This window comes from Schistocerca nitens, chromosome 9 (assembly GCF_023898315.1).
Source record: "Schistocerca nitens isolate TAMUIC-IGC-003100 chromosome 9, iqSchNite1.1, whole genome shotgun sequence".
NCBI classification, from domain to species: Eukaryota; Metazoa; Arthropoda; class Insecta; order Orthoptera; family Acrididae; genus Schistocerca; species Schistocerca nitens.
In genome coordinates this window covers 89,125,252-89,243,517 of record NC_064622.1, presented here as the reverse complement: position 1 = coordinate 89,243,517, position 118,266 = coordinate 89,125,252, and the positions used below count along the sequence as shown (strand labels likewise).

General features: G+C 41.5%; 2 protein-coding genes across 3 annotated transcripts; one reads left to right on the top strand and one right to left on the bottom strand.

Annotated features, from left to right (window-relative positions):
- The first annotated feature begins 10,581 nt into the window (after window positions 1-10,581).
- Window positions 10,582-14,875, top strand: LOC126204029 (cytochrome P450 6k1-like). The gene is made up of 2 exons (XM_049938455.1): window positions 10,582-10,861; window positions 14,500-14,875. Exons 1-2 carry the CDS (start codon window positions 10,582-10,584, stop codon window positions 14,670-14,672), a joined length of 453 nt encoding a protein of 150 aa, XP_049794412.1. The 3' UTR covers window positions 14,673-14,875.
- Window positions 14,876-57,501: 42,626 nt separating this feature from the next.
- On the bottom strand, window positions 57,502-81,260 carry LOC126203327 (cytochrome P450 6j1-like). 2 transcript variants are annotated; one of them, XM_049937593.1, is made up of 8 exons: window positions 81,215-81,260; window positions 74,605-75,020; window positions 70,850-70,974; window positions 68,714-68,973; window positions 66,274-66,421; window positions 64,125-64,346; window positions 61,681-61,932; window positions 57,502-57,916 (listed from the first exon to the last, which is right to left on the bottom strand). In XM_049937593.1, exons 2-8 carry the CDS (start codon window positions 74,991-74,993, stop codon window positions 57,744-57,746), a joined length of 1,569 nt encoding a protein of 522 aa, XP_049793550.1. In that variant the 5' UTR covers window positions 74,994-75,020; window positions 81,215-81,260; the 3' UTR covers window positions 57,502-57,743. The 2 variants fall into 2 exon arrangements, with proteins under 2 accessions (XP_049793550.1, XP_049793551.1); XM_049937594.1 differs by lacking the exon at window positions 81,215-81,260 and adding an exon at window positions 80,690-80,795.
- Window positions 81,261-118,266: the final 37,006 nt, after the last annotated feature.

Below are 118,266 nucleotides of genomic sequence, written 5' to 3'. Positions count from 1 at the left end.
TTTTACTGAAGTTGTGCCATAAAATCACTCTAGGTGGTCGTAATTGAACTGTGTTCCGAGTGGTTCGCAGGACGCTGAAACACCGTAGGTAGGTTCGTTAGTCGGAGCGCTCGCAGAGTACGCTGAAAAAGTAATAGGTCCACTTTCTGCCACCAGGTGAAAATATGGCGCTGTAAACTGTCAGAATGTGTGTATGGTGCAGGAAAAGAGGAGGAACGATCAAAAATATGATAACTGTGGTTCTGCCACATTTATTAGGATATGTATGCAACTTACAACATGTGTTGAGTATGGTCTCCCAACTCAGCAACATGCTGCATCCATAACATGCCATGTTATGTAGCATATCCAATGTAATCAGAGCGCTGTCCTTCAATCTGGAAGAGACCGGATACGTCCTTGATAGAAACTAACTTTCATATACCCCCATAACAAATGGCTTTAAGTCGGCAGATTGTTGAAATTGAGTAGAGATTATTTAGTTATTACCGAAGGTTTTTCGAAGCTAATCTTTCACCTGGTGACATGTGTTGTTGCCCAATCTTCCATGAAAATATTTTTGTAGACACTGTATCGCATTTGCAAAGTTCGACTCATACGTTCCACACGGAGGTCCTTATAACGTGTAGATGTCACTCTACACATAACAAGTCCACGAAGTGTCATCTCCTCGAAGATAAACGGATTAAAAATGAAGGAGGATGTGGAACCACACTACACAGTCACATGAGATGAGTGCAGAGGAGCCGGCCGGAGTGGCCGTGCGGTTCTCGGCGCTACAGTCTCGAGCTGAGCGACCGCTACGGTCGCAGGTTGGAATCCTGCCTCTGGCATGGCTGTGTCTGATGTCCTTAGGTTAGTTAGGTTTAATTAGTTCTAAGTTCTAGCCGACTGATGACCTTAGAAGTTAAGTCGCATAGTGCTCAGGGCCATTTGAACCGTTTGAGTGCAGAGGATGCTCTTCACAATGCCACATACGATAATTATGTGCATTCACGATGTCGTGTAGAGTAAAATTTGCCTCGTCCGTCCAAAGAATATTCCCCAGCAACGTGTCATCCATTTACATGCGTGCCTAAAGGCGGAGGATGGAGCCCTATGGTTGTTTCCCAACTTGAGGTTTCACTAGGTAAACGTTCTGAATCTTGTAGGGACACCAGTGTAAAACGGCCGCAAATTTTTTTGAGCTGTTGACGAGGGGAGAGACAGTTCCCGTGACACAGATTGACCACTTGCTACAGAGCTTCAAGCACGTGCTGCACGGGAAGCTATAGCTATTGAAACTTCATCAACAATTGCTATGAGAATGGGCCGCCTCCGTCTCCTTACCCCACCACATCATTCAGGACTTTCTTCAAATTCTTGATCATATTATTTAGCCTGTTTATTGACGTGAGGTCTCTTCACAGCTGTTTTGTCGGCGGTATTCCCGAAATGCAGCACTACCGTTGCAGCTGTTCTGATGAAGCAACTTTACCAACAGTGCACGGCCTTTCTTCTCAATACCCATTGCTTCAACGTCCTTAATGCTTTACGCCATCATTCACTTCGTAAAAGAAACAAACACGCATCGCCAAGCGATAAACAGCATTGTTGTTGTTGTGGTCTTCAGTCCTGAGACTGGTTTGATGCAGCTCTCCGTGCTACTCTATCCTGTGCAAGCTTCTTCATCTCCCAGTACCTACTGCAGCCTACATCCTTCTGAATCTGCTTAGTGTATTCATCTCTTGGTCTCCCTCTACGATTTTTACCCTCCACGCTTCCCTCTAGTACTAAATTGGTGATCCCTTGATGCCTCAGAACCTGTCCTACCAACCGATTCCTCCTTCTAGTCAAGTTGTGCCTCAAACACTTCTCCCCAATTCTATTCAACACCTCCTCATTAGTTATGTGATCTACCCATCTAATCTTCAGCATTCTTCTGCAGCACCACATTTCAAAAGCTTCTATTCTCTTCTTGTGTAAACTATTCATCGTCCATGTTTCACTTCCATACATGGCTACACTCCATACAAATACTTTCAGAATCGACTTCCTGACACTTAAATATATACTCGATGTTAACAAATTTCTCCTCTTCAGAAACGCTTTCCTTTCCATTGCCAGTCTAAGTTTTATATCTTCTCTACTTCGACCATTATCAGTTATTTTGCTCCCCAAATAGCAAAACTGCTTTACTGCTTTAACCGTCTCATTTCCTAATCTAGTTCCCTCAGCATCACCCGACTTTATTCGACTACATCCATTATCCTTGTTTTGCTTTTGTTGATGTTCATCTTATACCCTCCTTGCAAGACACTGTCCATTCCGTTCAACTGCTCTTCCAAGTCCTTTGCTGTCTCTGACAGAATTACAATGTCATCGGCGAACCTCAAAGTTTTTATTTCTTCTCCATGGATTTTAATACCTACTCCGAACTTTTCTTTTGTTTCCTTTAATGCTTGCTCAATATACAGATTGCATAGCATCGGGGAGAGGCTACAACCCTGTCTCACTCCCTTCCCAACCACTGCCTCCCTTTCATGTCCCTCGACTCTTATAACTGCCATCTGGTTTCTGTACAAATTGTAAATAGCCTTTCGCTCCCTGTATTGTACTCCTGCCACCTTCAGAATTTGAAAGAGAGTATTCCAGTCAACATCGTTAAAACCTTTCTGTAAGTCTACAAATGCTATAAACCGCATACTAATGTCAAAACGTGAAACATTTCACACTGTGACTGCTTGCGGCTTGAGACGACAGGCATAGCGTATTCATATAATTGAGTCGCCTCGATGGGTTGTAATTCCAGCAGTTTCAGTGTGAATGCACGATAACGTTCGACTTCCAGCGGCGATCTCAAAGTATCGAGAATGGAGGACACGGCTCGCCGGCTGGGGTGGCTGTGTGGTTCTAGGCGCTACAGTCTGGAACCGAGCGACCGCTACGGTCGCAGGTTGGAATCCTGCCTCGGGCATTGATGTGTGTGATGTCATTAGTGTAGTTAGGTTTAAGTAGTTCTAAGTTCTAGGCGACTGATGACCTCAGAAGTTAAGTCGCATAGTGCTCAGAGCCATTTGGAGGACATAGATGGGGACTGTGGGTAGGTGGCGCTAGGTGGGAATATGGGCCGGCTGAGGCAGTCCGCGCAATGGAGATGAATACTGTGTCTGGGTGGCGCAGTGGCTGACGCAATTACCTAGTAAGCAGGAGTCCCCGGGTTCGAATCCCAGTCCGTCGCATATTTTTACTCGGCGCCACTGACTCCGCATAAAATCACGATGGAGCTGACGTCATGAGTTCCTGCCCCTTCACTCTCCCTTCCTCCTCTTCCACCTTCTATTTACATAATATCGTACTCCGTGTGCGCTCAGATTAACGATCATACCTACAATGGTACCTTGCCATTTGTGGATGTGGAAGTATACAGAGCTGCCGAAGGTAAACTGGGACACAAAGCGTACCGGAAACCAATGCACACTAATCGGTACCTGGACGCAGAGAGCCACCACCACCCAGCTCAAAAGTATTCTGTTCTGCATACGTTAACCCTTTCGTGAGCCTTGGGAAAATGCTTCCCACTACAATGAACTCGCTCCTAGTCCCGTGAGATTCACAGTTCCCACCTCTGTACGGTGCTACCACCTAGTGAACAGTATAGAGTACTGCTTCCTATCGGAAGTTCCCGCCGTTTTTGCTGTACCTTCGCACACAGGCATTGTATAGCTGAGTGTTGCTCTGTAGATGAGCCTTTCAGTGCTGTTTGCGTGACATTTTGTGATTTTTTTTTCTCAAAGCTATTTTATAAGGTAAATACTTTTTATTTACCCAAATTCATGAAGGAAAACGTAAAATTGGAATGAGGAGAATTCCAGTTTGAAACAAAAGGAGCCATTTCTGCAGTAAAATGGAAGGATAACGGTCCAGTCACTTTCCTGTCCTCAATTCATGTCCCATATGACCCATGAGGAACAGAAACAGTGAAAAGGAAAAACAACGATGGTACTATAGTTGAATTCTTTTATCTTGGCGGCTCGCGCATGCCCGCCCAGACGCGGGAGATTGCTGCGTTGCCAGTTGCACACGACGCACGCGCCAAGAGAAACAGCGCCATAGTATAGTATAGTTCGCAAGCTTACGTTTAGGGGGGAGCGCGCAGTTTATGAAGTAAAGCCACCACGGCCGCATTAACCCTTTCGCTGCTACAGAGACGTGCTCCCCGCATTCCGCGCTGTGCGCTATTTTGTCACTGCACTGCTCGCCTGTGCTGACACTTGGTGTTTCCGACTGCTTTGACACACTTATTATTCGATTCCACAAAAACTATTTGGCCCAAAAATTAGATTTTTACACATCTTCTTGACTGATACCTTCCCCCCACTTCCTTTGACTGACTGAAGTGCTTTAAAATAAAGCCAAACGCACCCGGTGTAAATAAAACTTTTATTACAGTCGCGAAAGACGGAATATTTCTCAATATTACATACGACACCTATGTGGTACTTAAATTAAATGAGATATTGTTATACAGTAAATTTTATATGAAATTTAGGTACCTTGTCCACATTTCATTCTCAACATTGTGGCAATTAAAATCGACCATACGGAAAGTATACGAAGTGGACTTTTACCTCTGCAAACACTTCAAAATTTCGTGCAATGGTTTACTACATTTAATGCTGCACAATAACTGGGTTGAACATCGAAACAAAATTAAGTCATTTATGGGGGGAAGGTATCAGTCAAGAAGATGTGTAAAAATCTAATTTTTGGGCCAAATAGTTTTTGTGAAATCGATTGATAAGTGTGTCAAAGCAGTGGGAACACCATGTGTCTGCACAGGCGAGCAGTGCAGTGATGACAAAATCGCGCACAGCGCGGAATGCGGGGAGCACGTGACTGCAGCAGCGAAAGGGTTAATGAAGAGACAAAGCACTAGAAATTTCAAAAAATTGCATTCAAACGAATAAAATTCATGAAGTAAGACACTTCGATGTTGTTTTAAAATATAAAAAAATACTTAGCATGGTATAAGGTTCGATCTCATTACCTATCGCTTACTAACCCAACGCCTTTACTGCTACGCTAGTGCAGCTCGTCCTACAACGTCTCTCCATAAGGACTCTAACAGGTCACGCAAAATTCTGACTAACAGTGTTGGTATGCCTATGAATTACTCGCACTTCATCGAAGTACAATAGGAAATAAACAATTACCGCTGTTCTTTATTGCGAAAAAGCGGTTCGTGAAATTGATACAAACACCTTTCCTTGCTATCGCCTGAATTAAGAGTCTTATTGCTTGTTTGGTTTAATTAACTAATAGAAAATGAAGCAATTGGTATAAAGAATGGTTTTTCCAAACTTTCAAAAAACAAAGTCTCCTATCAAGACATTGCTTTTGTTTTATTACTTTATTTATGACTGAACGTTTCTAAAACTGAAGACACTCGTCTGTGCTCTGCTCTGCAGTCGAGATCTGGCAACGTCGTTCTCTGTTCATTGCCTGACTGTGTTTTGTGACGTCAGATGCGCAGAACGAACCTAAACTCGGCCACCAACATAAATGACGCGCACTTTAGTACAGAGATTTCTTGTCCTGAAGTTGTGGCAGAATTCAACAAAATAATGGGTGGTGTCGATAAGTTTGATCAATTACGAGAAAGGTATAATATTGGCAGACGTTATGTAAAATGGTAGCGCAGAATATTTTATTTCCTGGTGGACGTTGCTGCGATGAACAGTTTTATCATGCGGAAAATAAGTAAAAGAGAAAGTGGACAGCATGATCAGCTCACATACAGGATCCATCTAGCCAGACAGTTGATCGCCGGCTTCTCACCCCAATAAAGGCGTGGACAAAAACCTGTCTTTCTGGCAAAAAGGGGTAAAGTACCTGAAGATTTTCGTCATGTGGCTGTAGGGGAGCATCGACCCATTTTAGGAGAAACCTACTGGACGTGCCGTCATTGTAGTACCAAAGCTGTGGAAAACAGCACTCGCTGTGTTTGTACATACTGTCAAATACCACTTTGCATAGACCCATGTTTCATAAAATTTCATGGCAAGTAATTGTGAACAATCATTGTAACAAGAGAATTAAATTTATCAAATAAATATGACATATATTGAAAAAGTTGTTTTTGTCATTTAACTCCAAGGAAGGGCAGTGGGAAGAATACTTCCCACCTTGTTGTGTGACCTCACTTTCACAGTTGGAGCAAATTTGATATTCTGTATGATAAATATACCTATCTGTTAACTACTATCTGCTCTCCATTCATTAAAAAAAACTGCTCAATAATTTTGCCCACGAAAGGGTTAACTGCCCGACCCTACCGGATAAGCGATGAAAATAACAAAGAAGAATTAAAGGAGCTACAACACACGTTTCGCGCCAACGACTATGATGACTACATCATAAGAAAGGTAGCTAAAACCAAGGGGACCTGAACACGAGAAGAAGGCTAAGAAGAGACGCTTCCACTGGTACACTTACCATATGTAAAAGGCGTCAGTGAACGGCTAGGCAACGTCCTCCGCCGATGAGGTTTCAATCCGATTTTTCGAAGCAGTCACAGGATCCACGAAATGATAGGTTCCACCAAGGACGTAGTCAACAGTCTTAACACTGCAGATGTTTACGAAGTACGGTGTGATTGCGGAGCTACCTACATAGGAGAAACAGGGAGACCTGTCAGCTTACGAGTAGCAGAATACGAACGCTATGTACGATTACAACAACATAATAAATCGGCGATAGCGGAACACCACCGTGACTGTGGACAACCTATCAGGTTCCAGGAAGCGCGAGTACTGGCGAAAGAATCGTGGGTGCGAGAACGCAAAATACTGGAGGCGATCGAAATTAGTAAGCAGCATTACAACATCAATAGAGAAGATCGCTACAAACTCCCAGCGTCCTGGCTGCCGGCCATCCCAGTCCAACGGGCCGCGAGCGGTCGCGTCGCAAAAGCTAGACGGGACACGGACGTATGTGCACAAACAGCTGTAGAGCAACTGTCAGTCCACTTCCGCGCACACCAGGAGGAAAACTTGCCGACCAGAAGCCGAACGCTGATTGGCGGACAGCTAGCAATCGTTGACGACATGGACATCCATGAATAGCCTTTTTCCTTCTATCTTCCCTTACGTCAAGACTAGTCAATCATATTAGAGGGCCGATTAAGAGTTTTACAACAGTGACGTCAGACATCGATAGTATGTAATAAATAGAAGCACCTATTCCCATGCAAAACCAGTCGTGCCCTGAGGAAGGCCGTTGCAATTCGACCGAAACGTCGGTTTTAGTTTATTATTGTTGTTAGTCTTTAGCCATAATATCCAGAAGAATTTTAATCCCTATGACACCAGCCGCGGAAGCCTAAATTCTTTTATATACCTACAATGTTTCAGCGTCATGTTATGGATCACATCCCGCATTGCAGCAGTCGGAACGCCTTCAGTTTAATTATAACCACCTGGTATTTCTTCAGTTCAGTTGTGTGGTTCTGTATGTCAAATTCCTCTATTGTTTTCTCTTATGAACTGTTTAGCGTTCACATTACGCTCCACACACATAGCTTCAGAAAAAACTCTGTACCAATGAAATTTATATTGTATGTTAACAGACTTCTCTTTTTCCCGACTACACTGTGTACCATCCCTACTTAAGCCCTATCAGTTATTTTGCCGCCAAAATAGCTAAAAATTATCTATCATCATTAGTGTCTCAATTACTAATCTAGTTCCATAGTCATCGCCTGATTTAATACTACGGCATATCGTTACTCCTGTTTTGATTTTGTCGAGACAACGTCCATTCCGGGCAACTATCCTTCCAAGTCCTTTACTGTCTCACGCCAAATTACGATGTCTCTGGCAAACCTCGAAGTCTTTATATCTTCTCCCTTAAAGTAATTTTGTGCATATAAAAGCCGACAAGAAACGCGATCTGGGGAATTTATTGACTGACGATGTGCACTGCAAACATGCATACATGTTTCGAGCATCTATGTAGGTCGACAAGGGGGATGTCGTTCTGTTTGAGATGATACGTCACAGTGGGGACGCTGCTGACGCGCCGACCTGTATTCAGGCCATCCAGCAGACAATGGCTGCTGAACGGGATAGTTGGAGGGCGTATCCGATTGCAGAAAACAGCCATCAGTAGTTCATGTCTGGAAAAAAAAATCGGTTTTCATATTACACAGCTGCTCATGCTGCGATATACCGCAGTTTAGGCGCTCGCTTTGAAACGTCCCCTTAGAAAAATTCGTGAATTACTGTGCTGGTAAACCCCTTACGTTATTTGATTTTCAAACAGCGGAGCAGAACTGAACGTACTCAGACATTTCGCTCTTTACTTATTCTGATCAACACTAAATTGACACACAATATATTTAGCGCAACGCAATCTGACTTGCAAAAATCCCTACAAAAGAATGGCCCTGACTAACAATAACCTATACCTTTCATTAATCACTTACCTCACAAAAATCTTCGTTACTCGAACTACTGCAATACAGCAAGTGCCACTACTACCAGCTAAATAAAAGATTCTAACTACTGAAGGGACTAACTACTGACAGGCATAGTTAGCAAATGAAAGATTTTGATAAAGAACAAACAATGTATTTACCTTAATAGTGTTCAAAAGTCATTATATATATATATATATATATATATATATATATATATATATATATATATATCAGTTCATGTCATCCAGTCTTACAAATTTACTGTCTCTGATGGACACACGTCCAGATCATCCCCTCTCAAAACTCCGCCATCTCTCTCCGCACATCCACCACTGCTGGCGGCTCACCTCCAACTGCGCAACGCTACGCGCTGGTAACAGCCAACTGCCCAACAGTACAATAGCAAATTCCAACAATGCAAACCAGCCACAGACTGCACACAGCACAGTCAGTGATTTTCATATAGAGCGCTACATGGCGTTACCAACATAACAACCTAAACAGCTTACCTACAGCTTTAGCAAAATACATCTCCGCTGTTGAGTCATTTTCACTTGTAGCTCAGGAATGATGGTACAAACGAAAGTGAAGAGGAAAATGGCTCCCTTCCTGCGCCGGTACGATAGAGTGGACACAACTCAAAAACCGCTTTCTTAATTACAACACATAGTGATAAAACTGCTTACACTGATTCTACTTTGAAGGCATAGAAGTAGCTGTCTGATTAGCAACAAAGCGGAGCACAGTATATAAGGTGCACAATACGGTGACCTCGATGAACATACAAATCTGCGAATCGTAGCAACTGTTCTCAGAGGAAAGTAGTTTTTATTATTTTTCTTTTCTTGGTCTGTTTCACATTTTGTAGTACTAGTACGTAGCAGATAGTGGTACATATTATACACATAACTGTTACACATGCTTTATCTGAGAGTAACCTATTTTTGCTATCGTATAACAGGCTATAATGAAGATGAATAAATAAAAAAATAGCAGTCAATACCAAAAAAATTCTCATCGCAAATAAGTTCCAAGTGCCTCCCTTGCCCAAATAACGAAATTATTACTCACATTTCGTTAATGTGTGTCCAGAATTGCGCAAGGAAAATAACTACTTTAGCACACACGGTCGTTCCGGAAACTAAATCGTAATTTGTAAAAGCAAAGAAGTGGCGTAAACTGATCTCTTTCTTATGAAACAGTGCGCACTTGGAATGACTTACGTACTTACTCACTGGTCATACCGGACTCGAGAGTCCATTACCGCAGCAACGTATTTTCACCACCTGTCCCTGTCTTGGGCTATTTCCTTCCATTCACCTTCAATACCTAGGCTCCTAAAATCAGCCTTCTCATTGTCCTCCCATCTACGCCTCGGTCTCCCCACAGGACGTTTTCCTTCTAGCTGCCCTACCAGTACTCTGCGCGCTGCCCTGCCCTCATCCATTCGAGCTACGTGACCCGCCCATCGCTGCCTACGTGATTTAATAATACTGATTATGTCAGGGCTTGAATAGAGTTCGTGAACTTCTTCGTTATGCAGTTTTCGCCACTCTCCGCTAATGTCATCCCTTTTTGCTCCGAAAATTTTCCTCAACATTTTGTTTTCAAATTTAGATCATCTGCGTACCCTATTAAGATGTTAGGGTATGCAGATGATCTAAACATCCCTATTAAGATGTTAGGGTATGCAGATGATGTAAACATCATTAGCGATAGGAACGAATCTGTAACAGCAAATGCGAATGCGTTAATCAAGGCTAGTGAAGATGTGGGTCTAAGGATATGTGAAGACAAAACTAAATACCTGGTTATTGCTAGAACGCCAACAGCAGTAGATAAGGAAATGTTAAGAGTTGGAGACATGCAGTTTGAAAAAGTGAACACATTTAAGTATCTAGGCGTGGACATCACTTCGAGAAATGAGATTCAATCCGAACTGAAGAAGAGATTACGGGCGGGAAATGCGTGCTACCTCTCACTGAATAGATTACTTTCATCACGGATATTGTCGAGGAATTTAAAGATTAGAATACTGTTCATAATATAAACAGATGTGAAATATGGTCCCCAGGATCCGAATGTGTCGACGATGCCCTTCTCGTCCATTCGGGCACGGCATGAGCCAACCCTACAGTGCCCTGCTTCCCCTGTTGCAGAGGCACTGCGGATGTACCCACCTGTACCGCGAGGCCGCCCGCGACTACAAGATTTCGGGCGCGGACATCGTTCTCCCGAAGGGCACCGGTGTCGTTATCTCTGTGCTTGGTCTGCATAACGACCCACGGTACTGGAAGGAGCCCCAGAGGTTCATGCCGGCTCGCTTCAGAGAAGAAAACTCCAAGGACAGGCCGAACTACACCTTCCTACCTTTCGGCGAGGGACCCAGGCTCTGCCTAGGTGAGTTCAGCGCTGTGTTTCCCTCTTGTCTCTAGGTCAGCCCATTCCCTAGATCTGTTGCACGGTATACATGATAATAATGTGCAACAGGCCAAGCGTGCAAATGGATATTCTGATACTAAACCTGCGGATTCGGTATCGTCAACAGGTATGCAACACTTTTGTAGTAACATAAGAAGTATTAGAGCTTCAGTATGAGGCGTAGCGCCGTATAACGATCCTGCCTTGGAGGCGGTTAAGTGTATCAGACGACAGAGGACAATATTGGGTAGGGGAACCGTGATTTTAGTTTCCATTGTGCCCACTAGAGTGCACTAAAGTAATAGAATGTTTTTCATAAATTGTTCTAGTATTTTCATAACGGGTTATTATGTCTTTTTGTGTATCTAAAATGTTATAAATGTGTATTAGAAGTATGAATGATGCGTGAGTGTTGTTTAAGGTTAATATAAAAATAATTGTTCAACGAGGTGTGTAGTAGGATTTAGTGTGGGAACATTTCAAAGAAGTATGGATGTGGAAAAAGGGGATTTTTGTAGAATAGATTTGTAAAGAAAGTTTATGGTAACGGGAAAGTTAATTCAGGTATAAATAACAATAGTAAATAATTTTATGCATAAGAAAAACTTCAGCGTATTAGATAATTACCTCGGTAAAAAGTGCAGTCGTTAGGTTTACTATTTTGCGATTGGTTATGGATGAAAAACGCAGACTGACGCGTGAGAATGTTGTTTTGCTATTGGCTATTGAGTAAACTGACCAATGGTAAAGCAATATTCTTCGCGCGCCTTTCTCTGCTGGTAAGAGAAGACTTAGAGTATTCTGAAGAAGAGTGGAAGCCTAGCCATGAAACAGATCGGACGTGTGTAGTAGTAGTTCCGATGGAAATGATAAGATGCCGGATCTAGCAGTGTTTCATACATTAAAAGTGTTGGAAAGTGACGGCATAATTATTCCGATGTGTGTGTAGAAATTTCGGAATTTTTAAGTGAATTTTGTGACGAAAAGAGACATATACTCCGCGTGGCGTATTGAGCAGGTCGGTGGCTAAAATCTGTGGCTGTATTTGGTACCGACAGACTTAATATTTGACGAGCATTATCAATCAAAAACAATCAGTATTTTTGTAGCTATTACGTTTTCGGGAAATGCAACACCATAAACTTGCTAACGTGAGTGAAAGGGATTGTGAGTGACTATGTTAAGACTAGCAGAGGCTTGGTAGAGATACTTGTTCACCTAGTTTCAGAATATATTAATTGAGGATAAAATTTCCAAAGTTTCATTTGTGTGAAAACTTTCTCCCGGAACGTAGATTAGCGACTTAAATTGCAGCCTGGTTGACGTCGAAGTACAGTAGGTTTCACTCGGCTTTCCTACTGATGATCTGCTCAGACGATGTTCACAGGTAGGTGCAGGTCCGTCGTAAAAGGGACGGAAAGAACCGCGCCGCCGCAAGTATCAGAAGTATCGAATGATGGAGCGTCAGTATCATAAGTATAGAATGATGATGGAGTAACTAAGAATTAAATGAACACATTTAAATTTATAAATTTCATGAAAGAGTTGTGTGGGAGTTAATGATAAAAATGTCCTAATTTCCTGTCACAGCCAAACAGACACTGACATATTTGTTTGGTTACATTCACTAGCTTCGAAACATTTTTGGGTAGCTACTGGATATAAACTAACTGTCGTTACTTGCGGAGGCAGCAGCACAGAGATTGCATCATGAATAATGGAGCCTTAGCCTATTCATAGACAAATCCTCCTTTCAATCACTGAATAGTTCCAGTAATGGCAGCTAACGCTGCACTTATGAGGTGTCACAGTCACATGTAAGATTCTTCAGTAGGGCACTTGGTTCAGACTTGGCCTTTATGGACGAGAACGCCCATCTGTAGCTCAGTTCCTTACATGTGTATGTCTTCATTGTTTATAATTATTCCATGTTAGTTTTTAAACACCCTTGTGTATTCCCATTTACACAATCGAAGTGTATTATAGTTTCCAGCGAGATCACAGTTTCATCTTTCAAACCACAGTCCCTCTGCATGGAAAGAATTAGATGCAAAGAAATAAAATAAATGGTCGACAGAGATGAAATCAGAGAAGATGCACTAATGCGAATTGATATCAATTCTGCCCCCACAATGTTGTAAACAGATAGTGTCAATTGAAAGTTTGTGCCAACCATGGACTGTAAACCAGCCCTACTTCTTATCATGACTAGATACCTTAACCATTAGCCGTCCTCAGTACACTACAGACCTTACTCAAATCCTCATTCATCAATGTAATTAATTGGCTTTGTAGATTGGAAGTTAAACCCGGGTTTACCGCTTATCCTCAGCAGGTACCATAACCATTACTCTGCTAAGTAAGCGACCAGGTATTACTCAAGTTTTCATTGTCATTGTAATTAACAGATTGTGTCAATAAAAAGTTTGTCCCAGTCTAGGACACGAATCCAGGTTAACTGCTTATCAAGAACAGGCACTTTACTCCCCGCAATATCAAGGCAATTTTAATAATATGCATTACCAGAATGGGGGGGGGGGGTGTTACTATGGGCCCACATGAAAAACAAAATGCGTTAATTTTTGTTGAATTATGTTAACCAGATACTTTTTAAAGAAAGGGTCAGGTATCTGAAAATACCATTTAGCGCAGACATAGAAATAACAGTGAACTTTCAATAACATTAATTACCGACTCTATAACCACGAAAAAATATAAAAAAGTCCACATTTCGTTTATTGTTCTTGACTTTTACCCTCAATGTATTTTTTTAATAGATATAGATGTGTAAAGAAGGCCCTGAACCTGGAAATATTGAATTCGGCCACGTTAGTGGAAAGTGACACCTTCTACTCAGAATTAAATTCTTGGGCTAAGTTTACTGAAAAATTTGAAACCTACATGGCATCTGGTAGAAGAATACATAACAAAAATGGATTTTAAATTTTAAAATGTAAAAAATTGAGTATACTAAATTAGATTCAAAAAGTGGGCATTAATTACCATCCCCCCACCCCCACCCTCATTTGATTTTGCTATGGTTAAACATTATCTTTTCTCAGCTCACCACCAGGCCCGGCTATAATTTTCATTATCACTATTTCTGCCTGTGGTTACTGATCACTGCTAGCTGACGTACTGCCTTGGAAATCGGGCGAATAGCACCACTGGGAGTAATGTTGTTGGTGATCCAGGCTAAACCACAGTCCGCCACTCCAGCCCAAGGGGCGCTACTTTATTTCCACATAGGCGAACATGTAGGGACAGTGTTCTGAAATAATGGATAAAATATCAGGGTACTGAAAGTTTCACTGAGAAAAGGCACAGTGTTTAGACAGCCTAATAATTAGGGTGACCGTTTGCAGTCAACAGTAAATGAATACTGCAACACTAATATGGCACCAAATCGGACTATTTAAACGTATTGATTGTTTGTGATTCCAGTTTTCCCTCAGAAAGTTAGCTGTCCTCCCATGCCAACTCCACTTGCGCTCAAGCTATCTGAACAGGAAGTAATGTGTGACGGAATCTATGAGTAATTTCTTTTACGAATGAACCTAACCGTAAATTGTTAGTGTCCTGTCTGCAGAAAATGTAATTTGTTGCAATGTTCCCAGGTATGAGGGTCGCGTACCTGCAGGTGAAGCTCGCCCTCGTCCACATCCTCAACAACTTCGAGGTGCTGCCAACACCGGAGACGCCCAGCAGTCTGCGGTACGAACCTTCCAAGTTAATTGGAACTCCAGCTGGAAAAGTGGCTCTGCGTTTCAGGAAAATTCCTGTGTGCTGAGCGTCCTCCATTGCCAGCAGGCCGAGAGTCGCCATAAGGTTTACAATTTACAGAAATAAAAGACAGTAACTGTACTTATGGCGATTGATACGACTTAACAAAGGCAATTAATTATCTTTATATTTGTATGAGCTACACAGCTGTGCGTGTAGCTCACTAATGTACATATTTATACCAGGATGTGTTACTTTGTTGTTATGTATTAAGAGCCATTAAACTGTACCTCAAAATTTCCAATAAATTATTCTGTTTCACATCTATTTATGGTGTTGCACTCATCCAGCTAACAGTTAACAGAAATATCTGCAGCCTTGTATAGCAAATTATACAGAAATAATCGGCTGACGTATTGTAACTGGGTAACCTCTTTTGATGCTAGTCAGTTGTCACGATGAGCATTACTGCAAAGGGCATTTGATTCTAAAGCATTATGTCAGGGTGAAAAAAACACTAAATAAATTACTTTTTCTCTCTTAACAACATGTGGGCTGGGTGGGTTCTTCCTTGGCTCGGGTATGAGGTAGAATGAAACAGCAGTTTTACATAAAATAACTTTTATTGAAAGTTTTGTACAATGGTTCCCTCACTGGATTGTTCTGGCTGGGAGAGCGGCAGCTGTGTCGTTTGCGAAGCCTCTGCTGCGTGAGCGGCGGCGTCTGATTACGCCTGGCGGTGTATATCTCGTGTCGCTGTTTCGCCCAGTTGACTGGAGACGCTCATCGTGAGATGGCCCACATAATTATTGAGAGCGAAGTCGTGAATCGGATGGTGATACCTCGCATGTGGCGTCCCAGTGTTTCTCTTCTCTATGCGCCCGCGTGTGACAGTGTTGTGCGTCAGCCAGCGGAGCGACGTGGCGGGGGAAGGCCAGTGTCCCGGACTCGAACAACGGACGCCAGCTTGCCAGTCTTCGGCTGTCAGATCTTCATCATCAGCTCACAGGTGACTACTGATGTGAGGCCGTCTCCTTCCCATCCTCACGAGTCACCCGGGTACGTAAAAACCAGTCTTCAAATACCTTCTGTCTTCTGGCGGCGAGGCTGCTGCTTGCTATTCCATTACAGTGGTGGACTTGGTGCTTCTGTGTACGATGTCGTCTCTTCCTGCAAGAAGGTCTTCAGCACCGACTGAACTGTACTGGAACTGAAAACTACTCTGAAAACTTCTGACGGGCCCACTGCGTCTCGCGTATTAATTTACTTCAGTTCACTGGAGGTGAACGACTTCACGGTCATTGCCTCTTCTGTCACGTTGAAAAGCTGCTTGAAGAATCTTCTTAATGTCGGTCATTGGCTCTTGGAATGTAGGCGAGGGCCTTTGATCACATGTGACAATTGAGAAACATGTGAGCCGGTCGGGTGATGCCATGACGGCTGAATCGACATCTTCCGGTATGTGGGGAGGGCGATGGCTTCTTCTGAACGTGCTGACTTCGCGGTCATTGCCTCTGCTGCTCTGCCCGCTATTTGCTAGTGGTGACTCTTCTAAACTGAACTGAGTTTTTCATTTATTTTCTAATGTCTACTATACTTCAAATCGATTTCACTAATTTATTTACTTATCTTAAGTACCACCCAACAGTATATACGTTATATGTGTCTTGGATGCAACGTCGTACGTCGTTGTAGAAACCGTATTATATTTCTACGGACCAAGTGCGCGTCATAATCTGCTGCTGATGTGATTGTGTGCATTTTCTACAACATCTGACAATGGTATGAGCTCTTATTACATGTAGATGTATCGTAAGTACGATAAGTAGGAGCGACTGAAAAATCACCAGTTCAGGGATCTATGCTACTATATAAAGACAAGTCGTCGTAGTTTAACGTTGTTGCCTAAACTCTCGAAACGTCGTTGACCTATATACTTCAGATTTTTACACGTTGCTGTAACAAGTGTTCTGGCAGACACAGGCTACACACTTTTAAGTATAGTGGAAAAATTATTTAGCAAAACTCTCGACAATTTAAAGACAGATTTGTCTCAAATTTTACTCGATACTCTAATTAACGTTCAGACGAACATATGCTACATATTTTCCATTTGGCAATAATTTCTATAATCTCCTGACCGATTTTCTTCACACGTTACTCTAAAGCACTTTCGGACGCAAAAGTCTCGCGAAGTTCTTCATCGATTTACTTCATATTTTTATACTAAACGCTAACAAACATTTGGACTCGCAAAAGGCTATATCTTTTCCAATACAATGATATGAAGATAAAGATGTTTATAATAGAGAAACGATAAAAGCAAATACATCGATAAATTATTGATCAGTTTACTTCAGATTTTAAGACAACATTCTAATAAATATTTGGTCATTTCTGTATATTTCTTTAACCCTTTATTTGGCAAATGGTGAAAATAAAAACAAAAAATTTTTTCAGTACTTATATTTATTTATTATGCTTAAAGAAATACAATTCATACAGTTTTAGAAATTTTTGACAAAGATGATGAAAATTATGAAATGTTGCTTATAAGCTACATTGCCAGCAGTAGACCACATTTATACATATTACAGAAAAAAAGTGTTTGCCAATAACCTCAAGCAAAACGTTTCCTTTACATGAATAATTTAATTTATAAACACATTTATGCATTTCTGCTGTGTAATAGACCTGTTTCATTTTCCTTTCTAGGTCTTCTTGCAATGGAATTTTTGGAAACAGTTCCTCTTTGGAATGAAGCACAATACTAGAATGTATTTTGAAAATCCAGATGGACAATAACGACAAAGACCTTTGGGACCGTATACAGGCCAATGCTCCATATTATCAAATCGGATATCTTGTGTAACAGTCGGAGCTGTTGGCTTCCTCCTCTTCTTTTGTGGTGGTGTTATGTCTATTGAGGGCCTTCCTACTTTCCTTTTCCCTGAAAACATCCAACCATTGGCAATATCTGCCCTGAATGTCCAGATATTCTTTTCGAAATACCAGCCAGACATTTACAACACTCAGATCTAGCATAAATCCAACTAATCGCATGTAACAACACCTAGTTTTCATTGATACTGTGTAGAGCTCTATCAGCATACCAGCAAGATCAACTCCTCCCATATGCTTGTTGTACTGACGTACAATACTGGGACAGGGCACATCAATTATTCTTTTTCCATTGCTGTCCCATCATTTTACTGTTGAGAGTGGTTGGACACCACAAAATGAGCTTGCAAGTGTCACGATTTTATTGTTTTGAATATCTACCGTAAGCATATGTAATATAGTAATGGCACATGTACCAACTATGGGCAATGTTGCTCACAGGCAACATTAAAGTTTTATACTATTTACGTAATTGAAAACAACATTAGATTGAAATATTTCTGCTGTAAACTCACCTCTGGGTATTTCAGGAAGAAAATCTGCTAAGATTACTGCCAATTTATTGAAATCCACTCTTTCAAAACCAAAATAAGACACCTCTGTTGCTCACACGAGAAGATCTCTGTAACACCACTGCACAAACTGCCATCTCGTGTGGAAAACCTTGAACTATTACGACAACTGGCATTCGCAGTGTGTAAAGGAACGTTGCCTGGAGGCAACAATGCCAGTAAAAGAGACCGGGAAGTGTTTGTTGTTCCATGAGCCCAACGTAAATTTGATGTTGCTTGAGGGCAACACTGCCAAATAAAGGGTTAAACAACAGTGTATAGCATTTCTGCCGGATGTTCGAGTCGTTCTCGCACTTTATTTCGACAGAGTAACTCGCTGTTTTCTTCAGGTGATACCCGAGAGTGGTCCTTGGGTGGATCGAGTCCGGAATTTATTCCTGGAAAGTGCTGGGTGCTCCGTAACCAGTCCGCGCCGAGTGTTACATGGGCGATCCGCTTCCACAAGGCGCGGCTCCAGTCGTCCTCTTTGGTCACTGGTGTTCCGACTGCCACCCGCGCTCGGGGCATCCTCTGTGGTCGTGTTCGTCATCTGACGTGTGTCGAATCCGATCTGTAATGTTTGGCGCTCTGTCTCATGACTGTATTCCGGGTCTGAACTTCTGCTTCTTGCGATTTATCTGAAGTCCAAAAGGGCACGATCATTGTATTTCAGGCCACGATTGGAAGCATTTCCGAAACACCTAAGTTTGTAAGTGTCTGACTCTAATATACCATGCATAGCAAAATGGCGCTCTCCAAAACCGGCACGATGGTCCATAGATGACAGGCTACAGAGATATGTATAGGCGAATGGACGTGCAACTGTTGAGCAACTGACAGCGCAAAGGAACTGAGGGGCTACCAGCAGCGTCTTCAACGACTGTTCAGTGAGCACTGCTGGGTACTGGACCTCGCAGCAGGCGCCTCGTTCATACACCTGTGCTGACTGCCGTTCAGCGACAACAAATGTTGGAATTTGCACCTTCTAGGATGCATCACACTATTTATTCCATCTGACAGACGGCCGTTGGCGTGTACGGCATGGAACCTCCTGAAGCAAATGCCCTGCAACTACGAGTGAGCTTTGGTCTGGAGATGTCTTCGTGGTATGTCCTGGCTAATCTCATCCTTGTGATAGACACAGTGGATATATCCTTGGGGATCACTACCACATGTAGTCTGTTTTTCCTCGGCAAAATGGAATCTACAATGCAACGTGCCATACAGCTAGCAGTGTACTTGCGTGGTTAGAAGAACACCTGGCTGAATTTACCGTACTTACCTGGCCACCAGACTCCACAGATTTAAATCCAGTCGAGAATCGGTGGGACCAACACGTCGGGTTGTTCAACGCCATGGATCCTCAACTGAGAAACCTAGTGCAGCTGACCAAACCGCTGAACTCAGCACGGCTCCAGAACCAAACAGACTCTCTTACGCACATACCGCACTGCAAAAGGTGGTTTGCTCAGACTTTTGACAGGTAGTCACATTATTGTGACTGGAGAGTGTATATTGCTGTCCTACATCATTGATTTCTGTTTCACCTCAAAAATCTATTCTTTTCCCATACACAAAATTTTTAGAACATCACCGTATAGCCCCGCCCTCCACTCTCTAGCACGTTTCAAGAATGCCCAACTAAAGGCAACATCTCCCACATTTGGTTGGAGAATTCCTCATCGTACCACAGCTGGTGTCTAGCTGACACAAAACGCTCTCACTGGGATTCACGAAATGCAGTAAACAAAACTGAATAGAGTGGCTTGCGTTACATGAGCAGAGGATAGGGATCTTTCAAATTTGTTCCCACTTCACAAAAGTTCTAAGATGTCACTGGGATGAATATAATGCCCTCAGCAGAAGTACTGCAATCGAGATGGATCTGGTTGGAAAAGGACTAGGTATTTGCTTCGGTCGAGTCTAAAAATGTGTGAAATCTTATGGGACTTAACTGCCGAGGTCATCAGTTCCTAAGCTTACACACTACTTAACCTAAATTATCCTAAGGACAAACACACACACCCATGCCCGAGGGAGGACTCGAATCTCCGCCGGGACCAGCCGCACAGTCCACGACTGCAGCGCCCTAGACCGCTCGGCTAATCCCGCGCGGCGATCGAGTCTCACTGTAACTCATTATTCTCTGAACCCATGCTGCATGAACTCATGGGAAACATTTGTGTGGCCTCTGAAACAGTGACCATGAACAGTGACCATCATAGCAATGTCAATCAGCTGAATACCTGCACCCTGGCTGACTCGAGACGCTAATCTTCCTAGAATTGGCAGATTTCTCAGAAGTCAGTTCATGTTCTTTAAGATCCCCAGTCGGCAGAAGTCTCCCAACGAGTCGCTCAGCCGCCAACTGTCCGCCTTTGTGTCAGAGATTTTATACAGTCGGGTCCATGGTCGATATCCATAGGTTTGCTGACGGACATATACCTGCTTGCCCAACTGCACGCTGCCATCCCACACTCCGTTAGTGGAGGCAGGGAGGGTCAGCCACACAATTGTAGTGCGCCCATATACATACAGATGGGCGATCCACTCAGCCACAGGGAGGGAGGGTGGGATTTAGCCAACCTCTCAAGCTGTGAATAGGTAGCCTTAGAAAGCATCTCAGCAGGGACTTTAGCCAGCAGCCACTTGGTAGACTATGCTGGCAGGCAGACCATGCCTCGCTCACAAACTATTGCACTGAAAGAAATCATTGCCCAGCATAGGATTCTCTTATTTTTGAAGCAAACGCTCAGGCCATCCAGAATCACACAAGAAGATTTACTGTACTCGACTACTGAAGACATACCACAGGAAAAAATACATTAAAAGCAACTGTCGATATTGAAGTACGTTGCTGTTACGAACGGGGATGAAAGCAGAATGCGTAAGAAAATTGAAGATGGGTTACATGACGATCAGTTACGCTTTAGGAAAGCAAAGGCACCAGAGAGACAGTTTTGATGTTGCAGCTGATAATAGAAGGCTTTGTCAATTTGGAAAAAGGGTTCAACAATGTAAAGTGCTGCAAATGTTCGGAATTCTGAGAAAAGTAAGGGTGCCCTATAAAGAAAGACGGCTAGTACACAATATATACAAGAATCAAAATGGACCAATAGGCGTATAAGAACAGGAAGGAAGTGCTCGGATTAAAAAGGGTGTAAGACAGGGATGTGCTCTTGTGCCCTCTGTGTTGAGTCTGTATAGCGAAGAAGCAATGGCGGATATACATGAAAGATTCAACAGTGGGATTAAAATTCTCGATGAAGGGATATCAACGATAAGATTGGGTAACGACGTTGGTCCCCCTGTGAAAGTGAAGGGTTACAGTATCTGTTGAATCATCAGCCAGAGTAAATCAAAGAAAGAGCAAAGTAATAAGAAGTAAAATAAATTAGAACAGTGAGAAAGTTAATGTGAACTGTGCCAACTGGTGACGTATACACGTGTTGTGTTCTTTACCACCAGGACAGCACTTTCCCCAAAAAATCTGAAGTGGCTGTAATCCCGACATAGAAAAGATTGTTAATTATTCCATATGAAAAATTCCCCAATCATAACAGAGAAGGGGAAGATAACTTCATCCTTACTGATATCATTAGTGTGATTAACAACAAGCATAAATCGAGGTATCGAAACCTGGCTGTAATTGTCATTAATTGAATTTGGGGAGTCGGCTGTGGTAGGAACATAAATATAGAATGCAAGAAACTAAATTCTGGTGCCCAACTGAATGAGGAATCACACCAAATGAGTATAGAAATTAATTGAAAGTATGGATACTAACATACAACGGAAAGCGTCTTATTTAAATGAATATTAGTTGGATTGGCATGAAACAAATGGGAACCACACAAACCACATAGATATATCAATGAGAGGAGGCGTATTCTAGCTATGAATGTAGACAAATGGACATTTTAACATATAAATTTACTGACTTTGAACATTGAAGCTACCCACTGATATCTTCAAAGCAATCATTAATAACTGGACAACCGGCTGGAGTGGCCGTGCAGTTCTAGGCGCTACAGTCCGGAACCGAGAGACCGCTACGGTCGCAGGTTCGAATCCTGCCTCGGGCATGGATGTGTGTGATGTCCTTAGGTTAGTTAGGTTTAATTAGTTCTAAGTTCTAGGCGACTGATGACCTCAGAAGTTAAGTCGTATAGTGCTCAGAGCCATTTGAACCAATAACTGGACAAGGTGATTCAACACAATGTATAACCTCGGCAAGGGTGGGCAGGAAGGATAATTCGCGAACATGACCAGCGACAGCATAGGTCGTTAATCCACAGAGAGATGGATGCGAACACCGCAAGACTGCCACCAATGTTCACTGAGAGCAACAAGCTGGAAGCATTTACTTACAGATCGCGTACTCGGCTCCTGAAGGGAGCGAGTTAGATTAGTTTCTTAATTGCTTCGGTGGCTGCGATGTTTGGCATATTAGCAATCGCGAAGTGCGTGAATTAACATGCTGGATGTGGTAGAGGCTGCATGTGATTTAAGCCCTCCTTTTGTAGTCAGTGTACGCCCCGATAGCTGAGTGACAGTCTGGCTTTATCTGTCGCAGCGGTCGCACGCTCCTCAAGTTTGCTCCGTGAACGTTCAGTGTTTACGCCAGTGTTTTCGTGTTTCGTGATCGTTTATTGGCGTTTTTCACGTGAATTAAGCGTTATCAATTGAGCATTTGGTCTTCGTTCGTGTCGTCTTTCTACGTAGTGCCGTGGGATTTCGGCGTTGTCTGAGATTTCTTCGCTGCAGAACACCATGGCAAACTCCGTGTGAAGAAACACCGTGATTTTCTCCTTTGACAAGTACACCCGTCGAGTACAGCCCTCTGCACTTGAAATACACGACAGGATTACCGAGGTAATTGGCCTTCATTCTGAATCTGTTCATACCATGCAGCTAGACTCTGATGAATACTGCATTTTTGTAAAGTTTAACGATTCCGTGAGTGTCGACCGCTTTCTGGAAAAATTTGGTTATGAAACGGAATTTATACACCGTGATGGTACTAAAAGTACTGTAAAACTCCGGAATTCCGAGTCTGTAATTAGGAATGTTAGGATTTTGAATATTCCGATAGTAGTAGACAACTCGAAAATTAAAGATGTCCTTTGAAAGTATGGGGTTCTCAGGCAAATAGTCAACGAAAGGTGGGCTTCGCTTTCAAGCTGCAGTGCTTTAACGGCATTCGCTCCGTGGAGATGGAAGTGAAGGCAAACATTCCGTCCCACACCTTTGTTGACGGGCACAAGGCGCATGTTATGTACTCATGGCAAACCCCTACATGTCATGTATGTAACGAGTATGGTCACCTCCGTCAGGACTGCCCTCGCCGTGTTTTTGTGCTAACAGATAACCTTACGCAACGCCGGAAATTAACACTCAACGATTTGTTGCCAGCCAGTAATACAACAGAGCCGGCGGCTGTCGTGGATCCCGTTACTACCTCTGAAAATGTTGCGCTTAATGTTAATGACTTTCCGCCTTTAAAACCTGCATTAACTGCTGAAATTCCGTCCCGTGACAGCGAGATTCCCACTAAAAAGCGTCCTCTAGAGGACACTGAAAAAAATGTTGATGAGGACTCTTCCTGTGAAACACCCGTTGCCAGGAGGCCGAAGCCCAGTCCAGAAGATCTGTTGGAAGTGGAAAAAGGAGATGAAATGCAGGTCGATGTGGCTCCCACTTCCGCACAAGAACTTATACCGCCACGACCAGATAGTGACGCAGCTGGTAGTGACCTTTCACGGAAATGTGACCCTGAGCCTAAGGTCACAGCTGCAATAACCGCATCAAGTGCACAGCCCATACAGTGCGAACAGTATGAGGAAGTACCAAGTAAACAACCTGCTGACCTCCGAAGCGCAACGCCGCGCCGAAGGAGGAAATAAACAAGCATCACCGCCTCGCCAGCAAGACAACACAACAGACACCACGCCGGAACCAAATATTGAGGACTAGCAAGGCACCGCCGTTGCGCCAGACGGCCACCGCCGGCGGCTGCGGCCGAAACCGGGTCTTGCAGTCACGCGTCGTCAAGCGAAAGCCACACCAGAGAAGAAAGACATCAAGAAAAAGAATATTAAATATGAAGTCATCAGGGCCAACACTGAAGAGTAGAAAGAGAAGGGCCACAGTGACATAGCAATGCATTGTCAGGATTTCAGGATACTTTTCTTCTCAAGCACTTTGTTTAAAAGCAGTGAAAATTTTTCTAGGAAGTTAGTACACGTAATGGGCACAAAGCTTGTAAAGATCGTGATTTGTAGAGAAGCACGTTGATGCTATAATCATACCGATCCTCATCCCAAATAGCTTCTTCTGGTACGTCTGTGATGCAAGCTTATAGCATTACTACTATTAACATTAATAAAATACAGTCACCCTTGAAATTGGCAGCACTAAAAGAATTCTTGTACCAGTCTGGGACATATATCGCGTTGCTACAAGAAGTTTGCGATAACGGAATTTCGGATCCCAGGCTTTATTGAAATTGTTAATGTTTCCACGGAAGCCAATATCGGTACCGCCATTCTTATAAGGGAAGGCATTCTGGTGACTGAAATCGAACGACTAGAATCGTGCTCGTATTAAGAAGGGTGTAAGGCAAGGCTGTAGCCTTTCGCCCCTACTCTTCAATCTATACATCGAGGAAGCAATGATGGAAATAAAAGAAAGGTTCAGGAGTGGAATTAAAATATAAGGTGAAAGGATATCAATGATACGATTCGCTGATGACATTGCTATCCTGACTGAAAGTGAAGAAGAATTAAATAATCTGCTGAACGGAATGAACAGTCTAATGAGTACACAGCATGGTTTGAGAGTAAATCGGAGAAAGACGAAGGTAAGGAGAAGTAGTAGAAATGAGAACAGAGAGAAACTTAACATCAGGGTTGATGGTCACGAAGTCAATGAAGTTAAGGAATTCTGCTACCTAGGCAGTAAAATAACCAATGACGGACGGAGCAAGGAGGAAATCAAAAGCAGACTCGCTATGGCAAAAAAGACACTTCTGGCCAAGAGAAGTCTACTAATATCAAATACCAGCGTTAATTTGAGGAAGAAATTTCTGAGGATGTACGTCTGGAGTACAGCATTGTATGGTAGTGAAATATGGAATGTGGGAAAAGCGGAGGAGAAGAGAATCGAAGCATTTGAGATGTGGTGCTATACACGAATGTTGAAAATTAGGTGGAGTGATAAGGTAAGGAATGAGGAGGTTCTACGCAGAATCGGAGGGGAAGGGAATATGTGGAAAACACTAATAAAGGGAAGGGACAGGATGATAGGACATCTGTTAAGACATGAGGGAATGACTTCAATGGTACTAGAGGGAGCTGTAGAGGGCAAAAACTGTAGAGGAAGACAGAGATTGTAATACGTCAAGCAAATAATTGAGGACGTAGGTTGCAAGTGCTACTCTGAGATGAAGAGGTTAGCACAGGAAAGGAATTCGTGGCGGGCCGCCTCAAACCAGTCGGTAGACTGATGACCACAAAAAAAAAAAAAAAACTATCTGGCTAGGGTGGAGCGATGCTAGGCATTTTGCAAACCATAAACTTCTTGCGGGGTTGTCCATGATCAGTGAAGCAGTGTTAGTTGCACTTAATTTCTTTTTATCCAAAACGTGTGGTCAGTGGGACTGAGTGCTCTACAGAGTACAACACTACTGGCTGTAACAAAATCAGCAATTCGTCGATATGATTTCACCCTGAAAGGATTTTAATTTGACGATGACTCTGTGCTGTGAGTAACCTATCGGACTAAATTCAGTTTATACACTCCTGGAAATTGAAATAAGAACACCGTGAATTCATTGTGCCAGGAAGGGGAAACTTTATTGACACATTCCTGGGGTCAGATACATCACATGATCACACTGACAGAACCACAGGCACATAGACACAGGCAACAGAGCATGCACAATGTCGGCACTAGTACAGTGTATATCCACCTTTCGCAGCAATGCAGGCTGCTATTCTCCCATGGAGACGATCGTAGAGATGCTGGATGTAGTCCTGTGGAACGGCTTGCCATGCCATTCCCACCTGGCGCCTCAGTTGGACCAGCGTTCGTGCTGGACGTGCAGACCGCGTGAGACGACGCTTCATCCAGTCCCAAACATGCTCAATGGGGGACAGATCCGGAGATCTTGCTGGCCAGGGTAGTTGACTTACACCTTCTAGAGCACGTTGGGTGGCACGGGATACATGCGGACGTGCATTGTCCTGTTGGAACAGCAAGTTCCCTTGCCGGTCTAGGAATGGTAGAACGATGGGTTCGATGACGGTTTGGATGTACCGTGCACTATTCAGTGTCCCCTCGACGATCACCAGTGGTGTACGGCCAGTGTAGGAGATCGCTCCCCACACCATGATGCCGGGTGTTGGCCCAGTGTGCCTCGGTCGTATGCAGTCCTGATTGTGGCGCTCACCTGTACGGCGCCAAACACGCATACGACCATCATTGGCACCACGGCAGAAGCGACTCTCATCGCTGAAGACGACACGTCTCCATTCGTCCCTCCATTCACGCCTGTCGCGACACCACTGGAGGCGGGCTGCACGATGTTGGGGCGTGAGCGGAAGACGGCCTAACGGTGTGCGGGACTGTAGCCCAGCTTCATGGAGACGGTTGCGAATGGTCCTCGCCGATACCCCAGGAGCAACAGTGTCCCTAATTTGCTGGGAAGTGGCGGTGCGGTCCCCTACGGCACTGCGTAGGATCCTACGGTCTTGGCGTGCATCCGTGCGTCGCTGCGGTCCGGTCCCAGGTCGACGGGCACGTGCACCTTCCGCCGACCACTGGCGACAACATCGATGTACTGTGGAGACCTCACGCCCCACGTGTTGAGCAATTCGGCGGTACGTCCACCCGGCCTCCCGCATGCCCACTATACGCCCTCGCTCAAAGTCCGTCAACGGCACATACGGTTCACGTCCACGCTGTCGCGGCATGCTACCAGTGTTAAAGACTGCGATGGAGCTCCGTATGCCACGGCAAACTGGCTGACACTGACGGCGGCGGTGCACAAATGCTGCGCAGCTAGCGCCATTCGACGGCCAACACCGCGGTTCCTGGTGTGTCCGCTGTGCCGTGCGTGTGATCATTGCTTGTACAGCCCTGTCGCAGTGTCCGGAGCAAGTATGGTGGGTCTGACACACCGGTGTCAATGTGTTCTTTTTTCCATTTCCAGGAGTGTAGAAAGATTAGAGTAGCAAGGAAACAGTAGCAGAACAAACGGCATTCAAACCAATGTCATTTAGTTACAAGTAATTTATAATTACGCAAGGATTACGGTCGTCAGCCTAAATTAGCAACGCTGTACCGAATGCTGGCACTGTTGACTAGTGGTATTTATTTTTTACTGGAATTCCATTTTGCTTGTATGACATGAGACAGTTGTCCACTTAAGCAAGCTATGTGACAGTGGTTTGGCGTGAATAACGAAGCCGGAATAGTAACCGTTTTTGCAACAACTGTGTCTCAGTAACTTTTGCTATATGTGTCTAAAAGTAGAAAGTTAATGATAATTACAGGTAAATGACTAATATTGTGTACATTAATAATGGTGTAGCACTACTAACTTGGACATGAGTATCTTTTATCAGTTTGATTATAGGGAAGTACTGTCACTGGAAAGGTTTTATGAAAATTATATTCTCTATTTGTTTTCTCAAGGATCATTCACTTCTTTAACGCACATAGAGCAAAAAGGAAACAGGTGATTCCTGAATCCTGATTAGTCTGAATAGTCGTAACCAGTTACTTATTATAGCATATAAATGTTGTAAAATGACAATTTCACTTCGTTAATACATTTACTATCCGCAGTATAGAATGTAAAGAGTGGACAAACAAGAATGAAATGCTCGGATTAAACAAGGTGGAAGATGGGTATGTAGTCTCTCCCCCATACTGTTCAATCGGTACATCGAAGAAGCAATGATTGAAATAAAAGAAAGGTTCATGGGTGGAATTAAAATTCAAGCGAAAGTATATCATTGATATGATTCGCTGATGACATTGATATCCCAAGTGAAAGTAAAAAAGAATTAGTTGATCTGTCGAACGGAATAAGTAAATCGAATAAAGACCAAAGTAATGAGAAGGGTCAGAAATGAGAACAACGAGAAGCTTAACATCAGGATTGATGGTCACGAAGTAGATGAAGTTTTCTGCTACAACTAGGCAGCAAAATAATTAAAGACAGATTGAGCAAGGACAACAACAAATGCGGAATAGCAATGGCAAAAAGGTCATACCTGGCCAAGAGAGATCTACTGGTATCAAACATAGGCCTTAATTTGAGAAGAGCATTGAATGGTAGTGGAACATGGACTGCGGGAAAACAGGAACAGAAGTGAATTGAAGCATTCGAAACGGGGTCTACCGACGAATGTGGAAAATTAGGTGGACTGACCCGGAAAGGAATGAGAATGTTCTGCGTAGAATCGGATAGGAAAGAAATATGTGGAAAAAACTCTCTAGTAGAGGGGACAGCATGATAGGACACCTGCTAAGATATCGGTAAATGATTTCCATGCTACTAGAAGGAGCTGTAGAGGGCAAAACCTGTAGAGGAAGACAGAAATTGGAATAAATCCAGCAAATATTTGATAGTAGGTTGCATGGGCTATTCTGAGATGAGGTTGGCACAGGAGAGGAATTCGTGGAGGACTGCATCAAACCAGTCTGTAGGCTGATGACTCAAAAATACAAAAACGGGTCAACAGCTAGCAAGGGGACACAGACATAAATCTATCAGGAGATTTCGATCACGGGTTGATTAGTTTTGCCAAGACACAAAAAGAAAAACTCCGTTAACTTCCAACAGTTGAAATATAAATTTTACTACAGACGTTTACAGTAACTCTTCCTTAAACTGACCTTTCAACGTAACTAGTCTGTACCAGTCTGATTGTGCACAGTTTTATGCTAATAGTTTAAATGCTGTACTGACGTGTCAAACAGAGGGACATTTAAGCAAAACATTTTAGAGCATTTCCTAGCAGTTGCGCTTTGCTGAAACTTTAAAGTTTCCTGTTGTGAAAGACACGTAGAGTACTCCATAAACAAGGCTTACTGAATAATTATGAAATTGACTATTCGACAAATTTTATTAAATATAGTTGAAGAACTCAATTACATTTCAGTTCAGTGAAATAGTATATTTGGAAACATTGCGGCAACTGGGAACTGATACTGTTTAGGTAAATGGCAAGGGATTAAAATAGGTCTTCGGCACAAAGTTTAAACAAAATTGCATTATTATTTGGATAAGAAACGAAATAACTGGTCCATGCTACGATACAGTATTCAGCTGATTACTTGAGACGAAGATGGTGACTGTCGCGATTTCCTGTTGGTACTCAAAAAGGCGGCATGCGTATCCATGGCTGATGCTGTGTAACAAGCTCTGAAAATTCATTTCTTAGCGTAGGATTTTAGTAGTACAGAGCTAACTAATGTGTGACATGCTAGCCAACGACTAACGCTTGCCACAAGGGGGACTTGTAGTTCGATAGCCGAATTCACCTTTTCTATTCCCGCCTTGCCGATTTCTTTGCAGAGGGACTTCCTTCCATGTTTTAACGGCTATAAGCGTAAGTACCCTATGCATGAGCCAGTATCACAAGTAAAGTTTTAACATTTCCATTCTTCTACAGGACATTTTGTTTAAAATTTGAGCAAAAGATTAATTACGTTGTCTATCTATATCCGAATCCCGCTCCAGCTACTGCCGGGTCTGGGTGCTGACGAGTCCTCTCCATTTGGCTCGGTCCTCCCACCACTTTTCTTCCTCCACTTGCTGCCAGGTCACACCTCTCCTTTCAACATATATTCTCACTCCCATTTTCCACCGTGTTCTTGGGCGCCCTCTACGTCTTTTCCCATCCATCTTTAGTTCCTCCATAATTTTGGGGAGTCTCTACCCATGCATCCTCTTAACATGCCCATACCATCTTAATCTCTTTCTTTCAATTTCTTCTCTCATACTTTTTTTGTTTGAGGTCCTTTCTAATCTCTACATTCCTTACTCTGTCCATTCTTGTTTTTCCCTTAACTGCTCTGAGAAATTTCATTTCCCCTGCTTGCAGTCAGCTCCAGTCCCTTTCTGTCATTGTCCATGTTTCTCCACCATAGGTGACAATAGGGATGTAATAATTCTTATATATAAGGAGGTTTGCTCTTTCTGAAACTTCATTGTTCCAAATCAGATGTTTTAGTGTTTGGTAGAAATTGCCTCCCTTCTGTAACCTCCTATTAATTTCGTTAGTTATTCTTCCATCCCTAGATATTTCACTCCCTAAATAAGTGAAACTTTCTACCACTTTGAGGGGTTCTCCATTCAAGGTAATATTTCCGTTGATTCCTTTCTCCCTTCCAAATACCATTACTTCGCTCATATCTTTATTTATTTTTAATCCATACCTTTTCATTATATCCTTCCACGCATCAAGCTGTAACTGTACATCTACTTCTTTATCACCCCATATTACCATATCATCTGCAAAAATCACCTTTTTGTCTTTTTCTTTTACTATATCTTTAACTGCCCTATTCATTCCCTCCATCATAACATTAAAAAGCACAGGAGGTAGAATACTTCCTTGCTTAAGTCCTTGTCTTATTCCGAAGTATTCAGAGTTCCCCAATGGTGTTATAATTCTACAATTGTGGCCTCTGTACATTGTCTTTATAACATAAATGTATCCATCTTCTATATCTATCTTCTTCAGCTCTTCCCAGAGTCTTTCCCTGTCAACTGAGTCATATGCCTTTTCTATGTCTATAAAAACCATTATCACCCTTTTGTTATACTCCCAACTTTTTTCCATCAGTTGACGGATAGAAAATATCAGGTCGATCGTGCTCCTTCCTTTCCTAAACCCACGCTGTTCTTCACTCAGCTCCTTTTCTATCTATTCACTTATTCGATTTAGTAAAATTCTTTCAAAAATCTTGGCTGTATGACTCATGAGGGTTATTCCTCTGTAGTTTTTACAAAGTCTTTTATTGCCTTTCTTGAAGATGGGAACAATGTCTCCTGTTCTCCAGTCGTCAGGTATTTTACTATTTCTCCACACGCTTGATAGTACTCTATACAGCCACTGCATTCCCACTGGACCTGCTGCTCTTATCATGTCCACTGATACTTCATCAGGTCCTGGGGCTTTCCCCCCATTCATCTTCTTCGCAGATTTTTCCAATTCTTCCCGTGTAATTTGTCCTAATTCTGCTTCCCAACTTCTCTCAATTTCTTCATTATTTGTTGTTTCCTCAAACTCGTTATGGCTGTTGACTTATATTAATAACATACTTGTTTAAAGAGTTTATGAGTGTAAATATTGTCCAAAAACTGAAGGTAACTTTTAACAGACTGTTAGTAATATCAACACATTATCTCTATCAGTAAGCTGTGGGAACTTCATGACCACCAGCAAAACTTTAAAAAGGCCTGATACTTTCAATGTAGATGACTTTTATTCACAATATAATTTTTAAAATTTTATTGATGTATAAATAGGCTCCTGAACCAAAAAATATTGAATATGACATTTTTCGCTGAAATTGGCATCTACATCTACTACTAAAACAAAAATTTTGGGGTCAATTTTAACTGAAAAATTTGGAATATATATGGAATGAGATAGATGAACTCATTAAAAACGGTAATTTATGTTTTTAAGAATTTTACAATATCAAGAAACTGATTAGATTACAATATTTTCAAACGGTGGGCATAGAGTACACCTCCCCCCTTCCCCTTAGTATTGTGGGGGCTAATTAAATTTAGTGTTTACCTCATTATTGGACTTGTACACCATGAGAATGATTATAGTGAACTTCGACTCACTTGGACCAATATTTTAGTTCTGCAGTTAGGGCCTCCCTTTTCCGTGCAGTGTCTGATTAATAATTTCGTTAATCACAACACCCAGAGCTCATTTAGTAGGGCCACTTAAATCTGCGGTGCACACTCCGTAATATGGTATCTGAGTTCATTGGGGAGAGATGTACCTCCTAGTTGTCCAGCAGTAAAATCTCGCCAAAAAAACAATGACATCTGCTCTATCAAAAAACCTTGTCCTCAGAACAGCTCTTTTGACGTCACACGCTATTACCCCAATTCTGCGTTCCTCTGCCTATGCAGTTAGCCTCGCACCTCTGAGCTTGAGAAGTAAAGCAGGAGCCCCTATAAGGCTATACTTCACTTCCTGTCGGCCACGCTTTCTGCAACCAGTAGATGGCTATCTTCAAAGGAAGTCCGCAGAACGTGGAAAGGCCCCCGCATCTCCTGCACTAACCTCCGACCGGACACTGGACTGTGCATCGCACACGGGACGCATGTTTTGGCCCCCATTCAGAGAACTGACCATCCGTGTGGCGGATTCTTAGCCCCATCCGGTCCGTTTGGCCGTCTTGTTCACCACTTTCCGTTTCATATCTAACACGGTGTTCACTGGCACAAGCATCAGAAACTTTGCAACCCAGTCAGCCCCTCACCTTGTTAAACCTCCGTTCCCCGCGCAGATGGCACTCGCCATCCACGTGATTTTCCCATTCTGTTTTGTCTCAGTGGGCTCGACTGAATTCGGTCCATTTTCAGTACCTCTCCGTTAAGTCTCAATAACTAGCTATTCTACAGCGATTATTTATGGGTCGTCGGCACAAACGTCTATGATGATATTGACCTGTATCGTTACCTTGATCATAGTCGGCGTCCCCAGGCGTACTTCTTTCGTTTCTCGACCACCACAACGGCCGTTACGTTACCATGATAACTGAGTCCTTTTTCGGTACACACTTCTAAGATATCACGGCAGCTATCTCAGCCCTCACGTTGTCTAGGCAACGGCTTCGTTTTAAATTCCTACCGGAGGGCACTGCCAATAAATATACACGGCGTGTATATACACTACTGCCCCTCAAAATTGCTACACCACGAACATGACCTGTTACAGACGGGAAATTTAACCGACAGGAAGGCGATGCTGTGATATGCAAATGATTAGCTTTTCACAGCATTCACACAAGGTTGGCGCCTGTGGCGACACCTACAACGTGCTGACATGAGGAAAGTTTCCAACCGATTTCTCATACACAAACAGCAGTTGACCGGCGTTGCCTGGCGAAACGTTGTTGTGATGCCTCGTATTTCCGACTTCGATAAAGGTCGGATTGTAGCCTATCGCGATTCCGGTTTATCGTTTCGCGACATTGCTGTTCGCTTTGGTCGAGATCCAATGACTGTTAACAGAATATGGAATCGGTTTGTTCAGGAGGGTAATACGGAACGCCGTGCCGCATCCCAACGGCCTAGTATCACTAGCAGTCGAGATGACAGGCATCTTATCCGCATGGCCGTAACGGATCGAGCAGCCACGTCTCGATCCCTTAGTTAACAGATGGGAACGTTTGCAAGACAACAACCATCTACACGAACAGTTCGACGACGTTTGCAGCAGCATGGACTATCAGCTCGGAGACCATGGTTGCGGTTACCCTTGATGCTGCATCACAGACAGGAGCGCCTGCGATGGTGTACTCAACGACGAACCTGGGTGCACGAATGGCAAAACTTAATTTTGTCGGTTGAATCCTGGTTCTGTTTACAGCATCATGATGGTCGCACATCCGTGTTTGGCGACATCGCGGTGAACGCACATTGGAAGCGTGTATTCGTCATCGCCATACTGGCGTATCACCCGGCGTGATGGTATGGGGTGCCATTGGTTAAGTTTCTCGGTCACCTCTTGTTCGCATTGACTGCACTTTGAACAGTGGACATTACATTTGAGATATGTTACGACCCGTGGCTTTACCCTTCATTCGATCCCTGCGAATCATACATTTCAGCAGGATAATGCACGACCACATGTTGCAGGTCCTGTAAGGGCCTTTCTGGACACAGAAAATGTTCGACTGCTACCCTGGCCAGCACGTTCTCCAGATCTCTCAACAATTGAAAACGTCTTGTCAATGGTGGCCGAGCAACCGGCTCGTCACAATACGCCAGTCACTACTCTTGATAAACTGTAGTATCGTGTTCAAGCTGCATGGGCAGCTGTACCTGTACACGCCATCCAAGCTCTGTTTGACTCAATGCCCAGGCGTATCAAGGCCGTTATTACGGCCAGAGGTGATTTTCTGGGTACTGATTTCTCTGGATCTATGCACCCAAATTCCGTGAAAATGTAATAACATTTCAGTTCTAGTATAATATATTTGTCCAATGAATACCCGTTTATCATCTGCATTTCTTCTTGGTGTAGCAATTTTAATGGCCAGTAGTGTATTTTAATGGTTTTATCTTGTAATATATTTTTAGCTCTCATTATCTATTTATGTAATAAATACAATTACATTGCATACAATTACTACTCTCTTATTTATTCGTTTTATCGACATCCCATTGTAAGAACGACGTGTTTGCCTGTCACACCAGTGATAATAGATTATACTGCTTCTTCTGCTGTTTTGTAAGTTTGTTTATTTTATTTTAACATAAATGACTACTTACCTTATGCTTGACAACGTTTTAAAATCTTATGTACTCGTACGTGGGCTACGAGAAAGTCACTGTGCAAATTGCACGCAGCTCTTGTGAAACTTCTGTCATTGGCAGGTGATGACGTAAGCCATAGTCGGCGCCCAAATTGCTCACTATTAAACCTGTGCCTCCACAGCCATCAGTAAGTGTACGATTGTGGCATCAAGAAAAATCCGAGGAGCCGCTAGCACCAGCCATAGGCGTAAACGCTATAGCCTTTCTCTACTTTTAACGCCATATACAACAGCAATGTCCTTAACTTTTACTACACCTTTACTGTACCTTATTTTAAGACCATATGTAATAGTACAGTTTGTAGCTTTGCTGTTCCTACCCTTGCAGGGTAAAAAAATTCTGAGGATGGCTTGTAGATAATCTGAAACCAGTTAATAAAAAAGTATTTTTGCTATCTTGACTGTTCATTTTTAAACTCTCAATCCGTTACCTGCACCAATTATTGGCTTTCAGCGACACAGGATTGCACTGTTTATGAAACATTGTTATAGCTTGGAGGACACTTGTCATCCTAGCGAGCTCTACTGCTACAATTTGAAACAAAGTAATTGTATGATACTCTACTTTCCCTGAAGGTATTTTAGTTCAGTCGATGGAACTACAAGAAAATTGTTTTTCTTTTTTTTTCTTTTTTTTTTTTTTTCACCAGACGCTTTTCGCTTTATTGAGGTGAGGCATCATCAGTGGTCTGTCATTTCAGATATTTACAATTTGATTTGTTTTTAAGATAGCAAAACAGTTCGTTAACATAATGATGCTTTTTACTTTACTTTCGCTTAGTTTTCCTCCTACATCGAGCAATGCCATCTGCTAGCACATCTTTCGGGTTTTTCTTCATAGGCACTTTTAGTCTAATTTGTAGTTGCTCAGCAGAACTATGCATTCCTTATGTATGTCGCAGCACACTTTTCCTCACAAAACTATTATCTGTTTATTTTTGTATTGATAAGTGTATATTGCGTCTGTGTTTTGCAGTGCAGGCAACATAATAATGAAACTAGTTTGTCTTTAACCTATATATTGTTTTATTTTTTAACTGTATGTGCAAAATTCTATTTAATTTGGTTGCTGTGTATTTAGCCGGCTGGGATGGCCGAGCGGTTCTAGGCGCTACAGTCTGGAACCGCGGGACCGCTACGGTCACAGGTTCCAATCCTGCCTCGGGCATGGATGTGTGTGATGTCGTTAGGTTGGTTAGGTTTAAGTAGTTCTAAGTTCTAGGGGACTGATGACCCCAGAAGTTAAGTTCCATAGTGCTCAGAGCCATTTTTTTGCTGTGTATTTGTAGCGAAGGACCAGTGATTGAGTTCATTTTTTAGGTGAGGGGGAGAAGCCATTATGAGTGGTAGTAAGTGTGTAGTAGTGTGACTGAATGTGAGTTGGAGGAGAAGGTGAGGAACTAGAAGTGAAATGATATTGGGAGGGGGAGGGGGCTGGGTGGGAGAGTGAGAGGGGGTGAAGGAAGGAAAAGGCTCCTTTCTTTTTCATGTAGTTTCTTCAATTAATAGTGCTTGGTTTATTTGGTCATTGAGCATCTATTTATTTTGTTTTAATCCTCTGTGTATGTGAAATTTCCTTGAAAAGGGAGGAGGTTTCTGTCTTTACTGATTCTTGTGATGTTCATATCATTTTCACTATTGCTTCATCTATAATATTATAATTTTAGATGATCAGCAAATATTGAATGGTTTGCACCACATTCAAATTAATTATTTGAGATAATTTTAAACAAGAATACCACAGGCCAAGCTATATTGAAAAAGATTTGAACACCGTAAGAGTAAGTAAAGACAAAAACCTCCTCCTTTTCCAAGAAAATCTCCACATGTCCAAAGCATTAAAACAAAATAAACAGTTGCTCAGTGACCAAATAAATATTCGAAACCCGAGACTACATAAAATGGCTGAAAAAACTACATGAAAAAGGAAAAGAGCCTTTTCCATTCTTCACCTTCTCCCACCCAACCCGTTGCCTCTCAGTTTCATTTCACTTCTTGCTCCTCACCTTATCCTCCACCTCAAACTCCATCACACTGCTATACGCTTATGACCACTCATTATGAACTCTCCCCAAATTAAAAAAAAGCGTTCCATCACTATTCCTTCTGTACTCTTACACAGTATGCAAATAGACAGCATCGTAATTAAGTAGAATTACAGGCCTACAGTTAACCAAAATGCTAAAAAATGTGTAGATCGAAGACAAAGTAGTTTATATATTATGTTGGCCACACTACAAAATACAAACGCAATAAACACTTAGAAATATAAAAATAAACAGAAAACAATGATGCTCGAGAAGTGTGCAGTGTCAAACATAAGAAATGCATAGTCCTCCAGAGCAACTACAAATTAGACTACAAATGTCAGTGCCTATGAAGAAAAACCCAAAAGATGTGCTAGCAGACGATTTCCCCGATGCAGGCGAGAAACCAAGCAAAAATCACCATGCATAGAAAGTGGCATATTGATAACGAACTATTTTTCGATCTTAAAAACAAATCAAATTGTAAACATCTTTAATCACAGACCACCGATGCCTCACCCCAAAAAAGCGAAACGTGTCAGGCGAAAAAAACACGCATTTACCTGTTTCAATGATAGAACGAAAACGCCCTCAGGAATTCTAAAGCAAGTACGAACATTGCGGCCACACATATGAAGAATGTTACTTTACTGTTATCCTAGGTTTAATCCAGCTTTCATGTGCATAATTTTAGGCGCATCGAAACCAATTACAGTCAGTTTGGTTTTTACCTACAATACTTACCTAAGAAAAGTAAATGTGCTATATACCTTTAGTGTGTGAAATGAACGTCAAAGGTCAGAACACCAAGCACAGAGTTTTTATGAAGGTCCTGAAAGTGATATATGTTACTCAGAGAACAAGAATTGCGTAAATGAATGTGGTCATGATGTGGAACTGAACAAGTACTTTCAGAAAATAATGAATTTGAAACACATTTACGAAAGGATGGAATATCTAAATGGAGAAAAATAAATATCCTACCAATGAGAACATAAGATCTTGTCATATTATTACGTATTTACCTGGACCGAGAAATGAAGCTCATATAACAAAGAAATAGATATTACTAAGTTTCTTTAGGTGAAAATATAATACCCATCAGTGGAACGTAAGCAAATATTTACATCAAAGAAATAGGTGTTACAGAGATCAGAGCTTTCATTGGTTTAAAGTATCTGTGTGAATCTCTGAGACGTTCTAGAAAGAAAGAGATTATCAAATTTCTGAGGTAAGTCAAAGGGCAACGCCTTTGAATCATGCTACTTATGCATGGGTGAAAAGCGATTCAGGCTGTGCTTGAACAGTCTGAGGTTTGATTCTATCCTTGATAGAGGTGTTTGAAGAGAGAATAACGAGTAGGGTGCTACCAGAGAGGTACTGGAACTCTTTACGAACAGTCGCCAAAACTATTTATCATCTAGTGTATATACTAATGTATTTTTGTATGAAGTATATTATGTTTAGATTTTAGTAAAATACTGCTAAAATCATTCATGTATACCTTTCAAAGAGTCCAAATACACTGTTTACATTGTGGATAACACCTATCGCCAGCGAGAGTGATAGTGTCAGGGATTATTGCGCATGTAGCGGAGGGTTCATAAAGGAAAGAAATGATAGTTACATAGAGTAAAATACTCCCAGTCACATTAAGAAATACTGTTGCCAGTTTTGCGTGCCGCTTGGTATTTGAAGCAATGAAACGTCGTTGCTGAACAGATTTTCACGTGACAGAAAATAGGACGTAAAACAAACTGCAAAGGTAATCATTGCGATCAGGAGTTTGAGTTGTGGTAAACAGAGAGGAACTTGAAAATAAGATGTAGATGCTGATAAAAGCCACATTTTGATGATAAAGCAAATAGAAATTGAGTGTGTCATTGTTATGTGAGCGTTTGCACAAGTACACGTTATCTTTTATCTAAAACCTACGTGCAAAGATTAGAATGTGCAAGAAACGATGACTTCGAGAGCGCAATTGATGGTGAATTATCATCAAACATTCACCTTTGGACTTCACCTGTATAGTGTATGTGGATAAATCATTCGTTATTTCAGTTTTGGCCATTGGAGCTAGCATGTATTTCTTGCAAGAAAATGTAACGACAGTAAACATGAATTGCACCTGTATGTTATATTCGATGACATCTTGTTATTGTCTAGTAACGCTCTACAACTTTTTCATCCGAAGTGCACGAAACGGAATTAAGTTCAATTTTATGAGTAGCTCCCAGCTGTTATGTTTGCCTTATCTTTCACACTGAGGTGATATCGTGGTAGTTTTCATTCGCTAACGAGTACATTTATGCACGTTGCTCCCTGCACATAGCATCAAAATTAGCACTCCAACAATCAGAGCTTTATTTACGATCTATAGACACAGAGGCTGAAACTGTCGGTAATTTTGTTACAAATGAAACGGAAAAGTGCATATTGAAACAATTTTTAAATGAAAAGCATGTACTCAACATTTAAAGTTTGTTAATTAATTTCAAAACCATTACATAAATAATTAACGATTAATGTAATGAAGTAATGATATTAAAAATGATAAAAGCATTGAAATAATTAAGCTACTGAACTCAGTGTGTTATTGTGGCTATGAATAACTATATTATGGTTTAAAAAAGTAACAAGTAGTTGAAACTCATACATATGAAACAATTAACATTTTTAATTTTAAAATTATAGTGTACAAATAATAAAGTTTGTAGGGCAGTTAAAATATATTAAAAAAACTTGTAACAATGAACCAAACTTTGACTGAATCTTCTCATGTTGAGAAATGAGAAGAAACGATCTGTTTTACTTGGTAAAGAACTTTTAATAACCAAGATCACATAGATACTTCTTTATTCCCGACAACCTGTTTCGACAGACTTTGATGTCAGCTTCTAGTCTTCTTGTTACGAAACATGTTCATTGTGAGTAAAAACCTCTTGCCAAGTTCTCATATTCGTGTATAAAAAATAGCGCATTGTACAAAGCTTTGTCAGAAATAAAACATTTACTATCAAAAAGCAGCTTGTGTATATGGCCATGTCCGTATATGTAACGCTCTCAAATGACTGTTAAGTCTTAAAGATTTAAGTCTCAATAACCATCTTCACACGACATTTCAAAAACTGCCTGTGCAAACTATGTAACTGGTTAGTAAACCAGCACTATCGTGCTCTAAAACCACAATTTTAATCAGAGTTCACAGCTGTTTGGGAACAGTCGCTTTTCTGTTTCGTAGATTATCCCAGAGTAGAGATTCAGAGTCAGTGAAGAGCGGTCGTATATGTCACTTACTCAATGACACAGTGGTGCCTAAGAAAGATAATTCACATCTGAGAAGACGAATTTCTGCATTTTCTGCTTGGAACGACTTTCTTGAACTCACAACGATAAATTGGTGACCTAATATCATACATCATATTTCAAGAGAATATCAAATGATTTTAGCACGATAATTCTGTGTCACTCAGAAACTAACTCGTTGCTCATAGATTTGCCAGGGATATTCTGCGTTGGTATCATATCTAGTTTGTACTTGTGACAGTAAGACTGCGTTTCTGGAATGGGAAGTGAGATTGTGAATTCCAATTGCCAGAATACAGAAAATATCAGTATATGAGTTTCTATTTTTTAAATAGACCTAGAGGCTACGGCAGATGCATCAAATGCAAGCGTAACATCATAAATTAATAACTACGTAAAGTATTTTAGGTTTCCAGTCTCATCCCTATTATAAACTGAGAAAGTCATAGACCAGATACCATGAAGTTTTGTGGAGCATGTTCAGTGGTTTTACTGAAGAACATTGTCATAGAAGCTACCCGTAAAATGGAGGAACAGAAGGGAACCGACAGCAACAAAGCAATTATTACGAGATGTTAAAACTACAGAGAAATTCCATTTAACTACTAATAATGAAAAGTTACTTATAACTGAAGTGAACAGTGCAAAGGAATAATGCACTGAATCCGAAAAGAAAACATACTGAGAAGGCATAAAGCAACGAAATTATACTTTGTAAAAAAGGAACACAATGAAAAAAATTTAGTAAGTTTTCTTAAGCAGAATGAAGTTTCTGCCTATAATAATTACAAAACTATAGGTGCTGACTCCAAAGCTATCAGTGTGTAACACATTGAGACTGAAAAAAGAGTTAGAGTTTCACCTTATAGGGTGCAGGGCACGTTCTCCAAGTGTTAGCTTACAGCTGCGGCAGTTTGCTCTTAATCTATGGACTGGTGGTTTCATATTAATGGGAAGCTCCTTCTGAGTCACTGTAGATTGTCGTATATGGCACTGCACGTCATACCAACATCTGAATAATTCCTTCTGTGTGACTGAAAAATAATCGATGCCTCTCGGCTATCATAATAATTATGTGAGACTTATAGGAGGGGGGGGGGGGGTTAATTGTTAGAACAGAAATGTTGAAGAGCTCTGTGAAACAAAGACCATGTTGCTTGGAGTGGAATTTACACACAGAAAACCACAGTAACATCAGGAAATAGAAACAGGGCGGTGCAGATGGGCATTTGGTGGTGGGATGTTTAGAAATTATCGACATGTTATCGGTTCATTAAGCCAAACCACGAAGTGCTTTAATAGTGGCTGTGTTCAATCCGATTATAACCCAAAATTAATTTCTCCCATTGCAATAAATACTGAACAGAGAGATAAAAGCGTCGACACTTCTGTACCTCACACAACACAGATCGATAGTAAGCTAGTTGTCCAGGTGAATATGTGTTCACTACTCTCTTCTGTAGGCCAGGGTTTCCCATACAGTGGCACGCAAAAACGTTTCAGGTGGTATGTATAGAAGTAAACAAAGCGCGTACTGACATAAGTAAGATTACTCTTTTCCGTTACGGTACTTTATTTTTGAAAATGGATGATAGTGCAAAACTGACTTACGAGTGTAGCATTTGTTTAACCTTACAGAAAATGGATTTACCGCGGAATGTTTCGTTCAGACTGTACGCAGACCGCAGGGTCGGACTGTACGGCCTCCACCCGTCTCCTACCTTGGGCGAGAATGATTTTCACGTTAGCGATATTTTGATCGGGTCTTGTCGGTGGTTAAGCCAAAGTTTTCGTGCAGCTGCGAACATACGCTGCGTACCAATGTGTGCCGTTGCAGAACTTGTTACTCGGTGCAGATGAACGGTTTACTGATTTTATTGCGTGACTTACAAATGATTGTGCTTAAATCAGCCATAAAGCGTTTTTTAACCCAGGAAGCTTCGTCTACCGGCAAGGATGCAGTTAGAAAAGATAAACCGACCACTAACCATAAGCTTGATGAGAGCTACTTACAATTTGACTCTACAGTAAAGGCCATTACAGAAACCACTGATAACCTAATCTCCAATGTGTTGTATGCTTATGCTTAGAAGCACTTTCAATGAAATTATGAAACATTCTTTACTAAAACGTCAACGAAGTTCTAACCACTGTGAAAAAATAAAACTAAATCCGTGGCAAAGTTCGTTAATAGTGGAACTAGCTTAGTAAAGACCTCATACGTGGCTAGTTCTAGAACGGCAAACAAACGAAAATTTCACACAACTGCTGAGTCTCTCTATCTGCCCACAGGTACATACGTAGTCTATGTAGTTTCGGGGGGGGGGGGGGGGAAGGGGTTAGGGGGAGCGGCCAATAATCCGACAATATTCGAACAAAGAGAGCTGAAGATTGTCTTCCAATATCGAAGAAACGTTGCTACTATAACTGCGTGAGGGCAGTTATTTCCCTCATCAAACAGACAGGAGTACGGGTGTCAGAAACATGGCACAGTTCAGTGGCATAGCTTGCAAAAGAAAGAAAAATCGTTTGGAATAAAATGAATATTTGTTGATTAGGTATAGGTTACATAGGTAAGTAATTATTTGCCAATTAATGCTCCTAGGAGCCAAGTTAGGCGAACAATTCATATATATACTTGTCTCGCTTTTTTCGGCATCCTTACTTATTAAATCGCCCATAGCCTGAGACGACTTCAGTTTTTCGAGATGTTCTATCTCCATCCCCGAATTTTCTGCCTCTATAGACTGCACTGACAAGTCTGAGCCGTTCTTGGCTCTTAGAAGTCGTAAGATAGTTTTTAATCAGTTTTCATTCCGAAAACCTCCTTTCGGCTCGTTACAGAAAGGGTCAAAAGTAGGAAACATGCTGTTATTACCTCCTGGAAACTGGATGCAAGGCTACTGAATATAATCAGTAATAATTCCGAATGTTCCGTAATGGAATGGATTTTCTGAATTTCAATTTTTAAGCATACTTCCAAAAAAAAATTGCTCATTCAAATCAAATGATATGTCTGTACTGTATTTAGCAGTCAGTTTTCCTGCTTCTTATTTCATTTCAAAATAATAAGTGTTACTTCGATTGTAACGCTTCAGTGTATTAATAAGGTTACACAGGCTTTGAAATCTTTGTTTAGTTTGAGAAATTAATAGAACGAAACAGCAATAGTAACACATTGACTTTGAAGTCCGATCTCGGGTCTGAAGTTCTTTCATATTCTGATAATCCATCAAAATATCACTTCGTCATTTTCCGTCTTTTATTTTTAAAAACAGTTGTTACCTCCCACTCTTTTGCTCGGTCTCTGCACTGGGTTTGCAAACCATGGAATGAGTTTTGAATTCTTATTTAGCTCAGCCTATTCAAAACATTACTTCGCAAAATACTAGCTTCCTGTAACTCATTATTTTCAATGTGTGAAGCCTTAGAAACTTGATTAATAAACTTAAAATGATGAATTAAAAAACGCGACAAGCACTATAGAATCGCTGTTCTCTAAAATATTAATTATACTTTTAAATTCGTCACGCTCGTCTTTTTTTAGTGGAAATGAAATTTATCTCGTACAAAGAGTTCATTATCGATTAATAATTTTTCTTTAGAGCCGTTAAAGTGTAGTGTCTTGAAGAACATCTAGTGGGGCTTACCTTCGTAAGAGTAATTTTATATTTTAAATACTTATCGTTACTCAGCATTTTATACTATAGCCCAGAAATGTGTATATTTTTTCAAATTATCGAAAAAAATTGACACTTCTGGAACAAGTTTCACAGCATCGTTTAAAATTAAATTTAATTCGTGTGCCGCATAATAAATATAATCGGCATTTGATGCATATTCTTTTGTAAGGGATTGTAATCCTACATACGCACCCGACGTAACATTTGCTCCATCTTAACGCCGCCCTCTACATTTTGACAAATCAATTCCATATTCTTTCATAGTATTAAAATTTTCAGCTTGAAGTCCTTCTCCACTATAATCAGCTACTGATACAAATCCCATAAAGGCCTCGCAGATTTTTATCATTTTCTGCTATCGAGACGTGTCGATAAACTACAAAAAGTTGGTCAATTTTTGATAGGTAACTAAAATAATCGCCAGAAATGAGGATTTTTTAATTTCTAAAATAGTATTTTTTCTAACTCATTTTGAATCGTGGGGCTTATGTAGTTTCTTTCACCTTTTGGCTTCAAATAAATTTCTTTTTAATAGGATCATAATTCGATAGGAAACGTAAAGTTGACATGAAGTTTCCAGATTCGGAACTATGTCCTTTTAAAGGTAAACTGTGTGAATCTAAAGTAATTATGATATTAATAACACGATGAAATACATCTCACCATAAAGTAATGTTACTGTTGATTTCACTTCACTGTAAAGTATCTGTGGTATTACCTTGTCACCATTTATTTAAAGATAGAGCGTTAATATGCTGCTGTGAGCTTTCATTGTTAGATGTACATTGTCAAACAATGCTTCTAACTGAAACACCGTTAAACAATTCTTTAATTTTTATAATTAACCTTTAATCCATGTCCGACGAACCCAAATTTTTTCACGGGGCTCCTTGATAACGTGCAACGTCAAATCGGGCTGTGCAGTCTTAAGATCGCTGCGGTGTGGGGTTTGCGAAGTGCAGAAGGTGGATGAACAACGGTACGGTGGGTACACACCACTTTCCTGGCGTGCGGAATGACTGCTATGGTGGAGATTCGACAAGTGATATTTCGTTGAAGCACTTTCTTTGCAGAGTCATTGATATTGATACGTTGTACATTTTTCTACCAAAGAATGTGACATTAAAGTAAGCCGGTTCTGACACAGAAATTTCATGAGTGAGAAAAAACTGACATTTAAAATACGGTACTTCTAAAACTTACACAATCCTGTTAGGTGCCGTTAAGGCGTTGAAAAAGTAATAGATAATGCGACAGGAAAACGTTTTCACCCATCTAGTAATACCATGAATTCAACTTCCCGCTCACCAACGCAATAATTCCGACAATAAAACATACACGACGAAACTGATGCTGCAGCGCAACAGAAATGGACTGATGTTTCAGAGCCGCACGAAAAGCTCTAAACATCACCGGCGGGATTCCTTCAGGACATAGGAGGATGGTGAAAATGTGAACAAAATAGTGGAGTATAGGCCTTAATTTGCGCCGGAACACGCCGGAACGGCGTTTCGGTGCCTCCCAGGGAAGATTTTTTTGGAACCAAGTGGACCAAGTCCGCACTGGAGATTGAAAGTAATGCGCTTATTTTAAAACTTAATGTAAAATAGAATTCGCCGCTGCGCATGCACCGGTGAACGTATAACACTACTGTATGCTACTGCTATACCATAACCTTAAAGTAGGAGGTAGGTCGTGAAATAAAACTATCTAGTTAAAGCAATTATGGTATAAAGCAACAGAGCAGTGTTACCCTCTGAGAGGAAGTTTGTTATGTTGATCGTGTTGTACCTAATGGGGTGGCTTATCGGAAATGATAGAGTTAAGTAAATATTTGAACAGTACAAACAATATTTTACCTATCTAAATTGTTCAAAGAACAAGGAAAACGGTGGCCAGCCTAATTAGGCAAGAGGATGATTGACATTCTTGTTCAAGAAATTAAGTATGAGTAACCTTAACGGAAAAACACAACCCATATTTTGCCTCACTCGAGTGCAATGAACTCTGACACCTGCATATGTTCACGGTTAAGATGGGAAGCTAACAGAGCAGAACAAACTATTTGCATAAATATAACAGAAAACGAAACACACTATTACTTTCACGGCTTATTCAAACTAAATGGTCTTTATAACATTACTATTAATATTCACTGCTGAATCATTAATTGGACATAGGTTCAGTATTATTGCTCAAATTTTTTCCTAGCTGACATACAATTATAAACGTAGTTCACAGCAGAATTATGAACTGGTCAAAAGTTAAATATCTCTCAACTAAATACTATTCTATTTAGAATGAAAGTTAAATGGAATTCACTAACAGGTTACTTCTCACTGTCTTTTGAATAAAGAAATTATTGTTTTCATAAATAGTGGTAAAGTATAACCTGTGGATCTTATTACACTATTAACATGCAATTTCAGTACCCAAAAGAAACAAGTGCTTAACAAGCATCCAACTTTCCGTAACTGCAATTCACGACTTTTACTGCAGTGAAAAAAATGGTTCAAAGGGCTCTGAGCACTATGGGACTTAACTGCTGTGGTCATCAGTCCCTTAGAACTTAGAACTACTTAAACCTAACTAACCTAAGGACATCACACACATCCATGCCCGAGGCAGGATTCGAACCTGCGACCGTAGCAGTCGCGCGGTTCCGGACTGAGCGCCTAGAACCGCTAGACCACCGCGGCCGGCTACTGCAGTAAGACACAATGTTGACAAATTTACAAGAAACTGACTCGCCTTTTAAAATTTACTACAAGCAGCACTGTGATCATTAACTAAGCAAAACTTTATAAGCATCAGTTTAAAGAACTTTTAATCTTTAAAACAAACAGCAAATTGTCCTTATTACCACAGTCTTCTACATTCAAGTACATGAGGTGACTTTGAAACTCCAAAAAAACTTTAAATTGGACTGTTTTCATCGCTGGGAGGCTTTCATAAGACTACATTTACTACCTCCCACAATTTCACTAAATGCACAGTAAATCTGAATACTCTCTTCTTACCAACGATCAAACAACATTATTTGATTAAATATTTGGCATTGAGTCTTTCATTTTTTTTTACTAGGACACTCGGTAATCATAGTTCAAATGGAGAGGAACCTGAGAGGTGTTGTGATAGGGAAAAAATCAAGGTAGGTACATGAATTCAGTTACCTTATATTTGTGCACACTAAAACATCCAATGAGCTGGTCCTTCACTGTACATTACTATAGTGCTCCCTTATAATGATTGCGCAATGTGGTGGGAGCTGCATATTGGTAGGTGGATTTGCACGCAGAATTGCTGGACTCTGTCCCTTCTCGGTGGCGATGATAGATACCAATTCGAGAACAGTTCCAGCTATTTATCCATCCATCCGAGGCATTGGTAAGCGGCAGGAAAAGCCTCTCTCGGAACCAGCACAATACACAACTTTTACATGGGCAGTGCACAGTTTGTTAGCTCGTCCCCGACTGACTCTTGTTCCACCTTATCTACCTAGGCCAACCACAACTTGCGTGCGCTACTAAGTTCCGTTCCCGAGGGGAACCGCACTAACTCTTACACAACAACATAACTAAGAATCCTAAGTGAAGGTCAGCAGTTTACATAACAGCAAACATTCATTTTAAACAAAACATATCATTTGCACATATAGGTAGTTCTAAACAAAATGATTTAAACAAATTCCAAATATATACAGTAAGTTTTGTCTCCCTCCAATTTGGACAAAGAATTTAAATAACAGATACACTACATTACATAAAATCAAATCATGACATCAAAGTTTTTACAAAGAAAGAATTATACATTTTTGTGATATCGATTCAAACACATTTACATGAGCTCAATGTTATAACATTAAACCAAAACAAAAGGCAAAATAAATCAATAGAGCATTAGAGCTATGGTGTTACAAACGTAACTACGATTGTTCTGTGTGTTGCGACAGAGTGTTAGCGATTTGTTTGCAAAAACCATTCCACACGAATGTTAATCTGCAATAGCTGAAAAACTGCAAAGTGCGTTGACTGATATCTCTGTATTTGTGCTCTTCCCATTTGTAATCCTCTGTGAGTTTCGTGTATATCGAGAGTTATTTCTGTTCATTCATGTTATACTTTTGCAATGTGTTACTTACGTACGTATATTGTAGTGTTTCTGGTCTGTTTCGATATAAAATGTACCTTTCTTTTCTTTGGTGAGCTACGTATTCATACCATCCATTCCAGGCAAATGAATGTTGTAATATATACTATGTAATCTTATTGACCTATGATGTTTCCCAAGGCGCATCAAGATCAGAACCAAATATTTGTAGCAGCCCTAAGACGAAATTAATGGTCTTGGGGAGTATGTAACCAGCAAATTGAACACATCGAATATATCATCCTGGAATTTATATTGCTGATTTAGACGTTTTCGTCTACCTATAATCCATAAATTCACCATTCTTCCTCGGGAAATTCGATTATCGCCCTTACTTAATACGAATTTTCCATCCGGCCACTTCTCCCAAGGAAATATTCTTTTCTGTTGAAGGTATCCGCTCTTATTTTGTTTCCATTAAGCGTGACAAGGAGCAAAAATCTGCTCAACATTCTTTTATAATCATTGGGTAACGCATCGTACACTATATGCTGATAAACGCGGCTCCCGAAGAACAATACGTTAGAAACGAGTCTACAATGGGTAATTAGCACTTTAGTTACATTTCTTGCATTGATTTCGAAAACAAAATACTGTAACATTGGACTTAATTACGCTTGGGACTGAAAAGGAGTTCGTAATTCGCCTTAACCGAAATTCGTGTTAACCGATAAAATTTACCCTTAGAACTAATGTATTACTGCCTGGAGCAAATTTTTTTCGCATCAACCATGAGTTCGTATTGAGCGATTTCGCGCTAACGAGGTTAAACAGTAATGCCGTACTTCATTGATTAAAGTTCTATATTATTAAATGTGTACTCTATAAAATCTATATTGACTGATTTTATTTTTCATCACCCTTTCCACACCAGATGTGTTGGCTGGAAGAGACCTCTTCCTGGTATGGGTTCACTGTTGGAAACAAATTTAATATATCACCATCTTGTTAATTGCGTACGATGAAATTTCATTTAATTGGTACACTCTGCACTAAGCGCGCATGCATAATTATAGCGAACGCGCTGCTCGCATTTATTTACCTGGTGCAATTTGTTCGATTAGATGATAGATCTAGCTGCAACTTTTCACATGCCACTGCTGTCGAGCGACATGCACTACATGCGCTTACTTAATCTAATCCTATTATTTGTTACCATGATTCAAATAAAATTATGTATGTTGTATATTTCCACGACGACGTTATGAGTGCTATGTTACAAAGTGTAGAACACTACATAATGTGACCTAAATTATAAACAAGAAGTATTTTTTCGGTGGAGATAGATAAGTTTTAGTACTTACCATTGCAAAGTAAATGCAGCCCAAAGAAAGTGCAAGACACTTTTCTTCGTTCTGGCTTCAGACGTACCAAACGACGTGGACCGATTGCCACGTCTTCTTCAATCAAAGGCGTTGTTTGGGAGTGGTATGGGGAAGCATGGGGCTCAGGACGCCGTTTTCCAGAGGGAAGTCGGCTCTTAAGACTTGGAGACACTGATTTTCGTTCAGGTAGCTCCTGATTTGGCATCATGAGACATAGTGGACACCATTCCGCACCTTCCAATAACAAAAACTCCCTGCCACTACAGGAAATTGTACCAGTGTCCGCTGCACAGTAGCCACCCATGATTACCACTCTGTTATGGCATCACTCACTATTTAACCCAAGGTGAACAATACGTAGCAAACATTGGTCATTTTTTCTACTTGGAACTCTATTACGTAACACGTAGACCACAAAAATTTAGAAATCCAAAATCCAATACGTTAAAAAGAAACACAAAGAAAATCCAGAACTTCACTCAAAAGAATGACTTTTAGTCGATAATCGTAGTAATATAAGCGCCATCACAACAGATATAATCGTTAAAATATCGTTGCACATGCAGTCACGTCACAAGAGAGAAACATAACTAGTGTATACACCAGCCAGTTTCTTCAGCTTTTATTGTGTAGCATTTCAGGTGATTAGCGTTTTCAGAGAAGTGCGTTGTCATCAACAGATTTTATACAGTACATTTCCCGAATCATGGCTCAATGCATCATATGAGCGTGTACTATGCATTTGGTATAGATTCAGTGAAATTTACTGCAGAAGATTTGATGATGGCAACGTAGTTTGCGGAAACCGCTCATCACCTTGAATGCTACACAATAAAATCTGCACAATAGTGATCTTGGCTGTTTGAAGTTATACTTCTGTTTCTACGTTAATCTAGATCGACCCCTAATTTGACAGTGCCAAGCGTATACGTTTCTTCAGTAAATTTTAGCTGTGAAGTTGTTACGTCAAGGTGTCCACATGTTCTTGTCATCCTCTTACAGTTATTTTGGTTTCTTCCTTAATGGTAATTCAAATTGATTTGGTCACTCATTAGACTGTTTAAGCACCTACTGACTATCCATCATCAGTTGTAGTACTGATATCATTCGAGCACCTGGAACTTTTCGTTATTTTGGCTTTTATAGAGTGAATGAAGGTTTTCCCCTAAGGATGGCATTTTCTAGACATTCTGTCAGCAGATTTTGGGAACCTTTTATCACCTTCTGATGAAAAATGCAGTTTTCCTTTTTCGCTAGCAGAAGCTGAAATCGTTCGCACGGTGCATACATTTGCTGCTTCTGTATGAATATTAATCCTTTCCAGTGAACACTGTGTTGTCTTTTAATTTGTATTGCTCTGCTTCTAGGTGTAATACCACCGAAAGCGTTCTTAAAGAAGATTTTTGAGACTATTGCGATGCAGGACGCGTTAACTAATCATAATCCTTTCCGTGTAAGCCGTGATGATGCGAAAATGTAAATCACATCTAGTGAATGACCTGTTCAGTTTACAGCATGCTTAAGACAGAAAAACAAAACTAATTGTGACAGCTATTGATTTATGATGTTTAGTTGCATTTTGTTATTTGTATCTACGCTCTAGCATATAAATCTAGTTATATAAATGGGAATTACCCACATTGGCTTATACTTTCTATGTTCGTACCCTCAACGACTATTTGTTTCAGATGTAAGCTCTACTCCTTCCATCCAAACCAACTCCAGAAACATATCGGGTGTGTAAATGTATTTTTCCATCCACTAGCGTTATCTAGATTTCTCAACAACTGAAAACTCATTTTGAAACTCTGTGAGTGTCGATTTAATTCCTGTATGACAAAAAATTATCCTACTAGATTTACTTCATTTTTTCTTATCGTTTCCATTGAATAATGACCTGATTATCGGGTAAGGTTTGATTGCACGTTGCCAATGTGTGGTCTTGATTCCTAGGAAGTTGTTATATGCAAAAACTAAAACTAATACCGTCTTTTATGTAATAAATTTCTGTCTTTGCCATCATTGGGGCAGTGATGGAATAGGAAACGCCGCAGTTGTTCACAAGCTGTGAGATGAAGTGTCTGCAGCGTAAAATGAAAATTTCAGTTTTGCCTTCGGTTCGAATCTCGATGGAGATAAGCTATTTATCTCTTCCGTGATGATGTACAATCAGGCAGATGGAAATTCACCGAGGAACAACTTAAGAAAACATCTATACCTTATGGCTTCTCGCTATTTATAGCACTCCATAGTGTTAGGTGAAGTATATGACATTGCATGTTTGATAATGGCTGTGTTTTCTGCTTCTGCTGTGATAATGTTTAGTTTCCTGAGAATACATGATTGTGGTACAACAATTTGTTAACAGGTTTTTTACTCCATCTGGCACATTTCTATACTACTTGAGTACGACACAGGACCACACATAGACACAAACAATTCGAAGTTCCAACTGTGTAATGTCTTACTACTTTCCGACAATTTAGACACCCACAAATTATCGGTATTTTATGTTTTATTAAAATAGACTCTATTCCTAACTTGCAATTCATTTGTGTTAGTGGAGTTCGTATGCTTATAGCGTTTTTCCATTACTTCACCTCAGCAGTAAATTTAAGAATGAAATTAATCATAAAACCATTATACTCTCCCATACATTTTAAAACAGTCTGACAGTGGACTAGTATTTTAGAGATCTCACACTTGTACAAACTTTCTTTTTGTGGGTTAAGGAATTCGTCAAACCAGTCTGGTGTGGCAAAACAAGATAAAAAAAACGAAATCCAAAGTTTTAAATTTCGCGTTTAAGAAATAATTCATGCAGGAGGATGGTACAAACATAGGTTTCAACTTTGGACAACTCCCGTGTGGAGTACATGGTAGTAGGTATCCCAGATGTGGAGAGGCAGTTGAAACAATTGAAAACAAATAAGTCGTCAGGTCGGGATGGAACCCCAGTTCGGTCCTGCAGTGAGTACTGTACGGCATTGAACACTTAACTAGCTAGCATTTATCGCGACTCTCTCCCAGGTGACTGGATAAAGAACACAGGTGACTCTTTAATGTAAGATCGGACCCACCAACTTACAGACCAGTATCCTTAACATCGTTAGTTGCAGCATTCTTGGACATATTCTCATTTCGGATACACTACATTTCCTTGAGACGAAAAAGCTTCTGTCCACAAATCACCACAGATTTACAAAGCATTGCTTGTGCGAATCTAATAATGGTATCGAGTAAATCATGTGTCAGTGACAAGAGGCAATACCCACATTCCTAGACTTCCTGAAAGCGTTTGACGCAATGCTGCGCTGTATACTGGTAACGAAGGCACGAGCAAACGGAACACATCTCCACATATGTGAGTGACCCAGTACGTTCTCCTCGACGGCGAGTGTTCATCAGACACAAGGGTGTCGTCAGAAATGCCCCTGGGAAGTAGCATTGCTACTGTACTGCTTGACACAATCAGATCGATTTGAGGTCCAGTGATAATACTGCAGAATGACGTGAAATGGCACGAGCACGTACGGATCGTAGTAGGGAGGGCGAATGGTCGAGATCTGTTTATTGGGAAAATGTTAGGAAAGTGAGGTTCATATGCAAAAGGAAATAGCGTGTAGGACACTAGTGGAACCCAGTCTTGCGTACTGTTCCAGCGTTTGTGATCGCCACTAGGTTGGAATGAAGGAAGATATCAAAGCAATCCAGAGTTGAGAGGCGGGCTGCTAGGTTTGTCACTGTTAGGTTGGATCAACACAGGAGTACTACGGAGATGATTCGTGAGTTGAAATTGGAATCCCTGGAGGTAAGACGAATTTCTTTACGATAAACGCTATTGAGAAAATTTTTGAGAATCTTCATTTGAAGTTGACTGCTGAATGTTTCTACTGCAACCAATGTACCTTTTGCGTAATGAACACGAAGACAAGATGAAAGAAATTAGGGCTCGTACCGAGTAATATGGACAACCATTTACTCTCGGTCCATTTGTAAATGGAACAGGAAAGGAAATGACTAGTAGCAGTAATTGGTGCTCTCCCTCACACGTAATACGATGGCATGAGTTGCATGTATACAGATGTAGAGGTAGGAAACAGTTTCCAAGTGCATTTTTGTCTACAAGGAAATTATCTTGCTAGCTTGATTTTTTAAATCAGCTTAGTAAGGGCAGTGGTTGGTTTAAACACTATGTCAGTGCAATATCCTCTTAGCACAGAAATATACACTGAATCATGATCAGGTGCCCACATAACAAAAGTAAACAGAACCTCTCTTATGTGATGTCACCTTTGCTGGAACGTGTCTGAATTTTTTACGACACTTGAATCAACATTTTACTCATACTTAAAAGTTCGGCCAACCTCTGTGTTAAGGGAGACTGGGGCTAGTCTGCAGAGATTTTGGATTTTGGTTTTTCTATTTCTTCGTGTAACACTTGGAAAGATTCTGGTAAACGTATCTGATAGCATGACGTTTTACTACAAAATCATATAATACCCATTAATTAGATCTGTGGTAACACCAGAAGCAGCTCTCCTATAAATCTAGCAACTATGTCACCTAGTCCTGGCTGCGACGTTAGTGGGAATACTCTTAGCAGTGAATCGACATAAACTGATATGGATAGCGATACTTTGACAGAAAACAGCAAATATCAAGGGAGAACGTTTCATTTTATCACATATTGGTGTAACGTCCTTTTCAAAGAATAAATTATTCAAAAAATAAATTCCTCATGAAGAAATAGTGCTTGGACATAAATAAATTCTGCTTAAATGTAGAAACAATAGTACAAACTTAAATGTATCAAGAAGAAAATAATTCTTCAAGATAAATACAATGTGCTTCTTACTACATGTGCCTATAGTTTTCAAACAGAATAAGCTCTACGTTTTAAATAAACCACGAATGTCAGAGTTGCTCCCTCGTTTATTTAAATATTGACTTAAATTTGCGTACAGCTTTGACTTTGGTCGTTTCAAATACAGTCACCATCATCTTGTCATTTTCATTCTTCTTCACCATGGTGGACACGTGAAACTCGTGAACATCGTGTTAAATATTATTCCCATTTTTCCCATGATACTGGTAGGCATGTTATTTCACCAAGAAAAGACATTTGTATGGTATTCAGTGTGATCAGGAGGCCCTTGAGATTATTGGGATTCGTCGTTGGTTTTCTTCCATGTGACCAGTTGGCATCCTTTTGAAGAGCTCTAGGCTTCGTGGGCACTGCCAAATAAGAACAGTCACCATCATCCTGGCAGGAGGCTAAGAGTGACAGGTGTTCGCCCTGGAGAGGTTCTTCAACCTCTGAGCTACCATTAAGAAGGTCAGTCAGTCATCACTTTCGGAATAGCCAATGCCCGACACGCCGTCATCCGAATGTGTTGAAGATAATTCGAACGACGTTTTATGGGAATTTTCTTCTTGTTAGTCTCGTCAACCTTAGCAATGTAATCCTTCTTGACTGTACATTGCTTTTTCTGGTAATTGACCTTTCCAGCCGCGTTCTGTCTTTGATGAAACTGTCTGTTGGAATAGCAATAAACCCTCTTTTTTGCAATGATTGGATTGCTCTCGTGGCTCAGTTCTGGGAAAGTGCTGATTACTTCTTGGTTGATGTGTATTTACTCAGTTTTTACAGATATTGTTTCTTTCTTAATGAATATTTGTGGGGGGATTTAACTGGCGAAGGTGTGGGGCAAGTTGTCATTGCTATGCTAGCTAACCCCATACCTAACTATGCCGACCACCCCCATTGTTTGTTGTTGTGGTCTTCAGTCCTGAGACTGGTTTGATGCAGCTCTCCATGCTACTCTATCCTGTGCAAGCTTCTTCATCTCCCAGTACCTACTGCAACCTACATCCTTCTGAATCTGCTTAGTGTATTGATCTCTTGGTCTCCCTCTACGATTTTTACCCTCCACGCTGCCCTCCAATACTAAATTGGAATATGCCCCATAGGCATATCAAAATCAAAATGGATACGACATAATCCCAAATATCATAAGCAAAAGATAATGATACATGCATGCAACCATAGTTAACAACACTTCCGAAAACCGCCATCAGTAGCAATAGTCACATGAGAACCGAAAGATATACGATGAAAACTTTGGTCACCAGTCATAAAGAAAACGAAGCAGTGGTCTTCCTCCGTGAAGCTTCCAAGCAGACTGTAGTTATGGTTAGTGATCCAGTTTACATACACCCCAATTAGTGCTCTAGCTCCACGGCAACCTGAAATAAAAACTATGTATCACCTATCCTCAACTAATGGTTCCCCAGGAAATGTAGCCCATCAACAGAGGAAGTAGCTCAAGAAGCACTCGTTCGCTAGTAACTGCATTGTGCTCGTCAGTTTCGTTCTGCAAGGATGATTGTGTGGTTTGGGGTGACAGCATCGTTTATCGTAGGGTCATATATTTTAGAGGAGATGACTCCTTCAGTTTCTATTACCTGTTCCATCACTAGTAAACCCTATGAGAGTCTATTGCGCACCAAAGTCACTCGAACCGTTCAACAACGTGGATCTGTGGGTCGTATCATGACGCACTTCCGCGTACTGCAAAGCCAGTGAAGTGGCAGCTGGAGAGGCATCTAGGAAATGCTATGATTATCTGCCGTCATTATACTGCGGCATGACCTTCCGGATCACGTGATCTTAATCCGTGTGACCTCTAGTTGCAGGGTTATCCGAAAGATGTCGCTGTCAGTGCTCCAGTTACGAATGTAGTTGACAAACAATCCTATCGAAGCCGGCCGCTTGTGGCCGAGCGGTTCTGGCGCTACAGTCTGGAACCGCGCGACCGCTACGGTCGCAGGTTCGAATCCTGCCTCGGGCATGGGTGTGTGTGTTGTCCTTAGGTTAGTTAGGTTTAAGTAGTTCTAAGTTCTAGGGGACTTTTGACCTCAGCAGTTGAGTCCCATAGTGCTCAGAGCCATTTTTTGAATCCTATCGAAGGAACATCCGCTACGGAGCACTATACCAAACTCCATGACCTACGCTCTTGGTAGCACACCGCGTCTTGTACTCGTCCACAGCGGCGCCCGGGGTCACAGCACCAAGTTACGACACCTTAAGATGGGCGTAGAAGGGCCCGGAACCGGTCGTGTGTTGAATAAAAGAACCTTACAACTGTAGCTATATTTTCACCCTCTGGAGCTAGCTGAACTGAAGGCACGCATTCTGCATATGATCCCCGAGTCTCTCCTGTCAGTTAAATCTCCCGACGGGTAGACCGTTCACCGGGTGCAAGTCTTTCGATTTGACGCCACTTCGGCGACTTGCGTGTCGGTGGGGATGAAATGATGATGATTAGGACAACACAACACCCAGTCCCTGTGCGGAGAAAATCTCCGGCCCAGCCGGGAATAGAACCCAGGCCCTTAGGATTGACATTCTGTCACGGTAACCACTCGGCTACCGGGGGCGGACTCTCCTGTTGGCTGTGGAACATGCTGTTTCTCGATTTCAGCATATGGCAGAAAACGGTGGACAACATAATGAACATGTCTTGCGGTCAGTCTAACAATAGAAACCGACGTAATTTTGATTTTCAAGCGGATTTTCGGCGCAAGACAATTTAAAAATGATTACAGTTTGCTTTTTACTCCATGTCTTGCCCCAGGACGATTAAAAGCGATACCAAGTAGCATTTTATGCTGTTTTTGGCCTCAGGACATGTAGAAACAGATTTCATTTGGTGTTTATGCGGTTTTTGGCCCTAGGAGAATTAAAACCGATACCAAGTTAAGTTTTACGCTAGTTTCGGCCCCAGGACAATTAGAGAACGATTTTTGGCCTCAGAATAGTTAAAAACCCATGTTTTCCAAGGGATGTGTTACGTTACTGGCGTGGTGTATGGGCTTACGGTACTAACAGAACCCTGTTGACTGCCAAAATTATGCAGTCATACACATTCAACAGTATGGATGGTGTAATGTCATAGATATTCAACAGTACGGATGGTGTAATGTGCAACACAAGCCATAGTCGTCGTATTGCGATTCATCTGCCATTTGTAGCCGACCCAGTTTACGTCAAGACGCTTGCAGCGTCGTTTATTGGTAAAATTTTCGTATTTTTTCAGTTCCATGCAGATCCCCTGTGTCGATAATATACAGTTCAAATTTGACCTCATTCTGAGCAGTGTGTATCTTTTCACTGCGTTTCGAAACTGGAATTTTAATTATGGACACTTACTTTACGAATATCTTGGATATCACGTTGGATTAGTAGTTGTGCTGTTTTCCCTGTGTATATTAAACTGTATTTTTCTCTATGACTTGCTTTTCGATCCTGCAGATTTTTCAGTTATTTGTTACTAGGATGAGTGCAACAACAGAAACAGATACAAAACAAAAATTGATTATTACAAAGTTTTAATTGTATAATTTATTGTCATATAACACACAACATAAAAACAACACAGTATTCGTATTACTGTACTACACGTACAGAAGGGTAACTCGTACAGATCGAAACACAAGTAACTGCCATCGTAAAGTCATATCGGTCTTCGCAGTTACTGCCGTTTCTTTCTGTTGATGGTGAACGGTGTGGCGACTGTTGGCCAGCAGACATTGGAGGATCCTCAAGGTGCGGGGATTTTCCTGAAACGCAGAGCCACTTTCCCAGCTGGAGTTCCAATGAACTTGGAGGGCTCGTACCGCAGACTGCTGGGCGTGTCTGGCGCTGGAAGCACCTCGAAGTTGTTGAGGATGTGGACGAGACCGAGTTTTATCTGCAGGTATGCCACCCTCATGCCTGGGAACAAGGGAACAAATTTCATTTTCTGCAGACAGCGCACAAATAACAATCATGTTTTTGTTCCTGAATGAAAAAATCTCATATTAGTAATTTTTGTTTGAGTGGTGACACCTGATGCCTCACTATCGACAACATAAATAAAGTATAGTCTACATTCACCTATTTCAGATTAACAGCAACGGCATTACAGTTACGTACAAGATAAGAAACCTATAGGGATTGATATACGCTGTACCATACAGACAACTGTACAATTTAGATGCCCGTTTGTGCCATTCTAACGGTCTCGTAACCACCACACCGTCCTCGGCAACATTGCAGCGCGTGTTGATCAGAGGTAAACTGCAACGTTCCTTCAGACATGGTTGCACGTACAGAGGAACAGGAGCTACGGCGACAACAGCCATTATAAAACCTTTTTTTTTTTTTTTTTGGTTATCAGTCTTCGGACTGGTTTGATGCGGTCCGCCGCGAATTCCTCTCCTGTGCTGACCTGTTCATCTCAGAGGAGTACTTGCAACCTACGTCCTCAATTATTTGCAGAATGTATTCCTATCTCTGTCTTCGTCCACAGTTTTTGCCGTCTACAGCTCCCTCTAGTACCATGGAAGTCATTTCCTCATGTCTTACGGGGGGTAGGACGTCAAAAAGGCCGATTTGGAGCAGGAGAGGCACCACAGGACATTTTAATTTCCACTGTCTATACTTTTAAACATAATTTCATAAAACTTTAACAGCATGACCAGCAAGGATTCAGGATTCATACTCAGAGCAGCGGAAGCTCAAAAACGTAAGAAAACAATTTTTTTAGACGTGAAGTTTCATCATTTTTTCACCTACTACTGGCTGCATTTGTTGCTATAGGTACACTTTTCTTCCTAAGTAAGAGAGATTCTTCGATAACTTTTGCACAGCATACAAACCATAGTTGCTCGTGTATGCAGCTCTAGAAGTTATTTAATTCATGAAAAAATGAATGAACTGTTACATTTTGAACTTCATGTTTAGGAAAAATTCAAGTTTTACAGTTAATTATCTCAATTTTTTCCACAGATTTTTAATAGAGTTGGAAAATTCTAGAGTTTCATACACCTGTAACTACTGTTTGTATGCTATGAAAAATTCATAGAATAATCTCTCTTACTTAGGAAGAAAAGTGTACCTATAGCAACAAATGCAGCCAGTAATAAGTGAAAAAATGATGAAATTTCACAAGTAAAAAAAAGGTATTTTGCTACGTTTTTCAACTTCCACTGCGATGAGTGTGAGTCCCCAATCTTTCCTGGTCATGGTGACAAAGTTTTATGAATTTATTTGTAAAAACATAGACAGTGGAAATTAAAATGTCCTGTGGTGACTCTCCTGCTCCAAGTCGGCCAGTCTGACGTCCTACCCCCACCGCCCCACCCTTAACAGATATTCTAACCCCCGTCCCTTCTCCATATCAGTGTTTTTCCGATTCTGCATAGAGCTTCCTCATTCCTTACCTTATCAGTCCACCTTATTTTCAACATTCGTCTGTAGCACCACATCCCAAATGCTTCGATGCTCTACTTTTCCGGATTTCCCACAGCCCATGTTACACTACCATACAATGCTGTATTCCAGACGTACATTGTCAGTAATTTCTTCCTCAAATTAAGACCGATATTTGATATTAGTAGACTTCTCTTGGCCAGGAATGCCATTTTTGCCATTGATACTCTGCTTTTGATGTCCTACTAGCTCCGTCTCATTGGTTATTTTACTGCCTAGGCAGCAGAATTCCCTAACTTCATCTACTTCGTGACCATCAATCCTGATGTTAAATTTCTCGCTGTTCTCATTTCCATTACTTCTCATTACCCTCGTCCATCTTCGATTTACTCTCAATCCATACCCTATACTCATGAGATTGTTCATTCCGTTCAGCAGATCATGTAATACATCTTCACTTTCCCTCAGGGTAACAATGTCATCAGCGAATCGTATCATTGATATCCTTTCACCTTGAATTGTAATTCCACTCTTGAACCTTACTTTTATTTCCATCATTGCTTCTGCGATGTACATATTGGAAGTAGGGGCGAAAGGCTACATCCTAATCTGCCCCCAGAACAAAGGTCATGTACTTCAGGTAGAGTCACTCTTCTTCGCCATTCGCCGTACCACGGATGGGAGGCATCGTAGCATCGAGAGGAGCAGGGGACACCATCGTTTCGGAGGAATTTGGGGCAGAAGGCACAGCTAAATCCTCACTCACCATCTTGAGTGTGGCGTCGCTTGTTTGTCACTGTTACGGGTTCTATCCTGTGGGTAATAGGATTCTGAACCTGTCGCGGAGGTAAAGGTGGACATTCAATTACACGACTATTAGAACTGACTTTTTGTGCATTATGATCTGAAGGAGAAGTAGGTCCGGCTACGGGAGTGGAAGGAACAAGATCAGCAACTGTCAATTTGCGACGTTGCATTAATGACGGTTTTAATACAAAAACCCTCCGCGGGCATTTAGGCCGAACGTGTGTACTTTCATTAAATAGGAAGCAGGTTCTCTCTTGACAGTATACAGGACACGAACACGAGAACCACACACTAGAAAATGTGATGGAATATAGCGTCTGATATGCATTTCCACGGAACGAATTCCACAATAACACTGTAACCTGTGTTGAGTGGACCAACGTTCACGACGTACGTTTTTCATGTTGCCATATGGAGTCAAAATGTCCTTTAGAAAGTTGTCATCAACCTTCGGTGGAACATTGGTATAGTCAATTTCGGCATCGGCGAGTGACACCATACTAACAGAATTATCGCGATGTTTGAACGGGGCTTGACAACCACGTCGCGACAATAAAAATAAATTTCACGTAAAACACGTACCCGTTAAAATAAGCGGTGTGCACCTGCTCAGAGGTCACATGTATTGTATCGAGAAGTCATTCGTGGATCTCTAAAGACCCGCGTCAGGTGTACCTCCATGTCTTGCAAATTTGTGCGCTGTGCGTTACGAAATACAGACAGCTTTTCCATTGACAGTACACTGTGGATACGTACAAGGAAAGGTACCTCACATTCGCTCGACGGCATTCGCCACAGGCAATTCCCGCACTCCTAGAACAAACATTGTGTTACCAAAGCAAAACCCTTCTTGTGCTTGGTTAGCTACTGGATATTTTGTGGTTTTCCCGGTCTGCGTAATTTTTTAGACGAATCTGCTCCATGAAATGGTTGAGAGTAATCACTTTAGATACTAATTAATTAGTTTTGTAGCTTCTAAGATGTCTTTTGTGAGCTATGGAAAAATACACCTCCATCTCATTTACACATTGAAATATATTCATTTAATTATTATTTACTCCAATACAATGTCGATACTTCTGATACCGACGCTCTGAGACTATTAAATTATTGCATTACGTGCTACCAATACCGATACCATAGTATCGAACAAAAATATCAATACTTAAAATGTCGGTAATATCGGAGTCTCGTTTTTCTACACACAATCTGTTGTATGTTATTACCATGGATATCTTGTAACGTATCTAGGTAAGTTAGGACAATGTGATTATCCCTGAGTCACATAGCACCCGCTATAGTGAAAAAACGTTCGCGATCACTTCTTGTGTCCTGCATGCATTTGCGTCCTCACGACATTGAAAACGCCACAGAAGTGGACACTGAAAGCTATCCACTGCAATAAAAGTGGTTTACCACGGAGTTAACTGACTGGCTGATCTGGAGATAAGATGAAAACACTGCGATCTGGTTCTTACCTATACACAGCCTCGGTCCCTCGCCGAACGGCAAGAAAGTGTAGCTCGGCCTGTCCTTCGAGTTTTCTTCCCTGAAGCGATCCGGCATGAACCTGTGGGGCTCCTTCCAGTACCGTGGGTCGTTATGCAGGCCAGTGACCGAGAAGATGACACCGGTCCCCTTAGGAAGGACGATGTCCGTACCCGGGATCTTGTAGTCCCGGGACGCCTCGCGGTCATGGAAGTTGACAGGTGGGTACATCCGCAGCGCCTCTGCAACCAGAAAAATGTTTTTTTTTTCTACTCATACACTGCCTGAGCCGTCGAAAGACTACAGTTTAATAATGGGAACAGTGTGGGACATTCATTTATATGCGGACAGGATTCTGTTTTCTGACCTTCGAGCTACTTATATTTCAATTTCTTTACTTATACTAATTACGAGTTAGTTTCCCGAAAGTAATGGGTGTGATTGAACAGGTATTTGACTGCAGTAAATCTGTAAACGTATTAAATGAAATGTGACCGTCACACTCTCTTCATTTAGATGTTTCTTGAGCAAACGAATCACCTGCAACCACTTTTTATATTTAACGTGTCAGAAGCAAACTAAAAAAAAAAAAAAAAAATATTAGATACATTACTACATACATACATACATTATGGTTTATGAGTTAAACTAGTCAAGAATGAAATAAATGATTAGACACAGATTGTGTTGTCCAACATAAGGTGATTTTAATCTATACAGTGGATGCCGAAAAATTTGCAACGTCCAGTGCACTTTGTGTAGCGTTTACGAGGTCGTCCATGGTGCACACAGTTGGAGGTAATGTGCATTGTAGTAGATGTGTTGATGTCTGCACGGCAGCTCCACAGTCACACTGGAGAGAGTCCACCTGGAAGATTACTCTTGGATCTTGTGACAGAAGAGACTAGTTTCTATGAACTTTTCAGTACTGATTGCTGTTCGTTTATTATTCCCAACCACAACCTGCTATCTCGACAGCGAAAATACGTCATATGCTTGTCTCTCGCTGTGTAACAACTACCAGGGACATTTCATAAATGATGCGCAGGTTAGTATTACTGTGGATTGTTTGATGCAACGACAAAATTACTTCAGATGTAGTTGGGAGCTTGAGGAAGAAACACTCTAACATAGAATTGGCGAGAGGTAGAGAATGGACCCTGCAGGGGCCTCGGGTACTGTGACTGTTGAAGATCAGAGATCATACACCAAAATCAAAACTTCACGCGTCGTCGAAAGCCCCACAGTGTGTTAAGTGAAGTTTGTGGCGAGTTTACAGTGGATTGCAGCGATGTCTCACGATTGGTTAGTCGTTTTCGTGGTGTTCGTAGGAGAATAGACCATAATCCTAGACCCGCAAGGCCCAAAACTTCAATAGATGAGTGACGTGTGAAACTCGTGGTAAATATTCTCGAAGAAGATCGCAGTGAGAATTGTGCGAAACTTCTCTGAAACCACGGGAATTCCCGCAACATCAGTATTCCGCATTCTCACTAATGATTTTAAGAAGAGAAACATTTGTGAGCGATGGGTCACACACTGTTTGACTGCTGAAGAGAAGCAGAAGCGCCTCGACAAGGCAACTATTTTCAAACAACGATTAGATCGTGAAAGTCAAGGATTATTGTGTAGAATTTTTGCTATTGATTACATATGGATTACGAGTTGAAATCACAGTCCATTGAGTTGAGAGCTTGAGTTTCTCCACATTAAAAAAAATTTCGACGCAATCAGTCAGAGCTCAGGCACATGATTTTTGCATATGAATAAAAAGGGATCACCACGACAGGTAAGAGTCCCAAGTGGGACAAGTGTCACAGCAGCGTATAATCGCAACTTCATGCAAAATCTGTGCATAAAAATGCACAAAACCCGATCTCAGTTGCTCGAGGCTTGGCCACTCATTCTCCATGCTTACCCGCATATCGTCAGTGTTGTAACCCAAAAACTGCGTGAATACGGATGGGAAGTGTTTTATTGCCTGTTGTCGGCAAGGGTCAAATTCGAACAAGTGGTTTCAATCTGGTACAGGTTGGAGTAGTTATATAGAAATGAAGAGGCTAGTGCAGGATAGGTTGCAGTGTAGACGTTTTCGGACTGGTGACAACGTACCCTGAATGACTGATCCTCCAATACTCTTACCGAAAGGCCTACTGGCGTATCTGAGGCGACATTACATAATGAGAGTTACAGTGGGTGCTTTCCGCTTTGTAGTTCAAAATGGTTCAAATGGCTCGGAGCACTATGGGACTCAACTGCTGAGGTCATAAGTCCCCTAGAACTTAGAACCACTTAAACCTAACTAACCTAAGGACAACACACACATCCATGCCCGAGGCAGGATTCGAACCTGCGACCGTAGCGATCGCGCGGTTCCAGACTGTAGCGCCAGAACCGCTCGGCCACCAGCGGCCGGCCGCTTTGTAGTACTCACCATTGACGACGTTGGTGAGGTCCGTCATTTCGTTGAGGGCTTCGTACGTGGGCTGACCACCGTGCCTCTTCAGCACCTGCCGCACGTGCTGGCGTACCTCTTTCTGCAGCTCCGCGTTCCGCGCCAGCTCGTACAGACAGAAGGACATAGTCGAGGACGAAGTGTCGAACCCGGCGTTGAGGAAAGACATCAGCTGGCCTGCGATGAGCTCGTTCGTAAGTTCTACAGGAAACAGCACCAAATTTGTGTTACGCTGCAAGGCAAGTACACTGCAATCGGTAATGCGCATGAATGGATCCAAACTAATATACAAAAAAGTCATAGCAATATGAACATACACAGATGGCTGCAGTATTGTGTACGGAAGGTAGAAAAAGTGCATTGACGGATCTCTCATTTGTACTGAGGTGATACACGTGACAAACTTTCCGGCGTGGTTATTGCCGCATGATTAGAATTAATAGACTTTGAACGCGGAATTGTTGAAGTTAGACACTCGGGACATGGCATTTCGGAAATCGTTACGGAATTCAATATTCCAACATCCACAGGATCAAGAGTCTGTCGAGAATACCAAATCTCAGACATTCCTCCTCATTCATCAAATCACGGGGTCCCGGGTTCGCTTCCCGGCCGGGTTAGAGATTTTCTCAGTCCGGGAACTGGGTGTTTGTGTTGTCCTCATCATTTCATCATCAGCATCATCATTCGTGACACTGGCTACATTGGACTGTGTAAAAGTGGACTGAATAAACATTGGGACATTGTACGGGCGCTGATGACCGTCATCGTGATAATCATCATCATTCATCAGAGTACGCAGTGGCCGACGACCTTCGCTTAGCGACCGAAAGCTGTGGCGTTTGTTAGAGTCGTCATTGCTAACAGACAAGCAATACTGCTTGAAATAACCGCAGAAATCAGTGGGACGTAAGACGAACGTATCCGTTAGGTCATTGCATCTAAATGTGGGAGGTAATGGGCTATGGCGGCAGACGATCGATGTGAGTGCCTTTGCTAACAGTACGACATCGCCTACAGCTCCTCTCCAGGAATCGTGACAATATCGGTTGGACCCTAGACGACCGGGAGGCGGTGGCTTGATCACATGAGTCCTGATTTTAGTCGGTAACATCTGATGGTAGGGCTCGAGTATGGCGTAGACTCCACGAAACCAAGGACCCAAGGTGTCAACAAGGCACTATGCCAGGTGGTGGTGGCTCGATAGTGGTGTGGATTTTGTTACGTAAGATGGACTGGGTTCTCCGTCGAACAGAACGTATCAAAGACTGTAAATGGTCATTTGCGGCTACTTGGAGCCAATCTGCAGCCATTCATGGACTTAACGTTCTCAAACAACGATGAACTTTTAATGTATGTCAATGTGTCATTTCACCGTGCCACAGCTGTTCGGAGTTGTTTTGAAGAACATTCTGGACAACTGGAGCGAATGATTCGGTCACGTAAGTCGCCCGACATGATTCCCGTCGAACGTTTATGGGTCATTATCGATAGGTCAGTTAATGCGAAAACAGTGCACCAGCATTACGTTTGTAATTATGGACTGCTATAGAAGCAGCTTGTTCCATATTTCTGCAGGGGTTACAACGATTTATTGCGTCCATGCCACGTGGAGTTGCTGAAGTATGCCGGGCAGAAAGAGGTAAAACGTTATATTAGGCGCTACCCCATGCTTATGCCATCTTAGTGTGTTTCGTGCAAGTGATGAGACACAGCTTGCAAGAAGTTAAGAAAAATCTTCTAAACCGTCTAGTGCAACTGATAAATAATTGGCCGGCCGCGGTGGTCTAGCGGTTCTAGGCGCTCAGTCCGGAACCGCGAGACTGCTACGGTCGCAGGTTCGAATCCTGCCTCGGGCATGGATGTGTGTGATGTCTTTAGGTTAGTTAGGTTTAAGTAGTTCTAAGTTCTAGGGGACTGATGACCACAGATGTTAAGTCCCATAGTGCTCAGAGCCATTTGAATTTGATAAATAATTCTTTATTTACTGCCGGTTTCTGTCTTCAGTTTACCTTCAGGGATCTCACATAAAACTGTTTACAACGCTTCACGGTAGTTTAAATGTTGCGTAAATGAATGTAATCGTAAATCGAAAACAAGGCTATTAAATTATAAAATTGTAACTTACTGAGTTTTTTGTCTCCTGCCTTCGCTTTCTCGTTTGCAATATCTTCCTTAGAGTCCTCGTCATCAGAAAGTCTGTCTTCCTTGATTTTCAAGAGCAGATCAACCACATCGTTCCGTACGATGCCGTGTTCTTTCCGGTGCTCGATGAGCTGTGGACAGAAGTAGTGCGTTTATAGTGCGCAACAGGTAAAACTATGAAAACACCGGTCATTACTTCACCTAGCAAAGATGCAATCAAATGAAACCATGTAATTCCAAATATAACAATCAAACATTTTTGGTATATATATGTAGACTGAAGCGACGAATTAAGAATTGTACGTAAGCCGCGTTTCTAACCCAAGTCTCCCGCCCGTTAGGCAGATGCGCTACCCTATCACTCCTTCCTCCTGAATTCAAATTCCCATCCATTCCTCATGCCACTTGTTATTCTCCCCAAACTCGAACACCATCTAAGAGGTTCTGCAGCAGATCCGAAATAGCATCTTAGCATTGGACGAAACGGGGGTCCTGCTTGCCAACCAGGAATAGGTGCATTAATCAAATAAAGCTAAGTGGTTCCAGTGACCCTTTCAATTCTCAAAAATTGGTGATGGAAACCCCAGCAATGGTGTTGGAGTTTAGGGGGAATACCAAGTGGCTGAGGAGTGAATAGAAATTTGGATTGGGGAAGGAGACGTGCTGGGGTAGTCATCTGTCTCTAAGCTGGTCGTAGGTTGTGTTCCAAAAATGAACAGCGTAGAGACAGAACTGGTGACACTTTCTGCAGGACCTGACCATCATTTTGCAGGACAATGCTCAAGCGCGTTCAGTGCAAACTGTTACTGATTTGTTTGACTGATGGGGCTGCTAAGTGCTATGCCATCCACTTTACTCCCCTGAATTAAGCCCTCGTATGTTCAACTCGATTTCTAAACTGAAGGAAACATCACTGCATTCGCTTCAGAGCTGCTACAAATTCGTCGGGTAATAGACCGCGCCGCTCTAACTGTCAACACAACTGGCATTGCTAAGAGTATCCACATCCAGAATGAGATTTTTCACTCTGCAGCGGAGTGTGCGCTGATATGAAACTTCCTGGCAGATTAAAACTGTGTGCCCGACCGAGACTCGAACTCGGGACCTTTGCCTTTCGCGGGCAAGTGCTCTACCATCTGAGCTACCGAAGCACGACTCACACCCGGTACTCACAGCTTTACTTCTGTCAGTATCTCGTCTCCTACCTTCCAAACTTTACAGAAGCTCTGCCAGGAAGTTTCATATCAGCGCACACTCCGCTGCAGAGTGAAAATCTCATTCTGGAAACATCCCCCAGGCTGTGGCTAAGCCATGTCTCCGCAGTATCCTTTCTTTCAGGAGTGCTAGTTCTGCAAGGTTCGCAGGAGAGCATCTGTAAAGTTTGGAAGGTAGGAGACGAGATACTGGCAGAAGTAAAGCTGTGAGTACCGGGCGCGAGTCGTGCTTCGGTAGCTCAGATGGTAGAGCACTTGCCCGCGAAAGGCAAAGGTCCCGAGTTCAAGTCTCGGTCGGGCACACAGTTTTAATCTGCCAGGAAGTTTCAGTATCAGCAGACTACATTGAAGGTCAGTAAAACTTTGCAACACGTATCTGTTCTGTACGAGCTGTAAATAAATAGTTGCCACAATTAAAGTTCCAGCCCTCGTAAAATGTAAGAGCCAACCGGTTGCACACGACGATTTTAAAAACATATTAACCAGGTTTCGATAGCTCTAATACTATCTTCATCAGAATTGTAAAAGTTACATGAATTCACGTGATAACTTTTAGATTTTCAGCAATAGTGCTATCGTCAAACAACATGTTCCGTGAGTCAAGAATATGATCATATATATATATATATATATATATATATATATATATATATATATATATATATTGCAGAAAATTTTAAAGTTAAAAGTTGTTATGTGAGTGCATGCAACTTTTATCATTCTGCTGAAGATAGTGTTAGAGCTATCGAAACCTGCTTAATGTGTTTTTAAAAAAGTTGTGTGCAACCGGTTGCCTCCAAAAAATGTTTAAAATATCAAAACGAAAAACATGTTTACGATGTACGGAAAGATGTACAATACACATTACGTGCAAGAGCCGAGAGGGCTTAATAGGCCTGACAGTTATACAGCTCTCAGTCAAAGAGGCATAACGCAGGGATACAGTCCTCCTCCTTTAATGATGAACCTTTACATCGTACAACGAGCGATCAAAATCAAAAAAAGAAAACAATGTCAAGAAACTGAATTCAAAGTGAAAGGAGGGAAGAATTACAGGACTTGTTAAAAGAAATGAATAGTTTAGTGTAAGGAATGGCGTTTCTTGCACGACGAAATCAGAGTAGGATAACTACCGAAATAAAGAAATGTAGGTTTTTGCCTTCTGGAAATACTCGTATCTAAGTAAACTGGTAGTGTGTAAGTACGAACCTTTCCTGTGTTCTGCACAAAATAGTCCTCTGTTTTCTTGCTGCCAGCCCGGATATGGAGGAAGGACATCAGCTTAGGAGCGAAGAAAAGTAACGTCGTTAGGATCCGTCCCACCAGATTCTCTCTGAGGATATCCCGTAAATTTACTCGAAGCAGAGTGTTGGGGTCCTCCAGAGAGCCAGCGTTCACGCCCATGAAGATGGAGCAGACCACGTCCGTCGTGTAACGCCCCATGACGTCCTTGAGCTCGACTGCGCTGCCTGAGGGACACGTGGAAACGAAACAGTAAATATAAATGACGTTTTCTTCACACGCACGCTGCATGCTAAAAGACAAATGGAGTTCTTACAACAATTAACCGCATATCACTTATCTGGCAACCCTCCGGAAAAATACAATGTCCTTCAAAGAAAACATTATGACATGTTTGAATAAATACGAAGAGTAGGTTATTATTGTGCAGAAGCCGTGAACGAGTATCTCGAAAACGGTGAAACTGCTTGTACGTTCACGTGCTACTGTCGTGAGCACCTATGAAAAGAGGTAGAAGGGCTAGGGGCTAAATGGTAGGACTTCCACGACTCTTCACTGATCGTAGGATTCGGAGGTTTGTCTGTATAGTAGGCTGGATGGTGATCTGTGGCAGCTCTGACGAAAGAGCACAGTGCTGGCGCACGCACACAACGTTCATCGTACATTGTTAAACTTGGAGCTTCTCAACACACCACCCTTAAGTGTTGACCTAATGACGTCATCATTAAGGTTGCAGTGGGCACGGGACGATTGGGATCCGACAGTCGATCAATGGAAACGTGTCGGGGCTTGGAGTGAATCACATTTTTGCAACACTAGGTCGAGGGTCGTCTCCACAAATGCCTTCATCGATGTGGACAATGGCTCGAAAAGTGCAGCGCCTCACGGAGGCAGGCTGGTGTGTGAGCAGTATTTTACTACGGGAGACATTCTTCTGCTCTTGCATGGAACCTGAGGTAGTAATCGAAGATACTCTGACAGCTGCGAACCACCTGCAGCTCTTCACGTTTGACGTCTTCCCCGGCGGTGATGCAGTATAACTGTCAGTATCTCGGAGCCAGAACCGTACTACAGTCGTTTGATGATAATGTAGTGAACTCACGTTGATGTCTCGGGGACCAAATTCGCCTGATATAAACCCTATGGGCATATGGGTCGCTATCCGCAAATCAGCGGCCTGTCATTTACGCGAACATGACCTGAGGGTAGACATACGAGTAGAACGCCACATATGTCCACAAACCTATCAACAAACTGTAGGAGCACTGGCACGCTGAATCAGTGATGGATTTCGTCCCAAAGACTGGCAAAAATGTTATTAAACAAGCGATCATAACGATTTCGCTAATCACTGTATGTAGCTTCCATTGTATGACTTGTTCTCTGTCTGTGTTCGAAAAGGTAACTTCCCTAAACCAACGTTTACATTTGCTATAAATTTCCTCTTTTGTTACACCACTGCCATTTAATTAAAAAAAATGTTTGCAGTAGAACATTTGAGAATAACGGCTGCTACAGCGAGGTGTCAGTAACAGGGGATAATGATATTACTATTATATGTAAATTACAGCTGCTAATGAAAACTGCCATTGAATTACTGTTATGTAGATGTTCCACTTAATTTTATATTAAAACTTGTGTGAAATAGCTTACTGCAATATAGCTCCTACACCGTAGGGGTAAAGGGAAGGGGTAGGGGTGGGGAGAAGAGGTAGCGTCGTCGGCAACCCTGTAGTTTTTCCACCATTTGAAGGTGTATTATTGGCAGTTACTGAATTTGCTGCCATACTAAATTATGAAAGTGACCTATTTACTATATGCGGTAAAATCCATCGTCATTTATTCGTAAGACATATCGGCACTACCACCGTAGGTATAAAAACACTTCGGAGCAAAGGAGGGAGGGAGAATTTGGAAGTGTTCACTTTCTAAACTTCCACAAAATACAGCTTGTGACAGAAACTTCATAACAATGCTATTGGAGGTTTCTTTAATTTTTACGTATCTTTAAAGAAGTACAAGAAATAACATAATACAATGTGACAATTATGCGTCAAAAGTTTCTTCTGTTAGCTTGAAAAGTGTTAAAGAAGAGTTTGTTACCTTTAGAGGCTTCGGTTTCAAGAAGGCGAGTCAGGTTCTGTCCAACTTCATTTACAAGATGGAACATGAGCTTGATTTTGCCAGAAGTGAAAGCTGGACTTAGAACAGTACGTAATTTCTTCCATCTATAAAGAAACAAAGATCGTTTATGCTACTAAATGCTTTTGTAGAATAACATAATTTCTAAATCTAGAGATCTCTGAAGACAACTTAGATGTACACAAGCAGCTATAAGTATGTATTGAGCAACTAGTACTGATTTACTCTCAGCAGTACAGTAGTCATAGTTCCTTCTTAAAGATACCTGGCAGTTAACAGCATTGCTCACTACAGTTGACATTCTCAAAGCACGGAGCTTTAATGTGAAACAGACATTAAATAATAATAATTTGTTTTTAACGTATACTATGGTGGCAAAATTCATGGGATACCTGCTGTATCGTGTCGCACCTCCTTTTTCCGGGATTAGTGCCGCATCCCCACGTGGCGTGGACTAACTCGAAGGCCCCTGCAGGAATAAGGAGCCGTTCTGCCACTATAACCGTCCATGATTACGGAAGCATTGCCGGTGCGGGATTTAGTGCACGAACCAATCTCTCGACTATGTTCCATAAATGTTCGATGGGATTCCTGTCGGTGATATGGGTAGCCAAGTCATTAGCTGGAAATGCTCAGAATATCCTTCAAACTAATCAAAATATCCACGGGTGTACTGCCGGTCTACAGTGTCCAACGGGCACAATATTTCGCACCAATGACGACCTCATAAACTGTGACTGTGGCTATAATCTTAGCAAGGCTTGGGAACCAGCGATTGGGTTAATCAAGAGTAAATCGAGCAAACGTATAGTTGTGACGACCACGGCGGACAGAGCCATCACACCGACGTCATCTCAGACGCCGTCGCCATCTGTTCCACCGCGCGACAATGGGGCGGGGCGCGGACGGCGGAGGGAGTGCGCCGCGGGCGGAGGGTACTTAAATCCTCCGCCGCCACGACCGAACCCCTGTACACACAAGGGTTCCCCGGGAGCATAGTTAAGCAGATCAAAAGCTATCTCTCGAGCAGAACTTTCTCTGTGAAAGTAGAAACAGCCACCTCCACCAAGAGGCGTATTCGTGCTGGGGTGCCACAGGGATCGGTCTTGGGGCCCGTTTTGTACAGTCTGTACACTGCGGACACACCAACGGCCCCCCTGGTGCACACCGCTCAGTACGCTGACGATACAGCCATCTACACAAGAAACGCGAACAAGGACCTGGTCATCCGTAGGCTTCAAAGGGTTTTAGATGACACAGAAACTTGGGCCCGTCGCTGGCGAATCACCATCAATTCCGAAAAGACGCAGGCTACGCTGATTACCCGTAGGCTCGGAAGGCGCGAACCTCCTCAACGCCCCCCCCCCTCCTCCACCTTCACCTAAACGGAACCCAACTCCCCTGGCGCAGAACCGCCAAGTATCTTGGCGTAACCTTGGACTCTCGTCTTACGTGGAAACCCCACATAGACGAGGTCCATAGGAAGGTCGGCGCCAGAATGTCCATCCTGTACCCAATCCTCAACTCATCCAGCTCCCTTCCCTGCTCAGTAGGAGTGAACGTATACCAGGCCCTGATCCGACCAGTCATGGAATACGCGTGTCCTGTCTGGGGATACGCGGCGAAGCAGCACCTGGACAAACTCCAGAGGCTGCAGAACCGCGCCCTCAGGAGGGCACTGCGTTTACCTCTTGGATTCCCCATTGACAATTTGCTTGCCGCTGCTGAAATCCCACTCCTGAGAGAGCGTTTTCAAGACCTGGCAAGGGCCTTCTATGAAGGTTCTTCCAGGTCGGGAAACGCCCTCATCCATTCCCTAGGTTGGTAAGACATGTCCCGCGATAAACACAATCGCCCCATGACGATCTTTGACGACTAAGTCGAAGAGAAAATCCCAATATTCATTCCCAAATCCTGCTCCTACCCAAATTACTACAATTATCTCGCCAAATCTCAGGCAAGTACCAGACACACACAGAACAATCATCACTTTTCACAGACACCAAAAACTACAGAAATAATCACGCACACAAGTACACAGGAGAGTAAAAGCCGAAAGGCTACAAACTCCCCCTCACACTTCCCCAAAGAGGGGAAAGTAATAGATGAGAGCAGCAGCGACCGAACCCAGTTCCCCCTGAGTAGCCATAGCGTACGGATCTCCGTACCGGCACGTACACAGGAGCTCAGTCCGTCAGTTCACCTGATGATGGCGACATGTATGATCGCCGAAATATTGTGCCCGTTGGACACTGTAGACCGGCAGTACACCGGTGGATATTTTGATTATCAAATACTCCGGGAGGAACTCAAGAATAACATCCTTCGAACTAATCGCGAGCAATTGTAGCACTGTGACGTGGAGCATTGTCATCCATAAAAATCTGACCGCTGTTTGGGAACTTGAAGTCCATTGATGGCTGCTAATGACCTCCGAGAGGCCGAACATAACTATTTCCACCCAATGATCGTCTCAGCTGGACCAGAGGACCGAATCCATTTCATGTAAGCACGGCCCACACAATTATGGAGCCACCACAAGCTTTCACGGAGCCTTCTTCACAGCTTGGTTTCGTGGGGTCTAGGCAATATTGGGGCCCTACTATCAGCTCTTACCAACTGAAGTCGATACATCCTACCAGGGCACGGCTTTAGAGTCGTCTAGGGTCCAAATGATATTGTCACGCGCGCAGGAGAGATTCTGCAAGCTATGTGTAGCTACTAGGAAAGGCACTCTCGTCAGTCGTTTGCTGCCATAGCCCACTAACGTCAGATTTCGCCACACTGTCGTAACCGATACGTTCGTTGTATGTTGCATATCGAGATCTGCAGCTACTTCATGCAGTGTCGCTTGTCTGTTAGCACTGACAATTCTATACAAACTCTGCTGCTATCGGTCGTTAGGTGAAAGCCGTCGGACAATGCGTTGTAGGTGGTGAAAGGTAATGCCTGAAATTTTGTGTTCTCGTCACAGTCTCGACACTGTGGATGTCGAAATAATGATTTCCCTTACGATTTCCGAAATATGTTGTCCCCTGCGCCTAGCTCTAACTACCGCTCCGCGTTCAAGGTCGGTTAGCTCCCGTCAATCGGCCATAATCACGTCGGAAACCTTTTCACATGAAATCACCTGAGTAGAAATGACAGCTCCGTCAACACGTTGCTCTTTTATACCTTGCGTACGCGATATCCCTACATTTGAAAAAAGCTGACCCATGTTTTTTCACTCAGTGTAAAATTTTAGTTGCAGTTCGTGCACACAGATGTTTTTTTTTCTTTTTTTAGAATTTGTGTGCTACTTGTCCCTAACAGTCTACGAGTACTGAACGTTTTGAATCCTGGAAGTGTTTTATAACAAGTGGCATTGATTTAAAAGAAAGTAAACGTAACATCGACCATAACGTTGATCATGTAAGGGTGCTACAACTAAATGCTACTCTTTTAAGCAGGTACTTTCAACGTGACGGAGCCCATTACAAACTGCTATAGCCGTGTGACAGATGTGCACTCTATACTCAAATGCTGTTTTCATTCTTTTGATCAGCTCAGTTTAAAAAGAAAAAAATGATTGTGGTTTCAGATTGTGTACTACTCTTAATATTAACACCATTCTAAAAATTAGAGACTGTATTATATTGCCGGCAGTATGCAGACACTGGACCAAGTCCGTGTTAGAGACAACGTGAACATAGTAGAGATTTTCCGATGAAACTCACCCAGGACCGTGTTGGCCAAAAAGCGACATGCCAATGACCGGGTCGGCAACAGGATCGATTTTCGCGTTGGTGGCGTAGAAGGTGGAGAAGTCTGTGGACATGATGCGCCCCACAAGCGCTGGGTCCTTCACCATCAGCAGCGGCTGGTCGAAGGCGAACATGCCCATGAAGCGGGCGTCACCAGCCATGTGGTAGCACTCCAGCACTGGTTCCCCCATGTGCTTCTTGCCGAGCACCACGCTGCCCATGTTGCCTACGAAGGGAGTGGGCTTCCAGTAAGGGATTCCCAGCTTTTTCCAGTAGCCGAAGTTCCGCGTCATGTACCAGTACAGCAGGGGTACCAACAGCAAGACTGCGTCCAGCAGCCAACTGCCCGTCATCAGCGTCATGGTTTAGATGCTTTCCAGTTTCGATACCTGTCAAGCAAAGATATAGTACTTTAGCTAAGCGGGAGCTTTAGTATATTTGGGAGAAGTACGTTTTAGTCTTAGTGATATTCCTAACACTCAGTGCTTGTGTTGTGAAGAAGAATTGTGCAATGTTCCTTCGGACATGCATGTATGCATGTCCAAACGAACAATGCACCATTCTTCTTTACAACACAAGCACTGCAGTATCGTATATATCCACCGATAGGAGGCGGAGACTTTCAACTAAAATGTCCTCCCCCGTACGGGAATCACTGAATGTGTGTACGAGTACAGGAAGTTTGTCTTTGGTCATAAGTCATGCACGGATAGCCAAAGCATTTGACGTAACCACTCGCCCACAGCGGAATATCTGGGGTCGAGTCCCGGCCTGGTACAACGTTTCAGTGTCGAGACTCCTTTAAGTAGTGATGGTTGTCCCGTATTCGCAACTGCGACTACATTTCATGTATGTTTATAACAGTCTGACGTAAAACTCGAAGTTAAGACTATGCGAAAAAAATTTCAACGTAATGTTTAACCTGTTAATGAAGTCTCGTTAGTCTAAACAGTTTCCTGAGGTAATAGTTACTTGTATACACACATTTTTTCTGTACTGTCGTAGTGCAGTATGCGAAAATATCTCTTTTGGCCGGTGAATTTACATTATTAAGGGTAACTAAAATTTAAATGCATATAAACCAAAAGCTAATGTTGAAAGTTGTTGGGAAATCGATACCGCTGCCTTCCTCCTCTTTGTAGATGCTACATAAGCTGCAAGAATAACAATACTTAATGTAAATTGTTGTTGACCTTTCGATGTCAGTAACATGTTTCGGTACTGATTTCAGCTTCAACCTTTACGTTACCGCTCCAAAATTTTTCTTTCTCGATGGCAACATGATAACTCTTTAGTTGTACGGTTAGAAGCAAATACAAATATAATGCGAATGGTTACAGTATCATCTAACAAGCGATCTGCTTATTTGTTAACGGTTTGATACGTGTGTACATATCCAGCGTATTGTTTTGCAAGTCTAAATGCCACTCAGATAAACATTTGATATTAGATAAATTCTTTTTTTATTCAGAAACACTTAAACTTCCACAATAATTACATGGGAACATTTGCGAAAGGGCTTCATTTGGAACTATGGGGAAAGTATTGATTTTCATATGATTCCATTTATTTGATGTTATCTGTCGGACAGAACACGGGGCGTTTCTTTCTTTAACGTTGTTATTACAGATTCATTCATTTTGGTATCCTTATGTACTGCAAACATTGACGAAACCGAAATTTCCTGGGAACTGTATGCAATGCTGGACCGTGAATGGAACCTATGGCCTTTGCAATGCTCCGGCATGTTGCTCTACCAGCTAAGCTAGGTAAGGATGACTCACAACCGGCCAACAAAGCTTCACTTCGCCCAGCGCTTCATCTCCTACCTCAAAAAATTCACAGAAGTACGTCTACATAACTTTCGGGACCACCACTCCCAGAAGAATGGAGATTGTGCAGAAATACACTATGTGATCAAAAGTATCCTGACACCCACAAAAACATACGTTTTTCATAGGTGCAATGTGCTGCCACCTACTGCGAGGCACTCCATATCAGCGACCTCAGTAGTCATTTGACATCGTGAGAAAGCAGAAAGGGGTGTTCCGCGGAATTCACGGACTTTAAACGTGGTCACGTGATTGGATGTCACTTGTGTCATACGATTTACACACTCCTAAACATCCCTAGGTCCACTGTTTACGATGTGATAGTGAAATGGAAACGTGAAGGGACACGTACAACACAAAAGCGTACAGGCCGATCTCGTCTGTTGACTGACACAGACCGCCGACAGTTGAAGAGGTTCGTAATGTGTAATAGGCAGACATCTATCCAGACCATCACACAGGAATTCCAAAGTGCATCAGGATCCACTGCAAGTACTATGACAGTTAGGCGGGAGGTAAGAAGACTTGGATTTCATTGTCGAGCGGCTGCTCATAAGCCACACATCACACCCGTAAATGCCAAACGACGCCTCGCTTGGTGTAATTAGCGACATTTGGCAATTTAACAATGGAAAAACGTTGTGTGGAGTGACGAATCATGGTACAGAATATGGCGATCCGATGGCGGGGTGTGAACATGGCGAATACCCGGTGAACGTCATCTGCCAGCGTGTATAGTGCCAACAGTAAAATTCGGAGGCTGTGGTGTTAGGGTGTGGTCGTGTTTTTCACGGAGGGGTCTTGTACCCCTTGTTGTTTAGCATGGCACTACCACAGTATAGGCCAACACTGATGTTTTAAGCACCTTCTTGCTTCCCATTGTTGAAGAGCAATTCGGGGATGGCGATTGCATCTTTGAACACGATGTAGCACCTGATCATAATACTTAGCCTGGGGTGAAGTGGTTACAGGACAAAAACATCCCTGAAATAGCCTGGCCTGAAAAGAGTCCTGGCCTGAATCCTATAGAATATCTATGGGATGTTTTGGAACGCCGACTTCGTGCCAGGCGTCACCGACCGACATCGATACCTCTGCTGAGTGCAGCACTCCTTCGAGAATGGGCTACCATTCCCAGAGAAACCTTCCCGCACCTGATTGAACATGCGCCTGCGAGAGTGGAATCTGTCATCAAGTCTAAGGGTGGGCTAACACCATATTGAATATTAGGATTAACGATGAAGGGCCCCACGAACTTCTAAGTCATTTTCAGCCATGTCTCCGGATACTTTTGATCACATAGTCTAGCTTAGCCAGGATCTAGACAGCTAAATGTGCGCTGATCAGAAACCTTCGTGTAGATTGTGCCGACGTTCCGAACCGGGATCCGATTCTGAGACATCTGTAAAAGTTCGAAACCGAGGTCCCAGCACCGCCGCATGGTTTTAGTCTATTTGAAAGTTTTAAATCGGCACACACTCACAAGAAAAGTGGTAATTCACTTTGGAAACAGATGACTAACCCCAGGTACAAACCGGCATCAGCCACAACGTTTTAAACAGCCACGTTGTTTCAAATCAGCTTCCTTTCCGCTGTAGAGTGGAAATTCGTCGCAGAAACTAGTGAAGTCTTCAATTTATAGTACCCACGTGTATCATAGCTGTATTTCATTATTTCCTACTAACAAATCGTCCGTCATTCTACACAGTACTCCGTTACATACACATCACCATATTTAACAGTGAGAAACGGAAAACCGTGAGCCACTTTAGAGAATAAGATGAAAAATTAATACCACAAGACAATTAATGTGTTAAAATCGGGATACATCAATACAACAAGGTTCCAACTTCATTTTTGCCGTGTTAATGTCCACAAGGCTCATAATCACAAGTTCGTAGATTGTCCTTCGTACACCGGTGATACTAGCGTTGGATTGCGATTGCAGGAGAAAGTTGTCGCCGGAGGGGCTCGTTGGGTTCTGATTTATTTATGTAGGTCTCAAGCTCGTTGTAGCATAATTTAATATCCTGTGATGTCAGTTGCTGTAGCGTAATTTTTATTCAAAATTAGATTTCTGTGATGTCTTGCCATTGTAATTTTAAGTAAGGCTGCTGACGCTTACACGTAACACAACTGCATCATTTCACACAACTGTAACGTATAATTTGCTGCTGTGCTTTCGTAACTCATTTACGAGTGTGCAGTAGTAGAACTGCGTCTCAAGTTCCGGTAACAAACTGAGCAAGCTCTCCCCAATTATGTTCTGAGATTGTTAATTATGTCAAGAGTCCCTCATGGAATCCGAGAACAAAGGATATAGAGCATCATCTAGAAAGAGCACCTAACCTAGAATGGTTACTAAAAAAGCACAAAAACCACACAAACTTGTGAGTGGAAGACTTTTGGATAGTCCAAGAGGCAAATACCAAATGTTTCACTAATCATTGTAACAAAATCATTATGAAGGGTTTCTAAAAGTCTTAAGAATATCATCAAACTCTACGGGTACTGTGGCACAACAATTTACGTTTAGCTCTTGTACATACTGCACAAAAACCGAGAAGGAAACATGTAAATGCATGCATAGTTTTTGGCTTCAAATATTCCTGCACAAACGAAAATCAACGAAAGCTATGACCATTCAATGCTTATATCACTACGAACAAAAGTGAGATAGTTATCAGTATGTGAATGAGCGGAGATCAAACCCCGAAGGTACCTAAGATCGATATGGACCCCATATCGGTTGATAAGTAATCTTAAATATAGATTAAACAGCACTTCTTCGGAGGAGCACTGACAATGTACAGAACTCTCCCATCCTACAAGGAAAGCATTGCAATTCTAAAATTACCAAAAGTTATGTTTGACCTGTGCTTTAGATAGTGTTACTACGCAGGGACCATATACGTTGAAAGCACCGATGATGGCTGTTTATCAGTTAAAATCGATTTGCAAAAGTAAATAAAGGAAACATGATTTTGCGACTGGTTGCTGCTTATTTGGTAATTTTATGGTTTACGGTCGCTGCACAACTTGGGAACCATATGGAGCCTACCATTCATTAGAATTGTTTTAAAAAACTGCCCTCCACATCACTTAACTTTCTGTTCAGTAGAATTATTCAACTAAGTCGAAATGAGGTAAATTTAACAAAAAGTAGTTCTTCACGACGAACAACGCATGTACTACCGAGCTTTCTTCATGTACGTGGCTCATGTTACCACGCACAGAGGGAAGCCAAGAATCTTTACGGGCATGTACATCCACAGAAACAGAAGTAACTCCGCATCCGCCTCAGCGAATTCTGATGAGACCATTGCTGTACCAATTACCGGTTACAGTTAAACGCAGATTCACATAATTCAGAAGATGAGACAGTTATGAGTCAGCATGTCACCCAGTGAAAACTGATGTAATATTGAATCAGAATTTTACAAATCCTGGTGCAAAAATTGTTAACTAATTCTCAGCACAGAGAAATCTAGCGTTTCGCACTCCACGAAACGGAATAATGTCATAACGTTTGACTAGACGCCACTGAACCACAACTACGTATAATCGCTCCTATCGCATAGATGCGATGAGTTCAGGTTTAAAAACCAGTGATAGTCTGCGATTTATGTTCCGAATACTACGAAATCCTACGCTTGTCTACGAAAAAGAATGCTTACGAAACACATTTGTCTCCGTAGAAGCGTGTGGGACTGAAACAACACCGAACACATAGTTAACACCAAGAAGGGCAGAGCGAACAGGCTCCAAGTTCGATTGTTTGACGGCACTGTCTTGTATAAATTATGATATTAGTACTTCTAGCCGTTCTTCCTCAGCTGCTACGGAAATTATTTCTGTTGCTTACCAAACACGTTTCAACTAATTATTTTGAACTTTCTCATTCGTCTACGAAGCAAATAACAATGTATAAATAGCTATACATATTTTGTCATGAGGTGAACACCATTTTTGTGTAAAAATATGCATATAAAGTCAAGCTAAATTGTTGCTCTGAATCACTTTGTATCTCAGTACAACATATTCACGGCTAAGCAAACCAGTATTTCATATTATTTTACCTGCAACCGCTGAAAGTGCCTAAAATAACCAGGGCAAACCTTATTGTTGCCTAAAGATTTCAACAACATAAGACGAGTAGAAAACAAGTGCACTATAATAACAGTGTCAAGATATAGGCTATTCACATATCGCGAAATCGTACTTACACAATCCCAAGCAGCCGGTTACAGGGTGGAATGAAGCCGCTACGTAATGTTCCCACGAAACCGAGGGAATAAGATAAGGTAATCAATACGCAAAGCTATAAATCAAATAAGATAGAATTCATATTTCCCTCCGTCCTTTACAATTATTTTCGGGATACAGAAATTGGAAAGATCTTGGAAAAGTCGTTAAAGATTTGACGTATTGTGGCAGACCCACAAATTGCACTGAGATATAAAATGAACCGTAGATGGATACTATGTGTCATTCCCGACGAGTCAGAACCATGTGTATTATTCAGTGAAACTAATATCCGTATTTCAAACACTGGATACAGGTGTGGCTCGAGTAACACACACATAGAATTGTCATGACAGAGGAATGACATGTCGATAAATTATTTACGTTTGCATTGTAAACAGAGTATGGTATAATATGAATTAATATAGAGCCACTTCCAGTCACACACAAAAGTATTACTCGCGAATTCTGTGTAGACAAGAAGAGAGTTGTTGGAGCAGACTTACCGCCACTAGTAGAGATTCGCAGCGGACTGTGTTTTCGCAGTCCCTGGCCTTCTCTTATGTGCGAATCTGCGGTAGCCGATAACCTTGGACCCCACCCCTGGGGCGTTACGTAATACTGCTCGCATGACCAAGTGTTCTGAACCAAGAGTGACCAAGCTTTTCAGGATAAGCGTCGCAGCTCGCAGATCGAGATAAAGGCCATTGCCCTGATAACAATATTGGGGCTTCCACCAGCAGCGAGTTTTTAATAAAATGTCTCTTGATAAGATGTGACAGTTGAGCTATGGACTAGATTCAAGGAGCGTAACAGAATACTTTTATTATTTGTTCTCTTAGAACGACCCGTTTTTAGACCCAGTGATGTCTTAAATCCTTCATTCGGTCCCAGAAGAGAAAAGTCAGTTTTCAGGCTGAGACAGATATCCTCTATCTTCATAAATTTATAATTGAAAAATGAATCGAGTCTCCAGAACCCGTTGTGGTGCAGTATAATTTCATTTATAACTGAAAAATAAATCGAGTTTGCAGAACCCGTTATGGTACAGTATAATGTCAGTCTCACTCACTCACAGAATTAGGATACTCGTCGTAAATGTTCTTGGGCCACAATTCATGTTGTCTCGGGAATCAAATGTCGAATTCATATAGACTGCTAAAAACAGTGGTGAACGAGGTCATTATCTGAGAAGGAATTGCACTTTACATATAACCTTTTATGTTGATGGACTGTCATTGTCATACGACTACACTAAAAAAAAAGAGTTTTACGCCTACAGATGTCACAATAATACCGTCTAACAGTTCCAGCAGCCTTAATAAGGACCTCAGTTCGACAATGAAGAGAGTGCACATGAGCCTCCAGATACGTCATATCCAGCTGAAGGGACTCATTGATGCGTAAATGCTGTAGAATGGCCAAATTTGGGAGGATGTTGGGTGATGATGCTCACCAACTGTTAGTAATAGTCTCACTTCCTATCGTTTTAAGTGGTAAGAGTGCACTGAAGGCCTCTACGAGGGGGAAGACTCGTCTGTTGACGTGACAGAATAAGAAACAGGAATCGACAGGGAAGAGATACGGGATTCATAATTTAAAAGAGCTTTGGACGGCTTAAGATCAAATAACGCATAAGGGATAAATAACGTACCACCGGAATTTCTAAAATAATTGAGAGAAGTGCAAACATAACGACAATTACGTTGATGTCTAGAGTATATGACACTGGCGATACATCATCTGACTTTAGAAAGAACATTATCCATACAGTTCCGAAGACAGCAACAACCGACAAATGTGAGAATTATCTCACACTCAGTTTAACAGCTCACATATCTAAGTTAGCATCGAGTATAGATTTGTCAGAAAGTCGTTTCTGAAAGTATTTGTGTGGAGTGTAGCCATGTACGAAAGTGAAATGTTGACGATAAATAGTTTAGAAAAGAAGAGAATAGAAGCTTTCGAAATGTGGTGCTACAGAAGAATGCTGAAGATTAGATGGGTAGATCATAACTAATGACGAGCTACTGAATAGAATTGGAGAGAAGAAAAATTTGTGGCACAACTTGACTAGAAGAAGGGACCCGTTGGTAGGGCATATTCTGAGGCATCAAGGGATCACCAGTTTAGTATTGGAGGGCAATGTGGAGGGTAAAATCGTAGAGGGAGACCAAAAGATGAATGCACTAAACACATTCAGAAGAATGTAGGTTGCTGTAGGTACTGGGAGATGAAGAAGCTTGCACAGGATAGAGTAGCATGGAGAGCTGCATCAAACCAGTCTCTGGACTGAAAACCACAATAACAACAACGTATCCAAGAAGCAGACAAGAGTAATATACAGCTGAAAGAAAAAGGAAACTGAAAATAAATTAGATGACGGCAGGTTTCGCTTTAGGAAAGTGAAGACATTTCTGGCATTGCGGTTAATAATGGAAGCAAAACTGAAGAAAAATCGAAGTACTGTCAAAGGATTTCTCGATCTGGAAAAAGCGCTAGACAATGTGAAATGGAACAATATGCTTTAAGTTCTCAGAAAATAGGGGTAAGCTGTAGGTAAAAGCAGGTGACGTACAATATGTACAAGAACCTAGAGAGAATGATAAGAGTGGAAGAGGAAGAACGAAGTGCTCTGGTGAATAGGTTGTAAGGCAGGAATGTAGTCTTTCGTCCTTTCTGTTCAATCGAGAAGGAAAGAGGAAAATAAAAGGAAGTTCCAAGAGGCTTATTAAAATTACGGGTAAAGAATATCAGTGATAAGATTCGCTGATGACACAGCTGTCCTCAATTAAAGTGAAGAAAAATTAGAGAATGTGTTGAATTACAGAATGCGTTGAATGGAATGAACACTACAATGATTATGTAATATGGATTGGGAATAAATCGAAGAAAGACGAAAGTAAAACGAAATATCAGAAATGAGAACATCGAGCAACATAACCTCAGAATTTCGAAGCACGAAGAAGACGAAGTTAACGAATTCTGCTACCTTGGCAGCAAAAAAAAAAAAAAAATATTCCTGGCCAAGAGAAATCTTAATCTGAGGAAGAAATTTCTGAGAATGTACGTTTGGAGCACATGTTTGTATGGTAATGAGACTGTGACAAAATTGGAGCAGAAGGAAATCTAAGCGTTTAAGACGTGGCGCTGCAGAATATTGTTGAGGTTCTCTGGAGAACCGGGAAGGAAACAAACATAGGGAAAACACTAACAAAAAGAAGGAGCAGAGTGATAAAAGATCTGTTAAGACATCAGAGAATAACTTCTATGATACTAGAGGGCACTATAGAGGGCAAAAACATCGTCATCAATCAAATAATTAATGAGGTAGTTTGCAATTACTACTCTGAGATGAAACGGTTGGCACGGGAGAGGAATTTGTGACGGGCCGCATCAAACCAACCAAATAAATGGTGACTCAAAATAAAAGTAAAGAAGAAGGGCGGCAGCTTTACCAGGTCACTCGCCGTGCTGAAGGTCTGTGGACACGGCTGTTGTCTCCTTGAAGTGTGCACAGCATGCTCGTCATGGAGCTGTGGATCGAAGTGCAATTACTGTCTCTGAGAATACTCAAATTAACATCCTTGCTATTCCTATCTCAATCTTCGCCTACAGCTTTCTATCCACTGCAGCTTCCTCTAGTACCAGGGAAGTCACTCCCTGATGTCTTAACGTATGTCCTATCATCCTGTCCGTACTTCTTGTTAGTGTTTTCCAAATATATCTTTCTTTGTCGATTACGCTAAGAACTCCTCGTTTCCTTATCGTCTACATTATTTTCGACATCCTTTTATTGTCAAACATGTCAAACGCTTCGCTCTTCAACTTTTCCAGGGTTTCCATAGAACTTGATTAAGCGCTACGCAATGAGGTCTTCCAAACGTGCGTTCTCAGAAATTTCCTCCACATCTTAAGGCCGATGCTGGACTTAATTAGAGCTTTTATGCTATTAGTGCCATCTTTTATTGTGGTGCTCTGTTTTTTATTTCCTCCTTGCTTTAGCCGTTATGTGTTATTTTGCTTCCAAAGTAGCAGGATACTCTAACTTCGTCTACATCGTGACGGCCAGTTTTCGTGTTAAGTTCATCGCTATTCTGAATTTTTGTAGTCCTCATTCCATGTGTTTTTGCGTCTTTGTTGTGTTTACTCTCAATCCATGGTGCTCATTAGACTGTTCTTGTTCTTTGTATCATTCAAGAGTACTGCTGATCGCAAACACGGCAGTACTGGTGGTCTCACTAGAAGGACAGTGATTCTTCGTTCCTGAATATAATCCAGCTCCCTTTGTAGGAGGTCACCATAAGTTTCTTTCATAAACTGGCGTCCGGATATTTTTTTGTGACACGCAGCTGTGATGTCTAATACCAGTCCTCCCGGTTGACGCTCTGTCAAAGAACCTGTGTTTTGCCATATCGAAAACCTTCTTTGATCAAAATGGCCCAGCGGTAATAATCTTATTTCTAAGATCGTGCACGTTTATAAGATTAGGATGTCCCTCGTGTTTCTCGATCGAAGAAAAAGTAGGATGTAAAACTGGGAAACGGGAGTTCAGACATAAGTTGATTATGGAAAGAAAACATTCTTGCTTTACAACTGAAATGCGCCGATTGGTAAATATTTGCTGTTATCATTGGTCTTGTTGGTTCGGAGAAGAGTGAGTCTTCGCCAACTGTTAAATCGTTGTCCAGCCTCTGTTTCATTTGGTCTCCATTTTTCCAATATGAACTAAAAGCTTAGACATTCGTGTCACAAAAAACAGAAATGTAAGTCTATTAGTATCTGTTGTTTGCTTTCATCAGGCGTCTGACTGGTTTAATACGGCCCGCCACGAATTCCTCTCCTGTGCTAACCTCTTCATCTCAGAGAAGCACTTGCAACCGACGTCCTCAGTTATTTGCTGGATGTATTCCAATCTCTGTCTTCCTCTACAGTTTTTGCCCTCTACAGCTCCCTCTAGTACCATGGAAGACATTCCCTCATGTCTTAGCAGATGTCCTATCATCCTGTCCCTTCTCCTTATCAGTATTTTCCACATATTCCTTTCCTCTCCGATTCTGCGTAGAACCTCCTCATTCCTTACCTTATCAGTCCACCTAATTTTCAACAATCGTCTATAGCACCACATCTCAAATGCTTCGATTCTCTTCTGTTCCGGTTTTCCCACAGTCCATGTTTCACTACCATACAATGCTGTACTCCAGACGTACATCCTCAGAAATTTCTTCCTCAAATTAAGGCCGATATTTGATAGACAGCTCTTAGCCAGAAATGCCCTTTTTGCCATTCCTAGTCTGCTTTTTATGTGCTCCTTGCTCCGTCCGTCATTGGTTATTTTAGTGCCTATGTAGCAAAATTCCTTAACTTCATCTACTTCGTGACCATCAATCCTGTTGTTAAGTTTCTCGCTGTTCTCGTTTCTAATTACCTTCGTCTTTCTTCGATTTACTTTCAATCCATACTCTACAATCATTAGACTGTTCATTCCGTTTAGCAGATCATGTAATTCTTCTTCACTTTCAGTCAGGATAGCAATGTCATCAGCGAATAGTATCATTGATATCTCGTATCAATGATATCCTTTCACCTTGAATTTTAATTCCACTCCTGAATCTGTCTTTTATTTCCATATTGCTTACTCAATTTACATATTGAATAGTGGGGTCGAAAGGCTACATCCTTGTCTTAGAACCTTTTTAATACGAACACTTCGTTCTTTGTCGTCCACTCTTATTATTCCCTCTTAGCTGTTGTACATATTGTATAAGACCTGTCTCTCCCTATAGCTTACTCCTACTTTTTTCAGAATTTCGGACATCTGGAACCATTTTACATTATCGAACTCTTTTCCGAGATCGACAAATCCTATAAACGTGTCTTGATTTTTCTTTAGTCTTCCTTCCATTATTGACCTCAACGTCAGAATTGCCTCCCTCGAGCCTTTACCTTTCCTGAAGCCAAAGTGATCGTCATCTAGCGCATCCTCAACTTTTTTCTCCATTCTTCTCTATATTATTCTTGTAAATAACTTAGATGCATGAGCTGTTACGGTGATTTGCGATAATTCTGCCATCTTCGGAATTGTGTGTGTGATGCTTTTCCAAAGGTTAGATGATATGTCGCCAGTCTCATACTCTCTTCAGACCAACGTGAATAGTCGTTTTGTTGCCACTTTTGCAAATGATTTTAGAAATTCTGATGGAATGTTATCTAGCCCTTCTGCCTTATTTGACTTTCCTGTATGCTGAATCTGTCCTTCCGACAGTCATTTCTTTTTCTATGTCTTCACATATTTCCTGCAGCCATTTCGTTTTAGCTTCCCTGAAATTTCCATTTATTTCATTCCTCAGCGACTTGTATTTCTCTAGTCCAGGGTTTCACAGAAAATTTTTGTACTTCCTACTTTCATAGATCAATTGAAATATTCCTTCAGTTTCGCATGGTTTCTTGGGCAGTGACTTTTATAACTAGACAGTGTGGACTTCTATAATATTTGGTGGATCATCAAATTGCACTTTAGTTACTTTATTTCGCAAGGTGGTGGTAATGCTGTGGCACTTGGGTCTCTTTGGTCTCTTTGGTGTGAAGTTCCCACTGAATACAGCGACGGGCCGATCTACTGCAGCCACGAAGTACTAAACGGATGCAAGTCCCCATTTACGAGGAAAACACAAGTGGCATAACCTGACTTTCCAGAAACTTCGCTCAGTGGAAGAGGAGTCAAATACAAGAGAATACGCGTCTCGACCTGCCCACAGATACTAGAGTGTTTCTGAGAGAACAACGATCAAAGTTTTTGACGTAATTTAAATGCTATTTAGCGCATTATGATTACAGCCGAAATGGGTGACACAGTGGCTAGGGTCGCGGCGTTTTGTATTTGCTAACCATGTTCGAAATCCAATTATTGTTTTCATCTTATTTCTTTCACAGAGGACGACGCGTCACAGACGGCCAGCAGCAGTTTATGACGCAGCAATTGAACAAGTTCGACAGTCTTACATTCGTAGTCTGCGTAAATCAACGAGATGAACCGAACCGAATGCGCCTAGTGTTACACAATGTATTACAGAAACGCCTTTCATTTGGGCCATAAAAACTGGCGCAGTGGCAAGCTTTAAGAAAAAGTGGCACGGAAAAAACGAGCAGAATTTTGTGTAGAAATATTGAATGAAATGCAAACTGAACATGATTGTAGTAACAAAATTGCTTTCAGTGACAAAGTAATCTTCGATACCTGCGGTAAAGTGAATCGGTATAATGTTCGGATACGAAGTGAGCAGAAACCACGTCACTTAGTTGAACCTATACAGGTCTTGCATAAGGGAAATGTTTTTTGTGCTGAAAGGAGTAAAATGATTTACAGTACTTTCTTTTCAGTCGAGTCAACTGTAACAGGCATGTCGTGTCTTGACATGCTTGAAAATTATCAAATGCCTCAATTACAACAGTATATAGGCACAGAGTTTATTTTTCAGCAAGATGGGGCACCACCACATCATCACTGTGAAGTTGTCGTTTATCTCCATAGGAATGTGCCGACTAGGATTGGACGTGATGGAACAAAACCCTGACCACCAGGCTCCTTGATTTAACCCCAATTGACTTCCGAGTATGTAGTTACATTAAAGACAGAGTGTTTGCTCCTCCGCTCTCGGGAAACATCGACGACCTGCGACAGCAGATAGCAAGTAGTTTCCGCCATACATCAAGACTTGCCTCAGAGTATTTGGCAGAAACTTATTACAGATGGGACATTTTCCGTTTTGCGAAAGGTAGCCTAATTGAACACATGTAAATAATACTGCATTCAGTGCTGTATCAAACATTTCTCTAAGTTATTCATCTTTTTCACAATTAGAGGCTACTTTTGTATAATTAATTTATAAACACATTGTGATTTGTCAGTTTATAGTTTTAATGTGAAGTACAATATTATCTGACAAAGCTGGAAATGTATTCTCATAACGTGCTAAGGTTTGATGTTAATTTCATTTGGCTCACTGAAGTATGTATGAGCTCATAGTTACTAAAACGAAATTTTTCGTGATTTATTTGACACATAGTACCATAATTCTTAATTGTCTACGTCAGTGTACAAACAGACTTACAGACTTCGTTGCTCCAGGCGTCGAATATAAAGAAGACTATGAGACTCGACAAGTGAGATGGTATAATGGGCGTAACACGAGCGGTCGCTACGGTTACAAAAATACGATCTAGTAAATAACAGATATCCAGAAAGTGAGACAAAGACGCCCACGGGACGGCGTTCAGCAGTGAATCAGCCTCCTACGACGTGGCTGTTGTGTTGCCGCAGTCACGGCGGTTCCGTAACTAAGCTATCTGAGGTTATCTACAACAGTCGCCACGCGTAGAATGCGGCCTGCTCCAAGCAGTAACTTGCAGAGTGTTGGGATAAACATACCACGAAACTTGCTACTCACGGCAATTCAGCTGAATGCTGATATGTCAGTCATTGTGAAAAGGCTAAAATTTTCTTCCTCCGTCATTCTAAGGTTAGCGTTCTAGTATGCACGACGTTTAACAGGCATGCCACTGCATCCAAAAATTCGGAAAACCGTTGAATGTTGGAATAAAATCACATAATGTTTGTTCCCAGACATTTAATGCCGCTGAGATGACCACGGCACTTTGAAGAAAGAAGTGGTAAGTGCTAAGCGTATAGCACAATTCTCTAAAAACAACTGCACGGAGGTAATTTTAAATCTTAACCGAGGCTTTAAACAGGAAATGAATTAAACTGCGCCATTACACATCGGTCTGTCCGTCTAATCTTGTCTGTGTGGTACTATGGAATCAACAACGAGTGAGGATAGGCCCGTAGAGGAAATGAAGAGAAACAGTCTCCAAAATTGTCACCAGGAACTGGATAGACCAAGAATTCTCTATGATTAAGGTAATGAACAGTCAGTGAACAACTACGTGTTTTGCGCTTTACGCTATTTAGGTCTGTAATTTACGCACGATTCCAGGCTCAATCTGTTACATAAGCCGCAGCTAGTTCACTGTTTATTTATTTCGCTTGACAAGATTTAGGCCTACAGGCCTGCTCTTGCATCTAACCAGACATCCTTAGTGGGGCTAGAATGTGCTTAATACAGCATGTCATCAACGTCCAATGCTTCTGTTATTCCAATAAGATAACCTCTTTGTGCGTAACGTCGCTCTCTTCACTTTCTTTGCTTCTTTGGATATTTGAATTTCATAAATATGTAGTTACATTCACAGATCCAATTTTTTCTGGGTAGAGATCATCACTGCAGATGTGTCACTAGATTAGACTGAAGAATCACAAAAGAGTAAATTAGCATTTTATCCAAATTGATACTACATGCAGTTTTCTAGCGGCTACCCACTTCATCTTGTAAAATATTACCTCTGTAAATCTTAAGACAGTTTCAAACTCAATTACGCATGCCAACGTCATTAAAGACAGTGTTGTTTGCTACTTAATGTTGGCATCAACAATAACAAAGAAGTTAGTAGTTGCGCAGGGGGGGGGGGGACGTTTTCAGTGAGTGATTACACGACACAGTTTCTTTTAATCTGGATATAACAATGTTGTGTTGTTGTGGTCTCCAGTCCTGAGACTGGTTTGATGCAGCTCTCCATGCTATAACCATACAGTAAAGCTGCATGCCCTCGGGAAAAATTACGGCTGTAGTTTCCCCTTGATTTCAGCCGTTCGCAGTACCAGCACAGCAAGGCCGTTTTGGTCAGTGGTACAAGGCCAGATCAGTCAATCATCCAGCCTGTTGCCCCTGCAACTACTGAAAAGCCTGCTGCCCCTCTTCAGGAACCACACGTTTGTCTGGCCTCTCAACAGATACATCTCCGTTGTGGTTGCACCTACGGTACAACTATCTGTATCGCCGAGGCACGCAAGCCTCCCCACCAACGGCAAGGCCCATGGTTTATGGGGAAGGGATATAACAATAACACCACAGAAACATAACAATAACACCACAGAAACATTGTAATCCGCTGAAATTGTTGACATCCGACGCGTCATAGCGGCAGGCACTTGTGTACCGTCGAAGAGACTTGGATATTACTAATCAAGACTCAAGTGCGTATGGAAACAATCAATTATTCAAAGATAGGAAGCACCCTCATTCTGAAAAAGCTAGCTCTATTTCAATGGCGACGTATACAAAACATTAGACATATTCTTTTATAGCATCCCGAAACCAACATGTAATAATAATATTTTTTGCAAGTGTAGAAAAAGTACAAAAATGTCGTGTTACCGTGAAATCCGTAAAAAGAGTGTTTTATGTGAACAATTACAAAAATTTATAGTTTAAAGACACAAGGACAATGATAAGGTGTTTACGCCGGCCGAAGTGGCCGTGCGGTTAAAGGCGCTGCAGTCTGGAACCGCAAGACCACTACGGTCGCAGGTTCGAATCCTGCCTCGGGCATGGATGTTTGTGGTGTCCTTAGTTTAGTTAGGTTTAACTAGTTCTAAGTTCTAGGGGACTAATGACCTCAGCAGTTGAGTCCCATAGTGCTCAGAGCCATTTGAACCATTTGATAAGGTGTTTGAAAAATAAACGATGTCATTGTGCCGGTAAGTGTTTGTCTGCGGTCTTAGACCGAATTGTTGTTTGTTGTTGTAGTCAACAGTCCTGAGACTGGTTTGATGCAGCTCTCCATGCTATTCTATCCTGTGCAAGCTTCTTCATCTCCCAGTACCTACTGCAACCTACATCCTTCTCAATCTGCTTAGTGTATTCATCCCTTGGTCTCCCTCTACGATTTTTACCCTCCACGCTGCCCTCCAATACTAAATTGGTGATCCCTTGATGCCTCAGAACATGTCCTACCAACCGATCCCTTCTTCTGGTCAAGTTGTGACACAAACTTCTCTTCCTCCCAATCCTATTCAATACTTCCTCATTAGTTATGTGATCTACCCATCTAATCTTCAGTATTCTTCTGTAGCACCACATTTCGAAAGCTTCCATTCTCTTCTTGTCCAAACTACTTATCGTCCATGTTTCACTTCCATACATGGCTATACTCCATACAAATACTTTCACAAATGACTTCCTGACACTTAAATATATACTCGATGTTAACAAATTTCTCTTCTTCAGAAACGCTTTCCTTGCCATTGCCAATCTACATTTTATATCCTCTCTACTTCGACCATCATCAGTTATTTTGCTCCCCAAATAGCAAAACTCCTTTACTACTTTAAGTGTCTCATTTCCTAATCTAATTCCCTCAGCATCACTCGACTTAATTCGACTACATTCCATTATCCTCGTTTTGCTTTTGTTGATATTCATCTTATATCCTCCTTTCAAGACACTATCCATTCCGTTCAACTGCTCTTCCAAGTCCTTTGCTGTCTCTGACAGAATTACAATGTCTTCGGCGAACCTCAAAGTTTTTATTTCTTCTCCATGGATTTTAATACCTACTCCGAATTTTTCTTTTCTTTCCTTTACTGCCTGCTCAATATACAGATTGAATAACATCGGGGAGAGACTACAACCCTGTCTCACTCCCTTCCCAAACACTGCTTCCCTTTCATGTCCCTCGACTCTTATAACTGCCATCTGGTTTCTGTACAAATTGTAAATAGCCTTTCGCTCCCTGTATTTTACCCCTGACACCTCCAGAATTTGAAAGAGAATATACCAGTCAACATTGTTAAAAGCTTTCTCTAAGTCTACAAATGCTAAAAACGTAGGTTTGCCCTTCCTTAATCTAGCTTCTAAGATACGTCGTAGGGTCAGTATTGCCTCACGTGTTCCCACATTTCTACGGAAACCAAACTGATCGTCCTCGAGGTCGGCTTCTACTAGTTTTTCGATTCGTCTGTAAAGAATTCGCGTTAGTATTTTGCAGCTGTGACTTATTAAACTGATAGTTCGGTAATTTTCACATCTGTCAACACCTGCTTTCTTTGGGATTGGAATTATTATATTCTTCTTGAAGTCTGATGGTGTTTCGCCTGTTTCATACATCTTGCTCACCAGATGGTAGAGTTTTGTCAGGACCGGCTCTCCCAAGGCCGTCAGTAGTTCCAATGGAATGTTGTCTACTCCAGGGGCCTTGTTTCGACTCAGGTCTTTCAGTGCTCTGTCAAACTCTTCACACAGTATCGTATCTCCCATTTCATCTTCATCTACATCCTCTTCCATTTCCATTATATTATCCTCAAGTACATCGCCCTTGTATAAACCCTCTATATACTCCTTCCACCTTTCTGCTTTCCGTTCTTTACTTAGAACTGGGTTTCCATCTGAGTTCTTGATATTCATACAAGTGGTTCTCTTATCTCCAAAGGTCTCTTTAATTTTCCTGTAGGCAGTATCTATCTTACCCCTAGTGAGATAAGCCTCTACATCTTTACATTTGTCCTCTAGCCATCCCTGCTTAGCCATTTTGCACTTCCTGTCGATCTCATGATTGAGACGTTTGTATTCCTTTTTGCCTGCTTCATTTACTGAATTTTTATATTTTCTCCTTTCATCAATTAAATTCAGTATTTCATCTGTCACCCATGGATTTCTACTATCCCTCGTCTTTTTACCTACTTGATCCTTTGCTGCCTTCACTACTTCATCCCTCAAAGCTACCCATTCTTCTTCTACTGTATTTCTTTCCGCCATTTCTGTCAATTCTTCCCTTATGCTGTCCCTGAAACTCTGTACAACCTCTGGTTTAGTCAGTTTATCCAGGTCCCATCTCCTTAAATTCCCACCTTTTTGCGGTTTCTTCAGTTTTAATCTACAGTTCATAACCAATAGATTGTGGTCAGAGTCCACATCTGCCCCTGGAAATGTCTTACTATTTAAAACCTGGTTCCTAAAACTCTGTCTTACCATTGTATAATCTATCTGAAACCTGTTAGTATCTCCAGGCTTCATCCATGTATACAGCCTTCTTTAATGATTCTTGAATCAAGTGTTACCTATGATTAAGTTGTGCTCTGTGCAAAATTCTAGCAGGCGGCTTCCTCTTTCATTTCTTAGCCCCAATCCATATTCACCTACTACGTTTCCTTCTCTCCCTTTTCCTACTACAGAATTTCAGTCACCCATGACTATTAAATTTTCGTCACCCTTCAATATCTGAATAATTTCTTTTATTTCATAATACATTTCTTCAATTTCTTCGTTATCTGTAGAGCTAGTTGGCCTATAAACTTGTACTACTGTAGTAGGTGTGGGCTTCGTATCTATCTTGGCCACAATAATGTGTTCACTATGCTGTTTGTAGTAGCCTACCCGCATTCCTATTTTCCTATTCATTATTAAACCTACTCCTGCATTACCCCTGACCAGAAGTCTTGTTCCTCCTGCCACCCAACTTCACTAATTCCCACTATATCTAACTTTAACCTATCCATTTCCCTTTTTAAATTTTATTACCTACCTGCCCGATTGAGGGATCTGACATTCCACGCTCCGATCCGTAGAACGCCAGTTTTCTTTCTCCTGATAACGACCGAATTATATATCACATAATCCTAGTTTACAGAATTACGGAATTGTCTGTAAATGTGTGAATGATGCTTTTCCGAAAGTCAGATGGTATGTCGCCACACTCATACATTGTGCACACCAGCGTGAATGGTCGTTTTATTGCCACTTCCCCCAGTGATTTTAGATTCTGATGGAATGTTGTCTAGCCCTTCTGCCTTATTTGACCTAAGTCCTCCCAAGCTCTTTCATATTCTGATTCTAAAACTGGATTCCCTATCTCTTCTAAATCGAGTCCGATAAGTGTTTATCTGTGGTCTTAGTTCCAATGATACATCACATAATCCTAGGTTTCTGAATTACAGAATTGTCTGCAGTGGAGTGGAAACAGCATCGCTGGAGCACTTCAGTCCTCCCCCATTGCACGGCACATTAAACAATTACATTAACTGTTTTACAGGCGCCTTAATATCAGCACAAAGTATTTTTCTTCCACAAAATCTGGAGACCTGTACCAGCCAATTTGATGAAGAATTTGCCAGTCATTTTAAGGTACTATATGTAATTAGGCCCTGGCCTGTACTACGTCTAAAGAACGACGACTTTCATTGCAAAGAGTCATCATTATATTTCACCTAGCACGCTGATAAAAAGTCACAGCTAAAAGCATATTTATTTTTACGAATAATTATCGAGAGTCAATTGGTTGTGTTTTAATGTATTCGTAAAATATCGATCATATGTGGCTGATAATTTGCTTAGTGTTGGTAGACTTTACTGTTTAATCAATTATAGCACTATTACGCCACATACAGACAATTTCATTGAAATAGTAGTATTTAATTAACATAATGAGACCATTCCCAAGGAATATATAAAAACAGTTCAGAACTGAACATGACATTTTTCAAATTAACTCACGAACAGGAACTCAACTATGTCTATTCTTAACCGGATAATACAATCAGAAGAAGTTAGAGTTCTACACTGGAGCACATTCAGACCTCACGCTTGTTAGTGCCTTCAAAAGTCGAAGTATCGTAGCAGCCCTTCACCACGGGGAATTGATCACTTACCGCACTATACCACAAGCCTTCTTCAAGAACTCGTGAAAAGGTACATCGTCTTCCAGATCCAACATCAGAGTGTTCCAAACGCTTCCTTTAGTGCACCACTCGAAAAGTGACAGTCTCCACTTGACTCCAGCACTGTTCTTCCACTGTCTGCTGCTCGCTACTAAAGATACATCGTTCTTATGTTCTGCAGACAACATTTCGACTCAATTCCACCACTTTCTGCGCTAAAATAATATATTATAACAATAATGATTAATTGGAGAAGTGTTGTAAACATTCAGTCATACTCAGACCATTCATGATAAATATAAGTAAAGGTTTGTTCATAAATAAATAACCCAGTACTTTTGCGCAAGTTTGCTCAAGGTTAATGACATCAGACTGTCGTTAAATATTATTTGAACAATTATTTATGCTTGCTTGGTAGAAACATTTTTGGCACTCTTTTCAACAACGCTGTCAGATGACATATGTGACTGACTATTTTTTAAGCTACTGTGGTTTTCATTGTCCACTATAATTATTTTTAAACACATTATTATGAAAATATTAACATATTCCTTCAATAACTATACAAATATAAGAAGATTAGAGTTATTTATGCCGTATTCAGTTGCTGTTATGGAGGACAAATTGTGTTGATGAACATTTGCATAATGAAAAGGATATAAAAACGTAATAAATCAATAAATAAAATAGTTATAGATTTCTGGCTTTGAGGGATGATAGCTATAGTGTAATGCTGTTATCTGGGATACCGTTTGTTGAAACGACATGAAGCTTTGAAAAGTTGTTACGTCAAAGGTTTTGGTTTAATCAATGTATACTATTAAGTTATTTACTTTGAAATATATTGAAAGTATGATTGTATCATTGGATGCCCCTATTTTTCTGAATATGCTGGTGTATTCAGATTTGCTCTGTGTGATTTATTACAGAGTTTCTAAGAGTTAGAAGTAGCCATATTTCAGACTCTCTGACACTTCACCATTTCTGATGTATCGTCTGTTCTTCAGCTAAGTGAGCAGCAACTGCCCAGATTTTCTGCATTGTGAATTTCCAACTTCCGTCATTTGAGATATCGTTCGTTGAAATCGCATGAGGCATTTGAAAGTTGTTGCTTGGTAGGAGCAATCTTTCCACATTGACTGCTTTGGTACCTGAGCCGCCCAGCAATGGTCGCCCTGGCTGTACCAGCCGCACAATGTCCTCAGACCTTGGCCTCCTGCTTAATGGACAGCCATACGAAACAATTTTTCCTTTCTTCCTACCTATTCTAGGCCCCTGCATACGTGTAACGCCGCAAACTTCAGAGCTACGACCACTTGTTCATTTCACTACCGTGGAACGCATCTCTTCAACTGAGCAGCCGCTCAAAGCTCTTGAGGAATACATAGGAGCCCATATCTAACAGAGAGTTTGGTCACTACTACCTCATCCAAAAATATGGCAACCAAAGAGAATGCACTAGAAGAGATGTGTTTTACAGGCTCTTAAAGTATGCATTTTAGAGCCCCTGTTCACTAGACATTTTTTCTGGTTTTAGTCCATATTAACACTTGTGAAACATGCGTACTCTACAGTCGTAGCAAGGGCAGTATTGGTACTGGTACCGATACATGTATTCCAGTGTCAGAAGTATATGATCCATATTTGCTTGTAAATTTCGACTTGGTCGTTTCTAGACCAGGGTCCTTCACCACAGTTTGAAATATTTATATTGTTACGTCAGCACTGATAGTTTGTAACATCATCACGGAATCACCTACACCAATCACCTACACCCCTACAGTTCATGAGATCATGCCATGGAGATGTACTGGGTATGAGGACTGGAGTCATCTGTTAATTTTAGGTTGGAGGCTGAACGCTTGCTACTATGTGCCAAGAATGGCCAACTCCGTTGTAAATCATTCATGACAAAGATACCAAATGGCACATTCCAGTAAGGTTATCCGAGATCCCATATTGCAGCATACATTCTAGACGTCTTCGAGTATGTGCAGATCACCGACTGGACTGCCCTGGACCTCATTTGTCTCCAATAGAGAAGGTCTGCGATATGATGGGAACATCATCTAGAGCCAGTATTCTTGGTGCAGTGACAGATGTTTTCCACGCAAGGCAAGAAATCCCTCAAGATGACATTCAGTGTCTGTTTGCTTCTAAGTTATAAGCAATACAATAGTGTAATTGTAGCAGAATTTCGAACAAATGGTGCAAGGTATTTGAAATTCTGAGGGAAACAGAGATACGTTACTGGGAGAGATGGGTAATTATACAATATCTACAACAGCCACGATGGAATAAGAAGAGTGGATGACGAAGAACGAAGTGCTTCATTTAAAAAGGGTGAAGGACAGGGATTTACTGTTTCACACCTACTGTTAAATCTATACATCAAAGAAGCAACGGTGGAAATAAAAGAATGGTTCAGGATTCGAATTAAAATTCAAGGTGAAAGGAGATCAATGATAGGATTCTCTGATGTCATCACTGTCCTCAGTGAAAGTCAAAAAGCGTTACATGATGCTGTTGTTGTTGTGGTCTTCAGTCCAGAGACTGGTTTGATGCAGCTCTCCATGCTACTCTATCCTGTGTAAGCTTCTTCATCTCCCAGTACCTACTGCAACCTACAACCTTCTGAATCTGCTTAGTGTATACCTCTCTGGGTCTCCCTCAACGATTTTTACCCTCCACCCTGCCCTCCAATACTAAACTGGTGATCCCTTAATGCCTCGGAACATGTCCTATCAATCAATCCATTCTTCGAGTCAAGGTGCGCACCAAATTTCTCTGCTCTCTAGTTCTATTCAGTACCTCCTCATTAATTATGTGATCTACCCATCTAATCATCAGTATTCTTCTGTAGCACCACATTTCGAAAGCTTCTATTCTCTTCTTGTCCAAACTATTTATCGTCCACGTTTCACTTCCATACATGAACATACTGCGTACAAATACTTTCAGAAACGACTTCCTGACACTTAAATCTATACTCTATGTTAACAAATTTCTTCTCTTCAGAAACGCTTTCCTTGCCATTGCCAGTCAACATTTTGTATCCTCTCTACCTCGACCATCATCAGTTATTTTGTTCCCCAAATAGCAAAGCTCATTTACCTCTTTAAGCGTCTCATTTCCTAATCTAATACTCTCAGTTTCACCCGATTTACTTCAACTACATTCATTATGCTCGTTTTGCTTTTGTTGATGTTCATCTAATATCCTCCTTTCAAGACACTGTCCATTCCGTTCAGGTGCTCTTCCAGGTCCTTTGCTGTCTCAGACACAATTACAATGTCATCGGCGAACCTCAAAGTTTTTATTTCTTCTCCATGGATTTTAATTCCTACTCCGAATTTTTCTTTTGTTTCCTTTACTGCTTGCTCAATATATAGATTGAGCAACATCGGGGATATGCTACAACCCTGTCTCACTCCCTTCCCAACCACTGCTTCCCTTTCATGCCCCTCGTCTCTTACAACTGCCATCTGGTTCCTGTACAAATTGTAAATAGCCTTTCGCTCCCTGTATTTTACCACTGCCACCTTCAGAATTTGAAAGAGAGTATTCCAGTCCACATTGTCAAAATATTTCTCTAAGTCTACAAATGCTAGAAATCTAGGTTTGCCTTTCCTTAATCTATTTCTAAGGTAAGTAGTAGGATCAGTATTGCCTCACGTGTTCCTCTACGGAATCCAAACTGATCTTCCTCGAGGTCGGCTTCTACCAGTTTTTCCATTCGTCTGTATAGGATTAGTGTTAGTATTTTGGAGCCGTGGCTTATTAAAGGGATAGTTAGGTAATTTTCACATCTGTCAACACCTGCTTTCGTCTTGAAGTCTGAGGGTATTTCGCCTGTCTCTTACATCTTGCTCACTACATGGTAGAGTTATGTCAGGGCACCCAAGGCTATCAGTAGTTATAATGGAATTTTGTCTACTCCCGGGGCCGTGTTTCGGCTTAGGTCTCTCAGTGCCCTGTCAAACCATTTACGCAGTGTCATATCTCGCAATTCATCTTCATCTACATCCTCTTCCATTTCCATAATATTGTCCTCAAGTACATCGCCCTTTTATAGACCCTCTATATACTCCTCCCACCTTTCTGCTTTCCATTCTTTGCTTAGAACTGAGTTTCCATCTAAGCTTTTGATATTCATTCAAGTGGTTCTCTTTTCTCCAAAAGTCTCTTTAATTTTCCTGTAGGCAGTATCTATCTTATCCCTAGTGAGATATGCCTCTACATTTTTTCATGTTTCCTCTAGCCATCCCTGCTTAGCCATTTTGCACTTCCTGTCGATCTCATTTTTGAGACGTTTGTATACCTTCTTGTCTGCTTCATTTACTGCATTTTCAGATTTTCTCTTGTCATCAACTAAATTCAATATATCTTCTGTTGCCCCAGGAATTTATACTAGCCCTCGTCTTTTTACCTACTTGATCCTCTGCTGCCTTCACTATTTCATCCCTCAAAGGTACCCATTCTTCTACTACTATATATCTTTGCCCCATTCCTGTCAACCGTTCTCTAATGCTCGCCCTGAAACTCTCTGCAACCTCTGATTCTGTCAGCTTATCCAGATCTCATCTCCTTAAATTCCCAGCTTTTTGCAGTTTCTTCAGTTTTAATCTACAGTTCCATGTACGCAACCTTCTTTCATGAGTCTTGAACCAAGTGTTAGCTATGATTTGTTATAGTCTGTGCAAAATTCTACCAGGCGGCTTCCTCTTTCATTTCTTGGCCCCAATCAATATTCACCTACTACGTATCCCCCTCTTCCTTTTCCTACTGTCGAACTACAGTCACCCATGACTATTAAATTTTCGCCTACCTTCACTATCTGAATAATTTCTTCTATCTCATCATAGATTTCATCAATCTCTTCGTCATCTGCGGAGCTAGTTGACATATAAACTCTTACTACTGTAGTAGGCGTGGGCTTCGTGTCTATCTTGGCCACAATAATGCGTTCACTATGCTGTTTATAGTAGCTTACCCGTACTCCTATTTTTTTATTCATTATGAAACCGAATCCTGCATTGCCCCTATTTGATTTTGTATTTATAACCGTGTATTCACCTGACCAAAAGTCTTGTTCCTCGTGCCACTGAACATCACTAATTCCCACTACATCTAACTTTAACCTATCCATGTCCCTTTTTAAATTTTCTAACCTACCTGCCCGATTCAGGTATCTGTCTTTCCATGGTCCGATCCATAGAACGCCAGTTTTCTTTCTCCTGATAACGACGTCCTCCTGAGTATTGTACCTCCGGAATATTTTAACCATACAGTAAAGCTGGTTGCCCTCGGGAAAAATTACGGCTGTAGTTTCCCTTGCATTCAGCCGTTCGCAGTACCAGCACAGCAAGGCCGTTTTGGTTAATGTTACAAGGCCAGATCAGTCAATCATCCAGACTGTTGCCCTGCAACTGCTGTAAAGGCTGCTGCCCCTCTTCAGGAACCACACGCTTGTCTGGCCGCTCAACAGATACCCCTCCATTGTGGTTGCACCTATGGTACGGCTATCTGTATTGCTGAGGCACGCAAGCTTCCCCACCGACGGCAAGGTCCATTGTTCATGGGTTGGGGGGGGGGGGGGGGGGACGTTACATGATATGCTGCATGAAATGAGCAGTCTAATGAGTACAGAAAATCGATTGAGACTAAATCGAAGAAAGACGAAAGTAATGAGAAGTAGCAGAAATGAGAACACTGAGAAACTTAACGTCAGGTTTGATCGTCACAAAGTAGATGAAGTTAAGGAATTCTGCCACCTAGGCAGCAAAATACCCAATGACGGATGGAACGTAGAGGACATCAAAAGCAGTCTAGCACTGGTGAAAACGGCAATTTTGCTCAAGAGAAGCCTTATAGTATCAAACATAGGCCTTAATTTGAGGAAGACATTTAAGAGAATATCCGTTTGGACTACAGCCTTGTGTGGCAGTGAAACAGGGACATTGAGAAAACCGGAACAGAAGAGTATTGAAGCATTTGAGATGCGGTGCTGCAAATGAACGTTGAAAATTAGGTGGACTGATAAGGTAAGGAACGTAGAGGTCGTGTGTAGAATAGGAGAGGAAAGGAAAATTTGAAGAGCACTGACAAGGAGTAGGGACAGGGTGTTAGGACATCTGTTAAGACATCACAGAATAATTTCCATGTGACTAGAGGGAGTTTTAGAATTTAAAACGCTTAGAGGAAGACAGAGATTGGAAAACATCCAGTAAATAATTGAGGGTGTAGGTTGCAAGCGCTTCTGTGAGATGAAGAGGTTAGCACAGTAGAGGAATTCGTGGCGTTCCGCATCAAACATGCCAGAAGACTGACGACTAAAATCAAAAGAAGTCTTGTCCACCTACTGTACTGATGGTGATGACCTCAGTCTAGTTAAAATGGGCGCTAAATTGCAAAAGGGCTATGAGCACTTCTTTTTTCGGGGTGCACTCAGACTCGTGATGCCAATTGAGGAGCTACTCGACCGAATAGTAGCGGCTCCGGTCAAAGAAAACCATCACAACGACCGGGAGAGCAGTGTGCTGACCACACGCCCGTCTTATCTGCATCCTCAGCTGAGGATGATACGGCGGTCGGATGGTCCCGATGGGCCACTTGCGGTCTGAAGACGGAGTGCTATGAGCACTTCTCCGATACTGTGGAAAAAATCTCTTCTACTGCAACCTCTTTGATTTCCGTATTGTAAGAGGAGATAGTATAGGCCAAAACAAGAAAAAGCAGTCGAGTAATCATGGGCTCCATCGTTCATACCTTAAGAGCTAGCAGCAATTGTTCAACAGAAAGATGTGATTCACATTAGTGAAGATGAATGAGAGCTCATAGCTCTTACGAACTCATCTTACAGATCATGTTCATTGGACTTTTTTCCTTATTTTGATCCGTACTGCCACCTCTCAAAGAATTGAAAGCAAAGAGCTTGCAGTAGAATACATCTGTTTCACAGTATCGAAGATGAATGAGTTCTCATAGTTCTCAAGATGTGTATTTTACAGCTCACATTTACTGGACATAAATGCGTCGACTGGTCGTTCCTACCACAGCACTCACTAATGACCATTCCTCCTCGAACTCCCTGCGTGTCTGCACTTCTGGACAGACTGATCAGATTCCGTTGATATCGTTGCACGAGCTGCAACAAGTAGGTAGTTTAAATCCTTCTGGGTCGTAGGAACTTGCACATAGATCTCATTTATAATCTTACCGCAGAGAATAAATTCAAGACGAGTTGATTGAGGTAAATGTGCAGGCCAACTGGCTTCACATACTATCCAAAAACCAGGAAACAAGATGGATGAGTGATTTTATAACCATAAGGTTGTACTGAGTGTGGCATCCGACGTGCTGTTAACACATACACCGAAGTTTATGTGGTACTTTCCGTTGGGGGGCCGACAGAAATTTTGCACATATTTATCGTTCAAGTTGGTTCACTGCAGTGATGACCACTAACTATACGTGCGAACTATTTTGACACAGTGCGCGGTGGTTTAAATTTTTTTTTTTTCCATCAGTCTTCTGACTAATTTGATGCGGCTCGTCACGAATTCCTCTCCTGTGGGTTCGGGTTCGCGCGGACCCGCGTCGAAGGTTCGAGTCCTCCCTCGGGCACGGGTGTGTTTGTTTTCCTTAGTGTAAGATAGATTAAGTAGTGTGTAAGCTTAGGGATCAGTGACCTCAGCAGTTGTGTCCCATAAGACCTTGCGACAAACTTCCAATTTTCCTCTACTATGACAATCTCCTCACTTCAGAGTAGCACTTGCAACCTACGTACTCGATTATTTGCTGGATGTATTCCAATCTCTGTCTTCCTCTACAGTTTTTGCCCTCTACGTCTCCCTCTAGTACCATAGAATTGATTCCCTCATGTCTTAACAGATGTCCTATCATCCTGTCCCTTCTCCTTATCAGTGTTTTCCACGCATTCTTTTCCTCTCCGATTCTGCGCAGAACCTCCTCATTCCTCATCTTATAAGCTCACCTAATTTTCAACATTCGTCTGTAGCAGCACATGTCAGATGCTTCGATTCTCTTCTGTTCCGGTTTTCCCACAGTCCATGTTTCACTACCATATAATGCTGTACTCCAGACGTACTTTCTCAGAAATTTGAGGAAGAATTTCTTCCTCAAATTAAGCCGATATTTGATATTAGTAGACATCTCTTAGCCAGAAATGCCCTTTTTGCTATTCCTAGTCTGCTTTTTATGTCCTCCTTGCTCCGTCCGTCATTGGTTATTTTACTGCCTACGTAGCAGAATTCCTTCACTTCATCTACTTCGTGACCATCAATCCTGTTGCTAAGTTTCCAGCTGTTCTCATTTCTAGTACTTCTCATTACCTTCGTCTTTCTTCGATTTACTTTCAATCCATACTCTATAATCATTAGACTGTTAATTCCGTTTAGCAGATAATGTAATTATTCTTCACTTTCACTAAGGATAGCAATGTCAGCAGCGAATAGTATCACTGATATCTCGTACCATTGATATCCTTTCACCTTGAATCTTAATTCCAGTCCTGAACCATTCTTATATTTCCGTCATTGCTTCCACGATGCACAGATTGAACAGTACGGGCGAAAGGCACATCCTTATCTTACACCCTATTTAATATGAGCCTTAGTTCTTGGTCGTCCACTCTTGACTGTTGTATGTATTGTATATGACCCATCTCTCCCTATAGCCTGCTCCTACTTCTTTCAGATTTTCGAACATCTGACACCATTTTACACTGTCGAACGCTTTTCCCCGGTCGACAAATCCTGTGAACGTCTCTTGATTTTTCTTTAGTCTTACTTCCACTATTAACCGCAATGTCAGAATTGCCTCTCGTGTCTTTACCTTTCATAAAGCCAAACTGATCCTCATTTAGCGCGTCCTCAATTTTCTTTTCCATTATTCTGTACATTAATCTTGTAAGCAACTTGTATACATGAGCTGACGTGCTGACTGTGCGATAATTCTCGCATTTGTCAGCTCTTTCCGTCTTCGGAATTGTGTGGAAGATTATTTTCCGAAAATCAGATGGTATGTCGTCAGACTCGTACATTTTACACACCAGCGTGAAAAGTCGTTTTGTTACCACTTCCCCCAATGATTTTAGAAATTCTGATGCAATGTTATTTAGCGGTCCTGCCTTATTTGGTCTTAAGTCCTCCGAAGCTCTTTTGAATTCTAGATCGAGTCCTGTTTCTTCTTGTATCACATCAGACAAATCTTCCCCCTCATTCAACGTATTCTTTCCACATATCCGGTCTCTCCTTTGTATTTAACAGTGGAATTCCCGTTGCACTCTTAATGTTAGCGCCGTTGCTTTCAATGCCACCAAAGTTTGTTTTGACTTTCCAGTATGCTGAGTCTGTCCTTCCGACATTCATTTCCTTTTCGATGTCTTCACATTTTTCCTGCAGTCATTTCTTCTTAGCTTCCCTGCACTTCCTATTTATTTCATTCCTCCGCGACTTGTATTTGTCTATTCCTGAGTTTCCAGGATCATTTTTGTATTTCCTCCTTTCATCCATCAACTGAAGTATTTCTTCTTGAACAGGTTATTCGCTATTACTAAACTGAAACTATGTATTTACTAATACCATCACAGGTTTGACAGGTCAAAGAAAATAAATTAATCCTAGTAATAACTACTTTTCAGTTCTTCATATCGTCATTATCCTTTGATTTTTACATGTTAGAAACAAAGCAAATCTCCGCGTTCTCATCCGCGTGGCCCATTCGATCGAGGACGACCGTCTTGTCATCATTTGGCGGTGGCATCATTGCAAAACGATGTGTAGCGTTCACTGTGTCAGTACACCGCTCTCCCAGCTGTTGCCGGCTTTATAGACCTTGGAGCCGCCTACTTCTCATTCATGTAGCTCATCAATTGACCTCCTCAGGCTTACTGGACCCTGTACTAATCCTTCACCAAGGAAAAAGACCCAGCGGCACCGGGAATTTTTAACAGATATATTTCTTTTGTTGACAGGCGTCTGCCCAGCTTTTAACCTATTAATGTTGACAGCTTCTTTCCATTTAAGGTCAGAATATAGGAACTATGAGGTAGGAGTAATGTTTGGAGTCGAGTAACAAGTCCCTATGAAGATAACGTCCTCATTACATAACGACGGCCATTCACTTTTTGCCTTAATGACGTCTGTGCCCTTTTCTTTTTTTGTGACGTTCGTCGTCTTACAGGGTTGATGTGACTCGCCACGACTTCCTCTCCTGCGACAAACTTTTCGTCTCAGTGAAATAAAATGAAATGAGCGTATGTTATCGTTGGCCAGGAGGCCCCGTCCGGGGAAGTTCAGCAGCTAAGCGCGTCTTATTTCAGGTGACGCCACATTGGGCGACTTGCGCCCCGGCGATGAGGATGAAATGATGATGAGGACAACACAATACCCAGTCCACGAGAGGAGAAAATCTCCAACCCGGCAGGGAATCGAACCCGGGCCCGTTGTTCGGGAGGCAGGAGCGTTCCCGCCCAGCTAAGCAGGCGGGCTTCGTCTCAGTATAACAATTACACGAAAAATTCCTGAATTATTTCTGGGATACATTCTAATATATCTGTCCTCCTTTAGTTTTTACCCCCTACAATTCCCTCTACTGCCATGGAAGATATTCCACGTCCTAAACCACGACCTATTACGTCCTTCTTTCTAGTAGGTGTTTTATATTTCTTTCCCTGCCGATTCTGCGGAAAACCTCAGTTCTAATAACTCGACCCAATTTTCAACATCGTTGCGAAGCACCATATCTCAAGCGCATGGATTCCCTTCTTTTTTTGCTTTGCTCTGAGTCCGTGACTCTTTTGTTGACGACGCTGTGCTCCAGACAGATTATTTAAATCTCGTCTTCAGTGTAAGGCACATGGCTGAAACAAGTAGAGCGTTTTGGATGGGGACGAGAATGTTACGCCACCAGTTCTCAAACGTATGATATTTTTAACACGTCTTGTTTCGTGACTACGTTATCCCGTTGTCAAGTGCTATAAAACAAGGACACCAATCAATAAATCGCTATGATACACACACTGAAAACAATATTTATATCTGCCTCTAGTGTAACGTACCTTAAAACTTCTGTGCCATTAAGTGACTTAAAAAGTAAAATCCCAGCAGCAACATGCACTGTCGAACGCTAAATTCTTCCTACAATATTTCAGTTAGCTTCGAAGGTGCAGAATAGCTTCACTTCGTCTACTTCCTCGTTCCAAATTTTGATATTAAGTTTCTGACTAACGTAATTTCTGCTACTCCTCTTTATTTCCGTCCTTCTTCGGATTTCTCTTAGTCCATATTTAGCGCTCAGCAGATTTTCTGTTATATTCCACTTGGCAGATACAAATAATATCATTGACATTGTACCGCCCTGAATTTAAATCCCACTGTTGGACCTACCTTTTATTTCTGTCGTTGAACGTTTCACATACATATTGAACAGGAAGAAGGGAAAGACTCCACCATGGTCATACACCTTTCCTAATCCGAGGCGCTCGTTCTATGTCCTGTACTCTTAATGTTCCTTCTTCGATCTTATACGTATTGTATATTACCCATCTTTCCCTGTAACTTAAAATTGTTTTATAATATGGACCATCTACATCTACATCTACATGATTACTCTACAACTGACAATTAATCGCCTCGTAGAGGATTCACCGAACCACCTTCGAACTATTTCTCTACAGTTAGTCTCTCGAACGACGCACGGGGAAAAGAATCACTTAACTCTTTCTGTAGGAGCACTGATTTCTCTTACTTTATTATGATGATCATTTCTGCGTGTACAAGTTGGCCACAATAAAATATTTTCACACTCTGAGGAGAAAGTTGGTGACTGAAATTTCACGAGAACATCCCGCTGCAACGAGAACAACCTTTGTTTTAATGATTTTCGCCCCAACTCACGTATCATTCCTGTGGCACTCTCACCACTATTTCGTGACAGTACAAAACGAGCTTCCATTCTTTCAACCTTTTTCGAAGCCCTCCATCGATCCTATGTGATACGGATCCCACACCGTACAGCAACAGTCTAAAAGATGACTTACAACATTAGCCCAGGCAGTCTCATTAGTAGACCTGCTGCATTTTCTCAGTGCTCTGCGAATAAACCGAAATCGTTGGTTTGCTTTTCCCACAACACTCTCTCACTGATCGATCCACTTAAGATGTTCGTAAATGACATCCCTAAGTATTTACTTGATTAGTGTGATATATCGTGTAATCGAAATTTAACTGATTCCCTTTGTTACTCATGTGGATGACTTCACACTTTTCATTATTAGAGTCATTGCCACTTCTCGCACGAAATACGTATCTTATCGAAAACGTTTTGCAATTTTTTTTAATGATTTGACGACTTTATAAGACGGTAAATGACAGCAACTTCTACAAACAATCTAAGAAGGCTACTCAGATTGTCGTCTAAATAGTTTATATAGATAAGGAACAGAAGAGGGCCTGTAACACTTCCTTGGGGTACGCCAGATTTTACTGCTGTTTTATTCGGTGATTTTCCGTCAATTATTACGAGCTGTAAACTTTCTGCCTGGAGAACACGATTGCAGTTGCACATCTGAGGCTACAGTCCATAAGCCCGCAATTTGATTAGAAGTCACTTGTGAGGTATGGTGTCAAATGCCTTCAGGAAATCTAAAAATTTGAATCAATTTGAACGTTACTTACTGAATCCATTTTGTTGTTTCTCAATAAACAGTTTTCTTCAAGATAACTCATAATGTTCGAACACCGTATGTGTTCCAAAATCCTACTGCAAATCAACTTTAGCGATATGGGTCTGCAATTCAGCGGATTACCCCTGTTTCCTTTCTTCGGTATTGGCGTGACTTGTGCAACATTCCAGTCTTTAGGTACGGATCTTCCAGCGAACGGTCGGTTGCTAAATATGGGGCTATTGTATCAGCATACTATGAGAGGAACCAGATTGGAATACAATCAGGACGGGAGGCCTTGCCTTTGTTAAGTGACTTACGCTCTTTGATTCACTGAGAATATCTTCTTCTAAGTTACTCAAGTTGGAAGCTGTTTTGGAATATTTACGTCTTCTTTCGTAAAGGAATGTCGGAACACCGTATTTAGTAACTCTGCTTTACTGGCTCTGTCACCAGTAATATCACAATTGTTATTACGCAGTGAAGTTGTTGATTGTGTTTTCCCGCAGATGTATTTTAATACGACTAAGAGATCTTGTGTTTTTCTGCCAGATTTCGAGACAAAGTCGTGTGAAAAGTATGAAAAAGTATTACATTGGAGCTTACGCTACGGTTAGAGCTTCTGTAAACCGCTAATCTTGAGGGTTATGCGTTCCTAACCTGTTTAGTGTACCACGGGGGATCAGTAAAATGACTTATATATTTACTTAGCATGTTGTTGTTGTTATCGTGGTCTTCAGTCCAGAGACTGGGCCGCTGGTGTGGGCGAGCTGTTCTAGGCGCTACAGTCTGGAACCGCGAGACCGCTACGGTCGCAGATTCGAATCTTGCCTCGGGCATGGATGTGTGTGATGTCCTTAGGTTAGTTAGGTTTAACTAGTTCTCTAAGTTCTAGGGGACTGATGACCTCAGAAGTTAAGTCCCATAGTGCTCAGAGTCATTTGAACCATTTGGCAAATATTCCAAGACCCCACCATGCACCGCGATGCTGACGGCGGTTTCATCTTACAAAATGCTTTGCCCTTCACAGTGTATAATGATCTGGACAATTTGCATTGAAAGGAACAAATTAAAGGCGATCTCACTCTCAACATGAACCTTGAACTCGGAGACTTACGAATCGAGTTGAGTAGCGGTATACCAGCTCTGTGCGTATAACTAAAATCGCTGTTCTATTTTTAATTTGTCGCAAGCCGTGACGATTCCCAGTGCCTAAGAGTGCGTTTCCTTAATACTGATTTTTATGATTTGTAAAGCTTGCTTCTAAACCTTTGGAGAAATAATCTATGCTCCAAACGTGGCCGTCTAATTCGATCCACAGAGTTCTATGCGTCCTCTGCAATACCGATGGTTGATCTGCTACTGAAGAGACACATGATACGGATGGAAACAGTTGGAACGCAATTTGTGAATAACGCTGGACTGACTTATTAGACAAACAATCCTAATTTCTCTGCAGCTAACATACTGGTTATAAGTAACAGAATTGAGAACATCTAAAATGCTAAAAGAAAAAAAGTTACAACGTCTCTCTCTCAAATTTTTGTGCTACTCGCTCCCCTCCCCTCTTGAAGCTACATCTTCGGTAATGTTGAAGAGTCATATTTAGGTACTGTTATTTCTAATGCAATAGGAGTGAATATTAAATCATCCCAGTTAAGAGAGCCGTTATCATAGAGAAATATTCGTCCAGAATGGTGTTTGCAATAATGAGTACACTTTCTCGCACGTAATTTTTTTGAGTCATCAGTCTTCTGACTCGTTTGATTTCTCTACTGTGCCAACCTCTTCATCTCAGAGTAGCACTTGCAACCTACGTCCAAGGCTGTCTGCTGGATGTATTCCATGCTCTCTCATCCTCTATAGTTTTTTCCCTCTACGGCTCCGTCTGGTACCATGGAAGTCATTCCCTCGTGTCTTAACAGATGTCGTATCATCCTGTCCCTTCTTTTTATCAGTGTTTTCCACATATTCTTTTCCTCTAAGATTCCGCGCAAAACCTAATAATTACTTAACTTATCAGTCTGCTTAATCTTCAGCATTCGCCTGTAGCGCCACATCTCAAATTCCTCGATTCTCCTCTGCTCCGGTTTTCCTACAGTCCGTAAAGTCCATGTTTCACTACCACACAATGCTGCGATACAAACGTAATTCTCAGAAAGTACCTTTTCAAATCAATGTTTGATACTAACAGACTTCTCTTGGCAGGAATGTCCTTTTTGCCAGTTTTGATGATCTTCTTCTTCCGTCCGTCATTGGTTATTTTCTCCCTATTCTCGTTTCTACTACTTGTCATTGCTTTAGTCCTCCTTCGATTTACTCTCAGACCACATTCCATACTCATTAGACTGTCGATTGCATTCAGCAGATAATGTAATTCTTCTTCACTTTCAGTCAGGATAGCAATGTCATCAACGAATCGTATCATTGGTACCCTTTCACCTTGAATTTTAATTCCACTGCTGAACCTTTGTTTTATTTCCATCATTGCTTCTTAGATGCACAGATTCAACAGTAGGGACGAAACACTACATCCTTGTCTTGCACCCTTTTTAGTACGAGCACTTCGTTCTTGGTCGTCCACTCTTATTATTCCCTCTAGGTTCTTGTACATATAGGATTTTACCCGTCTCTCTCTATAGCTTACCCCTATTTTTCACAAAATTTCCAACATCTCACACAGATTTACTCTGGCGAACGCTTTCTGCAGGTCGACAAATCCTATGAACGTTTCTTGATTTTTCTGTAGCCTTGCTTCCATTATCAACCGCTACGTAAGAATTACCTCTCTGGCGTCTTTATCTTTCCTAAGGCCAAATAGATCGTCATCTAACACATCCTTAATTATCTTTTGCATTCTACTGTATATTTTTCTTCTCAGCCACTTGGATGCCTGAGCTGTTAAGCTGAGTGTGCAATAATTCTTGCACTTGTCACCTCTTGCAGTCTTTGGAATTGTGTGGACCATATTTTTCCGAAAGTCAGACGGTATATTGCCAGACTCATACATTTTATTCACCAACGTGAATGGTCGTTCTGTTGACAGTTCTCCTAATGATTTTGGAGATTCTGTTGGGATATTATGAATCCCTTCTGCCTTATTTGTTCCTAAGCTCTCGTAAGTTCTGTTTCTGTTACTGGATCCCCTATCTCTTCTAAATCGACTTCTGTTTTTTCTTCTGTCACACCAGAGAAATCTTCTCCTCGTACAGGCCTTCAATGTACACTTAACTTGAAGCTGTTGGAACTGCTTTGGTAGGCAGGTTTTCATACGACAACAATCATGACATAACACAAACTGAAGAGATAAGCACTTGGATCAGGTAAACAGAGAGAGCCTGGAAAATGAGACGCAAATAACGAGACACGCTGTGTGGTGATGATAATGCAAAAAGGATATGAGAGTGTCATCGTTATGTGAGAGCTTCCCCAAGTGCAAACTCTGTTTTTATCCAAAAGACATGTGCAAAGGTTACAATCTGCAAGAGATGATGACTTCCAGAATACTATTCACTATTAACTGTTATCAAACATTGATCTTTGAGAATGGAAATGTTGAGTATATGGGGATAAAGTTGAAAATATTCTACAACACACCTTAGACTGGTATATACCTACCAACAATTGAGATGAATGATGAAAACCCGCTGTGGACCGACCGTCGTATTAGAAAGATGCTTTGAAAACAAGGAGAGCTTCATCACAGATTTAAAAGTAACCACATGCCTGTATATACATACGGCAGTGTCTTGACTGACTCTCACTGACTAACTCTTCATCACCTAGAACATACTGCTAAGGAATGAAACTTGAAATCTGGAGAAAGTGTTGATCTTATACACAGGTGTTGATTAAGGAGGTATTTTTCGCAAAACAGGAGAAGAAAATTTTTTTGGAAGTATTTCGCTACCGGGACAATTCAAAGGTAGAACTATGAAAACTGGTATTTGTTTCGTCAGTCACTAGTTAAGAAATACATTTCAGCATCTTTCAAAATTTTGAACCTATGGGGGTGAAATAGTGGGTGGAACACTTTTTAAAATAAATCATTATTAAAGAAATACTAGAGCAGTTGTAAATCTACATACAAGGAAAATGATACTTCTCAGCTAAAAATCAAAAGCAAGTTCTTAGTGTTTCTGGTAATTCAGACGCTAAGGGAGCGCAACAGGAGATGAAAAGTTTCATGAGAATATTTCACAATGAAAGTACTTTTAAAGCGAAATCTACCAAAATTTTATTTTGCCTTTTCAGCTACAAATAAGAGATGTTTCACTGTTTTTGGAAATTTAGTCCCTAAGGGGTCATCGTTCAGCACAAACAACTAACGACAGGAACTTGTTATTTGGAGGGGATGTTGTTATTATACTGTAGGCATCGTTTATTAAAAGACTGTTCGTAAGAGGATGAAGTTACGGATTAAATATGTTTTGAAAAATGTCGCTATTAACGCAGTTCTTAACCTAGAACAACAATAATTGGTGTTCAGTTTCTCGGTCAGACATAAAAAAATCCGTGTATGAGCATTTTTGGAAATTAAACTGCTAAAGAGTAAACTGCTTTGACTTTCAAAGAAATATGTGTTTTGGGATGTAAGTTTATATGGAAATCACATTAAGAACTCAAAAGGCAGCTGACTCTAGCTATTGAGATAGCTTTTAGATCAGAAGTGTTTTCGGAAAAGCTTATGATTTTATGGTGGGAATTAGCGCGAAAATTATAGAAAATGTTGCCTTCTGTGAACTACATAAAAAGTCGATTAAAGGAAAACTAAGTATATCTGTACCAGACCATGCAGTCTAAATGAGGGAAGCAGCAGGCATTAATCTGGTATGAATTTCAATAAACCCAGAATTATTAAGGAGAGAAATGATGAAGCGTTCAAGGAATTTCAAAGTAAAATACTAATGATGTGGCAAAAAGCTTAAAAATTCGTTCTCTTAAATCTCTATCAACTTTTCATAATTATAATCAATAACCGCTTGGGGACGTTTTACTGTGCAATGTCTCATTTCGACATCTCTTTCTGACCTTGATGTAATACAGTTAGAATATTCCGTATTTCCAGGCCTTTTCTAGTTATATCCCCTCGATTTGCGAATTTCGAACTGTGTAATCGCTATTACCGGGTGAAGTTTATCTCAGAGTCTTTCTCCTCTTCTATTATCGAGCCCATTATCTCACATAATTTTATCCTCTTTCACCTATTACTGTGTTTCAGTCCCCCACAATTATTAAACTTTCATCTCCATTTTGATACTGAATTGTGTCATCTGAATTGCCTTCTTTTCGTTTGCACTACACTCACCCCTCATTATATCTTGACCAAAACTCATTATTTGTTTTTTCCGACTTTCTAGCTTCCCTATCACATTCAGACTTGTTATCCTTTTTGGGCTATTCCAGGTTTTTCTAGTTGTTACTTCCCTCTTTACAGTTCACTCGCGGAAATCCCGATGAAGGATGAAACATTACGGCCACACTCACTTAAATATTATCTCCTTATGGGGGAAGAAGAGAGCAAATTTGGGTGTTGTTGGTCTACAATAATACACTACTGGCCATTAAAATTGCTACACCACGAAGATGACGTGCTACAGACGCGAAATTCAACCGACAGGAAGAAGATGCTGTGATATGCGAATTATTAGCTTTTCAGAGCATTTACACAAGGTTGGCGCCGGTGGCGACACCTACAACTTGCTTACATGAGGAAAGTTTCCAACCGATTTCTCATACACAAACAGCAGTTGACCGGCGTTGATTGGTAAAACGTTGTTGTCATGCCTCGTGTAAGGAGAAGAAATGCGTACCATCACGTTTCCGACTTTGATAAAGGTCGGATTGTAGCCTCTCGCGATTGCGGTTTATCGTATCATGACATTGCTCCTCGCGTTGGTCGAGATCGAATTACTGTTAGCAGAATATGGAATCGGTGGGTTCAGGAGGGTAATACGGAACGCCGTGCTGGATCCCAACGCCCTCGTATCACTAGCAGTCGAGATGACAGGCATCTAATCCGCATGCCTGTAACGGATCGTGCAGCCACGTCTCGATCCCTGAGTCAACAGATGGGGACGTTTGCACGACAATAATCATCTCCACGGACAGTTCGACGACGTTTGCAGCAGCATGGATTATCAGCTCGGAGACCATGGCAGCGGTTACCCTTGACGCCGCATCACAGACAGGAGCGCCTGCGATGGTGTACTCAACGATGAACCTGAAGATCCAAAGAAGAGCGGCGCGTTTCGTCACAGGGTTATTTGGTAACCGTGATAGCGTTACGGAGATGTTTAATAAACTCAAGTGGCAGACTCTGCAAGAGAGGCGCTCTGCATCGCGGTGTAGCTTGCTCGACAGGTTTCGAGAGGGTGCGTTTCTGGATGAGGTATCGAATATATTGCTTCCCCCTACTTATACCTCCCGAGGAGATCACGAATGTAAAATTAGAGAGATTAGAGCGCGCACGGAGGCTTTCAGACAGTCGTTATTCCCGCGAACCATACGCGACTGGAACAGGAAAGGGAGGTAATGACTGTGGCACGTAAAGTGCCCTCCGCCACACACCGTTGGGTGGCTTGCGGAGTATAAATGTAGATGTAGATGTAGATGGGTGCAAGTAATTTTTTTGGATGAATCCAGGTTCTGTTTACTGCATCATTATGGTCGCATCCGTGTTTGGCGACATCGTGGTGAACGCACATTGGAAGGGTGTATTCGTCATCGCCATACTGGCGTATCACCCGGCGTGATGGCATGGGGTGCCATTGATTACACGTCTCGGTCACCTCTTGTTCGCATTGACGGCACTTTGAACAGTGGACGTTACATTTCAGATATGTTACGACCCGTGACTCTACCCTTCATTCGATCCCTACGAAACCCTACATTTCAGCAGGATAATACACGACTGCATGTTGCAGGACCTGCACGGGCCTTTCTCGATACAGAAAATGTTCGACTGCTGCCTTGGCCAGCACAATCTCCAGATCTCTCACCAATTGAAAACGTCTGGTCAATGGTGGCCGAGCATCTGGCTCGTCACAATACGCCAGTCGCTTCTCTCGATGAACTGTGGTATCGTGTTGAAGCTGCATGGGCAGCTGTACCTATACACTCCATCCAAGCTCTGTTTGACTCAATGCCCAGGCGTATCAAGGCCGTTATTACGGCCAGAGGTGGTTGTTCTGGGTACTGATTTCTCAGGATCTATGCACCCACATTGCGTGAAAATGTAATCAGATCAAGGTTATAGTATAATATATTTGTCCAATGAATAGCCGTTTATCATCTGCATTTCTTCTGGGTGTAGCAATTTTAATGGCCAGTAGAGTATATTTGTTACATTTCAGACAAATCGAAAAAATAATCAGTTGTTGATTTGTCATTATTTGATTATGTTAAGCTATGCACACTTCATCTGAAAAGTGGAAGAAATGAAGTTCTTCCGCAAGATATATCGTCCTTAGCTCCACCAGACAATTACATGAAGGCTTACGATACTTTCCTAAATTTAAACATATTACGGAATTGAAAGGTGATGTTTCTATAAATCCATATAATTTCATGAGGAACTACCCAATGTATGTTATAAATACGACTCATAGAGTGCATGTAGTAGCCGCTAAAGAATCAACAATGACACTTTGAGCAACTTTTCGTGCTAAAATTCCTGCAGATACCCTTTCTTATGTAATTATTTATGGCAAAAAGAATCTCACATATGATGCTCAGTGTATTATATTAAGAGAGTGTTTTTAAACAAAATAGATTAAAAATTTTGTTGTGTCAATTAGAAAACGATGATACTATAAATAGCCCTTCACGTAGATTACACTAGCTGCCTGAATTATTAATGTCGGCTGAGAAATAGACAAAAATCGATCTATTCAAGTACCTGAGCGGTAGCTGTTGTGTAGCGATATGTCACGGCTGTCTGAACTCAGCAGTAAGTGGGCGCGACTGACATAGCACTGCTTCTAGATATCGAACCAGACCTTCCGCTTCGCTCCACCTGCTTATCTCCGTCTCTCTTGTTCACTATGTCTGTACTCTTCACACAGCAGTTGACAACTTCGTTCACACGTGGCATTGAGGCCACCTCCATTCAAAAGAGTACTTGAATTTTCTTCGTTTTTCGTGTAACATATTCTTTTTCAATCTTAGTTTGAGTGTTCACATGCGTATGTACATGTTATTTACAGTTCGTTTCTTCTAAAAAGAACACAAAACTCAAAAACCCAAAACAAAATAAACGTATTTGCATCTGTAATAAGCCTATGAGAATATCCCAATTTGAATCAAGTTTATCACTCAAATACCAACTGCATCATAAGGTTGGTGACGCTTTACTCCGTCAAACTCTACACGAACACACTGACTGTAGGATTTTGACCATTATCTAATGGAGTTTTAAGTGTACCATGTGTGGAGAGAAATAGCTATTTGGCAAAAGGTTTTCTGTCTTTGCTTCTGTATTACTCACCGTCATCTGTAGGTGGATGTCAGACTGTCCTGAAGAAGGGGTGGTGTGTTTTAGAACGAATTAAAAGAGCGCTTCCGTTAATACAGAAGTTGCATTGATGCACAGAAGTTTGGAGGCCGGAAGCACAGTTTGTGGATATAGCAAGAGAAAGATGTTTGATAGGGAATACTTTGCAGTTTTCTAGAGTGTGTTGGCATGCCACTCTCTGAAAAAAATTTTTTCTACATTAATGGAGCCCTTACTCAAAAAGCACAATAATTCAAGCAATCCTAATTTGTTTTAAAAAATTAGTAAGGCGGAAATAAATGTTTTGTATAACATAGGTGGATGCGAGTATTTTAATATTATATGGGAGAAAAAATTTGCCCAGACCTTATTTACAATTATAATATTATTTCTTCACGCCACTCATCCTGCACCTCTTGCCGTGTGAGTATGCGTACATAACAGGGTCCCCATTCCTATTACGCTGCGGTGGTAGTAGCAACAGCCAGCTGGGTCGCATCTACACCTCTCCATTGAGGTCTCTGGTTACGACACACGGTTAATCAGTGCCAACCTGACGTCGGCAAGAACCACACCAGCACATTCTTTTGGGAACTAAGTAAAAACTGAAATTTCCTGACAGATTAAAACTGTGTCGGACCGAGACTCGAACTCGGGACCTTTGCCTTGCCCGGGCAAGTGCTCCACCAACTGAGCTACCCAAGCACGACTCACGACCCGTCCTCACAGCTTCAGTTCTGCCAGTATCTCGTCTCCTCCCTTCCAAACTTCACAAAAACTCTTCTGCGAAACCACTGTAGTTCATCAGCTGTCCAACTACACTCAGTCTGTGGGAACTGTGTCATTTCATCAAACGCAGCTGTAATTACAGGAGCAGCCAAACGTACCTCATTGGGTTCAGTAATTTGTCGCACAAGAGGCAAGTGACTATTTTCACATAGTTGTCCTACCAGCTCATGAACCATGGTCTTAGCCTCTACCTTTCATCATTGTAATTACCTTAATGCAAGCAACACAAAGTATCCATCCACACTCAATGTATCAACCACATTCTGCTACCAAGAGTTAGCATAATGGTTTGGATGGGCAGTTTAAAAGAGTGGAATCGATTGACTGAGCTCAGGTTAACAACTGAACATTTACTCACATATTAGTAATGTATGTCAAGATCAATAGTTTTGATGGAACACTTAAATCGTTTTTAATACTCCGATTCAATACAATTCTAAATCATTTACTAGCGCAAGAATCAAGTACTTCATATTTTTACTATTTTTTCAAAAATGAAGTGTTTAAAGAAACTCTCTCTAACAGAATTGCTTAAAATGACAACTGTTAATTTAGTCTAAAATCCTTAAAAACTTGACTGTAGTGTAAAGAAACACAAGTTCATAATAACAATTCATAAACACATCGGTACCTTGTCTGTATTTACTTTAACGTATGGAGATCAGTACATTCTAGATCATAAAACTCCAAGGAAATGTCACAGACTACTGTGAAACAACTCAGCATTAGAAACAGAAAACAGCCAAACAGTATAGCAGTACTATCTACAAGTCTAAGAACCCAGCTGTGCATCAAAAATATGTACTCATACAAAGTTTGTCTTTAGAGAACAACATGCAGTGACCAGTCAGGTTCATAGGAGCAGTATAAGGCAGATTCAGCCACTACAATGAATGACACAAAAAGACAATGTGTGGCAACATTGGTGAACAAGGTTTTACTAGGCTCTGTCGCAACACAGTCTGTAAATTATAGCTAGAAAATGGCGGTATTGACACACCAAATCACAGTACCTGTTTCTATCTGCAGGATACAT

What these genes read in the sequence shown, in the direction of transcription:
- LOC126204029 (XM_049938455.1), top strand. Translation starts at nt 10,582, where the DNA reads ATGAGCCAACCCTACAGTGCCCTGCTTCCCCTGTTGCAGAGGCACTGC. An exon ending in GGGACCCAGGCTCTGCCTAG is followed by an intron (nt 10,862 to 14,499) that starts GTGAGTTCAGCG and finishes CAATGTTCCCAG; the next exon opens with GTATGAGGGTCGCGTACCTG.
- LOC126203327 (XM_049937593.1), bottom strand. Translation starts at nt 74,993, where the DNA reads ATGACGCTGATGACGGGCAGTTGGCTGCTGGACGCAGTCTTGCTGTTG. An exon ending in TGAAACCGAAGCCTCTAAAG is followed by an intron (nt 68,974 to 70,849) that starts GTAACAAACTCT and finishes CGTGTCCCTCAG; the next exon opens with GCAGCGCAGTCGAGCTCAAG. An exon ending in GGCAGGAGACAAAAAACTCA is followed by an intron (nt 64,347 to 66,273) that starts GTAAGTTACAAT and finishes TGTTTCCTGTAG; the next exon opens with AACTTACGAACGAGCTCATC.